This window comes from Pongo pygmaeus, chromosome 10 (assembly GCF_028885625.2).
Source record: "Pongo pygmaeus isolate AG05252 chromosome 10, NHGRI_mPonPyg2-v2.0_pri, whole genome shotgun sequence".
In the NCBI taxonomy this organism is placed as follows: Eukaryota; Metazoa; Chordata; class Mammalia; order Primates; family Hominidae; genus Pongo; species Pongo pygmaeus.
Genome location: NC_072383.2, coordinates 45,296,602 through 45,412,544, shown reverse-complemented (window position 1 = coordinate 45,412,544; position 115,943 = coordinate 45,296,602). Strand labels below are relative to the sequence as shown.

The 115,943-nt window shown below is 54.0% G+C and overlaps 3 protein-coding genes across 11 annotated transcripts; 2 read left to right on the top strand and 1 right to left on the bottom strand.

Moving 5' to 3' along the window:
• The first annotated feature begins 20,280 nt into the window (after nucleotides 1–20,280).
• Nucleotides 20,281–58,868, top strand: HDAC7 (histone deacetylase 7). 4 transcript variants are annotated; one of them, XM_063672693.1, is made up of 26 exons: nucleotides 20,281–20,343; nucleotides 39,036–39,086; nucleotides 42,348–42,535; nucleotides 42,668–42,758; nucleotides 43,101–43,212; nucleotides 43,828–43,943; nucleotides 44,190–44,315; nucleotides 45,041–45,132; nucleotides 45,323–45,433; nucleotides 45,572–45,752; nucleotides 45,959–46,155; nucleotides 46,406–46,579; nucleotides 47,915–48,134; nucleotides 49,486–49,619; nucleotides 49,732–49,852; nucleotides 50,131–50,180; nucleotides 51,516–51,623; nucleotides 51,859–51,914; nucleotides 52,089–52,176; nucleotides 53,273–53,392; nucleotides 53,629–53,726; nucleotides 54,888–55,006; nucleotides 55,704–55,837; nucleotides 56,120–56,204; nucleotides 57,374–57,512; nucleotides 57,705–58,868. In XM_063672693.1, exons 3-26 carry the CDS (start codon nucleotides 42,395–42,397, stop codon nucleotides 57,748–57,750), a joined length of 2,859 nt encoding a protein of 952 aa, XP_063528763.1. In that variant the 5' UTR covers nucleotides 20,281–20,343; nucleotides 39,036–39,086; nucleotides 42,348–42,394; the 3' UTR covers nucleotides 57,751–58,868. The 4 variants fall into 4 exon arrangements, with proteins under 4 accessions (XP_063528763.1, XP_063528762.1, XP_054299035.1 ...); XM_063672692.1 differs by lacking the exon at nucleotides 20,281–20,343 and adding an exon at nucleotides 20,396–20,414; XM_054443060.2 differs by lacking the exon at nucleotides 20,281–20,343 and adding an exon at nucleotides 20,720–21,149.
• On the bottom strand, nucleotides 58,839–85,929 carry SLC48A1 (solute carrier family 48 member 1). 2 transcript variants are annotated; one of them, XM_054443069.2, is made up of 4 exons: nucleotides 85,817–85,929; nucleotides 81,322–81,507; nucleotides 62,378–62,545; nucleotides 59,920–61,435 (listed from the first exon to the last, which is right to left on the bottom strand). In XM_054443069.2, the coding sequence occupies exons 1-4, from the start codon at nucleotides 85,878–85,880 to the stop codon at nucleotides 61,299–61,301; spliced, it is 555 nt and encodes a 184-aa protein (XP_054299044.1). In that variant the 5' UTR covers nucleotides 85,881–85,929; the 3' UTR covers nucleotides 59,920–61,298. The 2 variants fall into 2 exon arrangements, with proteins under 2 accessions (XP_054299045.1, XP_054299044.1); XM_054443070.2 differs by lacking the exons at nucleotides 81,322–81,507; nucleotides 85,817–85,929 and adding an exon at nucleotides 68,209–68,489 and having other exon boundaries at nucleotides 58,839–61,435.
• On the top strand, nucleotides 70,715–107,045 carry RAPGEF3 (Rap guanine nucleotide exchange factor 3). 5 transcript variants are annotated; one of them, XM_054443064.2, is made up of 28 exons: nucleotides 70,715–70,795; nucleotides 83,661–83,873; nucleotides 89,754–89,807; nucleotides 89,894–90,000; nucleotides 90,202–90,323; nucleotides 90,506–90,674; nucleotides 91,297–91,381; nucleotides 91,733–91,793; nucleotides 91,906–91,982; nucleotides 92,180–92,326; nucleotides 92,784–92,896; nucleotides 93,173–93,261; nucleotides 93,563–93,641; nucleotides 93,854–94,004; nucleotides 94,090–94,172; nucleotides 94,817–94,856; nucleotides 97,643–97,724; nucleotides 98,035–98,181; nucleotides 100,117–100,214; nucleotides 100,681–100,806; nucleotides 100,898–101,079; nucleotides 101,325–101,415; nucleotides 101,529–101,579; nucleotides 102,491–102,578; nucleotides 102,959–103,023; nucleotides 103,466–103,520; nucleotides 103,621–103,692; nucleotides 104,030–107,045. In XM_054443064.2, the coding sequence occupies exons 1-28, from the start codon at nucleotides 70,754–70,756 to the stop codon at nucleotides 104,146–104,148; spliced, it is 2,808 nt and encodes a 935-aa protein (XP_054299039.2). In that variant the 5' UTR covers nucleotides 70,715–70,753; the 3' UTR covers nucleotides 104,149–107,045. The 5 variants fall into 5 exon arrangements, with proteins under 5 accessions (XP_054299039.2, XP_054299041.1, XP_054299038.1 ...); XM_054443066.2 differs by lacking the exon at nucleotides 70,715–70,795 and adding an exon at nucleotides 82,148–83,188; XM_054443063.1 differs by lacking the exon at nucleotides 70,715–70,795 and adding an exon at nucleotides 82,148–83,188 and having other exon boundaries at nucleotides 94,817–94,940.
• The last annotated feature ends 8,898 nt before the right edge of the window (nucleotides 107,046–115,943 follow it).

Genomic DNA, 115,943 nt, shown 5'->3' with positions numbered 1-115,943 from the left:
CTGGGGATGTGATTCACTCTAATTTTTCAGAAACATCTGAAAATATTTCAAACCAAAGGCTAAAATGTGTTTCAGTGGGATGAGATGGACTTAGGGGAATTGGGCTTAGAACTTGAGGGTTATTTTGTGAAACATGAAGGGACTTAGAGAAAGGAAATCAACAGCTGCATAAATGGGCATGTCTCTGGGTGTTCTCCATGTGGAGAACGGAGTTCTGATACACTGTTAGAAGGATCTTATGTAGCATTTTTATAGCTGACCTAGAAGAACACAAAATTTCCAAGGCTGTGTTATAATGAACTTTTCCAGGTAAACCAAGAGGAATATACCCCAGGAAGATTGCATAATTAGGATCAAGTGTTTTCAAGTTTTCACATTCCAAGCTTTGGTTCTATGCCTGCACTGTTCAATCAAGTAGCCACTAGCTATATGTGAGAATTTAAATGAAATAAAGGTAAACATCTAGTTTGTCAACCGCACAAGCCGCAGTTCCAGTATTTGATAACCTCAGGGCTACCATAACAGACAGTGCAAATACACAACATTTTCTTTCTTTCTTTCTTTTTCTTCTTCTTTTTTTTTTTTTTTTTTTTTTTTGAGATAGAGTCTTGCTCTGTCACCCAGGCTGGAGTGCAGTGACACGATCTCCGCTCACTGCAACCTCTGCCTCTCAGGTTCAAACTATTCTCCTGCCTCAGCCTCCTGAGTAGCTGGGATTACAGGCACCTGCCACCATGCCTGGCTAAGTTTTGTATTTTTAGTAGAGACAGGGTTTTACCATGTTGTCCAGGCTGGTCTTGAACTCCTAACCTCAAGTTATCTGCCCGCTTCAGCCTCCCAAAGTGCTGGGATTACAAGCATGACATTTTCATCATCGCAGAATAGTCTATGGGGCAGCACTGGTCTATACAATGCATTCTTATCTGGTACTAATTGTGAATGACTCCAGGAGGATGCTGGCGTCATGTGCTTCTGTTGATCTGTCGGGCAGAATGGCCACTAACCTGACATCATATGGAAGCGCTATAGGGAACATCCTCCCCTTACAATGGGCTGTGCCACACCTGGGGTAGTGTGAATGAGTCTGCTCCTTAAAAGAGACATAAAGCAAAAACACTGCACAGACCATGGGGTTGATAGGCTCAAAGCATCATGTGGTATAAATAGCTCGCTGGTGTGCTAGGAAGTATTGATTCCTTTAGTCCTGGAGCAAGCAAACAGGGCCTGCCAGGAGTGACCAGAGCCCATCAATTTCCCCAGCTTCTACCAGGCTCCTTGCAGGCTGCCTGTGCAGTGCGGGTCGGTCTGCCTGTCCCATGGTGCCTGCAGATGACAAGAAGGATGGATGCTGTCTGACACCTCCAGCGTGGCCAAGGAGATGGCTCATCATGCTGACATCCTATAGGCAACTAGTCCTCATTGTGGGCAGGGAGCCCATGAGGCTGATGGGGAGTCTGTGCTCCTCGAGACCCAGAAGCACAGCAGGGTGTGGAGCCTGTGGCTGGCGGGTGGAATCTGAGAGCTCGCTGCTCCAGACAGCTGCTCCGAATCTCTGTATGCACGCATGTGATATATGATATACGGGATGGTGTTGCAAGTTGGGTTCCAGGGACGTAGACTCTGAAATGCAGGTTGAAGTGCAGGGAGCTTTTTAGGGAACGGTCTCAGGATGATCAGCCCTGGTGGAAGGGAAAGAAGTAGAATTAGCAGTGGGAGAAGTTGGGCTGCAAAGCAGTCTCAGTGAAGGTCTCAATCAACCCGTGTGGGGATCTCTGAAGCTGGGATGGCCCTTTGGATTGCCCCAAGATGAAGTGAGGGAGACACTTCTGTATTCCTGCATCAGGTAGTCATTGGATGCAGGCTGTTCCCTGAAGAGCGTGTGATTTCATTGACATGACCTCAGCCAGGCGGCTCTTTTCAGCCTGTGGCCCATAGGACATGTCCGTAGGGGGTGTTTTCTTCACATTCTATACAACCTGGTGAGCACTTCTGGAGTGAGCTGCTCTGGCTTGGGGAGACGCTGGAAGAGTTCCAGGCCCTCTCCTGTGGCTCTATCCAAGGAGAGTGCTGTCTCCAAAGGAGGGGGTTCCCAGCCTCCCCTCAGCTATGTATTAGCTGGGTTATTTTTCCTAAATCATCTTGAGTTTCACCACTAGGTGGTGCTACTGCCCTACGGGGATAGCTTTGAGCCACTTGCCTGGCCCCCGCCCCCAAAGCCCCAATCACATCCCCCTTCCACCCTTTCTCTATCTCCATGATGTGAGTGAGATTCAGCAAGGCTCTGAGTCTCTGACTGAGGGCACCTGGTGGTGCTTACCTCTCCTCATGCCAGCGACATGGGGTTAGGGATCTGCTCTCCGGCTTCTCCTCCCAGGCAACAGGGAGTATCTGACCCTCTCACACCTCAGCCAAGGGTCTCCCAGGGTCTTGTGCCCCCGGCCTCTGAGCATAGTCCGTGCTGACAGTGAGCGAGGCTGCAGGTTCCCTCTGAGGTGCAGCCAAGTTATGTAGTCCTTCCAATGTTTCTAACCAGACACACCACCGAGCTCAGTGCTGGGGATATGGCAATGAACAAGACAGTCGCCGCCCCCAAGAAAAACACTGTGCAGTGGGAGAAGACAGCCCTACAGACAGATGAGTACTAGGCATGCCAAGTGGAAGCTGCAAAATGTTAACAAGTTAAAAGTAACAGTTAACAAGTAAACTGCTGTCTTCCAGGCCTGGCTCTGCCATTTGTTATTTGTATGACCCTGGGCAAGTTACTTAATGTTTTTGAGCCTCAGTTTCTTCATCCACAAAATGGTAACAATAATAGTACCTACCTCATAGATTTGCTGTTGTTGTGATATAATCTGTGTAAAGCATTTATAACAGTACCTGGCACGTAGTTATCAATCATAAGTGCTGGCCAACATCACTATTGGGTTGCTGAGATGGCCAAATAAGTTTTTATCAAGGAGGTGACATTGCTCCCACATTCCGACCTCCGATCCCTGATGGGCCCTCTAGACTCACTCCAGGCTGATTTTTTGGGGCCACTCTTCCAGATCTCAGCTTCTTGGTGCTAGGGACTCCTGCTCCATGATATCTACCAGAACTGAGAGAAGGTGTCATTGTACCACCTGGCCACCAGGGGACAGGTGTGCCACTTAGTAAACCAAATTGGCCCCAACCGAAAGCTGCCTGGGGAGAAAAGTGTGGGAAAGAGATGGGAAGGTAGGAATATAAATCTGAAATACATGGAACTGTAGTGACTACTGTCCCCAACTTCTTTCAGTCATGTTCTTTATTTGTCAATGGCAATCCTTCAACAATCACCAACACCTGGACTTCACTACATGCGTATTTACTGACCTATAATTCATGTCAATATTCTCTGTCAAGGGGTGGCTTATGCCCAGAGAAAAGAGAATCAAGACAAGTTTCAAGAGTCGGGTTTGATGGATTAATTTATCCCCATGTTTGTTGGAACCCTGCTTCTCTGATGAGGTATAAACCCCACCATGATCTCTTCGGTGTCATTTGTCTTTGTTCCAGACATTGAAACTCAGCCGACCACCGTGTCTGGGTACGTGCAGTTCTCTGAACGTGCACCTCTGTGGCTGGCCTCTAAACCAGAGTTTCTCAAGCATTTTGGTCCTGGCATCCTTTTATTCTCTTAAAAATAAGGACCCCAAAGAACTTCTGTGTATGTGGGTTAGATTCATCAATATGTACCATTAGAAATTAAAACAGACATTTTTAAAGTGTATTCTTTAAATGTGGCAATAATGAATCTATTAAAAGTTAGAATAAATAACACATTTTTTCTTTAAAATAACCAGTTTCCAAAGTAAAACTAATTTAATGACAAGACAGTATTGTTTCAGTTTTGCAAATCTCTTTAATGTCTGGTTTAGTAGAAGGCAGCCAGATTCTCATATTGGCTTCTGCATTCAACCTGTTATGATATCATGTGTCAAGAAGCCTCCGGAAAACTCCACTGTACACTTGTGAGAAAATGAGAGTCAAAAAGGCTAATAATGTCCCTGCTAGAAAATGAAATGCAAACAGACTTATGCAAATTTAAACACCTTCCTTTCAACTTCAGAACCTGTGAAGTTAATTCCATGTGGCTTCAGAAACTTCATACTAACTCCTCTCCCTAAAGTGTCTGCCACATCCCCCTCATTCTGTACTTGGCTAATTCGTGTGTGTGTGTGTATGTGTGTGTGTGTGTGTGTGTGTGTGTGTGTGTGTGTGTGTGTGAAAGAGAAAGAGAGAAAGAGAGAGAGATGGTCTCTGTGTGGCCTAGGCCAGAGTGCATGATCATAGCTCACTGCAGCCTCAAATCCTGGGCTCAAGCAATCCTCTCATCTCAGCCTCCTAAGCAGCTGGGACCACCGGCACACTCAGCTAATTTTTTTGTGTTTTGTAAAGATGGGGTCTCTCTATGTTGCCTAGGCTAGTCCTGAACTCCTGACTTGAAGCAAACCCCCTCCCTTCCTCCCAAGCCTTGGCCTCTCAAAGAGCTGGGGTTACAGGTGTGAGCCACGGTGCCTGGCCACCAATTTGTTTTTGACTAAATGCAGAATGTAGCATTTGTCCCTCTTTATATTTATCTGATTTGATTATCCCATACTGGCCTGCTCGAATGTTTTGAATCCTCATTTTGTCATCCAGTATTCTGACCATCCCTCCTGCTCTTGCGTCTTCCAAAACCTAGGTCTGCAGACCATATTCAGAGTTGACCGAGAGAGAGCCAAAGACTGTGTCCTCTTGCAGGTTAACATTAGCACATGAACCAGAAGCTCTTTGGTTCAGTTGTTCAAGAACTCAGTGATAAGGAAGGGAAGCGGGTGGGTAATGAGAGGTTGAGCCTCAGGTGAGGGGAGTCATTGGAAAGACTCAGGTACCACAGGAATGTGGGGAACTTGTCAATGCTGCCACAGCCCCTCCCTCCTCAGGACTCAACAGCCTCACTCCAAGTCTGAACAGACTCTTTAAGAATTAGACAGATCTGAGCCAAGGGTCACAGATCCAGGGTTATATGATCTAGGGGATGCACGAGGGGTGGATCAAGTATCAAATTTCAAGCTGGGTTGTTCTGCAAATTGTCTGAGCTGGACTCTGGGAAGGAAGACATGGCCTCCCAGTTACTGGTTGCTGAGAGGAGGAAGGCAGGAAGAAGCTCCCGTGAGCTCCTGGGGGTAGTGGGCAGAGCTCCCCTTAGACCTCCAGACCTTGGTGGTGAAAGGAGAAGTCACACATAGCCTGGTTGACAGCCCTTATTTAGCTCCGTAGGGCCTCCCCGCTGCACTCTTCACTTGCACTCAGAAGCCTACTGAAAAGGCCCATGCCACCCTGACCCAATCCCAAATCCTGGCTGGACATGGTGGCTCATGCCTGTAATCCCAACACTTTGGGAGGCCAGGGCAGGAGGATTACTTGAGGCCAGGAGTTCAAGACCAGCCTGGGCAACATAGAGAGGTGGCATCTCTATAAACAAATTTTAAAAATAAATTAGCTGGGCCTGGTGGCATGTGCCTGTAGTCCTAGCTACCTGGGGTGCCAAGGTGGGAGGACCGCCTGAGCTCAGGAGGTTGAGGCTGCAATGAGCCATGATCGCACCACTGCACTCTAGCCTGGGCAATAGAGCGAGAGCCTATGTCAAAAAACAACAAAAACAAAACAATCCTGCAGACACCTGTGAACATCTGTGAACATCTGTGGCAGCCGGCATGGGGCTAGGGCCGAAGTGAGGGCAGGTGCCCCAACTTTGTCAACTCCTGACTACCATTTCCCCATTTGCCTACTAGGCCGGCCAGATAGATCAAGTGGCCTATCAGAAAGGGCTTGGTCCCCTAAGCCACTGGCCCAGCCTGGCAAGGACTGTGAGCCCCAGGTTAAGCGTGTCGGGGAAATGCTCCTGGTATCCTTTCTGCTTCCTCCGCTTCCCCTAGCCCCACTGATGTACATGTCTTTCCCTCTCCTACCCAGGATCCCCTGGAGAGGGACAGGGAGAGGATTGTGGAGGCCCTGGGTGATAAAGTAGGAATGGGGGAGAAGTGATAAAGGGGGTGGGGGAGAAGCCAGCTGCACTTCCTCCCTGATAGGGACCCCACCCCAAGAGGCTCCTGCCTCTGCTGTGTTCACAGGAAGGACTGGAGGTGGTAGAGGAGTGGATGGGGAGGGCGGTGGGCAGGATATCCGTGGCTTCTGCAATCCTTTGCCTTGGAAGACGACAGTTCATTATTTTGTCCTTCAGTTGTTCATTCATCAGCAAATACTTACCACACTCCTCCTACCACTGCTGGCAGAGCTCTGGGCTGGGAGGGCCAAGGAGGCAGATTGAGCTCAGTAGCTCTGCTGGTCTCCCCTCCAGCCCACTCCTCAGCCTTGAGGGAGGCAATGAGTGAATAAGAGATGAACTTTAAGAGCAGGTCATTGGAATCCTAATAGTATCTCTTACTGACTGTGTAACCTTGGGGGAAATGTGTGAGCTCTCTGATCCTCAGCTTTCTCATCTGTGAATGACAGTGTAGAGCTGGTAAAGGTAACAGAAGGAAGACTTGCAGCTTGCCGCAGGGCCTGGCCTTGTCTAGGGCAGCAATGAAGAGCAGCAGAAGTGGCATCTAGCAGGAGCAGGATTTGAACCCTGGCACTCCCCTGAGTCGCTGTGGGACTGCTGGCTATTTGTCTCTCTTCTGTAAAGCAAAGAGAATAATGGTACTTACTTCCTAGGTGTTGTGAGGACCACACGAGCTACTATGTAGTATTTAGAATTGCGCTTGGCATGGAGTTCGGTGCTCGGTAAATGTTAGCCTTTATTACTGTAATTTTCATCATCCTCTGGGGACCTTCTCCTCTAAAGAGATAACCTCTAACCTGATATCATCTTCCTTACAAGCAGCTCCTCCAACACATTCCAAGTCAGGAATAGACGGGGTAGAAGCGGGGATTCACAGGTGGACCCCTCTTGTGAAAGGCCAAGCTGGCCCTCAACCCAGCTCCTAGGATGGCAGACACACCCCTGGCCCGGCCCATGGTGCCAACAACTCCGCTTACTCCCCCAGCTCCACGGTGTTGTGCTGGTGGGTAGTGCGGAAGACCTGAGGTCCGCCCCATTATCTCCTCCTGCAAAGCCTCCTCCACCCGTTAACCCCCAACCGAGATTACAGAGCCTCAACTGTCTCCAACTGCTCTGATTCAGGGATAAGGCTGGACCTTCGAGCCCATCAGCCCCGCAGTGTTGAGGGGAGGCTGCCTGGTTCCCTGGGAGCTGGCGAGCTGGGGAAGTTGGGCCACGGCAGAGGCTGGGGACAACCCCCTGCCCACCTGCCTGCCTGCTCTGGTGTTGCCTCCAGAACTTGAGAAGAAAAGTGCTCCTCCTCTGGGGAGAGGCCTTCCTGGGTTCACTAAGGCTCTTTTCTCCCACCTCTGTCTTTCCTGTCTACCTCGCTGGCTCCAGGCTGCTTCTGCCGTTTCTACTTCTCTCTCAGGCTGCTCTTCCCCCACCCCCAGAGCCTCGAAGCTGCACACCTGTCTCCTCACATCAGATAACCCGACCACAGCAGCTCCCGTCACCCCAGCCAGGCTCCCAGCAGCCCCCAGCTCCCTTGCCCCTCGCCCTCTTCCTCTCCTGCCACCCCCACCTTCTAGCTCCCTGACACACCTACACAGCCCTGGGGAGGGACTGGGAGGGGAACCCCGAAGCCTTACTGGGTAATGAGGGTGTGAGAAGACAGCTCTTCCTACTCCCCAACACACACACACACACACACACACACACACACACACACACACACACACACACACACAGTGGAAACTCTATACCCCTGTGCCTAGTCAGAAATAGTGACGGGGAGGGACCCAGGGACCAGGCCTCGAGGTATGAGGAAAATCCAGCCTGCCCAAGTGAGGGGGTTGGGGAGTCACAGAAAGGGGCAGCTTCTGGGGCTGAAGGTTCCACCGCCTCCTGTTTTTAGGTAGAGTTTTCTTCCCTTTCCAGGGCTTCATCTCCAAGTCCTAAGGCTAGAGGCCCCCAGCAGGGCCTTCCTCTGGTGGAGCTGGGCTGGGGAGGTGGGTAGGTGCCATGTGGACCTGCCCCAGCCCCTTCCTCAAGAGGCCAAGTGGGGAGGAGAGGGGTGGGGGTGGTTGTGGGGGCGGCGGCGCTGCGTTTGGGATGCTGGGGCTCAGGAAGACTGGGTAAGAGCTGGGCAGGACACCGTGGGAAGGGGAGTGGTGGGACCTAGGAGGGAGGGGAACAAAGACCAGGGTGCCTGGGAGCTGGAGGTTTTAATACCCCTTGACAACAAATGAATCATAGGCAAATTCTGTGGAAATGATGGCGTAAAGAAAGATGTGTTATTTCAAGGCCCCAGTGTGTTGTTGTGGGAAGAGAGTGGAAGGGGGAGGAGCAGGAGGCCCAGTGGCGCCTGTAGGTGGGGGCCCAGGTAGAGTTCCTGGGGGCGCCGTGAAGGTGATGGCCCCTGCATCTCATGTCACCTTCGGGGGGTGATGTGAAACAGCAGGTGGCCAACCACAGCCCGCCAACCCCCACCCCAGAGCAGAGAGGCCCTCATACCCGCTGAGCAACTCACCTCACTATGGCCACTACTGCAGATGCTCTGTTCCTCCTGTAGTCAGCCCTGTCCTCTGGGAGCTGTCCCCACAGGCGCCTGCCACAGCCTGCTCCTGAGCAGTAGTAGAGGAGACTACGGAGCTCCAGGAGCCTCCCATATATCGGAGGGAATCTGCAGTGAGCACCTGGCCATCACCCCTCACGGTGGGCTTTTTCCTATCAGGAGAATGCTGAGCTGATACCCACAGTGACCGCACCTGCCTTGCGGTCAGAGCTCAGTCCATTAAGTTGCCAGATAAATGCATTTGTGGCCTCTGGAAGGTTGTCAGGGCCCTCCCTATAGCTGAGACCCAAATCTCAGCTTCTGGTCAACCCTCATTCCCGCTCTCCGCAATGTTAAGACTCATTAAATGAGACCAAAACCATATATACCCATTCCACCCTACATAATCATTACCTATGACACATATTTCCTCTTCACCCTCTCCTCCATGCCTATATGTTTTTTAATACAGTTGCAATCATAGGGTACGTACCAATCTCTATTCTCTTGTGATGCTGTGGTGCATATAAACATCTTCTTAACAGCTTCATAGTTTTCTATTAAGTGGAAATATAATATCATAATTTACCTCCACAATTTTCCAATCATAAGTGTGCAAATTGTCTCTAATTTCCTATATTATAGGCAGTGTGATGGGGGACTTCATTAGGCACATACTCCACTCCTCCTCCCCGACTTTTGGCTATAGAAATCTAGTTTAGGATACACTGGGTGGGGTTATTGAGCCAAAGGGTAACAGCACGTTATAGCTCTTACTATATATTGCCAAACTGATTTCAAAAGAGGTTACGCCATTACCGACAGCACACACACTTCATCGAGCTCTCGCTAATGTTTCAAAAAGGCACCTACCTTTGTCTCATTTTAATTGGCATTACTTTGAGGATGATCAGGTGGAACATACCCCTACCTCTGCTTGTGAGTTGTGTTTCCTCTGTCCCAGGAGAGTCTGTTTCTGGGCTTTGAACTTTAGTCTCCACTGTTCTAGTGCTTCTTAACAGTTTGTGTGAGCTCTCTTTATAAGAATGATTTTAGGGCCGGGCGCGGTGGCTCACACCTGTAATCCCAGCACTTTGGGAGGCCGAGGCAGGCAGATTGCCTGAGGTCAGACCAGCCTGGCCAACATGGTGAAACCCTGTCTCTACTAAAAATATAAAAATTAGCCAGGCTGGGTGGCGGGTGCCTGTAATCCCAGCTACTCGGGAGGCTGAGGCAGGAGAATCACTTGAACCCGGGAGTCGGAGGTTGCAGTGAGCCCTGATCACACCGTTGCACTCCAGCCTGGGCGACAGAGCAAGACTTCATCTCAAACAAAAACAAACAACAACAAAAAAATGATTTTAAAGCATTGTCAACTGCAACCGTGTGCGAGTCTCTCCTTCTTGATATTCTCTCCCACTTGGGATTCCAATGCACTTCCTCTTGCTTCATTGAAATCTGTGACTGCTCCCGGCCTCCTCCAGCTTCAACTCCTCGCCCATCTGAAGTCTTTGTTTTCTCAGGTTTCTGTATTTAACCACCTTCCCCGCCCTCCCCTTCTCCTCTCTTCTCCCCTGCTCTTGTGGTGTCATTCATTCCTACAATTTCATCTCTCACTGATGACCTCCAAATTCTTCCCTGAGCTCCAGATACCAACTGTCCACTCAACACCCCCTTGCTCATCCCACCAGCACCTCAAACTCCACCTGTGCAAAGCTCCATTCTGCATTTTCCTCCAAATTTGCTTCTCCTCCCATATTCCCTAACTCAGCTACTCAAATACCTTTGGGTTTGGAGTCGCTTTTGGAAGAGGAAAGAGGAAGGTGGAGGCTAATGCGCCTGAAGAGGTAATCGGATTCTATCAACCTTCTGCTCAGAGAAGGAGCACTGGGAAGGGCAGGAGAAGGCCAGTTGTCAGAGAAGATGCTGCTCTGTGCCCCAATTTCCTTGCCTGCCTGGACACTAGAACGGATCCAGGTCTAGAGATAGATGCTTGAAAGCCAAAGGGAGTGGTCACCCTCCTAGAGCAAATTAACCCTTAACACTGGCCTCACCAGCTTTTTCCTTCACCTCTTGAGCCTTTTCCCCAACAAGAGACTGGAAGCGATGAAGAAGAGGCGAAGCTATAAGTCTAAACTTGTGCTGTCCATACAGTAGCCAGTGGCCACATGTGGCTACTAAGCACTTGAAATGTGGCCAGTCAGAATCGAAATGTGCTGTTAGTATAAAATATACACTGGCTTTCAAACACTTAGTATGGAAAAAAAATGTAAAAGATTTCATTAGTAATTTTTTATTTTGACTGCATACCAAAATAATGTTTTAGATTTACTATATTAGGTTACATAAATATACTACTAAAATGAATTTCACCTGTTCATTTTTCCTTTTTTTGATGTGGCTAATAGAAAATAAGTTACATATGTGGCTCACATTCTGTTTCTATTGGACAGCGCTGATCTAGACCTTCCCAGCAGGTGAAATGTGGGGCTCCAAGCTCAGGAGACAAGGGCAGTACATGACAGACACAGGTACAGACCCTACTAGAGGTGTGGGCCAGCCAGAGCTCCAACCAGATGTCTCCAGACAGACACTGAAGGACAGATTCTCAGTGGCCAGCCTCACTCTGGAAAAGCAAAGCCAGGCAACATTTCCTGGATAATTCCTTCAGTCTTTGACTTCATGAGGGTCTCTGGACTGAGGCTTAGCTCTCCTGAGCTTGTCCCTGTAGATGCCCCATTATTCTGGAAAAACACTCACCCAGGACCACCCAGACCTTTGGATCGCCTCACCTTGATAGTTCATTGGAAGATTTTTCTATCATTCCACCTGGGCCAGGTCCTGGATCTCTTTCCAGAAGCCCAGAGGTGTCCTTCCTCCTGTCTAGAGCCCTCCCTCCCATGCACTCTGGCTTAGGTTTAGCTCACCACAGGCCGGGAGGGGATGAGAGATGGAGGTGTGCTCAACTTGACCTTGAACCTCCATGTACGCTACCTGGGTCACAGGCACATTTTGAGCTCCATTTCTAATGCCTATAGAAGGGAACAGGAGGGGACCAGGGGTGGCAGATATTCTCCATTGGGCTGCCCTTCTCTGTCTCATTCTCCTTTTTCTGTGCCCCGGCTGCACCATTTGAGGGCACTGAAGCTGGGGCCCAGTCTGCGTGGGTCTGCCCCTCCCTCTCCTTGCCTAGATGACTCCACCTCTCCCAGGTCCTGGCTGGGATCCGAAGGCCCCAGGCAAGTGGGGGAAGGGGAGCCACTCCCACTTTCCCAGAAGCTGCTGCTGCCTCTTCCTGTTTTGCTAAAACTCTGGCTCTGGACTCAAGCAAAGAGGGGGAAGTCACCAGCTACTGCCCCCCCGAAAGGTCAACCTTGCCCCCCTGGTCCTCTTAGTTATTTATAGCCCCCACTACTCCCCCCAACCACCCTCAGGCCCTGGCTAAGGAGCTGGATGTCTCCTCTCTCAAATAGCAGCTGTGGCCATTGCCCCAGGGATGCAGCCAGATGGGCAGATCACTCCAGATGTGCAGTGTTTTGGGAGGGGAGGCCAGGCCCTTTCTGCAGTCCCTGTGGCATTCCCCGCAGCCTGGTCCTGGCTCCCCTCAACTTCAAGACAACACTTGAGGATCTCAGGAGGATCAGGAAGGTTGCACCTATTTTCCCATTTCTGTAGCCTGGCCAAGCTACCCTGTACACCCTAGAAAGGTCATCTTGGACGATAGGCCCTACTGGATTCATTTGCATAAATCAGCTCAGTGCTCACTTTGAGACCCCAAATTATAGAGGAAAACAGGCTTAGGGAGACAGAAGAGACAGGACACTGTCTCTCTTTTATTACTGATGTGAGCATTGGAGCTCTGTCCCTAACAGCCCAGTGTGTGCCGGGCACTGTAGTTAAGTACTTCATGTCCCGATCTCATCAGTCCTCGCAACAACCCTAATATAGCAGGCACTTCATACCCTAATCTGCAGATGGGAAACCAAGACTCCTCAAGGTTAAATAATACACGTAAGGTCAAGCAGTGGGGAAGCAACAAGCTCCAGCCCAAGCAGCTGGACACCAAATCCTTGCTCTTAACCACAGTACAACACCTCCTCATTCTGTCCATTCCTCTGCGTACTTTTAAATGATCTTTTTTTTCTTTCTTTTTGGGGTGGAGTCTTTCTCGGTCACCCGGGCCGGAATGCAGTGGCACGATCTCAGCTCACTGCAAACTCTGCCTCCTGGATTCAAGCAATTCTCCTGCCTCAGCCTCCCTAGTAGCTGAGATTACAGGCGCTTGCCACCACGCCTGGCTAATTTTTGTGTTTTTAGTAGAGACGGGGTTTTGCCATGTTGACCGGGCTGGTCTTGAACTCCTGACCTCAGGTAATCTGCCCGCTTCAGCCTCCCAAAGTGCTGGGTTTACAGGTGTAAGCCACCGCGCAGGCCTAAATGATCTCTTAAAAGCCCAGTGCAGGGGGCCAGGCGTGGTAGCTCACGCCTGTAATCCCAGCACTTTGGGAGGCTGAGGCAGGTGGATCACCTGAGGTCAGGACTTCGAGACCAGCCTGGCTAACATGGTGAAACTCCGTTTCTACTAAAAATACAAAAAATTAGCCAGGCGTGGTGGTGCGTGCCTGTAATCCCAGCTACTCGGGAGGCCGAGGCAGGGGAATTGCTTGAACCCAGGAAGCGGGAGTTACAGTGAGCCGAGATTGCATCATTGCACTCCAGCTTGGGCAACAAGAGCCAAACTCTGTCTAAAAAAAATAAAATAAAATAAATGCTCAGTGCAAGGAACCCTGGAGCCCAGGACTCAGGGCCTGCCCGAGGGAGATGTCTGCACATTGTCTCTGCCTCCTCTGCCTTCCCACCCCTAGCCATTTAGACCAAGCTGGAGTGAGGGATCTGATGAGGAAGAGACTTCTAGATTCACTGTTCTGGGTTTCCTCAGACCCCAAGCACAGAGGAAAGCAGGTGAGGGCAGAACCATCGCCCCAACCCACATTGATCGCAGGATCCATTAGGTGTCTCCCAGCTTGGAACTCTGGTGACTCTGAATCCTCCCTCTCCTTTGCAGCATATGTTATTCGAGTCCCTCATCCAACAGTTTTCTCCACTCCAGGTTCTGTTCTTAGATTGTATCCTGCTCCCAGGAGGTGATGAATTCCTCACTGTGGCTTTTTTTCTTTTTTTTTTGTGCCTGTGTGCCTGAGAGCCTGACACAGTGCCTGGCAAAGAGTAGATGCTCAACAAATGTGTGTTGATGAAGAGGAGTATAATGGTGATCATCATGGGTGGAGTTTTTCAAGGTTTCAACCAGGGCACCCTTGCTCGCCTCCCAGCTTAGCCACCCTCAGCTCATTGCTCTCTTTCCTGCCTCTAGTCTCCTGACTCACAGGCGCATAATCCAAACCCACCCTAAAAGACACTCCTGGGGAAAGAGAGGTGAGTGTCCTCAGGCCAAGACCATCTCAGGGGTCTCTCCTGGAGATTCTGGAGTCAGAGGTATGTGCCTCCAAAGAAGAAGCATTGAGATTTGTAGTAAAGTGGGATCCTGTTGACCAGCCAATATAGCCCCTGGGGCAACTGGAGGGTTGTGCTGGGGCATATGGCGAGGCCGAAGCTGAAGCCTGACAGTGGGAGGACCACAGCATCCCTGCAGGGGCCCAGTGGAGCAAGTAATGGTGAGCTGGCTGCAGAAAGGCATTTTCCAACTCAGACGAATTTCTTCTCACTCATGATTAGAGTATGGCCCAGTGGCTGCCTCCCTGACCATAATCTCTGCTGGCACAGGCATCTCTGGGCTGGGCAGCCCAGGCTGTGGAAGGAGCGCTGACCTAGAAGCCCGGGGGCTCGAGTTCTCTGCCTGCCCTGGCCCTGATTAACCGTGTCATCTCTGGCAATTTACATCCTCCTCAGGTCCTCCGTTTCCTCATCTGTAAAAGGAATGGTTTGGATTAGACCTGGGAGTCCCAAACTAGACCACACCTTAGAATTACCTGTGGTGCTGCAGGTTCCCGGGTACTATCCAACCTTCTCAAAGAGTCTGATGGGGTCTGGGATGGGACTCAGGAAACTTTTTTTCACAGGTTCTTTTAAGTGGTTTTTATTTACTTATTTATTCTTTGAGTCAGAGTCTCGCTCTGTCGCCCAGGCTGAAGTGGAGTGACACACTACAACCTTGACCTCCTGGGTTCAAGCGATTCTCCTGCCTCAGCCTCCCAGGTAACTGAGATTACCGGCATGTGCCACCGCACCTGGCTAATTTTTGTATTTTTAGTAGAGACGGGGTCTCCCCATGCTGGCCAGGCTGGTCTCAAACTCCTGACCTCAGATGATCCACCTGCCTTGGCCTCCCAAAGTGCTGGATTACAGGCATGAGCCACTGCACCCAGCCTACGTGGTTTTGATAAAGTGTTAGGTTTACGGGATCCTAGAGACCAGATAATCTTATAAAACACTTGCAGCTTTTGGGAGCAAATATTCTAGTAAATGGAATGGGTACATCGTGAGGTTTTGCTGCTGAGGGGTTTTATCAGAGAGCAGGTAATGGGTAGTTTTTTTAATCATTATCATTATCATTATCATTATTGTTATTTTGCTGCTGGCATTATTGTTATAGAAGGATGTGGTGGCCGCCCATCTGTGTGTTTCTGCCATGAACAAGGTTCTGGCCTAAGCGGGGCCTTGCTTACCTCAGGGTTGGGAGTGAAGCTGGGAGAGGAGGGTAGGGAGGGAAGGGCTTTCCCTGGTGGGTGGGGCCCCTTGGCAAGGGGACCCTGCTTTCCCTCTCTCCTGGGTGGAATTTGGCTCCACAGGCTTTGGCATCAAACTCTGGGGCTGAGAGCGTCTCTCCCCACCCATATTCCTCCCCTACTTTCACATCTTAGCCACTCAGCCCTGGGGACTGCCCCCTTCTACTCTTCCTTTCCCGACTTCCTCCCCAGGCCCCTCCAATCCTGCCAACCTCATTCCTGAGCCTGGCTAATCTGTTTGCCACCCTCTGCTTCCTTGCCTCGCCCTTGCACATGCCATTCTCCCTACCTGGAATGTCACCCCCTCTTCTCTCCCCACTCTGATTCACATCTCTGGGCCCTTTCAAAACCCAGTTTGACCGACACTTGCCAGCTTCATTGAGGCCGTGTTCTGCCCTGATGTGCTCCGGTCTTCCCTCTTTGAGACGCACTCATTTGCGCCTGGAATAATAGAATCAGAAAACTGCCTTAGACTCAGAAAAATAAATAGAGATGATCTAAAGCAGCCCCCTCATTTGATAGATGAGAAAACTGAGGCCCAGGGTGGTTGCGACTTGGCCAAGATCACACAGTGAGATTTTTTAAATAGTTGGCGTTGCAAGAGGCTTTCAAGTATTTTATGTGTTTGTTTTGTTTCCTCAATGCTCTGTGACCAATAGAAGGGCAGGTGCTTTGTTTTTGTTTTCGTTTTTAATGTTCTTATCTCCACATTCTGGTTGTGTTGTGTATCCAGGAGCTAAAGTAAGCAATTGTAATATTTGTTATGCCATCAGGAAAATAATTCTAAAACTCACAGTGGTACAAATCTTTTCATGTATTATTCACCTGATTTCAGGCCAGCCCTGTGAGGTAAGTAACCAAGATATTGCTATTTACAAAGCAGGAAACTGAGACTTAGAAAGGTGTGACCCAGGAAGTTAATGGCAGAGCTGGGCCTAAAACTCAAGTTCCCTGACTCCCAGCCCAGGCTCCTGATCCCCACAATGTCTCCTTTCTAGCTCTCTCCTGGTGCTCCTGGCTGGGGACCTGGCATAGTCAAGGGGGTGACCATTGCCGTCTTTTCATTCGTGGTACCTTCTTTGTCTTGGGCTTGAGGAGACTGTCTGGCTTCCTGCCCCTCCCCATCCTGTCCCAGTGCTTTCTCCTTGTGTCCCCCGCCACATAGTTGGCACATAGACACATACATGTATATTCAGAACTGCAGGTGTCTAGGGCAACAGACCACAGGGGAAACCACATCACCTTTGTTGACTCTGTAGGGAGATGGGGGTAAGGGGAAGGGACCAGCTTAGTTCTCTCCACCTGCCCCAGTCCCCACAGTCATCTACCCTTCCAACCTGAGGCCCTGGTACTTATAGCCACACTGTGGCCTCTTCTTGATCTAGCCATCCAATTCTGGCCCAGAAGGATTTGGCACCTCTTCTCTCAGATCCTGAAATCCTAGATAGGGGTCTGCCTGCCTGTACCCCAAAGCCACACCCCCAACCCTACCCAGAACACTTATACGGTTCCCCTGATTCTGCCTGTGCAGTGCAACGGAGAAAGGTGGGAAACAGGGATGAGACCACATGGCTGGGGTCAGAAACTTGGCATCTGTAATGAGATGTACAGGGACCTCAAGGAAGCAGGCTACACTGGAACAGGAGACCCTGGCAATGGGTTCTTCATTGTTTTGACCTGCTAGGAAATTGCACAGGCTCTGAATCAGACATACTTGGGATTAAGTAACTTACTGGCTCTGTGGCCTTGGGCAGATAATTTTGTCTTTCTGAGTTTTACTTTGCTCATGGTAACAATGGGGATAATAATGAGATTTAAGTGAAAGGGCTTTGAACAGTGTGCGATATGTAGAACATGCTCAATAAATCCTAAATTATCTTTCCTTCCTTTTCTTCCAGTCCTTCCTTCCCTCTCTCCTTCCCTACCTCCTTCCTTTCCTTCCTCCCTTCCTTCCTTCCTTCCTTCTTTTTCCTTTTCTTCCTTCCTTTCTCCCTTCCTCCTTTTTTTCCTTTTCTTCCTTCCTTTCTTCTTTTCTTCCCGTACTTCTTATATCTCTTATGTCTGGTCCCATGAAACCCTTTATTTGGAGTTGGGGACCTAATCTCCCCTACTAATCTGCAAGTCCCAAACCCTGAGAATTGGCATTTGATTCCAGATCCAGAAACTGAAATGCAAGATCCAAACTAACCCAATACAACGGGTGTCCACTGAGATCTCACTGAGGCCTTGGGGAAGGAGCACTTTCTGGTTGGCTTTGTGGGAAGTGTGTGAGGATAAGTGCAGGCTGGGGGAGGAATTGTGGCTATGGCCCCCACATCTAGAAGGTTGGGAACAGAGGGTATCAGAAAGTTTGGATAATTTTCTGGGGCTTTAAATCCTGGCACAAAGTAGGCACCTAATAATATTTGTTGAATGAATGAATGGCCCTGTCACTTACTAGTTGTGCAACTTTGATCAGGTTTCTTAACCATAAAGGCTGTGCTTTACTCATGAGCATAACAAGGATTATTGTTAAGAATAAATGATCTAATGTTTGTCCAGGGGATAGCAAGGACTGCTACGCAGTAAACGGCAAACAGTAGCTAACTAAAGAAAGAAGGAGAGGAAAAGAAGAGAAGGTCAAGTAGGCCCAGAGTCCCAAACGGAAGCAGATAGGGGTGCCCTCAGGCTTTGTGCTGGCCAGAGACTCTAGGGAAGGCTCAAGAAGCCAAGGCACGTCTTTTGGGGCCAGTCTCTTCTGCTAGGTGTTCAGCTGAGCAAGCTATGAGAGGCCTGGACTCAAGAGCTTTTTTAAAAAAGGTTCCCCATGGTAACCAGGCTAGAAGAGAGAGAGGTAGCTTGCATTTCTCTGTCTCACGTCTCTGAGGTTCTTGGAGGCTTTCTAATTTATCCTGGTAGGGGACATGTGACTTAGAAACAGGCTTAGGACTCTGCCATGAGGCAGGGTCTGGTAAGTAAATCTGGCAGGGGAAGGAGAGACACAGTCCAGCTTTCCCAGATGCAGGCTGCACATGCTGTCTTTTTCTTTGACTATATGTTGGAGGCAGTGAGTCCTGGTGTGTGTAGAAAGCCACATGTTGGGCACCGTGTGGACAGACAGGCAGGGAGATAGCCTCTTTATTCAGATCACTCAAAACTCAGTGATGAGGTTAAAAAGAGAAAGAAGACTCACAAATAAATGCATGCACAATGCACATGGTAGAAATGAGCATAAAAGGGCCTGGCTTTAGCACAGAAATAGCTACAGAAAAGCTACGGATATGTGTGTGTTGGGGGTTGGGATCAATTGTGGAGCTAGACAAGGGAGACAGCAGGCATGTGGCTGGGGGTCTGCAGTAACCAAGCAGTTTTTCTGGAGTCTGTGGACACCAAGGAGACTTTTGGAAAGAGGATGATCTGGCTTGGAATTAAGGGCTGGGGATGACATACCTAAGGTGGAAGAGCATGTGTCTTGGAGAGTCAGCATGGGTAGTTATGGAGTGAAAGAGTGTACTGTAGGTGTCCAGCTGGAGAAGGGTTCTTGAAAGTCATGAACATCTGTCCGAATTCGACAAATAACTCACATCAAGTTTGAATTCTGTGCAAGACACTACAAGAAATGCACCCATGACTAAGGCAGTAGCTGGACTCAGGGATATCCACTCTTGACTGCTCTTGGAAGGAAGAGAGTTGAGACAAGTAGACTAGGTGGGCGAAGGTCAATGTATAAAGACCACACAGTTCAGGGAAGAATTCCTCTTGGCTGTGGGAATCCGGGAAAGCCTCCCGGAGAAAGTGGTACGCCACTTTCTTTTTCTTCCAGTCCTTCCTTCCTTCCCTCCCTCTCTCCCTCCCACTAGACAGGGAGTGGGTCTTGAGGATTGGAAAGATTTCAACAGAAGGAGAAAGAGGCTGGGGAGGACACTTCTTTTGGAGGGAGCATGATGAGCGAAGGCAAGGTAGTGCGGAAGCGTGAGGACATGATGGGAAGCAGCTAGCAGCCCAGTCTGGCAGAAATAATGATAGTAATAATAGCGACTGACACTACTGAGCCCTAAGTACCAGGAGGCACTGGGCAGGGATGTGTATGGAGTGTGGTGCCAGGTTGTAGGAGGGCTTGAATGCCAGGAAAGGCTTTTGGGAGGATAAGTTAACAAGTGCAGAGGGGCTGGATCTGCCTGCCAAGGGAGAACTGGGACAAGGAAAGGGGCTGAAGTAAGAAGTCCCATGCTGAATATGCCGGTAGCAACAGATAGTGAGTCCAGAGCTGTGCCTGAGGGAAGAGAATAGAATCTATGGTTTGAAGTTCACCGCCAGCATTGCCAAGCCCTCCTAGGCCACTGTGGGCTCTTGCTTCCAATCAGACATGACTCCACCTCTGGGGCTGCCTCAATTTCTCCTTCTCTGGATTCTTGGGGTTTCTTAGGATTGCGGGAGATAGAATGGGGTCAGGGGAAGCTGCTCCTTGGTTTGCAATGGTGGTGCCTCACGCTGCAGAGAGCCCAGTGTTCCTGCGTAGTGGACCTCTCCCCTTCCTAGGAGCAGCTCCAGATTGCTGGAGGCAGACACGGCTGACCGGCTAGCCTAGGAAGCACAATGGCGAGGTCCTTAGCCCCTGACCCCGACCCCTGAATCTGACCTCTCCAGCTAAAAGTGGAGGGAGAGGCAGGGAGGGCCACTGCCTAAAGCCGGCCCTGAGCTGAGTTTATTAGCTGAGGGAGGGCTGGAGGCGGCTGCATTCCGACTCACAGACTGGAACATTTCTGTGATCCGCTGTAATGCACTGGGGGACACTGGGCACATTGCTGAAGTTTGACTCATAGGGACCGGGAGGGGGAAAGAGGGGGGTTGTGGAGGGAGAGGAATGGGAGGAAGAGAGGAAGAGGAGAGGAGGGAAGGAAATCCCTTGAGAAATTTCTTTAAAAAAAGAAAACTTTCCAAATCTGCACCACCCCCACACCCTTTTTCTTTTAATAGGAACAGGCTGGACCCTTCCGTTCCCCTCAGCAGGCATGGTGTGTGTGTGGGGGTGCCAGTGGGGGAGGGCTGGGCAGTGATTCAAATCAGATCCTGGAACTTTCCTGAGGCAAGTCGTGCTTATGTGTGTGTTTGTGTGTGTGTGTGTGTGTGTGTGTGGTGGGGGGTGTCCGTCTGGGATTCCTTGTATGGGACATGGGACTCCACGCGTGTCCCACTGTGCCCGCGTGTGGCTGCGTGCTTGTGGGCTGTACGGGTATGTAGTGTGTGCACGGGGGTCCATCCCGAAGCCCCAGTGTGTGCTGTGTAAATGATTCTGCCCCTTGTAAACATGGAGCGTGCTCGTGTACGCTGTGTATGTGAGGGTGCGTGCGCCCAGGTAGCTGGGTTTCCGGGAATTGTGCACGGCTCGGAGCGCCTCGCGGCGGCTGGGGCTCGGAGCCGCGGCCGGCGTTCCGGGTTCGGCGCTGCCTCCCCGGCAGTGCGCCGCGCCCCGCCGCGATCCGGCCGCGCGCGGTGTCTGCGGCCCGCCTGTGCGCCGCGCGGTGCAGTGTCTGCCGGGGTGGTGTGTCCCAGGGCCGCGAGCGCCTGCCCCCTCCCTCCCCTCCCCCTTGGCCCGCTCTCAGACTCAGATAAAGCATTTCCTTCCATTGTCATCCTACCCGGCCGGCCGGGCTGCCAGGGCCCTCCCCCTCCCGGCCCCCTCCCTTCCTCTCGCCGTCTCACAGTCGCTCTGCAGCCTCCGGCGACTGGGGGGATGTGAGGCCGGCGCCCCAGCCCCCCGCCCCGCCATGAGTCCCCCGCTCTGAGGGCCCCGGCCCCTGGATGCACAGCCCCGGCGCTGGTGAGTACTGGGCGGCCGCCCCCCGCCCCGCCCTGCGCGCGGCACCCAGCGCCGCCTGCCCAGGCTCGGCCTCGGGTCCCGGCTCCGGCTCCGGCTCCGGCTCGGGCTCCGGCCGGCCCCGCGGGCCCAGCCCGGCTTGCGCCCCCCGACCGCGCCCGTCCCGCCCGGCTCCGCGGGGCTCTGGCAGGCTCTGGGTCGGGTCTGGTTCCGGGGGCCGGAGGGCTCGGGCCTCCCGCGGGGCGCCCACATCCGCCCGCCCCGGGGCAGCTACAGGCCCAAGGGAGGGAGTTGGAGGCCCCGGCCGCCGGTGTGCGGGCCCCACGTCCCATCACCCCTGTTCCCGGGGAGGACCAGCCGAGGGACCGGGGAGGGAGGGACGGCCGCGGTGGCCCGGCGAGGGGGCGGTGCTCCGGGCGGAAGGTTTGGAAGCGCGAGGGCAAAGGGCAGGACCCACTGGGTTGGGGCTGGGCTTTGTGGGGCTGGGCATCAGCGCCCCCATCCCGTGGAGCCGGGCAGGTCCCTACTCAGATCCTTCGGCGGGGAAAGAGGTCCCTTGGAGGGGTCTCTGGCTGGGAGGTTTCTCTGAGCATTGCCCCCCATCCTTGCTCACCCATCAGGGTGAAGAGACACCTGTGCCCTGGTGAGCTGTGGAGGTCAATGCCGTCAGCGGCGCGGAAAGGGGGGCGCCGCAGGCTGTGTGAGGGGTGGGGGACAGGATGTGCACCCCCCAGGCCTGGGGTCTGTTGGTGTTGTGGAGTGTGAGAGCAGGCGGCAAATCTGGCGGATGGGCTGGGTTCCCACGACGAGAGTTTCTAGGCCTGTGGGCTAGGAGAGAGCCCTCTGGGGCCCGCAGGCCACCCAGTGCCCCCACCCCCATTGCTTCCCGCTGTGGCTGACCTCCCCAGCCACGGCTGCTCCTCACTTCTCCTCCCCGCTGGCCCTCTTGCACACCCAGAGGCCTCCCCCTGCATCTGGACACTGGCTGTCTCGCTGTCAACGCTCCCTGCCTACTCCCCTAGGCAACATCTGCCTGAGGCCCAGCTCTGCCTGCCGCTTTCTAGGGTGAGAATGGGGCATCGGCCCTCAGCGGCCCTGCTGGGAGCTCAAGATCAACTTCTCAGCCTGTTACCTGGACTTGCATCTGGACCTGTGGGACCTTCCTCAGGACCCCTATTCAGCTATAGGGCTGGAAGGAGACTGTGACTCAGGTCCCTGCCCACTAATGAGGCGCTTTGGCGGCCCTTTCCCCCTCCCAGGACTCCATAGGCTGCTAGGCTGCCACTACCCATGAGTTATTAAGTCATTTTCTTCTTCTCTGCAGTCATTTCTGAGGGAAACTAAGGCACAGAGTAGTCCCAGTGAGTGGTACCCAGCCCAGTGAACCTACACTGGAACCAGGTCTTGGACCTATTGGGACTGGTCCTCTGCCTTTAGTCCCCTGATGTCCCTCCTTGCCCAGCAGGGCCAGGCTCAGAGGCAAGCTCAGAGCTGCCTCCTGATGTTGCACCTGGAATGGTCCTGGTGCAATGTTCTCCAGAGGCCTCTGTGTCCCTTATTTGGCGGGTGTCTCTGTGGCCACCAGGTCTTACAGTGGGTTTTGGGGCAGGGAAGTTTGCATGTCTAAGCTGTTCACTCCACTTTGACACTGAAGTTCAGTTTCCCCATCAGTAAAATGGGGAGAAAATTCCAAGCACACTTCTCAGAGCAGAGCAGAAGAGGTTGACTGTGGAGAGGAGAATGAAGGTACAGTGCTATTATCCACCCCCTCCAGTTTGCTTAGGGATAATAGACCTCAGCTTTAGTCCTTGGTGGCCTCTTGGCATGGAAGCTGGAACTTTCTCAATTCTGTTATAAAACCCTTGAGCAAGACAGAAACTCATGTGTGATGGGGTAGGGAGTGGGGACCCTCTGGTAGCTGTGGGCATGCTTGCCCAAGGACTTGGAAGACAGAAGCCTGTGGAACCCCATCTCCTCTTTGCCTTCTTTCTCCTGGCCTTTCATTAAGGGCTGGTAATTTTGAAGCTGGCAGGGGCCTGAGAGAAGGTGAGCTAATGCAAGGCCCAGGGTCACTCAGCCAGGGAATGGCAGGCAGAGGGGGCCAGAACCAGGCCTTCTCACTCTGCCAGTGCCCATTCTGCTGGCCCACCCTCCACAGCTTGGCTCTCCCTGGCCTGCCCTCAGTTAGACTTGGGACTGGGACCTCCGGTGGGGTGTGGGGTATTGCTGGAAGCAGGGCCCGAATAAAGCCTGGGGCCAGGGGGAGGGCATCTGTCCTCCCGGAGGCTCCCAGGACCGTGCGTTTGTGTGTGTTGGATTTGTTCACTAGATGGGGCACTTCCTCTGGGGCAGGAAGCTTTGATTTCCTGTGGTGATGGTGAGGAGGGGTTGGTAAGGATTAGGAGTGGGGGGCTCAGCTCTGGGCCATCCTCGATGTTGTTGTTTGGAACCACGGAGGGGCAGAGTTTCTGCTTAAGACTGCATCTCCCAGCTCTGGGGAGGCAGGAAGGAGAGCCTTGGTGAGGAGGCCCAGGCCAAGGCTGGAGAAGGAGGCTGTCAGAGCAGTGAGCTGGGGGTGGGCAACACAGCAGGAAGCCCAGTCAGCAGGTGACCCTGCCGGGTATTGTGTTTCCTTGTAATATTTTCCCCCTGTTTCTGTGGTAACGTTCCCTGGAGGCCCCAGGCCTTAGGGCTACAGGAAGGTGCCCCCAGACAGCCCTTCCTTAGAGGCCTGAGTATTAGGAGGAGTCCCCAGATCTAGCCACCTCCCTAACCCTTTTGGCTCCCTAGGATCAGGGGCCTGGGAATCTAGGTGAGTGGCCTGAGTGAGCACAGACTCGGGGGCTGGGGGAAGGCCCTTTGGCGTCTTCTGGGGGGAAGGGAGAGGGAAAGAGGGGAGCTGGACGCCCGGAAGGGCCCTGAGCAGCTTGAGTCGCTGGCCTAGCCTCTTGTCTCCTCCCAACCCATCCCCACTGCCCTCCTCCAGTCTCCCTCCTCCTACAAGGGAGAGGTGGGTAGCATGCTGCCTGGGGCAAGGGGCAGGGGTGGGGGTGGCAGAGGCGGGAGGGATGTTTTCATCAGCAGAGCATAGCTCCTTTGGTCCTGGACCAGTTCCCAGAGGCAAAATAAATTCAGGACAGCGTCTGTTTAGTGTGGGTCTGCATGAGATGTGTGTGAGCACACACTGGGTGCGTGGTGGGTATCTGTGTGTACCCCTTCCCCCGACCCTGTGTATGCTGATGTGGTTCCGGGCAATTTGTGGTCTATGTGGTGGTTCTGTGTTGGGTGTTTTGGGAATATGCACACATAAAGGACAGATGTGCATCATCTGTATGGTGCACACCTTTGCAGGTTATGGCCCTGTGTGGGGTAAACATGTCCATATGTATGGACATGTTTTTTGGGGGTATACATCTGGGCAGGAGTGGCTTTTTAATAGAAGTCCAGATGTTGGCTTGTAAAACACCATCTCATTTGGGATTCTCAAATGCGGGTTCCTGGACCATTTGCTTCAGAGTCACCTGGGAAATGTGTTAAAGATAAAGATCCTGGGCCGGGCGCGGTGACTTACGCCTGTAATCCCAGCACTTTGGGAGGCCGGGGCAGGTGGATCACCTGAGGTCAGGAGTTCGAGACCAGCCTGGCCAATGTGGCGAAACCCTGTCTCTACTAAAAATACAAAAAATTAGCCAGGTGTGCTGTGTGCGCCTGAACCCCAGCTACTTGGGAGGCTGAGGCAGGAGAATTGCTTAAACCCGGGAGGGGGAGGTTGCAGTGAGCCAAGATCACGCCATTGCACTCCAGCCTGGGCGACAGCAAGACTCTGTTAAAAAAAAAAAAAAAATTCCTGGCTGGACGCGGTGGCTTTGGGAGGCTGAAACAGGCAGATCACTTGAAGTGAGGAGTTCGAGACGAGTCTGGCTAACAAGGCAAAACTCCATCTCTACTAAAAATACAAATTTAGCTGGGCATGGTGGCGCAGGCCTGTAGTCCCAGCTATTTGGGAGGCTGAGGCAGAAGAATTGCTTGAGCCCAGGAGGTGGAGGTTGCAGTGAGCTGAGATTGTGCCACCGCACTCCAGCCTGGGCAATAGAGTGAGACTGTCTCAAAATTAAAAACATTCAGATCATCAGGCCCATTCCAGATTGACTAGTCAGAATCTGAGGGGTGGGGCCTGGGAATCCCGATTTTAACAGGTGCTTCAGGTGATCCTGGGGCAAGGCTGTGTTTGAGGACCACTGCCCTGGGTCAACCTCTTTATTTTTTCTTTTGAGGAAACAGACCCACAGAAGGTATGTAGTTTCTCTAAGGTGACAGGGCCATTAAGAGGAAGAACCAAGAGAAAACTCAAGGCTTCTAAGACCTGTCCAGGGCTTTGTGCTCACCTATGTACTCCCTGTGTGTGTGTGTGCATGTGTGCTCATAACTACACTTTGTGATGACGTGGACCCGATTGGGCTGGTGCTAATTGGGGCTGATCTTTCCTCTGGGGTCCTGGCTTTCTTGTTTTCTGACCTTGTTCTTCCTGCTACATTCTGCTGCCTCCTTTTTGGAGAAATCCTGGAACTGTTGAGTGTCATCCCTAAAGGTCAATGTTGGCAACCAGGGAACCATGTTGCTGAGCCAGTCATTCAGCAGTTCATCCATTCACTGGATCCTAGCTGAGCCTTGCAATGTTCCAGGCACTGGGTACAGATATGCAGTGAACACACAGGCACAACATCTGACCTCAGGGAACTTCCACTCTTGTGGAGAAGACAAACAGAACAAGTAGGCAAGTAAAGGAATGAGTATGTGTGACTAGTTACACACTGTGATAAGCCCTAAGAAGGAAATGAACTGGGCATGGCAATAAAGAATAACAAGGTGGGACTTCCTTTGATAGGGTGGCCAGGGGAGGACTGCCTAAGAAGGTGACATTGATGCCGTCTCCCACCTCTCCAGGTTGGAAGTGAGCCATCAGAGCCTCTGGAGCTGTGCTTGGGAACTCCCTGGATCCAGGTGGAGGCCCTGGGCTGAGCAATGGCTAAGGGTTGGAGCTGAATTGCCAGCCTCTCACTTGGCATGGAAGACAGCATTCTCCTCCCCTTAAGCAGCCCCAAAGGTTGGCAGAGGGGAGAGCAGAAGGGGGAGCTGCACAAAGCCAAGATCAAGGCCACTCCCTTGCTTGGGGAGCACCCTTTTTCTTCCATGGGGCTGAGTCCAGGGCCCTGTGGCCATACTGAATGTTGAGGAGGCAGCATCTCCCCAGGAGCTCTCCTGTTTCACCTTCCTCCCACCTCCTTCCCTTCTCCGCCATCTCCCCAGTTGGGGAACTACTGTGCCAAGTCCCTCCCCTCTGGTCTAGCCTGCTGCCTGTGTGGCCACTTTACTTTACTTGGCTCAGGAATCACCAAAGAGAGGGGGTCAAGGCCTAGAGGGGCCCTGGGCCCTGGAAGAGAGGACAGAACCAGAAAGGAAGGCTGGGGTTGGGACCAGAGAGGACAGGGCTCAAGGGAGGATGGAGGCTGGGACAGGAGAGGCACACGGGAAAAACCTGAGCCCAGATGGCCCTTTGGCTGGGCTCTCCAGAGTCTCTCCTGGGCCCTTGGAATCTGCTGCCCAAACTTGGGGAGACTGTGAGACCAGAGGGCCAGATGGGCTGATTCAAGACACCGGCTCTGCATCAGCTGGGAGGAAATGCCCCTGGCTGGTCCACCTGCAGCTCTACGCTTCACCCCTCTCAGGAGGTTAACTTTCACATCAGCAACTTGGGCGTCAGGTTCCGGCTGTAGGCCAGCAGGCCTCAGCCCCTGTCACCTCCAACCTCTTCTCCCAGGAAGGTTTTTCTGGGGACCCAGAGCTTCAGGCTGCAGGAAGGTGTGGCCTGGCCCTTTCCTTAGATTCTTGAGTGTCAAAGGAGCCCTGACGCCAGGTCCGCTTTACCCCCTGCACACTGCCAAGGCTGCCTTCCACTCTGGGCCTCTCTGGAGGCTGCTCAGTGCTCTTCCTGACTCCCAGGCCTTCCCCGCCAAGCTCCACAGCCCCCACAGCAGGATGGGGAGGGGACATCTCCTCGTCAGGAGGGCCCTGGGCTAAGCTCACCATCCCCACCCTGTCTCCGCACGACTTCCTTTTTCCTCCATGTTGCCTGCAGGGATTGTAAACCCTGGTGGTCAGAAGCTTTGGGCCTATAGGGTCAGCCTCTCACCCTGGGGATCCGTAGGGGAACTCCAATCCCCTTCAGTTCAGCTTCCTCCCTGCAGGTCCCGTTCCAAGGAGCCTAGCTCTGGCTCCTGAGGTGACCCCAGCCCAGAAGTCCCATTCCCCTCTACCCCAACCCCCAGAATGGCAGGAGGAGCACGGCAGTCTGGGAGTGACAGGTTCGGAAAAAGTCTGGGGTGGGGGAATTCGGCGATTGGGCTGTAACCGTCTTGTTTTGCTTGCCCCACAAACCTGCACGTCCGGGACGTCCGCTGCGCCCTCCCAGGCGCATTCAGGTTATAGAACTGCTCTCAGAATGACAGGCTGGTGGCACCCGGCTGGGGCGGGGGGTGGGGAGGTGAAGGGGGGAGCCCCAGGCAAGGGGGAGCTGGAGGGTTAAAAATAGCAGCAGCCTTGTTTCGGTTAGCAAATGTGGAGGCGGGGAGCTGGAGGCGGGGCGGGCGGCGGACGATGTTTGCCCGCAGCGCAGGGCTGTGCTTCCCCTGGGTCCCGGGAGTGAGTCACGGCGGAGACGCTAAGGAGGTGCTGGCGCAGCACCCCACCCCCACCGGGCGAGGGGCTGAGCGCAGGCCTCGCCCCCCGGATTCCAGCGCTAAAGGAGGTGTGACTCTCCCTTCCAGGCAGCGGGGGCCGCCTTGAGAGTGAGCCAGGGGCATCGTGTGATAATAGGGAAGAAATGTGACATTCTGACGCCAGAGACCTGAGTTTGAATCTTAGTGGAAAGGTGTGGGATCTTGAGTAAGGATGCTGATGGCTCTGAGACTCGATTTCCTAGTTTCAAGTGGGGCTTTTCTCTGTGCCCCACTTGGTGCTTAAAGCACTCTACAGATGTTAATTGTCGCCTTAGACCCTACTGTATATATGGCAAAGCCTGGCAGGAGAGCTTCCTGTAAGGACGCAGAGGGAGGAATGGGATGGCCTTGGCTGAGTCGCGGTTTCTCCTGCAAGTGTGATTATGGGCACATTTTGCTCTGTGCCTCCACTTCTTCATCTGTAATGTGAAAATAATTACAATTTCAACTTTATGGAGTTGCTATGAAGATTAAAGGAGATAATGTAAATAAAGTTAGCTCTGTGCCTGGTATGAAGTCAGTGCTCACTGAATATTCATCATCATTATTAATGTTATTGTTCATATTTTTTGAAGGTCAGGGATAGGGAATGTTGCAGACACGAAGAACAGAAACTGGGCCTAGCCCCAGTTCACAGAAAAAACCAGGCCAAATCCCTGTTCCAGATTCCTCCACCCATCGGGGCCTGGAACAGCCAGAGCTGTAGCCAGAAGTCATAGGGTGGACCCCTGCTTCTCTTGTTCACTCCTCTCCCAGCCTCTCCCAGTGAGGCAGGGCGAGGAGGGACCCCAGGGCCTTGAAGCCAGCTGGCCCTGGAGAGGGGCTGCCGTGCCAGCTTGGGGAGGGTCTAGGATGGGGCTGCCCCGGATGGCCCTGATGTGGAGTACCTTGCCAGCATCTGCTGGGGTGAACTTTATTTTAGCCCTTCCCTTGTTGCTCTTATGAAGAACAGAGGAGGGGTGAGCAGGTCAGTGATGTCAGCAGTGAGTATTCCCAGCACAGCGGCTCTGGAAGAGGCATGAGGCATTTCTTTCAGGAAATGATCATTATTCAGCCAGAAGGCATTCATTAAGTAAGTCCTGACTGTGTGCCCAGCTCTGTGCTAGGCCCTTGGCGAGACTCAGGAGAGGCAGAGGACGCTAGGTTGTAGATGACACGGAACCTCAGAGGATATATGGTCCAAGAAGACACGGGGGTGGTGAAAGCCCTGTGGACTAATGCTCACGGGAGCCCGAGGTCACACTTTGACTTTGCTACTGTGGGCTGTGTCTATGTACGTATATATGCTGCGTAATTATTACAGAGGCAGTCCATGTGCATTGTGGATACTCAGACAGGACAGACCAGCAAAAACTAAAAAATAAAAAACATCACAGACCCGTCAGTCAGAGATCACTGCACATCTTTCCATTTCCTTATGTGTCTTTATGTGTTGTAATTTTTATGAAAATGAGATTACTCTGCATATACTGTTTTTTCAGTCAGTGATTTCCACCTTCCATTACGGTAAATTTTCATCTTACTGAATTCCCAGTTGGCCAGAAATGGTCCTTACAGCTGGTTTGTCCAAATCAGTACCCAGGAGCATGCATCTGTCTGTTGAGTGACCTGAAGGCTGTGTAAGCACCCTAGCTGGATTTGTGATCCGGAAAAACCCCTTCAACCAAGTCTCAAGGGCAGCCCGGCTGCAAAAGGGAATCAGGTCACATGGAGAATCTGCCCACTAGACTTCTGCTATCTTCCAAAATAATAGGCAAAAGGAGGGGGATTCTAGGGCACCACTGGGATGGGACCTCTAAGGTATTTACTGTCATTAATGTTAATGTGGCATCCCTGTGAGTGTCAGGATTCACAGCTTATGGCTGTTCTCATCCGAGATGCCTCAGTTCGGTTTGCCTGGTTCTTACTGAGTGCAGACCAGGGTCGCCATTGTGGCTTCTGCCTTCCTGTGCCCCAGATCCAGGGATGCTGATAGCCATGAGGCTGTGTTCCTAGTCCCCAGAAAGCGGCCCTGAAGATAGGTGCTCCCTTTTGCACTTGTGGGTGCTTCCAGCCCTTCCACCTGCCCAAGGCCTGCCCGTGAGTGAGAGACAGAGATAGAGAGATAGAGAGAGAGAGAGAGAGAGAGAGACCTTTTCTTCCCAAGGGAATTTACCCCCGAGTACCCACTCTGAGGGTGACTTGCTCTGGTTATGCAACCCGCATTTTGTAGAGGGCTTCACAGTTTCCAGAGAGCTCACGCAGCGTTTGATCCTCTGTGGCAGCCCTGGGAGGTTTGCTTGTTTAGTTTTACCCTGCTGGAGGCAGCTAACAGGAAACACTGTAAAGTATTTAAATGGTACACTTTAAAATGGTAAAATGTACATTTAAAAAGCAAGGGAAATAGAAGATGCAAAAGGAATTGAGGATGGCAGGGGTGGAACACAGCACACTTTGTGGGAACAGGCTGGCACTGGGAGCATACCCTAGGGCCTCACTGTGTCTTGCATCCCCTTGTTCCCTTGGTGGTCTCACCTCAGCCGCTACTAGGAGGCAGGCTGAGTAAGCAGTCCACGCCAGTGTACCGATGCTAAGCTTAGGTTCTGGAGTCCCAGCAGCTCCACATACCATCTGTGTGACCTCAGCAAGTTTCTGAACCTCTCTTAGCCTCAGTTTCCTCATTTGCAAAATGAGAATAATAACAGTATATAGGCTGGGCGCAGTGGTTCACACCTATAATCCCAGCACTTTGGGAGGCCAGGGTGGGTGGATTCAGTGAGTTCAGGAATTTGAGACCAGCCTGGCCAACATAGTGAAACACCGTCTCTACCAAAATACAAAAATTAGCTGGGCATGGTGGCTCGCACCTGTAATCCCAGCTACTTGGCAGGCTGAGGCAGGAGAATCACTTGAATCCAGGAGGCAGAGGTTGCAGTCAGCTGAGATCGTGCCACTGCACTCCAGTCTGGGTGACAGAGTGAAACTCTGTCTTAAAAACAAAACAAAACAAACAAACAAACAAAAAAACAGTATCTTCCTTACAGAGTTGTGAGGATTACTTGCAATAGTACAATTAAAATGCTTAGTGGGGACCTGGTGTGGTGGCTCACGCCTGTAATCCCAGCACTTTGGGAGGCAGAGGTGGGCAGATCACTTGAGGTTGGGAGTTCCAGACCAGACTAATCAACAGGGTGAAACCCCGTCTCTACTAAATATACAAAAATTAGCCAGGCATGTTGGCGCACGCCTGTAATCCCAGCTACTTAGGAGGCTGAGGCAGGAGAATCACTTGAACCCGGGAGGCAGAGGTTGAAGTGAACCGAGATCCTGCCACTGTACTCCAGCCTGGGTGACAGAGTGAGACTCCATCTCAAAATAAATAAATAAATAAAAAACGCTTAGTGGGAGGAGGTTGCCCTCCCCCTGCCAAAAATGCCTAGGATAATAGCCAGCACACAGTAAGCATTAACACATGATTGTTGATCGTTATTAATATTATTAATTAATTAAAATAATATAACTATTGTTGATATTGTAACTTAAACATTTCCCTGGCAGTCTTGGGAATGGGCTGCGTGGCCTTGTGGGTGGCACAGGTGAGAAGAGTGAGGAAGGCACATCTCGCTCGGCCTGCAGCTGGGAGAGGCAGAACCAGTGGGCAAAGCAGGAGTAGGGTACACAGAGGGGCAGAGTCTGCATGAGGAGGGCCCAGGAGCTGGGGTGACAAGGAGAGCAAGGGAATGAGTGTGAAACCTCAGAGGGGAGAAGGAGCCGCCCCTAGAGGCAGCCTGGGGCGGTGACTGTGCTTCCTGTTGGGGCAAGCACTGGCCCTTGAGAAAGACTGGCTCACACTGGCTGCTAAGAGGGAGCAACTGGTCTAAGTGGGGCACCAGAAGAGTAAAGGAGAAGGGGAGAGATGAAGGCAAAAACTGGCCGACTTATCCCCATGTTACAGACAGGGCCTCAAATCTTGCCTGCTCAGGATGTTTTGCTTATGATAGGAAAGATGGTGGTTAGACATCGTGGTGAACTTCCTATCTCAGGGACTGGAGATACTGGAGCAGACGAGTGAGGATGAGTGTGGAACTTATGTCTTTGAGGGCTTTTTGGAACTGAGAAATCTTAGGGTAGTGTGGACTAGTGGAGCTCACTGGCTCAGGAATTCCCTAAGTGGGCAGAGCAGTGCAGGGGCAGGCCAGGCTATAAGCTGAAGGCCATGGGTAATAGGAAGTAGATGCAGGCCCTCCAGGCCTGCCACCCCAGGAAGTAGCTATGCCCTCCCCTTCACAATGGACTTGCAGGGAAGGCTGAGTGGTGGCCCAAGAGGTCCCGGGAGGTGGACAGGGCTGGGAGGACTCCTGTTTTTCTCTGTCAGAGGACAGCAAGGGTCTCCAGAGAGTGCCAGACCCAGAAACCGACAGCCGTACGCAACTCAGAATGGCCCAGCTCCCCAGCCTCAGGTTCTGCCAGGTCTCCATCCTTGAGGAGAAGCCACAGGGTGGAGCTGGGGATCTGGGGTTGGGGACAAAGAACCAGGGAGGATGCTTTCCCACCCCCAGGGAGCTCAAGCCGCCGCTGCCATGGTTACATCTGCTTCCTGTTTGATTCATCTCAAACAGCAGAAGTGGAGGTGGGGTGGGGGGCGACGCTGGCTCCCAGCTCAGGCCACTGCTGCGTGGGGCTGTTTACAACAGCCGCGTGTGGGATTCCCAGAAAGAGACTCCAAACCGGACATCCTGCGGCTGCAAAATACCCAGGTGTCAAGAGCTAAAAATAGCTGCCTCAGGGCCCCAGCTGCCCTGAGGTGGCAGAGAAAGAGGCATGCTCACTGTTGCCGCCCTTACATCCAGCCTCCTGTTTGGTGTGCAGGAGCTTCTCTGTCCTCTTGCCTCGGACTGATGGAGGCCTTCGTCTGGGTAGACAGACATCCCGGCTGGCTCACCTGGCAGCTGAGCCTCTGCCCTGATGGGCAGCTGGCTCCTCTGCCTATACAGAGAAATGGTGCAGCTTGCTTTGGGATGCTAATGAGAGAGTCCTAGAGGGACTTGGGAGCTTCTAGAGAAGGGATATGGCAGGGCACTGAGAGCAGGGGAGTTGGAGCTGAGGGTCCTCTAAGACCTGAAACCATTGCCAGCCCCCTGCTTCCAGCACACAGTCCCAAATAATTGCTTGGTGTCTACAAAGTCAACAGTTGCTCCAAATGATTCTTTGGGATTGTCTTCATGGGCACCCAAAGATGACATAGCTTCTGCCCTCTCACCTGCGCAGGGCTGGGGATTGCTGCTGGCACGGGTCTCTATGGGGCTGTGTGATTTTTTTTTCCATCTTTCTGCATGCCCATCTAGGTCCTGCATGTGTCCTGTACCGGCTGGCCTGTGGCGAGTGGGAATGCTGGGGAGGCGGGGTGGAGTGTATTGGTTGAGAATGTGGATTCTGAAGCCCAATTGCCTGGGCTCAAGTCCCAGCTCAACCTCTGCCACTTGTCTGTGACCTCAGACAAGTTATCTAATACTGCTGGGCCTCAGTGTACTCATTTATCTAATGAGGATAAAACAGTAAATACCTCATAGGTTTGTCATGAGGACTAGATAAGTTAGCAAATGTAGGGTACTTAGAACAACTCCTGGCACATAATAAGGTGTTCGCTTACAAAAGTTCAGGTGGAAGAGAAAGGGAAGAGAGCATAGTTGGGAGAGGCTGGGGATAAAAGATAGGGCAGGGGGCTGGGCACGGTGGCTCACGCCTGTAATCCTAACACTTTGGGAAGCCGAGGCAGGCAAATCACCTGAGGACAGGGGTTCGAGACCAGCCTGGCCAACAGGGCAAAACACCGTCTCTACTAAAAATACAAAAATTAGCTGGGCTCGGTGGCTCATGCCTGTAGTCCCAGCTACTTGGGAGACTGAGGGAGGAGAATTACTTGAACCCAGGAGGCGGAGGTTGCAGTGAGCTGAGATTGTGCCACTGCACTCCAGCCTGGGTGACAGAGTGAGACTCCATCTCAAAAAAAAAAGAGAGCGAGAGAGATGGGGCAGGGGCATGTATCCAGGAGAAAATGGCCTGTGGTAGAGGAGGGAGGAGAGTTGGGAGCAGACACTGAAATGCTAATGCCAGGAAGGAGGCTGCAGACAAGTGCAGGAGGCAAACTAATACTGGCTACCACGAGGGAGCACCCACCATGTGCTGGGTGCATCACAGACAGCATTGCTAATCTCAGGTGACCTCTTTGAAGTAGGTATTCTTTTTTTTGTTTGTTTGTTTTTGTTTTTGTTTTTGAGACGGAGTCTTGTTCTGTCACCCAGGCTGGAGTGCAGTGGTGCAATCTCAGCTCACTGCAGCCTCCGCCTCCTGGGTTCAAGCGATTCTTGTGCCTCAGCCTCCCAAGTAGCTGGACTACATGCTCCCCGCCACCATGCCTGACTAATTTTTGTATTTTTGTTAGAGATGGGATTTAACCATGTCGGCCAAGCTGGTCTTGAACTCCTGACCTCAAGTAATCTGCCCGCCTTGGCCAGGGCAGAACTTCCCCAAAGTTCTGGGATTATAGGCGTGAGCCACTGCATCCAGCCTGAAGTAGGTATTCTTATCTCCTGATTACAGATGGGGCAGCTTAAGCAGGTTAAATTGTGTTTCTGGCTTGCCTTACCAGTCACCGAGGGAGTCGGGGCTTAAACCCAGGCCCATCTGACCGCAAAGCCAATGTCCTGTGTGCTTCAGACCTTCAATTCCCTCACAGTTTGTGGCCTGCCAGACTTCATGTGGCAGGGGCTTCCAGCCCACTCTTAGCTCCCTGCTGGGTTCTGGATAAATCTGAGCAAGAAGCATTCAGTGCCAATCAATGAGCAGTATAGAGAATTTCTGGAAGGGAGACACAAGAAGCTGTTAGAAAGGGCGGCTTCCAGGGAAGTTCTAGGGAGTCTGGGATGAATGAGAAACTTATCCTAACAACTTTTGGGCTCTCTGAATTTTTTTAGTATCTGCAAGTATTGTACTTGTTCAAATATGTTTAAGGCTGCAGGCTGTATTCTAAACTCCTTGAAAGTGAGAACCAGGTTTCACTCACATTTCCATCTTTTCAACCCCTAGATCAGTGACTTCCCAGGGAAGTAGTACCTGCATTTGTGGTTGACCTTTGGGTTTCACCTGTACTAGTCTGTCCTGGCCTGGCTGGACCACTGGCTGGCTGGGTGGCTGTGACCTAGCCCCTTCTTTCTCTTTGCTCCTCTGTCAAATGAGAGTGTTGGTCTGAACGATCTCTAAAGCGTGGAAGAGGAGCAGATCCTCTGTGCTCAGCCCCCACTCTGTGTCAGGGAGGCCTGGCAGCCACGGTGTTCTTTCTCCTGTTTATTTATTTTTGGATCTTCCTGAAGCCATTTCACCACCAGCCTTCATCTTCTCTGCCAGCCCCATGGAGACTCAAGCTTTTTCCAGCCTATGTCAGGGAAAGAGAACCAGAGACAGCAACCTCGGGTGTGAAGGGAGTCAGCTCTGAACCCAGGACTATGGCCTCCTGCCACTGCCTGCTTTCCTCTTGCTGCTGGGGCCTATGTCTTCTTGCTGCCGCTTCCTTTTCAGCTAATCAAGAGTCCAGGGAGGTGGGAACAGCCTCAACAAAGACATTGAAGGTGAGCGGGGAGGATCGCTTGAGCCCAGGAGCCCAGCCTGGGCAACAGGGGAAGACTTTGTCTCTACAAAAAAAAACAAAAAACCAAACCAAACCAAAAAAAATTTAGCCAGGCATGGTGATGCATACTGTAGTCCCAGCTACTCCGGAGGCTGAGGCAGGAGAATTGCCTGAGCCCAGGAATTCAACGCTGCGGTGAGCCATGTTCACACCACTGCACTCCAGCCTGGGCATCAGAACAAGACCGTACCTCAAAAAGAAAAAAAAAAAAATTAAAAAAAGACACTGGAGGCATTGGGAGGGGGGCGTTCTAGGTGGCAGTGCTCCTGGGGAAGCCTTCTGTCCCACTGAAGACATGAAGCTCCTGGGAGAGCAGGTGGTTGGCAAGGCTCAGGTTTTCATCCACCTTGTGCAGATCTGGGAGGCAAAGTCACACCTGCTGGGCGGGGAGGACCAAGACTGGGGCCTGAGGCAATAAGGTAGGAGCAGTAGGGAGGTCAGTTTGTTCCAGGTTCTTAGAATTGTGTTTGTGTTTACTCTGGAGGTTGCTGAGGGCTGGGGTGCACCTATTGGAACAGGGGCTCCATAGGTTTCTGGGTAAAATCAGGTGTTCTGGTTTAAGAAGGTGGCTTGGTAGGCCCACATGCCCCAGTGCCAAGTAAACTGTTTCCTAAGTCTGACTGCAGTTGCCTCCAAAGAAGATAGAAAAGGGGAGTAGCCAGGATTCCAAAAAGAAGAGCTCTCCAACCTGGCAGACAGCCATGTGCTAGACAGTATTCCTGGTACCTTGGGTCCACTTACTTCTCATTTTTTTTTTTCAGGCTGACCCCAAATTAGTAGTAACAGCCCTCGGAGAGAGGCAGTGATGGGAAAAGAGGTCCCCACACTCAAGCCAGAACTGGGATGCAGGATGTTCATGCTCTGGCTTCAGTTCAGCTACTGACGGGGTGCCATTAGATACCGTTCCTCTCTCTAGGACAGAAAGAGAGCTGTTCCCGGGTCTTAATCTCTGTCGCTCTGCGCTCTTCTGAACTTGATGGCCCTCAGCACGGGGCCAGGGAGCTGGGGAAAAGCAGAACTTTTTCCAGGAATTGCTATTGGAAGCAGCCCCGTTGCCAACACGTATGCACACATGCACACAGCTTTTCTGGACAGACTTTATACTATGGATTATCACCACACAACATCTCTCTGGGGCCTGGTAGCCCACACCACAGAATTCAGGGCCATTAATTTTTCTCCTATCCAGAGAGTGCGTGGTGTCCGGAATCTGTGGTTACCAGGGGAGCAAGGCACAGAGAACCTGGCTCTGCTCCCAAGCATGAATGCTGCTGACCAGCCCCTGGGCAGGGACTGGGGAGGTGGGACAGAATTCCCAGGAGGCGGGGGACTCAGCCTGACACAGTCTCTGGGAGTGCACCCTGGAGCCCAGTCCAGAAACCTCTGGGAGGACCAGGTCCTGCAGAAGAAAGAAGAGGTACTAAGAAAGCCTGGGATTGGGGGTTACCGTGTCGTGGGGAGGGGAGTTTGCCTCTGAGGCCCACCACCTTGAGAAATAATGCATGCCGTGTCTCAGGCAGGTTGTCAGGAGAGAGTCATTGTATTTGATTTGTCAGCTACTAACAGAGCCTGCCATGTGCCCCGCAAGGTGTTTGGTGCGGATGGGCATGAGCCTGCCGTGTGCCCCGCAAGGCGTTTGGTGCGGATGGGCATGAGCCTGCCGTGTGCCCCGCAAGGCGTTTGGTGCGGATGGGCATGAGCCTGCCGTGTGCCCCGCAAGGCGTTTGGTGCGGATGGGCATGAGCCTGCCGTGTGCCCCGCAAGGCGTTTGGTGCGGATGGGCATGAGCCTGCCGTGTGCCCCGCAAGGCGTTTGGTGCGGATGGGCATGAGCCTGCCGTGTGCCCCGCAAGGCGTTTGGTGCGGATGGGCATGAGCCTGCCGTGTGCCCCGCAAGGCGTTTGGTGCGGATGGGCATGAGCCTGCCGTGTGCCCCGCAAGGCGTTTGGTGCGGATGGGCATGAGCCTGCCGTGTGCCCCGCAAGGCGTTTGGTGCGGATGGGCATGAGCCTGCCGTGTGCCCCGCAAGGTGTTTGGTGCGGATGGGCATGGCTTCCACAGGGCACCACAGAGATCATGAGAAATGAAGTGTCAAGATGGTAGACACAGAGCGAGTGCTGTGGAAAAGGAGGAGGGGAGAGGTCAGGGAGAGCTTCCCAAGGAGATGGACGTGGACTGGACCTCAGAGGATGGGCAGAATTTAAATAGGTAGAGCAGCATTTTCTGACCGAACTTTGTCACCCAAAGCACGGGCTGTTTTGAGGGGCAGTCGGTGGGAGTCTCCCTGTGCCCAGGCTGCCCCTTCCCCCAGCAGCGCCTGCCTGCAGGAAGTTCTCATTTCTCGGCTCTGAAGAGGAACTGTGGCTGCCTCTGAGACACAGACCCAAACAAAGGAGCACCCCGGCAGTTTCTCAGAAAATATCCCTTCTGCCCCAAGTCTGGCCAGCAGAGCGCTTCTGTGTCCATCCAGTACCCCCTCCAGGCAGCCTCTGGGTCTCCTGGCCTCCTGTCCCCTTGACCCTGAACTGGACAGCAAGAGGGAAAGGTGTCTGTCCTGGACAAGTGACCTCAGGACTCATCTCTGTCTTCTCCAACGCCAGCTGGCCTCCATGTCCCCTGGGGGCTTTCTGCTGCTGACCAGCTTGGGCCCTACTATAGGTTTTCTTGCTGGGCTTAGGAGCCTGAGAGAGGTAGCCATTTCGAAAAGAAAAGATTTCTGTCTCAGATTATCTGGGAAAGAGGCTGAGTAGGTCCCTTCTCTGAGGAAACAGAGGCAGCAGGACATAGGATGGGGGAAAAGGGTCTGCACTACGGGGTCCTTGGGCTGTGCACTCCTGACCTTACCACTTCACAGTTCCCACCAGATCTTACTTGACCTCCGGGCCATGACCCAGTCCCTCCCCCACTCTGGAAACCTCTGTGTCCCCTCCTGCTCCTTTCACTCCCACCTGAGAGGCTCTGAGCAGGCCAGGGTCCCTCTCTCCAGGCCTGCTCCTCCCCATCTCCTCCTGTCCCCCCAGCTGTCCCCCCAGCCAGGCTCTCCCATCTCTGGCCCCACCTCACCTCTCGGCCCTCTTCTTTCCCTCGGGCGATGGGAGCCTGGTTTGGCTGCCCAGGGAAGATCGTATCTGACCACAGGAGGGAGGGCTGAGGGCACTGCTGGGTGAGCTGAGGCCTCCTTAGATTCTTGCTGTAGTCTGAGCTCAAGTCATTTAAAATGAGTGACTTGAGGAAGAGGGAGCTGGGAGCCCTTTTCACCAGCAGGGAGATTATAAGAGTCGAATGGGGTGGGGTCTTCTCGTTTTGTTTAGCTTCTGGTGGAGGTCCCAGGCTTTGGCGTGCTCAAGCTTGGAGTGGCAGGGAGCAGGCCTGGCTTGACCCTCTTTTCTTCCTGCTCCCTCTCCTCACCCCCCACTGCAGGTCTTTCACTCCGTCTCTCTTCTCTCTACAGATGGGACCCAGGTGAGCCCGGGTGCCCACTACTGCAGCCCCACTGGCACAGGTAAGAGTCAAACCCGGGGGAGCCCATGGTAGGGAGTGGAAGATGAGGGGTGGAAAGGCTGTAAGAAGGCGAGAAGCTGAGGGGTTAGAGAAGCAGGATCGCTGGCTGATCTGCCAGAGAGCCAGGAGGTGGGGGCTCCAGGGAGGGGCGAGGAGCCGGGGTAAGAGAGGCAGCTCTGGATGCTGGCTGGGTGCAGTGCTAGGAAACACAACAGGAAAAGGGAACACAGGATGCCCTTCTTGTCCTTGCTGGGAGCAGTGAAACAGGAAGGAAAGTAAGAAGCTAATATTTATACTGAGACCCCTACCCCATGTCAGGCACCAGGCAAGGTGTGTTCTTGTGTGTGGACTCACTCGGTCCTCACACCGGCTCTGCAAGGTGGGCATGGCAGCCCTTGCGGTACTGCTGTGCTGGAGGGGAAGTGTTCTTTCACCGTCTGCGCCTCCTCCCTCTGCTGGCCCGAGCCTCCTCTGCTGCTAGGCTGCCCTGGGGAAGGACTGGACTTCCTGCTGCTGCTTTGGTTTAGGACATGCCCATGGGGCCAGGTCTGGACTAGACGCAGTCTGCCCTTTCTTCAGCGCAGCCAATATCAACCAAGGGCCTGCTGAGTGCAAGATATACAGCCTGATGCCTAATAATTCCATATAGCAGGGAGAAATGGAGCCCAGGTATCCTCCTTGCTTCAGTCCTGGCTGTTGGAAAGCTAACAGGCAGGTTAGGGAGGAAGCACACACAAATACAAAGAGAAAAAAAATAGAATGCAATAATACGACCAGTGCCCAATGAGAGGACACTGATTCATGAGTTTATCCATTTGTTCAAGAATCATTAATGAGCTCTGTCTCTGTGCCAGGGTACTTTCCTGGACATTTTAGGAGAGACACTGATTTATTCATTGATTCTATGTTTGTGGAGTGCCTGTCATGTGCTAGGTACTATTCCAAGTGCTAGGAATAATAAGCAATGCATGAAACCAAGTCCCTGCCCTATGGAGCTTAACTCAGACATGGTACCTGCCCACAGAGCACTAATCCTGGTGTGAAACAGCCACGTGATTGGAGTCCAAAAGAGGGAGGGATGCTAGGCACTGGCTGGGTCCAGGGATGAGGGAGGACTCCAGCTGAGCTTTGAGCAAAGAGTAGGATTTGGAAAAGTAGAATGTAGGGATGAGGACAGCACAGGCAGGGGGACATTGTGAGCGAAAGGTCAGAGAACAGTAGAGATGTGGATTTGTGACAGGTGGAAGCTGATGGCCAAGGTGGAGGGTTCATGTTCAAATGCAGACCAAGGTGAGAGAAGCCAAGTTAGGACCAGATTGTGGAGCCTCACAAATGCTAAAGCACCTCGAAAACTATTTCCAGGGCTCCAGGCAGAGCCCATCCTGTATTCCCTTCTGCTGTGGAGGCAGTGGCCATGCAGAGTGTGAGGGGAAGGGCCCCTCCTGGGGGGCTGCTCATAGTCCATATGTGGCTGAAGCCACTGGTCTTGGGTCCAAGTGGCTGGCCTTGGTTCCCCCAAGCCCCTCTTGCATAATCAGAGGAGTCACCCCGGGAAGCCAGGACACAGAACATGGAAGGACTGAAACCTTTCCTGGGGCAGGAGTGTTTTGGTATTCGAAACCCAGACTCAACCCGAATGAGAATCCGGATTTCTTGGGAGGCAATGTGAACAAGGGGTGGGGCATCAAAGCCGTGCATTTTCTACTGTGGGCGGCATCTGGGTGCACAGCCATCACCGTCCCTCCGGGCCTCTTGATATTCGGGGGACATGGCGGGCACCTCCTTGCTGGGCTCCTGTCTTGTGTCCATGTCACAGTCAGGGAATGTTAGAGTGAATGCCCTTTAATGACAGCCTACTGCAAACCCCTCTTCTTTGCTTAGTGAGAAAGCCCCTTGAAGGAAGGTGAATTCCTGAAAGTTGGTGGAAAACTGGAGTACCTGCCTTGGTAGGACCAGAACCCATGCTAGTTCTGCCCCTAGCAGGGTGACTTTGGACAGGGCCCTTCAACTCCGAGCCTCAGTTTCCTTATTTAGAATAACAAGATAGTAATGACTACCCCCCAGGGCCAGTGGGTTGATGAAGTGAGAGGGTTTTGTAGATGCTCATGCACAAGTGCTGTAGATGTAAAGATTGTGGTTAGGAGTGGCTGGCTTGGGCCTGGAGGCTATGATTTCTGACTCCTGGACTGGTACGTTGCCACAGGCCTTTCCAGCCCTCTTCAGCCCCAATCCCTGAGGACAGTCTGTGGCTGCCCCACTGGGAGATGCCCAGCATTGGAATTGCTCAAGGAGGCCTCTCCAGGAGGGCTTCTCCACTTGTGTGTCCTCCCATGGGGCCGGCCTGCTCCTACCCCACCCACTTCCCCTTCTCCAGGATAAGCCCGCTGCAACATCTCTATCTCCCAGTGTCTCAGCCTCTCTGGCTGCTCAGCCCAGCCTGGTCCAGCTGGCTATGCTGGCATGGACCCTAGTCTGGTGGCCCCTGCACCCACAGCCTTGGCAGGGTGCTCCTAGTGTGGGTGCAGAGGACACTTGAGAAGAGGCAGCCGTGCCTGCCATCCTGACCATGCCAGGCCCAGAGCTGCCATGGAGGCACCCAGGAGCAGGTCCAAGGACACATGGGCCCTATGAGCTGAGGGACCTGCCCTGGGCACAGGGTTCTGCAGGCCCAACGTGGCCGGTCAGGGCTAGCTGTAGGCTTGAGGCATCACTTTATCTCATGACTGGGGATAGAGCATGGGAGGGTGGCGACCCAGAGGGCCTGTGAGGCTTGGGGCTGGAGGCAGAACAAAGTGAGCCTGTTTGCCTGCCTGATTGCTTCCTTTGAGCCCAACTCATTAGAGGGCAGCTGGGCAAATCCTCTGATTCCAGGGAGGGATGAAGGGAGGGAGAAGGCAGGGCCAAGAATGTCCTACCATAGGATCTGCAGTCCATCGTAGAACACCGTAGCCCTCAGCCCCCGGCCCAGGGAGGAGCATGTTTAGTGGAAGAGCACTGTGGTAGAGTCGGAAGGCTCCGTTCAGACACCACCAGTGATACAGTGTAACTGTGTACAGTTCATGTGACTTTCTTCTCACGAGTAAAATGGAATTGATAATACCTACCTTGCAGGACCACGACAGGATTAAGTGAGGAAAAACCCCCATGAGAGTGTTTTGCCATTGTCAAGTGAGCCTGAGGGAGGCTGAGGGAGGATCAGGCTGTAGTCATGCCCCCGAGGACAAACTTTCCAGTTTACCCTGCTTCCTCTCTCTGTCCCCAGGCTGCCCCAGGCCCTGTGCAGACACACCAGGCCCTCAGCTGCAGCCCATGGACCTGCGGGTGGGCCAGCGGCCCCCAGTGGAGCCCCCACCAGAGCCCACATTGCTGGCCCTGCAGCGTCCCCAGCGCCTGCACCACCACCTCTTCCTAGCAGGCCTGCAGCAGCAGCGCTCGGTGGAGCCCATGAGGGTAAAGATGGAGCTCCCTGCATGTGGGGCCACCTTGAGCTTGGTCCCCAGCCTCCCCACCTTCAGCCTCCCTAGACAGCAGTCTCAGTCCTCAACTCCTTGTCCCTTTCTGGGCTGCCGGCCCTGCCCACAGCTCTCCATGGACACGCCGATGCCTGAGTTGCAGGTGGGACCCCAGGAACAAGAGCTGCGGCAGCTTCTCCACAAGGACAAGAGCAAGCGAAGTAAGGAGGTGGCCACCCCAGCCCAGCCCAGCCCCTCCAGCCGGGTGCCTGCGGCTGCCTGTGTGGCTTGTGAGGGGTGAGGTGGGAGGGGCGAAGCCAGCTGAGCCTGAGCTGAGGCTTTCCCTCTGCTTGCCTGGGCTCTGCCTGTGAATGTGTGGGGGATGTGGGGGTGGGGGGTGGTGTCTGGACGCTCTAGGGAGGGGTAGGGCCTTGGGCTTGGCTCTTGCCTGGGGAGTCCCTGGGACACCTCCTACTGAGGATGGGGACAGGGCAGTGGCCAGGGAGTGCCACGAGGCCGCCTGTCCACCCACCTCCAGCCCCCTCGTGACTCTGCCCCTACAGGTGCTGTAGCCAGCAGTGTGGTCAAACAGAAGCTGGCAGAGGTGATTCTGAAAAAGCAGCAGGCGGCCCTAGAAAGAACAGTCCACCCCAACAGCCCCGGCATTCCCTACAGGTAACACCCTCCTCACCTGCCCTCCTGTCCCCACATGCACCCTCCACCCCTGCCCCCGTGTTAGCCATGAGCACACACACACTTGCCTCCTTCCTCCCCAGTTGCCACAACCAGTCCTTACCCTTCCTCTAAACATAATGCCCCCAAGCCCCTCTCTCAACTGATACCTGCCCTCCTTCTCTCTTTAAATTCTCTCCCCACCCTACCCAAGCCCTTCACACACACACACACACACGCGCGCACACACACACACACACCCCCTACTGGCTTTTTTCTTGCACATGAGCCCCTTCTCTCTTTATATTTTCCCTGAGCGCAAAAATGTCCTGGTTCCCAGAGCAGGTTCCTACTGCAGGTGACAGAGCCCCCAATGGGCTCTTCACCCATGCACCAAGCACCTGGCTTCTATGCCTAGGTCAGAGCTCTGCACTGTAGCTGCTGGAGCGGACAGGTAGCCCACTGCTGACACCTGGAGATGGTCCCCATTCCTACCAGCCCCATGTTGCCCAGCCCTGCCCGCTGCAGCCTCCCCCACAGGTCCCAGGGCCCGTGCTCAGGGCGGTGCCCGTGCAGTGTCCCCACACCTCTGAAGCAGCCTTGGCACTCATTCTGTAGAACTCTGGAGCCCCTGGAGACGGAAGGAGCCACCCGCTCCATGCTCAGCAGCTTTTTGCCTCCTGTTCCCAGCCTGCCCAGTGACCCCCCAGAGCACTTCCCTCTGCGCAAGACAGGTGAGCTGAAAAAACAGGCGGACCTTTCAGGCAAAGGAAGGGGGAAGGGCCTCGGACATGGGGGAGGAGTGTGCAGGGGTGGGCGGGCTGGGCCGGGCTGGGCCAGGGGATCATTGGTAGGCTAGGATCTTCTTTCTGGTTCTGCCTTCTCTTTCCTTCGCCGATAGAGATGACTGGGACTGAGGGATTAAAGGGTGGAAAAAAGAAGGGTGGTGGGGGCCTGAGTGACGCTGGTGCTCCCTGCAGTCTCTGAGCCCAACCTGAAGCTGCGCTATAAGCCCAAGAAGTCCCTGGAGCGGAGGAAGAATCCACTGCTCCGAAAGGAGAGTGCGCCCCCCAGCCTCCGGCGGCGACCCGCAGAGACCCTCGGAGGTGAGGGCCAGCTGAGCCAGTGCGGTTGCCATCCTCAAACCTGGCTGGTCTTGTCCCTTTGGGTCAGGCCCCACCTAGACAGGGGTCCCCTCCTTAGGACTGCCTTGTGTGGTTGTATGGGGGTGTCCCACACACTTGCCGAAGCGGGGGAGTTGGAGCTGAAACCCAGTCCCTGCTCTGTTTGCTAAGGTGACATCTCCCAGAGAAGGGGGCACCCTTCAAAAAATTATGCAAAGGTGCTGTAGGCCAAAGGTGGCCTGTCTTCTTCCTGCTCTGATGGGAAGAAAGCAGGAGGCTGGGCGCGGTGGCTGAGGCCTATAATCCCAGCACTTTGGGAGGCTGAGGCAGGTCGATCACCTGAGGTTAGGAGTTTGAGACCAGCCTGGCCAATATGGTGAAACCCTGTCTCTACTAAAAATACAAAAATTAGCCAGGCATGGTGGTGCATGCCTGTAGTCCCAGCTACTTGGGAGGCTGAGCCAGGAGAATCGCTTGAACCCAGGAGGTGGAGGTTGCAGTGAGCCGGGATTGTGCCATTGCACTCCAGCCTGGGCAACAGAGCAAGACTCTGTCTCAAAAAAAAAAAAAAAAAAAAAAGAAAGCAGGAAGCAAAGGTGCCCATTAAGGAAGGGGGTGCTCCTGGGTCTCCTGCACCAGGCGGCCTGGCTGTACCCTCCTGCCCACCCTGGCCTTTGACTGCACTTCCCTCTCTCCCCAACCCTCAGACTCCTCCCCAGGTAGTAGCAGCACGCCCGCGTCAGGGTGCAGCTCCCCCAATGACAGCGAGCACGGCCCCAATCCCATCCTGGGCTCGGAGGTAAGGCCTTGCCAAGACCGGGCTCTCCTGGGGCAGTTCTGAGGCTCAGCCTTCTTCCAGCAAGTGGCCCTACCTGGGCTGGGGCTGCAGGGTCTGGGCAGCCCCTGCCAGAGCCTTCTGGGTGTTCTGGGGAAGGTGTGCCGGGGTAGAGGTCTGGGACCGGTGACCCTCGCCCTGCTCCCTATGGCAGGCGCTCTTGGGCCAGCGGCTGCGGCTGCAGGAGACTTCTGTGGCCCCGTTCGCCTTGCCGACAGTGTCCTTGCTGCCCGCAATCACTCTGGGGCTGCCCGCCCCTGCCAGGGTGAGTGGCTGGGGTGCCCACCCCCACTCCAAGCCCCCCCAGCTTCTTTCACTCCCTTTTCCTGCTGCCTCACCCCATCACCTTCATTGTTCTCTGCTGGAATCTTCTTCCCCGTGACTTCTCCCGCCTCTCCCCCAGGCTGACGGTGACCGCAGGACCCATCCGACTCTGGGCCCTCGGGGGCCAATCCTGGGGAGCCCCCACACTTCCCTCTTCCTGCCCCATGGCCTGGAGCCCGAGGCTGGGGGCACCTTGCCTTCTCGCCTGCAGCCCATTCTCCTCCTGGACCCCTCAGGCTCTCATGCCCCGCTGCTGACTGGTGAGTCTGCTGCTTCTTCAGGGAAGGGGCTGGGTCCCTGCACCCTGCTGAGAGCCAAGCTTGGGATGGATCCATCCTTCCTCCCCATCTCTGTCCCCCTGTCCTGCGCATTGCCCTGCTGCACCCTGGTCCCTCACCCTATACCCTCGCTTCCTTCCATTGCTCCCTGTGGTTCCCTCCTTATTCCACCCCCCGATTCTTTCCAGTGCCCGGGCTTGGGCCCTTGCCCTTCCACTTTGCCCAGTCCTTAATGACCACCGAGCGGCTCTCTGGGTCAGGCCTCCACTGGCCACTGAGCCGGACTCGCTCAGAGCCCCTGCCCCCCAGTGCCACCGCTCCCCCACCGCCGGGCCCCATGCAGCCCCGCCTGGAGCAGCTCAAAACTCACGTCCAGGTGATCAAGGTGAGAGGAATTGGGTAGTGGAGGTATTGAGGGAGTGCTTAACTGGGGCCTTAGGGGCCAAAAGAAGAGGGGTACTTAGAAAGGGCAGGGACCTGGAGGGCAAAAGAGGGGGATGTGGCTTCTTGGGGCCCAGAGCTGCATGGCAGCTGGAGTCCTAGCAAGATGACTGGCTGCCTGGCCCAGCCCACCACCTCCCACCCCATGCCCCTCGCTCCACCACGGCTTCTCAGCCAGGTTCTCCCCTCCCCAGAGGTCAGCCAAGCCGAGTGAGAAGCCCCGGCTGCGGCAGATACCCTCGGCTGAAGACCTGGAGACAGATGGCGGGGGACCGGGCCAGGTGGTAGACGATGGCCTGGAGCACAGGGAGCTGGGCCATGGGCAGCCTGAGGCCAGAGGCCCCGCTCCTCTCCAGCAGCACCCTCAGGTATGGCAGTCCCCACCTGCCCCTCAGAAAGTGTCCTCAGAAGACTCTGGGGCCTGGCATAAGATGGGGAAGGGAGGGAGATACGACATCAGTGCAAGAGGCAGCTCTAGGACCCATGGTTGCCCTATAAGATCTTGGGTACAGGATCCACACTAAGGTGTAGGCACACACACACACATGCACACTCACACACCCATACACACACATACACACAACAGCTTGCCAGTCTCAGGTGAAGCATGTCCCTTTTCCAGGAAGGAGTCTGTCCTTTCCTGGAGCCACACATACTCCTGCCCTGGTATGTCTCCCCTCTATCCAGAAAGGTGGCTAGGGCCAGAGGTGGGATGGAGCCAGGCTCCAGCGTGTCCAGCAGAATGCTCTCACTGTGGAAATCAAGACCCAGTGCATTAGCTTGCCGGGGCTGTTGGGATATAGGCTGGGTGCCTTAAACATCAGGCATTTACCGTCTCACAGTTCTGGAGGCTGGAAGTCGAAATCAAGGTGTTGGTGGAGTTGGTTCCTTCTGGGGGCTGTGAGTGAGGGCAGGGGCTGTTCCAGGTCTCTCTCCTTGGGCCAGGGGATCATCGGTAGGCTAGGATCTTCTTTCTGGTTCTGCCTTCTCTTTCCTTGACTGATAGAGATGACTGGGACGGAAGGATTAAAGGGTGGAAAAAAGAAGGGTGGTGGGGGCCTGAGTGACGCTGGTGCTCCCTGCAGTCTCTGAGCCCAATCTGAAGCTGCAGATGGTCATCTTCTTCCTGTGGATTCATGTGGTTTCCCTCTGTGAATGTCTGTTCAGGTTTCTTCTTCCTATAGGGACAATAGTCATACTGGGTTAAGGCTCACCCTAACGACCTCATTTTAATTTGATTACTTCTGTTTGTAAAGACCCTATCTCTGAATAAGGTCATGTTTAGAGGTACTGGGGGTTGGGACTTCAACATATAAATTTGAGGGTGGGGAACATAATTCAGTCCATAACACCTGATGACAGGCCACACACATGTTCTTGAACAGTTACACAGTCCAGGACAGGAGGACATCCTGGTCAGCGCAAGATCCAGCGCCCCTCCCCTCGTTCCTGACTTTGGAGCCCCAAGGGCCCAGGGAGCTGGTGGAATGGGTGGTCAGTCTGGGGTGCAAGCCTGTCAGGGGGCTGCAGGGGACAGGGCGCTTAGAGAGTCAAAGGCCAGAGCCCCACTGGACAGCAGGTCTGGGTTTATCCTGGAATCTCTCTAGGAAAGGGGCCTGCTTGGCAGTTCCCAAGACCTCAGGCAGAAGTAGAGGGAGCAGGACCCTGAGACACTGGAGACCAAGGCCCCATCTTTCCCCTAGGTGTTGCTCTGGGAACAGCAGCGACTGGCTGGGCGGCTCCCCCGGGGCAGCACCGGGGACACTGTGCTGCTTCCTCTGGCCCAGGGTGGGCACCGGCCTCTGTCCCGGGCACAGTCTTCCCCAGCCGCACCTGCCTCACTGTCAGCCCCAGAGCCTGCCAGCCAGGCCCGAGTCCTCTCCAGCTCAGAGACCCCTGCCAGGACCCTGCCCTTCACCACAGGTGAGACCGGGAGGAGGGTGGCAGGTGGAGGGAGGGGCTCGGCTGCACGAGTCCATGTGGGTGTCGTGGTGTCACTTGGGACGTTTTTAGAGGCCACAGAGCGCTTAGCCTTGTTAGGCCCACGTAGTACCCATGGAGCACATGGAACAGCTGGTTATTGCATTTGGCCGATGAGGACCAAGGCTCACGAAATCTAAGTTGACAAGCCTGTGGTCAAATAGCAAGTGGTAGTCAAGCCAGGATAAGAATTCCAGTCTCCTACCAATACACTCAGCCCTTTTAAAAAATGATATTTATTACTGTTGCTCTGCTTGTAAAAAGAGCTCAGAAGTATTTTAGACATTTTGAAGAGTACAGAAAAACCTAAGAAAAAAAGGAAAATCACCAACCAGTATCCCACCACCCACAAGTAACCCCTCTGAAATTCTGCTGTATTTCAGTCCAGGCTTTGTTCTGGCCATATGTACATGTACAGATGCCATGAACCCATGAACTACGTTTTGTATCCTGCTTTACTTAGTTAACATATTATGAATCCTTCTTGGCATAATTAGTCTTTAAAACTGAGAGTCTCATAGTATTTCATTATTGTATTTCATTTTTACTGAGGGATTCCTTACCAGTTAGATTATAGCTTATTTGAATTTCCTTATGCATAAATCTTTCCTCATGCTTGGGATTATTTCCCAAGGTTCACTCTAAAGGAGTAGCATTCCTGGGTCACATGGTGTGAGCATTTTGAGAGTCGTTGGTGTCCTAGACGCACAGAAATTGACCCTCCCACCCGCAATGAGCAGGACCCTCCTCTGAAGACTTCCCACGGGTCAGACTGAAATAGTCACTTCTCCAAAGCTGGATTTGTCTATCACATGGTCCAGTGTCATCGTGGGCTTCTTAGCTCCCGGTTTGGGCGTTTCCTAGGAATTCTTTTCCCTCCTGCTGCCCCTTGGTAGCCTCTCTGGGTTCATGACACGCGTGTGAGACGCTGTACGTTAGGCCTCATGCTTTGCTCTGAGCACTTGAGGGCCTTGTGCTGGGCCCTCGAGTGCTGGGCCACCCAGCAGTCGTGTCCGCATGTGGGAAGGCCGTGCCTCTGTAGCAGCCGTGTTGGCTGGATCTGTGTTGGTGTGTTGGCTGCTGCCACCTGGGGAAGTGTCTGGGCGTGTGTGGACAGGTGTGAGGGGCTGGGGCAGGGGGCAGGATGAAATGCAGGCCTGTGTGGGTGTGAGGGGTGTGTGCCCGCCCGGCTCCATGTGGGTGCCTGCTGTGGCGGTGCTGGCGTGTTCTCAGCAGCCAAGGCCATGGGGCGTGAGGACTCCCTGGGTCCCCGCTCTGACCCTTGCTCCTGCAGGGCTGATCTATGACTCGGTCATGCTGAAGCACCAGTGCTCCTGCGGTGACAACAGCAGGCACCCGGAGCACGCCGGCCGCATCCAGAGCATCTGGTCCCGGCTGCAGGAGCGGGGACTCCGGAGCCAGTGTGAGGTGAGGAGGCCCTGGGGCCCTGGGGCCCATGACAGATGAGGGGCACATGGGGTGGTGGTGATGGGAGGGAAGGGGTGAGCATGGGCTCAGAGCTCTGTGGTCCCCTTTTCAGTGTCTCCGAGGCCGGAAGGCCTCCCTGGAAGAGCTGCAGTCGGTCCACTCTGAGCGGCACGTGCTCCTCTACGGCACCAACCCGCTCAGCCGCCTCAAACTGGACAACGGGAAGCTGGCAGGTAAGGGCCTAGTGGCCCTGTCTCCCCGTGCCCGCTTACCTCACCCAGCTCCCATGCACTCCTGTCTCGGCTCCGCCCGCCCAGCCAGCCTCCTCCTGCACCCTGGACGTCCCTGCTCCAAGCTTGCTGCCGAGCCCCTCCTCAGCCCACCTCCACCTCTCCCTTCCATATTTCTCTCCCCCAATACTCACCCGGCCCTGCTGTCTGGGCTCCCTGCTCCCTGTTGGGCCAAAGGCTGAGAGTATTCACGCTGACGTGGGCTGGGCCTCTCCCCGCAGGGCTCCTGGCACAGCGGATGTTTGTGATGCTGCCCTGTGGTGGGGTTGGGGTAAGTGTGCCCAGGGGTCTCAGGGGGGCGTTGCCAGGGCTCTCAGCTCTCCTCCCTGTGGTTCTCCCAGGCCCAGCCCCTGCAGAACCTCTGCTTGTTGTGGTTCTGCTAGACAGGGTGGGCCAGGGACTTCCTGAGGTGCCCCCTGCAGCAGGAAGCTCCTTTTGGACGGGCGTGTCTCGGACCCACAATGTCCCCCGAATGCGGAGCCCAGCCTAAGCCTCGCCCCTAGAAGGTGTCTGGTAGATGTTGAGTGAGGTTTCAGGAGCAGGGCCAAGGCTGGGGCTTAGGATCATCTCTCCCTTCAAAGACCCCCATGATTAGGCATTGGCCGCCAGGCTGCTCTGTCTGCTCTGAAGTGGCAAGTTGGGGTACCTCAGCCTGGTCCCCAGACCTTGGGCTGCCTGGTGTGACATCACGGTGGTGCTTCCAGTGTCCTTGGCGATCCCAGCACTCCCTACTCCGAGACACAGCCCCAAACTCCGCTCGCGAGCTTTGCTTCCTCAGTCCTCACCCCTTTGTGAAGGGAGCTTCCCGCTCCCTCTGGCTCAGCTCTCCTCGCCTAACACTATCCCTGCAGTAGTTTCTCAAGCAAGGTGTGTAGAGGCAGGGGAGGCCTCATTCCGGAGGGGAAGTGGGAGCTGTAGCTGGTGGGGGACTTTGGGAGCCAGTCAGTGCCCTATTCACAACTTCCCATTTCTTGCCACTTTCTGGTTTTTCCAACTGTTGTTGCTTCTGTTTTCTCCGCCCTCCTCTCCCTCTCTGTCTTTCTCTCTCTCTCTCTTTCTCCAGCCTCTTGCGACTCTCTCTGCCTTCCTCGCCTCTCTTGGTCTGCCTCGCCCTCCCCATCTCCCCATCATGCCCCCCGGCCCCTCCCTAGCCTTGAGGCCCAGGGACTGGGTTTGGGGGGCCTCCCAGCCTGGGCTAGGGGCCCTGAGTGGAAGACAGTGGTGCAGACGGCCCCTCCAGCTCCGACCGTCCCGCAGGGCCTGAGCAGAGTCAGCTGGGGCTTAAAACCCCCTCCCGGCCCAAACCCCAAGTCCCGCCCAGGTAACGCCATGCCCCCTCCCCTGACCGGGGAGGCAGGCGTGATGCTGCCAGCAGAGTGCTGGCCAGATAATGGGCTGGTGCTGGGACTTAAGCTGGGAAAAAGTCATGCTGGGATTGGGGGACACAGGAGGCCTTGCCTTTGGGCGGTGGGGCACTGGGGAGGCAGCACTGTCTGCCCAGCTCCCTGCCCCTGGGGTCCTGGCCGTGGGGTGGGGACCACCCCCTTGGGCCCTGTCTCCTGTGTGAAGCCTTGGATGATGCGGGCCCTGACTCTGGCTCCCGCAGGTGGACACTGACACCATCTGGAATGAGCTGCATTCCTCCAATGCAGCCCGCTGGGCCGCTGGCAGTGTCACTGACCTCGCCTTCAAAGTGGCTTCTCGTGAGCTAAAGGTAGGAGGTTTGGGTTGAAGGTGGACACACCACAAAGGAGGCAGCAGAGTGGGGTAGTGGGGAATCCAGGCCCAGAACCCCAGGCATCGCATTCCTCTTAGAGATTGCCACAGGGTTTTTGGAGGGGAAATTGAGGGCTCTGGGGACCAGGTTGAGATTTGAACCCTTGGGGTACATTCATGCAGCTGTGGGTCAGAGCTGTCTGTTGATTGACAAGCATTCTTTCGTTTTCCAGAATGGTTTCGCTGTGGTGCGGCCCCCAGGACACCATGCAGATCATTCAACAGCCATGTAAGGCTAGAGGAAGACCTAGGTGGGATGAGGTGGGGGGCAAGCCCCCAGGAACTTCCTTTAGGGACATTCTCTCTTCTTCCCTGAGCTTTCTCAGGCTGGGCCAACCCAGGGGCCTGGGGAGGTGAGGGCATGTGGAGAGAATGGGCTGGCAGGACCCGTCTCTCCTTCCAGGGGCTTCTGCTTCTTCAACTCAGTGGCCATCGCCTGCCGGCAGCTGCAGCAGCAGAGCAAGGCCAGCAAGATCCTCATTGTAGACTGGGTAGGTGCCTGTTCATAGCACCCTCTGATTCGAGAGCCCTGGGGGAAAGGCCCTGAGCCTGATGTTAGAGATGTGGCTTCATGTCTTAGTTCTGCAGTAGCCTCTCTGAGCCTCAGTTTCCCCTTGTGTGAAATTTGGGTAAAGATAACACCCACATCACAGTTGGGAGGCCTAGAGGGGATGGTGTGTGGGAACGCATTCAGCCATCGCAAACCCCCGCGATGAGTAGGAGCTGTCATTTGAGTGTTGTCTTTTGACCTCTATTGGCTTCTTTTGGCAGATCTAGTAATTTCTGCATTTCCTGTACAGGTAGTGATGATAAGAGTAATAGCAGATAACATCAGTACACCACTAATCACATCAGACACTGATGGTTTTACACATGATGGATTTAATCCTGACTATAACCCACTTTACAGATGAAAGTGAGCACAGAGAGATTAAGTAACTCACACACAGTCATTCGTAAGTCGTGAGATGGATTTGAACCCGGGCCGGTTAGCTCTAGAGTGCTTGCGTTTAACTGCTAAGCTATGTCCCTTTCTGCACTGACAGCTGTGAAAGAGACATTTCTAAGCAGAAGTTGAGAGCGGTGGAGGACCTTTGCACACTTGAGTCCCCGCATGGTCCTGTGAGTCGAGTGTAGGGCCCAGCTCTCCCTAAGAGGGATGGGGCTGGGCCTCGTGTACCTGCCCCTCTGTAACCGAGCTTGGTTTCTAATCTCCTCATAACTTCATGACTTTATGCAAGACAGAGTGGTTCCTGATGTGTGTAACCCTGAACCCTTCCCTCTCCTTGCCACTAACCCCATGTCCACACAGTTACTCTCTCAGGTGGGCTGGCCTGAGATTGGGACACCTCCTCTCCTTCAGGATCTCATATTACAGCCAGCCCTGTCCAGCACGGAGAGGCCGAGGTTCAGAGCCGGGCAGTGGATTACATGGGGCCACTCGACCATGTGGCTTTAGGAACCTCAGGTTCCTGATCCCAGTCTAGGGTCCTGACCTCAGAATGGCCACTGACCTTGAAACTCTTCTAACCTGTCCTGGCCCCCATCTCTCTGCCTTCCCTAATCACCGCCCATCTCCCTACACAGGACGTGCACCATGGCAACGGCACCCAGCAAACCTTCTACCAAGACCCCAGTGTGCTCTACATCTCCCTGCATCGCCATGACGACGGCAACTTCTTCCCGGGGAGTGGGGCTGTGGATGAGGTAACCGCATGTCAGGGCCACATCCTCCAGCCTCATTGACTGTCCTCCTGGCACTTACTCTGCCTCTGTCATGATGAGCTGTGTGATCCTGGGCAGACTGCTGAGCCTCTCTGATCCTAAACTTCCCCACCTGGAAATGAGGAGGCTGGATGAGCTGGGCTGGCAGCATTAACAAGCTGGTGTTCCCCTTCTGGGACTCCGCTGTTCTCATGTCTCTCTTGCCTCCTGTTTTCCAGGTAGGGGCTGGCAGCGGTGAGGGCTTCAATGTCAATGTGGCTTGGGCTGGAGGTCTGGACCCCCCCATGGGGGATCCTGAGTACCTGGCTGCTTTCAGGTACGTGCTCTGGGGGCCCAGAGGGGCAAGGCCCCCCTCTCCTGTCCCTTCTCCCAAGAGCACCAGGGTGGAGGTGATCAGTTGGATTGTCAGCCTGTCCCCACCAGTTCCTAGACATTGTAGGTGAACGCCAGTGAGAATAGGACACACAGAGAGAAGAACGCAAAAGTCAAAGGGTGCTTTGCAAAGGCATACATTACCAAGAGCCAATGTTAAACTGATTGCTGGCAGATGGGCGGTGGAGTGAGCAGAGCTGGCACATTTAGTCAGAGAAGGCTGCCTGCAGGAGGTGGGCTTTGAGCAGAAGAGCAGAAATTTAAATTGTGGAGAAAGAGAGAAAGCAGATAATGTCCATATTGGGGGAGTAACTTAAAAAAAGCCATTCTGGAAGAGGGGCTTTGGGATTTGTTCAGGAGCCCTTATATATTTCACACGGGGGTCCCTGCAGTCTATTTGGGAAAAGAGAATTCTGGAAATGGATCTTCAAACACTTTTCTAGAGTTATCTCTATGACAGCTAATTCTACGAGAGCCCTGGGCTGGAGTTCCTGGAGTCTTCTCAGAGCCCGGGGCTATGAAGAACACCCCAGAGTTGGATGAGGGGTAGAGGAAGGCAGCTGGGGGGGCCTGGAAGAGGGAGGGGATGAGAGAATGTAGCCAGGTGGCACAGGACCTCAGAGGACCTAGTTGTCCCCTACTCAGCTCTCAAGTAGTGAGCAGCTGGGTGTGGTCAACTCAGTCCAAAGGACTGAGCACTTGTAGTCCCTGAAGCTTCGTGACCAGAGTCCATCTCCACAAGGCTGTGAGATTACCCTTTCCCTGTAGCTCCGGCCACTGCACCCCACACAGATGCTTGCATGCACACACACACATGCACACACACGGCCACATACACTCCTCTTTCATTCCCTCTGGTGCCCCATCCTTGGCTCCTTTCTGCCTCTTGCTAGTTAAGTCCCCTAGGGGGCTGAATCCTCAGGCTGTGTGTGCCAGGGACATGGGTGGCCAGCCAAGGTCAAGGAGGTCAGAGAAATCTGCCAGTTGTGCTGGGGCATTGGGAGCCTTGGAGTCCTAAGAACAGGGTGCCCCACCGCAAAGTTGACAGGACCGCCCCTGGCAACCCCGCACAGTATAATGATCGCCACTTCTTGTGACCTCACAGGATTGTCGTGATGCCCATCGCCCGAGAGTTCTCTCCAGACCTAGTCCTGGTGTCTGCTGGATTTGATGCTGCTGAGGGTCACCCGGCCCCACTGGGTGGCTACCATGTTTCTGCCAAATGTAAGGGAGCCTCAGCTGAGGGGGAGGTATAGGGACAGAGAGCCAGGCGATGCGGGGAGTGGGGAGGCACTCCCAAGTCCGAAAGGGAAGGTGGCAGTGGCTAGCCCAGGGCTTTCAGCCTGAGGACTGGAGTATGGCAGCTGGCCCTGAAATTCCTCGGGATCTCCTAGCCAAGCACAGCCCAGGCCCTTTCTCAGGAGCAGGCCGGTTCACCATGGAGGGCTTGACCAGGTCATACCCATGGGGACTTAAGTCCAGTAGGCAGGAAGCTCAGCCGTGGGACTCCCCACCACAGCTGGGTTGATTCCAGGTGGGCTGGCAGCTCCTCCAGAGGAAGGGGAGACAGGAGCAGCACTCTCAGAATAGAGGGCGGCCACAGGGCCCAGAGGATAGAAAGAGAGGGTGCAGCTCAGTGAAAAAGACACAGGCTAGAGTCAATGACCCAAGTTCAAGTCCTACCTTGCTGCCACTTACTAGCTGTGGGGCCTTTCCCAAGGCCCTTAACCTCCCTGAGTCTTGAGTGAAGCATACTAGTAGGTTTTGCACGACATTCAATGTGAAAGCACTTTGGAAATAGTGATTGATACATGTGAGTCATTCTTTATTAGGGAGGGAGCAAGCAGGGAAGCCACAGGGGTAGAGAACAGGGTCACCTCTCCACTCCCGCCCCTCCCATTTCTCCCCTCCCAACCTCTAGGTTTTGGGTACATGACGCAGCAACTGATGAACCTGGCAGGAGGCGCAGTGGTGCTGGCCTTGGAGGGTGGCCATGACCTCACAGCCATCTGTGACGCCTCTGAGGCCTGTGTGGCTGCTCTTCTGGGTAACAAGGTGAGCCGTCTCCCTCTCCCATCCATGCTTCTGTCAGGCAGGTAAGCCTGGCTCTCTCAAGACTACCCAAAGAGCAGGCAGATGGGATGGGACAGGGCGGGAGTGGCCAAGCCTGAAACGAGGTAGGCAAAGCTGAAGCCTCTGTTCCAAGTTAGGTCCAGGCAGCTTCTCCTGGCCTAGGTAGAGTGTGCTTGTGGCTAGAAGGCCGGGGCGCCTGGGGTGGGAGTGAGCTGGGCCTGTGGGTCCCTGAGAGACTAGTGGCTGATGTACTGTTTTCTATAGGTGGATCCCCTTTCAGAAGAAGGCTGGAAACAGAAACCCAACCTCAATGCCATCCGCTCTCTGGAGGCCGTAATCCGGGTGCACAGTAAGTGTGGAGATGGGACACTCGCTGAGCTCAGACTGAAGGATCTTGGTGGTACCCTGCCCCACCGTGGCCAGATCCTAGGGCTTCCGGTGCCAGCCAGGTGACCTGCTGTTGGTCTGGAGTAAGATTCCTGTGAGTGACCCAGGCAGCAATGGTGAACACCCCCCAGCGAGGGGGTATCCTCTGAGCCCTCCTGATGGAGCCAGCAGGGCCTACAAGACAGTGGCCCCTCAAGGTAGGGACTGGCCTCCATCTCTAGCTACAGCCCTAGACCAGGGCCAGATCAAGAGCAACACTCAGGCCTTGTTTGCCAAAAGGCCTGGTTCCCATCCCTCCCCTCAGTCCTGGCCATGGGGGTCTCAGGAGCTCTGCTGGCTTGGGGGCTGCATCTTGGGATAACCCCCACATTTGTAAAGTACTTTAAATTTTCAACTTCAACTCAACATCTATTGAGCATCTTATGTCAAGACCCATAATCTATACTAGGGATAAAAATTAATAAAATAGATTCCCATATCAAGGGCTGGGTAGGGGAGCCGTGATGTCTTTACATAATGGTAAAGACATGGCTGATTCCTCTTACGGTGGGTGCCCTCACACTGAGCCAGGTTCCAGGACATGGTTCCTCACAGCAGCAGGCAGGAGGAACATTCTCCTGGCCTGGGCACCCATGCAGAGGGGCCGTGGTGATGGTCAGCTCTCCCACGTTGTGTTCGTCCCACCTCCCAGGCCCTCTTTTCCTGAGTGCTGGGCTGAGCACTGGTGGGGGCTGTGTTTAAGTGGGAGGCCCGAGCTTGGGGCTCTGGGAGGTCACTGTGACACAGACCCTGTCTGCAGGCAAGCAGGCTCTCTTGATGCTCTCAGGAGCCCTGTACCTGTGGGGAATGAGTCAAAGGTGGCCTTGCAGCCACAGGGGATGAGAGAAAGGCTGGGCACCTGCTAGGACTCCCTCGCAGCCATGTTGAACCCACTCTGCTTACCCTGTCAGGCTGTGCGGGAGGGGGAGCGAAGTGAGGAGAGGGGCAGGTGGGAGAGCCGACCCCAAGTGGAGGACAGGCCCGCTACTCCGGGGCCCTGGGCCTGAGACACCAACCTCAATATCCGGTCTAGGACACAGTGTGGAGGGGCTTGCTTTCTCCAACCCTTTCTGACCTGGCATCTTACCCCAGGTAAATACTGGGGCTGCATGCAGCGCCTGGCCTCCTGTCCAGACTCCTGGGTGCCTAGAGTGCCAGGGGCTGACAAAGAAGAAGTGGAGGCAGTGACCGCACTGGCATCCCTCTCTGTGGGCATCCTGGCTGAAGATAGGTAATGCCAGACCCCTGGCCCTGGGCCCACAGCCTCTCCACCACTTCATTCCTCCCTGCTTGAAGACCCCGGGTCCGCTATGCAGCCACCCCAACCCTCCCAGGCTTCCTGACCAGGGTTGAGAGGAAGCTCAGCTAAGGCCCTTGCTGCAGCCCTGGCGCTCCAGCATCCCACCCTTGTCCCTCCCCACAGGCCGTCGGAGCAGCTGGTGGAGGAGGAAGAACCTATGAATCTCTAAGGCTCTGGAACCATCTGCCCGCCCACCATGCCCTTGGGACCTGGTTCTCTTCTAACCCCTGGCAATAGCCCCCATTCCTGGCTCTTTAGAGATCCTGTGGGCAGGTAGTTGGAACCAGAGAACAGCCTGCCTGCCTTGACAGTTATCCCAGGGAGCCTGAGAAAATCCCTGGGTCTAGAATGGGGACTGGAGAGGACCCTGAGAGGAGACGGGCTGGGCGGCGACCCCCACAGGGTTCTCGAGAACAGATTCTCCCCTCTGGTATGGGCCCTGGCTGTGGCCCCCATTCCTCAGGACTGCACAGAGGAGGACTGGCTCCAGCTCCGTCGGGCTCACCCTTAACCACTATTCCTGGCTCTGCAAACCCCAGACTTTGCACACAGCCCCAGGCTCCACACAGAAATGTGAACTTGGCCTCAGACAGGCTGGCCCTTCCTAGGCTCTAGGGGCTGGGGGAGAGTGGGGAGCCAAGAGGTCCCATATTCCTGAGTGCAGGGGGAGTCCCTCTCACCTGCTTCCTCAGATGACCCTGGAAGCTTCCCCCTACCACCAGGCACTGAGACGAAGCTCCCAGACAGCCGAGACTGGCAGCCCTCCATCTGGTCCATACCCTCGCCAGAGGCCCCCCTACATCAACCTCCTGGCGATGCCCTGGTGGAGCAGATGGGTGCTCTGGGAGTCCTGTGCTTCCTGATCCAATGGTGCCAAACCCTTCATCTCCCCCAGAAGCACAGCATACCCCTGGGACCCCTCGGCCACTGCCCACTCGGGGGAGCCTTCTCTGTTTCTGGGGCCTCCCCCACCACAGCTCTGATTCCCACCCCACATAGGAATAGCCTGGCTGAGGGGGAAGGGGTGGGAGAGAAGATACAGACATGGAGGAGGGGAGGCTGCTCTGGCAAAGTCTTCAAGGCTTTTGGAGGTCCAGGCCTGGGGTCAAGAAGGAAAATGTGTGTGAGCATGTGTGTGAATGAGGCGTGTGTGTGAGCGTGTGTGAGTGAGGCGTGTGTGTGTGTCTTTCCTAGGACCCACCATACCCTGTGTATGTATGCATGTTTTTGTAAAAAGGAACAAAATGGAAAAAAATCTGAACAATAAATGTTTTATTTGCTTTAAAAGTGCCTCTGAAAGGGCCCCCCAGAAGTAAGCAGTGTGCCGTCAAGCGGGTGTGCAGGGCACACAGCTGCACAGCACAGTGTGGGTCTGAGTCAGTGCCGGAGGAGGGACCAGGGTGGTCTGGGCTGCAGCCCCTTTAACTCTTTGCCCTTCCTGCCCTGCAGGAAGAACCCATTCTGAACACACCCTGGCTGTCCCTGGCTGCCCCACTTTGGGGTGACAAAGAGGAGGCAGCCCTGGGCTGAGTCCACAGAGACCAGCCCTGATATGGGAGGAGTAGGGGTGGGGTGGGGGAGTGGGAATACAGGAGCTCAGCCCCAGCTCACCACGGCATCCCCAAAGAGTTGTGACTCAGACACACCTGGGTTTAAGTCCCAGCTGGGAGCTCAGGTAAGTCAAATCGTCTTCTGGGGCCTCTGTTTATCAGTAGAAGGCTCCAGAAGTATACACTGTTGATAGTTCCTTCCCGCTCTGATGCACCATGCCTGATTAAGCATACACTGAGCCTAGAAGAGAGAAGGGGTGAGGCACAGGCCTGGACAAGCTCACCCAGCCTAAGCAGAGAGGAAGGCGCCAGACTGGCAGCACCTGCCTTTGTGGTTCTGAGTCTGTCCGGTTTTTCCAGCAGGAAGAGGAGCACCTCATTACCTTAGACCTGGCCCAAGCTCCCGGCAGCCTGGCAGAGTGTGAGGGAAGAGGTGCTAATCCCCTTCCCATCTGGCCTAGCCTCTCGGGTGTGGACACCAAATCCCGCAGGGGTTGCTGTAGCTATGCCCGTGGGCATCCTTGCCCTGGCTGGGGTGTGCTAGAGAGAGGAAAGCTGGAGGAGGAGAGCTGAGCTGGTGGTTACCCCATGCCAGGAGGGCCAAGGCAAGAGGGCCTCCAGCCCCAGAGATACTGACCCTGTCTCCTGCCCTCCAGGGCACAACTGAACTAGAGGAACGGCTTAATCAGATAGCCCGAGAACTGCCACTACCACTCCGTCCCTGCCCACTCCTCCCAAAGCCCACCTGTTCCCGCAAGAGTCCCACCTCACAAGCAACCACCAGAGGCTGATACAAATGGTCGCTGTATTTTTGCTAAAGTGACAGTGACACAGATAAGGCAAAGAGCTGAGGGGCAGGACACATCAGGTGGGAAGGGGGAGACCGTGCAAAATGGCAGTCTAACAGAAAATCATCCTTGTAACAACAGCCCTTTCCCTCCCGAGTTAGGTGAGCCCTTGGGCCAGTGTACGGGCAGAAAAGCAGATTTGTGTCCTTCAGAAGGGAAATGTAAAAAGGTGAAAGCTCTAGTTGAAGGGCAGTGAGAGGGGCTGGAGTGGGAGAGAAGGTCTCTCCTGGCCGGTGGTCTGGGTGCAGTAAGGGCACTCTGAGAAGGCAGAGTGGAAACGCAGAGCTGGAGGGGTACGGGCACAGGTTTGGGGGCTCCTTCCAGCCTCTACTATGTTGCCCCCTTCCCCAAAGCCCTTACAGGGGCAGAAGCACATTCCCCGTGACCCTGAGTCTGGCCTCATTTGGGAAGTCTTCTGGGGTGTATGGATGCCCGTGTGTGAGTGAGATGGGTGGGGGGCCACGGCTATCTGGCTCTAGCACACTCATGGGAGACCAGCTCTGGGAACGACAGGATGGGGTGCTGGGATGGGGGCTTAAGAGGTCTCTGCTGGATATTCCTGAACTGACCTCCCCAGGTGCCCACCCTGGCCTTGGGAAGAGAGTGCCTAGGGCAGCAGGGATGGAAACCCTTGCCTGCAGCATAGGTCCAGGCCTCATGGCCCTACCCCTTGACCTCTTGACTTTGTTGCCCTGGCCTTAAGTACAAAGATTCCTCACTGCACGCTAAGAAAACAGATCCAGGCCGGGCACAGTGGCTCACGCCTATAATCCCAGCACTTTGGAAGGCTGAGGCGGGTGAATCACCTGAGATCAGGAGTTCGAGACCAGCCTGGCCAACATGGCAAAACCCTGTCTCTACTAAGAACACAAAAATTTGCCGGGCATGGTGGCAGATGCCTGTAATCCCAGCTACTTGAGAGGCTGAGGCAGGAGAATTGCTTGAACCCGGGAGGCGGAGGTTGCAGTGAGCTGAGATCGCGCCACTGCACTCCAGCCTGGGTGACAGAGTAAGACTCCATCTCAAAAAAAAAAAAAAAGAAAAGAAAGAAAAGAAACAGATCCATTTGAAAAGGTCTACAGCTGCCCTCTGGCCAGGCTGATGAGGAGCAACATGGCAGGATCCCCTCTCTACCACACTCAGGTTTCCTCGAAAGGGGACGGGCAGGACAGCTTCCTGGGAGACCACACTCGTCCTGCTGTGTATTTTCTGCCACAGTTCTGGGGTCCCCAGGGGGTGGGAGTAGCCTCTCCCAACATCTCAGAGGCTGAGTCCAGGTCCTAAGGCCCCCCCAGGGTGCAGAGACCTCACCCCCTGGGTCAGAAATCGCTGAGGATGCTGATGTCAGCAAAGTCAGCCCGGTAGCGGTGGGCATAGAGGCTGAGCAGGAAGGCCCACTTGAAGGAAATGAAGCTCCAGACACTGGAGAGGTAGTAGCTGGTGGGGTCTGTGAGGCCTGCAGGGAGAGAAGTACCGACAGTGACTTCAGCAGGCCCTGCCCTTGGCCTCTGCACCGGCCACAAGGCCAGGGCCACCCTCCCCACTCAACACCCCTGCAACGTTCCGGCAGCTGAACCAACCCTTCAGAAAGACATTGTGATGGAGGTTTTAGAGCCATGGTCCCCAACCTTTTTGGCACCAGGGACTGGTTTTGTGGAAGACAATTTTTCCACAAAAAACTTGGATGGTTTGGGGATGAAACTGTTCCACCTCAGATCGTCAAACATTAGATCATTGGGGCACGCAACCCTCGCATGCGCCTCACAACAGGGTTGGCGCTCCTAATGCCCGTCGCTGACCTGACAGGAGGCGGAGCTCAGGCGGTAAGGCTCGCTTGCCCCTCACCTGCTGTGCGGCCTGGTTCCTAACAGGCCACGGATCACTACTGTTGCACGGCCTGGAACAGTAGAACGGAGCTGGGGACCGTTTTAGAGTATTCCAGGGTTTTCAGGCAGGAGGCCGTGGGGATTAGGGAAGGGCAGGGCTGGCCAATCACAGGTCTGTATCATCCACTCCGCTTTTGTGACAAGTACCCTAGGCCACTTCCAACCTGCTTTAGTTAGCATCAGACTCCAGGAAGGACCTCTGGTTATTTCCAGCCACAGCCACCAGAGGGCGCTCCCATCCCAGAGCTGGGCGGAGACTAATGGGTGCCAGTATCATGAGTGCTTGTATGGGCTATGCACTGCTCAAGACTTCACATCAGTTTCATAGAATCCACCCAACTTGGGAGGTGGGGACTTGTTTTCTCCACTTGAACCATAACAAAACTCGTGCCCAGGGAGGTTAAGTAATTCATCCAGTCTCTTTGGAGGTAACCTGTGGAACCAGGATGGGAATGCTGCTAAAATCCCCACTGCTGTCCCTCCCATGCCCTTTCCCTGGGACCCGCCCTCACTCTGATGCCGGGTGATGGCCAGCACGAGGAAGGTGCAGAAGGCAGCGATGGAGACGGCCGAGAAGAGGACACCCACGAAGAAGAAGCCGCGCAGCCCCTTGAGCCAGGTCCTCCAATAATCTTGCATGTACATCACGTGCGTCACCAGGACCCACAGTGCCAGCACTCCTGCAGGAGAGACACATCAGGGCCCATCCCCAGGGTGCTCCAGAGCCCTGCAGATCCACTAGGCCAGGCCTATTTGCATAAGAATACCAAGAATATGGTCTTGTCACTCATTCCCTCATAGAATGGAGTTTTCCTTTTCAGGGGCTGTGATATCAGAAGCAGGTAAGAGACTGAGCTGCCTGCTAGTAAGCCCAACATTAGAGAAACCTGCAGAAATACAAAACCCTACCATTCTCTCTGATTTTATTTTGTTTTGGAAAACATGAATATCTCTCACAAAAATGTTATGTTAATTCATGTTATTTTTAGTATTACTTTAAAATGCTAAAAAATGTTCTGTTTTAACTTCTAATATAGTATATATCAATAGCTAAAACTCACATACATAAAATTTGCATGGAGTTTCACTACTTTTCAAGAGGATAAAAGGAGTCCTGAAAACCAGAAAGTCTGTGCTTCGGCAGCCCAGCCTGCTTTCTGGGGACTTGCCACTGTCTACCCTGAGGGCCACAGAGCAGGGAAGCCATGCTCCTGCCCCACGCTCCTCCTCCACCCAGTCCTCAGAGGCCACAGTCTCAAAAGTCACAAGGCCTGCAGGGCTCTTCCCAAACTGCCTGAGTTGCTTTTGCAGGATGAGGAGGAGGTCCAGCCATGAAGACTCCAGGGCCACCCAACCCCTGAGTGGCCTTATTGTTCTTGGCCAGACCTCATGCCACTCCCTCCATCTTGCGGCAAAGGGCAGGCCATCACCACCTGCACCGCCCCCCCACCCCCATTGCCCCCAGCTTTTCCTGGGTCTGGCCTCTGCGCCTGGGTGGACACTTCCTTAGGATGCCAGCTGCCACCCAGCCAATACAATACAATACAATACAAAACAACCCTCTGTGCCAGGCAGTGCCTGCTGGTGCAGCCCAAAGAGTGGAACAAATATCAACTCCATTGGCAAGAGTCCGGGCAGGGCGGTGGATCCCAGCAAGGGACGAATGAGGAAAGAGGCAGAGCCAGCTGCAGGCTCTCAGCTGGTTGGGTTGCAAGGTGTGGGCCACTCAGGCCGCTGCATCCTAAGAGTCAGGAGGCCTTTCCAAAAGGCAGCTGCACACACGCCACTCAGAGTAGTTACCAAATGTGCACAGGAAGGATAAGCATCTGGTTGGGGAAAGTGGTTATCTCTGGCAATGGAGACAAGAAAGGGAAGTTGATGGGGCGGTGGGGGTGGGGAAGTGCTTTGAATCTATGGGAATCTATGCTATTTTGTTTTTTAGGCTGGGTGGGCAATCTATGCTATTTTATCTATGCTGTTTTCTTAGGCTGGGTGATGAGTATAAGGGTGTTTGTTAAATCATCTATCCTTTTTTGTGTGCCTAAAATATTTCATAATTTGTTTAAGGGGGAAAAAGGCAGGGGGAAGCTTGTCACCGTGGAGCTATGCTCTGGTTACCAGCTCAGAGGCTGTCCCAGTTTGGCTGTCCCCAGGCAGTCCAGTGAGGAACAAAAACCCATGAGACTCCAAGCCAAGAAACTGGGAGCCTGGCCCTGCTGTGTCCCAAAGCCTTGGTGTTTCCACATCTAAAAATGGGTGGGCCCAGGGGTCCTGCCAGTCTAGGTAACCAGGCCCAGGGTTCTACCCTAGTGAGGGTGAAGGCCTACCAAGCCTACAGCTTCCCTCAGCCCCTGCCACCGTTTGACCCCCCGAACACTCTCCCAGCTTTGCCCCTGCCCACCTCCACTCTTCCTTCAGGGGGTGGGGGCTTGGAATGTGGGTCTCCCTCCCACTGAGATCAGGGTGGGCCAGGACAAGCATCTGTCCCTCCCCACCTAGTCTGGATGCTAGAGTGGGCCAGAGATGGACAGGACAATCATCCTGCAGCTTCCTCTTACCTCCTACAAGATCTGGATTTTTATACCAGCCACCTTTCCCAGAAGTCCCTCCCACTCCTCACGTGTGTCCCATATTTTCATTTGAGGGAGCTGTTTTGTTTATAAAGGGCCCTGGGAACAAGGCGTGTTGTCACTGAGCACACTCAAGGAACAGTCTGATGGGCACCTGTCTGGAACAGGTCCCCTCGCCCTCTGTCTCCTTGTGCCACAGAGGGGTTGGGGAAGTTGAGCTCTAAGATCCTTTCCCACTCAAAGATTCTAGAAGCCAGCTTGGGAGAAAAATAAGGTCAGAACAATTCCTCTGTGACTCAGCAGTTTCTGGGTTAGGAAATGCTGAAATAGGGGCCTGTGAAGATGCCATCTCTTAGTCCACTGACCACGATCCAGTGGTTCCCCAAAACTCCCACCCCCATGTACATGCACATACCAAAGAGGGCTGAGGACAGGAGGGAGAGGAAGACAGCCATTTGGGGGCGTTTTGGGCCCTGTTCTTTGCTAATAACAGGCATGGTTTACCCACCTCTCACCTTCCCTGAACCTTGCTCCAGGCCCTGCACACAGGCCTCCCCTCCAGATAAACACACATCAAGTTTGGAGGCAGGCCTGCTGCCCACGCCCTGGCTCCCACCACCCTCCTGGGAAGGGAGCTCTCCACTAGCCCCACCCAAGGGGGTCACCGAAGGAGGTGGAGCCCCTCACTGGTCCCCTCCCACACATCAGGCAGGAGGCAATGTATCTCCCTAATACCCTTCCCTAGCACACTTGGGGACTCTAGGAAGCCTGGTTTGTAAAACTCGGGGTGGAACGGACAGGTCCCCAATCCCACCTGGCTGCAAGCCCACACCAGACCACACCATTGCTCCATCCTACCTGTTTCAAGGAGCAGAGCCCCTGCTTAGCCGTGTGAGCTTATTGGCTCACAGCCAATAAGCTAAGGGTAAGGAAGGCATAGGGTAGGGCGGTGAAAGCATCCCCAGTGGCTGGGCTGGAGGTGAGGAGACAGGAGACACCCGAGGGATCCCACAGGGTAAATGTAGACAAGAAGGACACTGGGCCTAGGTCAGGCCCCTCTACTCCTTCCTAGGAGGAAGACAGTCCCAGAGCCCCAGGGCTCTTACTCACAGCTCACGTGGGAAAAACATAGAGCTGTTTAGACTCCAGGAGCAACTTTTCTTTTTCTCTTTCCTTGGTCTACTAAACCCAGAGCAAGAGTCTGTGTTTTCTCCCAGGACTCCCACAGCAAAGCCAGACCAGGTAGATCCAACCCACACCTGCCCGCCTCCCCAGGAAAGCCAGCCTTGCTTCTGCCACTGCCTTTCTCCAAAGCCACTTCTTTGAAAATACCCATCAGGATGGGAGAGGGTATACCCACCCGTGAACACTCTGCCCACCAGACCCAGGGGCTCCGTGACTCTGCTCCAGAAACTGGCATACCCAATCAGTCCTTGCCTGGTCCAACACAGGAGAAGGAGCACGCTGGGGCTACCCTTGGGTGACTCAGCAGATTCTGAGCTATAAAATGCTGAGTCAGAAGTAGAGTGCTCACAAGTTAGCAAATCTGCTGACACTTTACCCCCAAAAGAGGAAGAAGGCTGACTGGCCACAGACCCTCTGAGAACCCACTCATGGTGGGGAAGGTCGGAGGCCCAGGCTTGGCAACCCGTCTCCCTGCCACCATCCACCACCACCACTACCAAGCAGTTTTGGCTCTTCCACAGCCACTGTCAAAGATCGGACCATCAGGGAGATACCAGGACCCTACTCCAGCTGGCTGCTGCCCTAGCGAGCTGCTGCCCTAGCGCCTCTCTCTGAAGGCAGCTCCACAGCTGGCCTGCCTCATAAGCCAAGGGAAGCCTGTGGGGAGGGAGAGAGGGCAGAGTTGGGTGGGAAGAAAACCCCAGGCAACTCCCTAGAGTATAAGAAAGAAGGCCTTTTCCACAGGCCTCTAGGAGGCAGCTGGAGACTCAGGGAGTGGGCAGCACTGCAAGATTTCAGATCTGGAGGGAAGTCAGATGTCTTTTGGGGACATCTCCTCCCACTCCTAACAGATGAGGAAACTATGGCCCAGGATGGGGTCAAACGGCCAGGTAGGGCTCACCTCCACTTGTACCAGGCCAGACTCAACACAACCAGCTGAGATCCCAGGCTGGCCCTCCCTCCTCATCCTTCTCTCGCCTTCGGTCTTAGCAATGCAATCACAGGGCTCTGACGCTGCCTTCCAGAGGGGAAAGCAATAGGTCCAATAGGAAACAAAAAAGTGGCAGGGAGAAGTGAACCTTGAAAAACATGGAGGGTGGCAGGGTGCAGAGGGGAAAGGAACTAGGGCTCTGTAGATAATGCGCAGAGATGGGCCAGTTGTCCTCAGGATCCCACAGGTGGTGAGGCAGCTGGGCAGGCAGAGAACACCCTAGCCAGGGTGCCCACCCCCCTCTTCTTGGTGACCCAGTGCTTTGTTGGCAGCATTGTGTAGGGTGGGGCCATGTATGCCCCTCTTCTAAGGCATTAACCCCACCTCATGCTGCGACTCTACCCAGGGATGGCACTCAGCACGCCCTGTGGCAGTGAGTAAATTAGTTATTTTTAGTTATTCCATTTAGGGTTCTTTTGACAGAGGATTTTAGTAATGGACTATGATCATCATATGTAAAAGTATTATCCTTATACGTATTTTCTTCCCAAAGTCCTTTCCCACACATATTATTTCATGTAGCTGTGTAATCCTGGGTAAGCAATTTATTTAACTTCAGGCCTCAGTTTCCTTATCTGTAAAATGGACATAATAGTAAGGCCTACTTCATGAGACTAATGTAAGGATTCAATGAAATAAGGGAAGCAGGTTGCTTAACGTAGTGCCTGACACATAGAAAGCATTTTTAAAAATGTTAGAAAGTAGAGATAATATTTTTCATCTTCATACCAATTCTATGGCACAGAGAGGTTAAACTGTGAGCCCAAATGTGCACAGCAAGGAGCACTGGTCAGCCCAGAGCCCCCATCAGCGCACCGATGCTTCCCCTTCCCTCCCAGAAGCACAGAAAGGGCAGCTGGGCTGCAGGATTTGGCAGACCTTGGCTGAGGAGCCACAGCAGACGGGTGGCAAAAAGGCACCAACATGGGTGGAAAGAGAATGTCCAGTTTCTATGAGATCCCTAACGCGGTCCTTCCTGTGGGTCTCAGCAGAGGGCTCTGCGGGGGAGCCCTCTGGAAGGAGGCAGATGGGCTTCCCCAGCCACCCCTAGCCCTCTTCCTTTCCCACTTCTTCCCTCTCTGCCCTCACCCAGCACCCAGGGAAGGGGCGCCCGAGGGGCAGGGGATCCCTCAGAACAAGCGTGTGTGTGTGTGTGTGTGTGTGTGTGTGTGTGTGTGTGTGTGTTTGGGGATAGGAGGGGACCAGCGCCGCGGGCGCGCGGAGAGGACACTGTCGTGGGGCAACTGGGCGGAGAGCGAAAGGCAGTGCACTGTCGTGGGGCAACTGGGCGGAGGGCGACAGGCAGTGTGCCGTGACAGATAACCCGGGCGGCGCGGCAGGTCTGTGCAGCCGGCAGTGGCGGGCCGTCGGCACCCCCGGGTGGCGCCCGGGCGGGCATCGGGTCCCGGAGGCACCCAGGAATGCCCAGGAGCCCGGGCCCGCGTGGGGCCTGCCGCCGCCAACCGCTGTTTTCGAGTAAACACTCCACCACTCGCTCCGCGGGGAAGCGCCGCTCGCGGCGAGCGTCCTGGAGCAGCTGACAGCGCCCGCCCCGCAGCCGCGCACCCGCCCCGCGCCGCCCAGCGTCCCGGGGTACCTGCGAGCCCTCCCATGGCCGCGGTCCCCGGCTGTCGGTAGACCACCGTCCAGACGAGGAAGATGGAGAAGCCGGCCACGGAGCTGATGCCGGAGTAGGCGGCGCGGAGGCCGAGCTGCAGCCGGGACGGGGCCATGGGGCTGCGGCGCCGGGCGGGCCGAAGGCGAGCGCGGCCGAGAGTCACAGGTGCAGGGCCCGAAGCCGCCAACCGGAGCCGCGGGAGCCGCCAGAGCAGCCGGCGCCCCGCGCTCCGCCCCCGGCCCGCCCCCCGCGCCGCCGGCACAGCGCCCTCCCCGGCCGGAGGCCGCCCGCGCCCGGAACCGCAGACGCCACCGCCGCTTTGCGAAGCCGCCGTGTCGTTTGGCGGATGCCTGTTAAAAAGGCGGATTCCTGGGCCCATCCCCAGACCAGCCGTGTCAGGATTGTTGGACCTTGGAAGGGACCGGAAATATGCCTTTATACGAGCCAGCCGCGGGGATTAAAAATCTTTACCTCTGAATAAGAGGCGTATTTTCGTTTAAAATTTAAATTTAAATTTCTTGTTAAAAATTAATATGTAAAACTTAAGAAATATTAGAGTACGCTGTGAATAGAATTCCTTCCGCCCGTCCTTCTATCAACCAGGTTCCCTCCCACCATATCGCAGAGGATTTCTCCACACACTAAAGTCTGGGAACCCCTGCCACCATCACCTTCTGACTGCAAACACTCTATCCTCACGCACAGCTCCCCACAAATCCCTACTTTTTTTTTTTTTTTTAAACAGAATCTCACTCTGTTGCCCAAGCTGGAGTACAGTGGCGCCATCATAGCTCCGCATCCTCCAACACCTGGATTCAAGCAATGCTCTCACTTCAGCCTTCCAAGCAGCCAGGACTACAGGTGTGTGCCACCACGCCTGGCTAGTATTTTTTGTTATTTATTTTTTGTACAGATGGGGTCTCGCTATGTTGCCCAGGCTGGTCCCCAACTCCTGGCCTCAAGCTCTCTTCCCACCTCGGCCTCCCAAAGCTCTGGAATTACAGGCTTGAGCCACTGCTACCGACCTCACCTTTCCTTTGATCAGCACAAGCCTCATCCTCCCAAACCCCTCACCCTGACCCTCGGAATCATACCATTGTAAGGAAGAGACAGATCTGTAGCAGGAGGGCACTGAGCTCCCACGTGAGCCCAGCTTCCGGCCGGGAGCTGGAGGGAAAATCCCAGCACAATAACAAGGGCTTTGCCACAGCACTAAGGATCCACATGGGGAGGCCCATCATATACCTGCACAAAACATAGCCAACACCCTTTGCATTAGTTGTTTTTTTTTTTGTTTTTTTTTTTTGTGTGCTGCTGTAACAAATTACCACAAATTTACTGACTTAAAATAACACAAACTTATTATTTTACAGTTCTGTAGGTCAGGAGTCCAATAATGGTCTCACTGGGCTAAAATCAAGGGGACATCAGTGTTGCCTTGTTTCTGGAGGCTCTAGGGGAAAATCAGTTTCCTTGACTTTTTTTTTTCTGAGACGGAGTCTTGCTCTGTCACCCAGGCTAGAGGGCAGTGGCGCGATCTCAGCTCACTGCAATCTCTGCCTCCCGGGTTCAGGTGATTCTCCTGCTTCAGCCTCCCGAGAAGTTGGGATTACACGCTTCCACCACCACACCCAGCTAATTTTTGTATTTTTAGTAAAGATGGGGTTTCACCATGTTGGCCAGGCTGGTCTCGAACTCCTGACCTCAGGTGATTCACCCACCTCAGCCTCCCAAAGTGCTGGGATTACAGGCGTGAGCCCACCGTGCCCGGCCGCCTTTCCCAGCTTCTAAAATGAGGCTACCCACATGCCTTAACTCCCTCTTCCTCCTTTTCCCTTCTAAGGACCCCTGTGATTGAGGGGATAGTCCAGGATAATCTCCCCATTGCAAGATCCTTAATTTCATCACATCAGCAAAATAAATCCCTTTGGCGTGGAAGGTGACATATTCATAGGTTCTGGGATGAGGACGTGGACATCTTTGAGGGCCATTATTATCCCACCCACCACACCCCCTCTGGAACATAAACTTCATGAGCAGGGACTGTGCCAGTTTTGTTCACATCAACATCTAAAAGCATGCCCGGCATATAATGACCCCTTAATAAATGTTTGTTGAATAGGTGAGTGTCAGTGAATGAAGGTAATGATAAAATAAAAACAAAAGCAATTATACATAAGGAATCTAGACAGGGTGTGCTTAATTGCCAAACAAGGGATGTAAACCAGTGTTAAGCACATTTGCCTCACTCTAGAATAATCTGGGAGCTTCTTTAAAAATAAAAAAATAAACCCCGCCCCACCCCTGCCTATTAAATTTTGAATCTTGGAGTGTGTATTTTAATGAGAAGTGATGTCAAGGCTGTGAGCTCAGCACCAGCCCTCCTTTAGGAGCCGCTGGTGGAGGGTAAGCGCTGGTCCTGTGGAGGAGGGAGCAAGCCCCGTGGTCCGGAGTGCATTGCCACGGATGGCTTCAGAGCTGGCCAGGAGGGACAGTACTCCAGGCAGTGGGAACCGCATGTGTGATGGCGCAGAAGGAAGAAATAACGCAGCCGCTTTGGGAAACTGTAAGTCGTTTGTGGCTGGAATGTGAAGTTTGAAGGTAGAGTAGCGGGTTTGGAGATTAGAAAGGTTCTGAACATAAAGGGCCTTGCATGCTCTGTTAAGAAGGCCGTCCCCCTCCCCTTGGGGCTGGGGGAGAAAACTCACAATTCTGTGTTTTAGAACTATGGCCAGAGTAATAGAGTGAAGGCGAACTGCCTGTGAAACACTAGAAGCAGAGAGATGAGTTGGACAAGTTTCACCCCACAGTGCTTTAATTACCAGGTCTTTAAAATGGAGACTGCAGTAACACCTACTTCAAAATGTTGTGATGAGGAGTGCCTGGAAGAGTGCCTAGCACATGGTAGATACTCAATAAATGTCAGGAAGTAGAATTAGTAGCAGCAGAAGGCTGCCATGGCAAGAGAGGATGAGGGGCTTCAGAGTTGGTCCAGGCAGAAGCAGAGAGAATGGAAGAGACGAAACTGCTTCAAGAGCTATTTCAGCTATCTGAACCTAAAGGTCAGGGGAGAATTCATTAGCTGAGCAGACAGAAGGAGGAGAGCAAAAATATTATGAGTGGACATATAGGAGTATGGGAGAGCAGTGAGCAAGCTTGCTGTGCTGGAAAGTGAGATTGTGCAAGACAAGAAAGAGAAATAATTATGTAACAGTAGTACTAGACCAGGTTGTACAAGGCTAAGGCCAGGCTTAAACGTTTTTTAAATTGTGGAAACAATAAAGAGCTATTGCAGAGCATTAGGCTCAGATGGGGTCAGAGGCCTAGCTTCACCATTTGCTGTGTCCCTGGGCAAGTGCCCCTAACTCACAGATGTCCAATCCAATTGACTTTCTGCCTGGAAGAAAATATTCCATATCCGCACCCTCCATAATGGTGGCCACTAATCACATGTGGCTATTGAACACTTGATATGTAACTAGTGTGATTGAAGAACTGAATTTTTAATTGTATTTAATTTAAATTAATTTAAATTTAAATGTATTTAAGTTTAATGTATTTAATTTAAATTTAATTTAATTAATTTAAGTAGCTGCACATGACTAGTGGCTACTGTGTTAGCACAGCTAGAACCTCTCAGGACTCCTGTCCCTCCATCTGTACACAGGGAATGATGACGAAACATCGCAGGCTTGTTACAAAGATCGAGATATATTGAGATAATACATTCAAAGTGCTCAACACAGCAATTCAACAAATTATTGCTGCTGCTGTTGAAATTGTTATTGTTTTTATTGAACAGGGATTGCATGACATAAGCCAAGTCTTAGGAAGATAGTTAGACTATAATATCCAGTTAGATTTGATGGGGGAAAATTTTAGAGGATAAAGCATTCACAAGGTTATTTCAGTGGTAAGGTGTGAGAGAATTAAGATCTTATCCAGTGAAAGACCTTGAGAATGGGAAAGAATGGAGTGATTGTTGAGCCATAAAGCACATGGGTGTGCACCACTCATACACATCTTCTCATATCAGCTTCCTTCCAAGGTATTCTCAGAGAGCCCACTCCCAACCCAGCCCAGAACAGACACTACTGCGACCCCTACAAGATGCACAGCCATTCTCCCTGCCTGCGCCAGAAACTACTAGGGCTCCACGACACACACCAACATCTGTGTGTCTCTTTCTGGGCACAGTACCTCCCAAATTTGAACTACACTTCCCAGCTTCCTTGCAGTCAAATGGATGCCATGGGATCAGGTTCTGAACAATGGAATGAAGGCAGAAGCAATGTGTGCCATTTCTAGGCTGGGCTCATTTAAAAATCTCCCATACAGCCTGCATTCCCTCTTCCCATTCTGTGACGATTTTAGAGGCCGTATGTACCACATAATGGAAAGAACCTAGACTTGAATGAATGGATGGAGCAGAGCTACCCCTGTCGCCTAGACCCTCAATGGACTATAGAACATGAGTGAGAAGTGTCAGTGGCTTTGTTACAGCTCAATTGTTTGTTACAGCTAACCTTATTATCCTAACACATCATCCCGCATTCCACTGAAGTTCATCTAAACAGGTCCTATATAGATTACCCGTTTAAACCATCAATCCCTCTGAAGTCTCTTTTGAGCTGGGTCCCACCAACATTAAGACAGATTTCTAACTCCCCATCTGCAGACATCCTGCCTGCTGACATTCCTTTCTCACTCCCCCCAGAAACACACATTCCAGACATATCTTCTCCCACAATGCTAGGTCAAGGATACACCTACTGAGCTATCTTCCAGATGATTGAGTTTATCGGACATGTCAGGGCTTCCTCCTCTCTTCTTAATCCCCATGCAGAGAGACCTCTGATGTCCCTGGGGCATGTCCTTGTTTACTGTGGCTCAGACCCAAACCTAGGTGTTACCTCTGAGTCCTCCCTTTCCTCTGCTCCTACATCAAATTCATTACAAAATACAGTCGGATTTGCCCTGTCCTCTCCCTCCATTCCCTCTGCCACCCTAGTCCAGCCACCATCATCACCACCTACCTACCTGCAGCAGCCTCCTAACTGGTCCTTCTCTGTTCGTTCTTCCCCCCCAATCCTTTCTCCACCCAGCAGCTGGAGCAATCTTTTAAAAATAATAACCATGGCCGGGTGTGGTGGTTCACGGCCGTAATCCCAGCACTTTGGGAGGCTGAGGTGGATGGATCACTTGAGGTCAGGAGTTCGAGGCCAGCCTGGCCAACATGGCAAAACCCATCTCTACTAAAAATACAAAAATTAACCAGGCGTGGTGGCACGTGCCTGTAATACCAGCTACTTGGGAGGCTGAGGCAGGAGAATCACTTGAACCTGGGAGGTGGAGGTTGCATTGAGCCAAGATCGCACCACTCAACTCCAGCCTGGGCAACAGAGTGAGACTCCGTCTCAAGAAAAAAAAAATTTCAAATAAATAAATAAAAATAACAACCAGAACATGGTACTCCCCTGCTTCAATCACTCCAATAGCTTCCATAGCTCTTAGAGTAAATTGATCGGGGTCTTGCCAGCTCCAACCAGCCTTACTCACCCTTGCTCATTTTACTTCAGACACATTCGCCTTTCTGTTTCTCAAACGTGCCACACTTGTTCCTGTCCCAGGTTTTTTGTGCTTTGTGCCTGGAAAGCTCTTCTCTGAGTGTTTATAAGACTGATCCTTCATCATTCAAGTCTCAGCTCAAATGTTACCTCCTCAGAGGATTCCTCGCTCTGTTTTATTTCCTCCACAGCACTTATCATGACAAAAAATTGTATTTTTACTTTCCACCCCTACTCCTGCTGTCCCTATTGGAATATAATCTCCAGGAAGGCAGGGTAACTGACTTGTCCTGATTCACTGGGGACTTTTCCAGTTTTACCACAAAAAGTTCCACGTCCCAGAAAACCCCTCAACATAGGGCAAACTATGACAGTTACTCACTTTATGTCTGCCTCGATCACTTCTGTATTCCCAGTGGCTAGTAAAATGCCAGGCGCCTAGGTAGGAACTCAATAAATATTCAATACATATGAAAAGAAGGGCTGAATGTCCATAAAGAATTCTTTGATCCTGGCTCTAGGGGGCAGCCTTCCCCAACCTTGTGCCTCAACAGACAGCTTTGCAGGTTGGGCTGGTAGCTTGTGTACATAGGTAGTGAGTTCCACAGGATTCTCCCTAGACCTTATGTGGTCCCCTTGCCGCCCCCCCACCCCCCCACCCCAGCCCTTGTGGAGTTCACAGCTGAGGACCCTGGCTGTGGCAACCCGAGGCTGTGCCTGACACAGAGGTAGATTCCTTCCCTCTCCCGCTTCTACCCCACCCAGGCCCCCCTCCTGCAGCTACGCCTTCCTCCTGAGGTCAGGCTTGTAGACCACAGAGCAGAAAGGGCTGTCCTAGACAGCAGCAGCAGGTGGCTGGCTGCAGGGAGGAGCTGGCCCCATCACCATGCATTCTAGGAGGTTGCAGGGAGGACTCAAATCTAAGGGTTACCTTGGACCCAGAATGCAGCTCCCCAGGGCTAGGGCTGCCTTCTGCCCCTTTAGAAAGGGTTCACCTCAATTCTCAGGGCTAGAGTGAAACTGCTCAGAGTCTGGCTTCTCGCTGAGACCCCATTTCCTCTGCCTGCCCACTGACAGCCTAGAGGTCTATGCAGAGGGCAGGATGGCAAGTGAGAAGATGTTGAGTGGAAACAGCAGGTCTTTGAACTCAGGAGCTAAGAAAGCATCAGAGGCAGGTGGCCTGGGGGGTCGGGGGGGTGGGGATCACAGGCGCAGCTGCCTGGGGAGAGCAGCAGGAAGGAGGTGGGGCCCAGGCCTGCCTCCCTATCTTGGTGTTCTCTAGCGATCTCCATCTCCTGACCTGAACCCCCAATCACAGGTATCTGATCTGATTCTCTTTCACCTTTTACTGAGGGAGCTGTTGCTGGATGGGGAGGGCAGAGTGGATAAAGCCTGCAATTCACCTCCACAGGGACTTGGGCCTGGGGGCAAATGGGGCTAACTGACTTCCTTGACTCCTTGGAAGCTGCCAGGGGCAGGAGAAGGGCAGGTTGCAGCACCGTGAGGAGTGAGAGAATAATAAGGCTTGACGGCAGGAGGGGAGGGCAGTAGCTCTTCCCCGAGGGAAAAGCCTGGCAGAGGGGTGCATCAATATTTACCCTTCAGATCTGAGTTTGAGAACTGGCTTTACTGAATGAGAAAGTCACCATGGAGCCTTCATCAGTGCACGTGGGTCCCCCTCTAGTCCAGCTGCACGGGCACTGGGTGAAGGAAAAGACTAGAAATAAGGCTCTTACCTGTGCTTAGTCCAGAGCAGGGGCCCCAAGAATGGCACCCTAGAGAGACTTGAGTGGCCACATCTCATGATACTTCTTGGAAGAGGAAGGGTTGGACAAGAGATGGAGTAAGACAGCGGGAGGAATGGCAATTGGTCAAGAACTGGGTGGACAGGCCCCAAGAGGGAAAGACAGATCTTGGGAAGCTAAGAGGGAGGTGAGAAAAAGCCGTGGCAGGAGGGGGAGAAACTTGGTTACTATTAATGCAGGAAACCTCTCCTGAGGGCCTTCTATGTATAAGGCACTGACCAGGCAAGGCACGCATTTTTGAGTACAGCAGAGCGGCTCTCACCCTCTGGCAGCTAACATTCTCCTGCAGGAGGCAGCATGCAATACTTATGCAATGCTTTGATTTCAGTGTGGTGAGTGCCAGGCATGTGGCAGAGAAATGACGCCCTGCAGGGGGAAGTCTGACACAGGCCAGGCCCTGAGGTGGGTGCAGAGCCAGACTCAGGGGCAGTGACAGGCCAGAAGCTGCCACTTTGCCTGGCCCCCAGGGCCCAGCAGGCACCCTCAGCTGAGGCCCCAAAAGGCTGGGCTTGGGGAGAACTGAAGCAGTTGGGGAGATTAAGTCAGGATTTGGTCCAGCCCTGCAGTGTGTTAGGTAGAGCTCACGGACCAGGCTCCCCACTTCCACCAGAGGCAAAGCAGGCAAAGCGGCTAGAGCAGGAGGGGCTGAGGCTGAGGGGTGGGAAGGCAGAGCAGTGGGGCTGCCTCTGTATCCCCCGCAAGGCCTGAGGGGGGCCTGTGCCCTCTCTCAGGCAGAACTGCAGACTTTCCCTTACTTCTGTTTCCTTATCTGGACCCCACTTTTCTGTTTCCTGACCCACTTTTCTGTTTCCCTCTCTGGACCCCACTTTTCTGTTTCCCTCTGTGGACCCCACTTTTCTGTTTCTCTCTCTGGATCCCACTTTTCTGTTTCTCTCTCTGGATCCCATTTTTCTGTTTCTCTCTCCAGACCCTCATCTTTGTACCCTCCCCTAATTTTTTTTTTTTTTTTTTTTTGAGACAGAGTCTCACTCTGTTGCCCAGGCTGGAGTGCAGTGGTACGATCTTGACTCACTGTAACCTCCGCCTTCCAGGTTCAAGCGATCTCCTGCCTCAGCCTCCTGAGTAGCTTGGACTATAGGTGCACACCACCATGCCCAGCTAATTTTTGTATCTGTAGTAGAGACAGGGTTTCACCATGTTGGCCAGGATGGTCTCGATCTCTTGACCTCGTGATCCACCCGCCTCGGCCTCCCAAAGTGCTGGGATTACCGGCGTGAGCCACCGCACCTGGTCTAATTTCTTACCAAGTTCTCTCTGAAGGGAGGAAATGGGCAGTAGATCTGATGCCAGGAAAACTTTGGCCTATTCGGTTTCTTCTCTGACCCCAGCACTTCCAGAGTGGGATTTGGGGGTGGGATGGCTCTGCTCTGATGCTGGGAAGGGGACCTTAGCCCTAGCCTGCTTTCCTGGTTACCCACATCCTCCCCCTGCCCCCAGCCAGTGCTCTGGATCCAGCCTGACTGACCAGACCTGAGAGAAAGAACTGGGCATCTCCTAAGCAGGGGCCAGGGCCCTTGCTAGGACCCCTCTTTCAGGCTCCTGCAGTCACCCCTACCAAGACTCTAAAACAAAAGGACAAAGTGGGCACAGGGTTTGAGTCCTGAACAGAGGCCGTGGGCCCGGGATGAGTTGGAAGATGGGAGCACTTAAGACAAAGGTTTTGGGAAGGCTGGGAAGGTTGCAAAGAGGGGAGTGGTGGGAGGTAGTAAATAGTGTGGGTGTTCAGCCTCAGAACAGAATACAGGGGTGAGGAGAAAAGTGACTCTTAGGGAAAGTGGCCACAACTGGAATGGGGCAGCCATTGCAGAACACTGATGACTCAAGGTCAGATGCAGTGTCTCCTGGGACCCACACAAGACACACACACACACACACACACACACACACACACACACACACTCTCTCTCTCTCTCTCTCTCTCTCTCTCACTCTCTCACTCTCTCTCTCTCTCTCTCTCCTTGAGAAGCAGAAGTTGGGGGAGAAAGCAGTTACTCGTTTCTATACATTCCTGTAACAGTAAACTGGCCGGGAGGCAGGCTGCTTCCCTCCCTTCTAGGGGCATCTCCAGCCCTGCCCGTCTTCGCCTGCTCTTCTGGCTTCTCTCACCCTATCCCTACCCTCCAGCCCAGCATCACCACCTCAGGTCTGTTCAGTGACTGTTTCATCATCTCCACCATGCATGGCTAGCTTGAGCACCAGCCAGAGGAATGTGCCTTCAGGAGAGTGTGGGGTTCCTGCTTTCGCCTCTGCAACTTCCTGCAGCTCCCAGCCCTGACTGTGAGCCCCAGCTTGCCCACATTGGCCTCCTACAGGAGGCAGGAGCCCATCCCTCCTCTCCCTCCCATCGCTGTCATAAGTGGCTCATGAGTGACTGGTTGTGACCTGTTAGTCCTAGGAAGGTTTGGCTTGGCGCCCATCAAGGCTCCAGTTCCCTGCCCCTGCCCCCCACCCCAGGAATGGGCAAGGGAGGAGATGGAGGAACTGAACTGGAACTGCCCTTGGGGGATGGAGCGGGGGCAAGAGTCAGAGGGCCTTAAACCATGCAGAGCCAGGAGGTAGAGTCCAGAGGAGGATACCTGGCTCTCTGCTCAATCTCTTCCCACTGTTGACCAACCATAGGCAAGGTCGACTCCTAGGGGTATTGTGGGAGGCTCAGCTGCAGGCCAAGGTCCTGGCACAGCCCTTATATCCCCTACGGCTTTATCTCCCAGCTGGCCTCCAAGCTGGCCATTTCCTGCAGTCCCATGGGAGGCCTATTAGTGAAATTTTCCTCCATCCTCCCTCTCTCCATCTCACCAATCACCCTCAAATGTCACGGCTGAGCCTTGTGAACAAAGTTGACAGCACAGGATAGAGGAGAAATGAGTAGGAGACAAGAAGGCAGCAAGGAGGGAGGGAGAGATGGCATGAAAGGCCTTGAAATTGAACTGGGAAACTAGCTCCTCTCCTTTCCACGCTGCTGAGGCTACAGGCCCATAGCAGGCACCAACTGACTGCCCACTATTCCTGTTCATTTCATTTCCACCCGTAATCATTAAGCATCAGCTTCATGCCAGACACTGTGCTGGGGAGGGAGAGCCAATCAGATTAGTGTGCTAGGGCGATAAAAGATAATTCCAATAGGCTCTGGGGCCCTGAAGATTTGGGACAGTGTCTGGTGCTCAGTTTGAGCTCTCCAGTTTACAGCAAAGTTCCCCGGCACCTACAGTAAATGTTGTTGAATGAATTCAAGATTCCTTGAATATTCTTGTGGCATCGCATAGTAAGGACTGAGCGAGGCAAGGTTGAGAGTAGCAATCGGGGCAGGAGGTAGCAGTGCACAATGGTGTTTAGGAATATGGACTCTGCAGTTAGACTGCCTGAGTCTGGCTGTACTACTTATTAACTGTGTGACCTTGGGAAAGTTACTTCATCGCCCTGTGACTCAGTTTCCTCACTCGCAAATAAGAATTGTTCTGAGGATAAAAAGATGTATGTAAAGTGACTAACATAGTATTCTGCACATAGTAAATACTGGAAGAGACCATTATTGGGCTAGAACAGTTGCAGTGGGGATGGAGCATAACAGAGAGATGCAAGAGATGCTTCACTGGTTGAATCAACCCGACTTGGTGGCTGGCTGGATGTCGGAGAAGGAGGAATGTAGGGTATCAGGCTCCTTGCTTAGGCAGTAGTGGAGTTTGGGAACGGGAGCTGAGAGAGGCACAGCAGGAGGAGAGGCCCCCTGGGGCAGGAAGGGAGTATGAGGTTCCTGTGAAGATCCAGGAAACTATGGGCTCACCTTGTGTAGAGCTCAGCAAAGAGGCTCAGCAAAATCAAACCCAGAGTCAAAGCCTGGTCTGAGAAGCCCCCTTCACCTTCCCACCCTCCTGAGCTATCCATGGGAGCCGCTGCCACCTGCTTGAAGGGAATGGGGGAGGGTTCAAGGAAGTCCATGCTCTGGCAGGAGCTCATTGTCCGAGTAGAGTGTATTAAGGGGTCCTGCTGTTACTTTCCATCATCTGTACCAAGGTGTGGGCAAATGGCTGTGGATATGAGTTTTTCCCCCTTTATAGGAGCTGTCACTATGTTTCAGAGGCAGGACTGCAGAGTGGTAAAGCACACAGGGTAGAAACCACCTGGGCACAGTCACTCATGGCTCTACCACTTCCTAGTGTGGGACCTTGGGCAAGTCATTTAACCTCTTTGTGTCTCAGGTCCCTCATCTGTAAAATGGGATAACAATAATAACAACCTTATCTCATAGGGTTGTTGTGACAATTCAATCAGTGAATATATATAAAGTATCAAGAACAGGGCCTGGTGCATGTTGACTATTGTTATTATTATTTATCTGTCTAAACACACCTGCCAAGCATTTAATGACAGTCAGAGGAAGGTGGAGGCGGTACCAGGACATGGCATGATTGTTACCATCTTACTTGGATGCGTTCCTCAGATACATTCCCAGTCCTCTGCCCCTTCTAGGCCTCAGCCTTGATCAAATATCTGCTGAGCAGTAATTCTACTGGCGGGTCCCCATCCAGGGATCCTGAGAAGGCAAAAACCTGCCCCGTCATCTGCTTTGATGGCAGGCTGGGGGCCTTGCCTGTGAGAGATAGGACAAGCTAGAAATGGGACACATAAAAGATCTACTCCCTATCATCTCCCCAGGCTAGGAGCCAATAGGTAATCACCCCAGGCCCTCTTCTCAATCTCCCCAGAGAGGGGGAATGAAAAAGAGATGGAAAAAAGAAAGGCAAGAGTAGTGTTGAAAGGGAACATAGGTGGGGGAGTGGGTTTGGGACAGTTTCATTTTCACTGATTTGAGTGACTTTCTTCCGATCCTTGGCTCCCTGAGGTTCCCCCACACCTCAACACAAACATATTCGATTCCCTCCCCCCTTTTTTTTTTTGAGATGGAGTTTCGCTCTGTCGCCCAGGCTGGAGTGCAGTGGCGTGATCTTGGCTCACTGCAACCTTCGCCTCCCGGGTTCAAGGAGTTCTCCTGCCTCAGCCTCCTGAGTAGCTGGGATTCCAGGCGCATGCCACCACGCCTGGCTAATTTTTGTATTTTTAGTAGAGACAGGGTTTCACCATGTTGGTCAGGCTGGTCTTGAACTCCTGACCTCATGATCCACCCCCACCTCAGCCTCCCAAGGTGTTGGGATTACAGGCGTGAGCCATCGTACCTGGCCTCAATTTTCCTTTTTTGAGTAGACTCTCCTAGGCAGTCTAGTCTACATTAGAAGAACAAATAGAATACATACAGAGTATACGCAGTATACTATGGGGAGTACGTGGAGACAGACAACCTGGATTCATGCCCCAACTCCACCATTTACTAGCTGTGTGACTTTGGCAATTTCCTTAATATTCCTGAGCCTCAGTTTCCCCATCTGTGATGTGAGGATAACAGAAGTACATACCTCACAGGATCGTGGCAGGGGTTAAACACAAGGAAAGCATTTGAAAGAGTGCCCGCACATGATTAGCTTTTGTGACTCTGCTGAAATGTCTACAGGTATACAAGTGTCCTGCCTCACTCCCCAGCATCTTCCACCTGCCCAGAGTAAGGGCAGCAAGAATAGGAAATAGGGGACCCCTTTGTGACCCAACTGCCAGTCTCAGGAAGCCTTCCTGCAAGAACTAGGCCAGGGCATTGGCCCCAGCAACCCGAAACTCATGACTCCATCCCCCTAACTCTTCCGCGTGCATACCTGTGACTCCCAACTTGTCATCCTTTCCTGCCAGTTTCCAGGTTGCTCTTCCTTCTTCCAAATTACCAGAACTTGGTTGAATGGATTTGGGTCTGAGGTCAGATTCATTCTCAGGCTTTCCTCCTTCCCCGGAGAGGCATTTAAAACTCCACCAGCGTTTCTTAATGTGTGGACACAGCAGATGACCTGGGGTGTTCAAAATACAGATTTTCCATTTCATGCCAATAGGATTGAATATGAATTGCTGGGGATGGAGCCTGCATTTTAGTAAGCTTCTGGGAAACATTTTTTATACATGTATACATTAAAAATGAGATTTTAATCACAATTAAAATTTCTCTCCCCACTTTCAAGAAAATAATAATTGGTGGAGGATGGGGGCTTGGCATTCCAAAATTGGGGGTATAGGCTTCTTAGAGCTACTTCTTCCCAGTCTTCTCCCCACTTTGAAGAAAATAATCATGGTGGAGGATGGGGGCTTGGCATCCCAAAATTGGGGTATACGCTTTTTAGAGATACTTCTTCCCAGTCTGGGCTGGCTCAACAGCAAAGGGAAAAGGGAAGAGAAGGGGCAAAAAGTCCTAAAAAGCTGGGGGCGGGGCGTTCACTTCCTTCCAAACCCTCATTATCGTCCTGAGCAATTACGGGACGCCACGCGAGTCGCTGTCCCCTGCCACTGTCTCTCCACCCTCTCAGGAGTGGGGCGAAGAGGCCCGCGCTGGGCCATTTGCACAGTGGTGGAAACTGAGGCCCAGGGAGGCGTGGGGCCTCGGTAGCAAGCCTGCTTAGCAGGGCGCTGGAATTCCCGATCTCTGCCTCAACCTACCCGGCCACCAGGGAGCGTGCGGTAGGGGGCGTGGTACTCGAACACCCCTGGAAGCTCTGCCACAACCCCAATCTCCTCTTTGGGCCCCATCCGTTCTGGAGAGCAGTCCTCCAGCCCCTACCCGTTCCTTTCCAGCCTCAGTTTCCTCAACTGCTCCCGGTGTGTGTGTGCTGGGGCAGGGGGCAGTGGGGCGTGGGTCTGGGAACGGAACTGTGGGAGGCAAGGCAGCGGGATTCCCCGCGGGAAAGCCGCCTAGTCCCTCCCCCGGGCGGCTGGAGACCCTGAACCGAAACAGGAGGCAGACACCCCCGGTCGGGAAGCGGCCCCAGCCCGGATTTCCCTCCCGGGTGGGGCCGCAATGACTCACCCCCTCCCCCCTTTCCCGGGTTTCCTTGTTTGCATTTCTCCTCCCGGCCACGTGGCGGCCAGTGCAGCCACTCACCGCCGGATCCCCGACACCCCGGCCGTTGCGGCCTCCTCCACACACCTCGGGGCCGCCCCTGCCCCCTGGGGATGCTCTGGGCTCAGGCGGATGTCCACTCTGGTAGCCCCGGGTGCGGACTCCAAAGCCTGCCTGTGCCCGCCCCCTTCCCCTACGCTCTCCTCTATCGTAAGGCAGGGCGCCTCCACCCCGCCCCCTCCGCCAGTCCCAGAGAGGGGAAGGGGGCGGGCAGTGCAGGGGGTGTGACAGCTCGCGCCCGGACCGGTGCCAGCGCAGCCTTGCTTCAGCGCCCGGTGCCAGCTGGCTCCTTCGTCTGGGACGAAGGCGGAGGCTCGGGGCTCCTTGTCGCCGGTGGCTGGGTGGCGTCCCCCCACCACGCCCCCACCCCTCTACATACCCAAGAGGAGCCTCTCCACCGAGCCCTGCATCCTGCTACCCTGGCAGCCAGTCCAGCTAGGCACTGGCCCAGTTCACTGTACCTGGACTTACCCACTGGCACCCTCCGGATCCCCTTATCAAAGCTGATGGGGGTTGCTGGGGACCCCCCAGCCTTTTGCTAGAGCCTGCACGGCTGTGCGAGCTTGAAAAGAAACATGAAGGTGGGTAAGGTGGGGACAGGGTTGAGGAGGAGCAGGAGAGGGAGGGAGAGGAAGCTGACACGGTGGGGAGTTTGGGTGGGAGACAGAGGGTTAGTCAGGGCTGAGGAGGAGGGGAGAAGGGTTTGAGCCGAAGCTGCATTTCTGGGAGACCTAGTGAATCTATAGTTTCATACTGGGAGGTGGTGGAGATCCCTGCAGGGGCATGGGCAGTGAGATGGGACAGAATTCCAAAGAGGACTAAGAAGGGCCTGATCTTTTCCAAGAGCCAGCTGGAGACCCCTAAGTGCGCCAGACCGGCAGGCCCCAGTGAAGGTCTTCCTGTTCCTCCCCCCAGCTCCTGGCAGGGTTGCAGCACCTCCGCCTGACCAGTCCAGAGGACTCTAAGGAAGTAGTTCTGCCTGGGGCAGTTGTACTGTGGTCCAGCCGCCCCAGTCGCGTCCCATGGCTGTCCACTTTCCTCCCCGTGTCACAGGTGGGCTGGCCAGGTGAGAGCTGCTGGCAGGTGGGCCTGGCTGTGGAGGATAGCCCAGCTCTGGGAGCGCCGCGGGTGGGAGCCCTCCCTGACGTGGTGCCGGAGGGGACACTACTCAACATGGTGTTGAGAAGGATGCACCGGCCCCGAAGCTGCTCCTACCAGCTGCTGCTGGAGCACCAGCGTCCGAGCTGCATCCAGGGGCTGCGATGGGTGAGTACCTTTCACCTGCCCAGGTGCCAGGGCCAGTACCAGGGCTAGAGGGGGGCCTAGATCGTGGCTTGGCATGCTGCTGGTGGCCCAGCTTGCTCTGGGGGTGTAGAGTGGTACAGCTGCCGTGGACACGGGGTCAGGAAGCTTGTCTGCAGAGTGCGTGGGTGGCTCACACAGCTGCAACGTGTGTGTGTCTGTGTGTGTGTTCTGCCCAAATGTCTGTTTGGGCATGGGGGGAAGGGGAAAGGGATTTGTTGTTTATCTGTCACCTCAGTGAGCCGGCATTGAGTTAGGTACTTGTGTGTTCTCTCCAGGTGGAGGTGGGAGGTATGGGGGCCAGGTCAATGGGTTGGAGTGAGGTAAGCTTGGTTACAGTTCTGGGTGCGTCACCGTGGCAACATTCTCCTTTAGTGAGTTACTAAACTGTGCTAATTCTGCGTTTTGGTCTTAGGGTGAGGTGATCATGTGGACACTGCTTGGTACCTGCCTTTGCGGGGCTCAGGGAAGGATTCTGAGACATTTGGAGAATCTGAGATGACCAAAGTGCCCTTTGCTAGTGAGAAACATCTCTGGACCTGAAAGAATGAAGGAGAGAGCAGGAAGGGGAAAGAATGGTGGGATTTGGGAGGCAAAGATAATGGCTGTACTATCCAAATCAGCAGAGAAGCTATCCCCAACCATCCAGACTAAATAGAGTAGCTTAGCTTGAGATTCAGTTATGTCTCTACTGCGTGTGTCCACCCAGGTTTCGCTATGTTGCCTAGGCAGGTCTTGAACTCCTAGGCCCAAGCAATCTGCCTGCCTTGGCCTCCCAAAGTGCTGGTATTACAGGCGTGACCCACCGCGCTTGGCCGGGAGAGTTCATTTCTTTTTTCTTTTCTTTTCTTTTTTTTTTAACTAGAGTCTTCCTCTCTCACCAGGCTGGAGTGCAGTGATGCAATCTTGGCTCACTATAACCTCCGCCTCCCAGGTTCAAGCGATTCTCCTGCCTCAGCCTCCTGAGTAGCTGGGGCTACAGGTGTGCGCCACCACGCCCAGCTAATTTTTGTATTTTTAGTAGAGATGGGGTTTCACCGTATTGGCCAGGATGGTCTTGATCTCTTGACCTCGTGATCTGCCCACCTCGCCCTCCCAAAGCGCTGGGATTACAGGCATGAGCCATTGCGCCTAGCCGAGAGTTCACTTCTTACTGGCAGGTCCTTTTGAGTGGAATAACCACCACCCTCTCCCTCCTTCCCCCTACCTTGCCCAACTGCCATTTACAGTGAGGCTGAGTTGAAGAAACTGAGACCTACCGAGATGAGGGGCTCCTCTTTGCAATCAGAATTGAGAGAAGAGTCCACTTGTCCGTCCTGGTAGAGCTGTTCTCTACTAGGGTCTTCCTTATCACGAGCCTGGGTCCTCCTCCGCTAACCCTCTGGCTCTCTGGCTCTCCGGGTCACTGGCTGTAACTATTGCCTGGAGCCAGTGGGCTGGAACCCTCCCTCCCTCCTTCACTCTTGGGCTATAATTATTTGTGCATTTCCTGTCCCCTTCCCAGCTTGTGGAAGCAAGGTAGGGGGTAGGGAGAAGGTCAGGTGCCAGGACAATGAGGTCACTGGAGGATCCCCTGGGACCTGAAGTCTGGGAGGGAGTGGAGGAGGCCACCAAGCTGTCTCCTGACTCCCCACAGCCCCCAGAAATGAAGGGCTGGTGTGCATGGGAAGGCCAGAAAGGTGAGGGTGAAGGTTGCTGGAGTGTAAATGGGGTCAAAGGCACCAAAACAAGGCCCTTCCGTGCCAGGTGGGCGTTGGTGACTAGAGGGAACTTAGATTTTTAGTGTTTAGAGGCAGGCGGCCACTCCCTCTTCTGATGACCATCTTTGGGGACTGGGGTGGGGAGGTTTCATTCCATCACGCCTATGTTTGAGAGGCTCTGGGTACGTGTGAAGCTGTACTTCTTACCTCTTGATGATGCCTTTAGCCCAGGGAAGGCTTCCGTGAGGGAATGAGTGCCAGCTGTGAGCATGCACGCCCATGGTGAAGGGGTGGAGCCCAAGTCCCAGGAAGACAGCACTGCCAGTTATTGAGGCCAGACCTCCATCTTCGAAAGCCAAGGGGAAAACCCATCAACCTCCCAGAGAAGAAGTCTGAAGACAGCTCTTTCTGTTCCTACCTAGACCAGAACAAGAGAAAATGAAAGCGGGTTACAGCTTGCAGTTAGATACAGACTAAGATAAGACTTAACAGCTATTGCAAAGGTGACACTGGAATGGGATGGAAGAACATCTTTGGAAAATAAGAGGGGGAGGTGAGATCTTGTCTGATGTCCGGGGGAAGGGGCAAGATCAGAGTGACCTGTGGTGGGTTCTACTAGCTCAGGGAAGTCTGAGATGATTCTCTTTGTATGACTGTTCTTGGGGAAGTGGCCCTATTTTGTAACTCCGAGAACACACTTTCATTCAACCTATCCAAATAATAGTAGTAGCTAGTAGTTATACAGTACTTATGTGCCAGACATTATTGCAAGAGGTTTGCCTTTATCATATCAAATAATTCTCACAACAGCCCTGTGAGATAGGTACTGATGTCATCATCTCCATTTTATATATGTGAAAACGAAGCCACAGAGAGGTTAAGTGACAGGTTCAGAGTTACGCAGCTGCTAAGTGGCAAAGCTGGGCTTTGGTCCCAGGCAATCGGGCTGCAGAGTCCAAGCTCATAACCACATAACCACCATGCTGCACTTCTCTCTTGCTACAAACAGTAACACTGACACCTTAAGGCATCATCCCAGCCCCATGCACCCTTCCCCTGTCCTACCACAAGCAGCCCTAGCTTGACACCTTAGCTATGGCCCAAGGGAACTGGTCTGACAGGTCTCCAGGCTGTCTGGCTCTGTGCCTGTCTCTCCAGCCCGGCTCTGACATTCAGTGACAGGGAGTGAGGGTGGGGCAGGCCACAGTGCTGGTGCCAGGGGAGTTAGCGCCTCCTGTTCCACCCTGAACACTTTCTGTTCAGGAATGAGAGGGGGAGTGGGTGAGGACCTTCACCTTGACCCATATCAGCTGCTTCTTCCCAGCTGAGAACCCTGAAACTGACATGGTATAGCATTTTTTTTTTTGCACTGTGTCCTGGTAATAGGGACAATCATGAAATAATAACACCTGATCAAGTCAACTAAATTTACTAAGTAGTTACTGTGATCCAGGCACCATTCCAAGTACTTTATATTATTAACTTTTTGATCCTCATAACCCTATGTGATAGGTACTATTCTTATCATCAACCCCAGTTTACAGACGAGGAAGCTGAAGCACTGAGAACTTCAGTAATCAGCACGAGCTCACACACCCAGATGGTAACGCAAAAGCTAGGATTTGAACCCAAGCATCTGGCTGCAGAGCCCACACACTTGACCAACTGCCCTTGAATAGCAGCCCTCTCTCCGCCCCATCCTAGAAGGTTGCCAGGCACACAAACATCCTGGGGGCACAGAGAGGGTAGACTAACAAACCTATCTATCTTTGTCTAACCCAGTGGTTTCCAAACTTACTCGCCCACGGAACTTGCCTGAAGGCAGAATACCTCTACTGTCTGTGTCTATAGCACAAAGCTGAGGAAACATGGGAATAGGCATAATGGAAGACAGTAGGGCGTAATGCTAAGAGCATGGCCTTTGGAATCAGACATAGGTATGAATCCTGGTGCCCTTATTGACCAACAGTTAGGGCAGGTTATAGAACCTTGGAGCTTTCTTTTCTCTAGCTGTGAAATAGGAAACAAATACCTACCTCTGGGGTCAGCACCAGTAGCAGAGTTATTCAGTAGAATCTTACCTTTCTAAATAGTTGTGTGATCTCTCTGGGCTTTTGCTTTCCTTGTCAAAATGAGAGGGATTCCTTAAAGTCCCTTCCTCAGTGTTCATGGGCTAGGGCCCATTCTCTGACCTGCATCCTCATCCCCTGGGGGAGGACAGGAAATGACCAGCCTGGCCACGTGACCCAGCACCTCCCCTCCTAATGTGTCCTCTCCCAGGTCAGAATAATACCAGGAAGGGGGCTGGTGCTGGAGCCTGGGTTGTGGGCTCCAATGGGAGTTGGGGCAGGGACTGGGGCCACCTGGGCATTTTGATATGAACAACAACAAGTCATTAGCACTCAGGCACTGTTTGTTCCGACACAGGGGGCTGGCTGGGTAGCATTCCTGCCCTTCCTCCCTTCCCTGGCTCCTCCTCCTTCTCATTTCCTGTCGTTAAGTCTCCAGGGCTCTGTGTCTGGCACTGGGCTGGGCCCCATGACCCGGGCAGGGATACCCTTGGGACACCTAGTGACTTCCACCCAGCCCTGAGCCAGGCGCCTGCGCATGCCAGACCTCAGGCCTCTGCTTGGGCACGCAGTGCCAAGATGCCTGTGCCCAGGGCCCTGCCAGCACCAGGCCTGGTTGTACTGCAACTCCTCAGCAGGTCCTTTTCAGGGACCTGAGGCCAGATGGGAAGCTAGGAGAGAGGTGGCTGGTGAGGGGAGAGGAAAGGGGCAGGTGGGGTAGGTGTAGGGAGACTGAGAATGGGAGCACTTCTGGGTGGGAACTTGAACTTCTCCACAGCTGTCTGGCTGTCCCAAGTATGCGCAACTGAGTTACACAAGGTACCTCACCTCCAGGCTTTTATTTCCTGGTAAGTGACAGAGGACAGACAATGCCTGCTCTGCCTATTTCACATCTGATCCTATTTTACATGAGATCCAATGAAATCAAGGGGGTGGTTGTGCTTTGTAAACTGTAAAGTGCTTTGTAAACTGTAAAGTGAGCCCTTTGAGAGGGCTCATAGACGGTAGAGCATCTTGTCCAGAGATGTCCACAAACCCCAGGTTCTCAGGTGGCAGGAAGAGAAGGGTCGTGAGGGGCTTTCATGGCCATTATTCCAGGGCATACAGGCCCGGGAGTTCCAAATGGCTTGATTGTTACCAAGGGCAGGGAATCCTTACTAAGCAGTGTTTCCGTGATAAAGTGCGTCTTCCTGAGCCAGTCCTGTGTGCCACCAAGGACTTATTCACTCTCACAGGGCACGGGCTAGCAACATCTCAGAGAAGAAAGACGCTTTCCAGCAAGCAGCCCCACCCTAATGCCTCACAGATGAGTACTAGCTAACATGTGCATACAACTATATGCCAGGCAATGCTTTAAACATTCGATGTGTAGCAACTCATTTAATTCTCCCAAAACCTCATGAGTTGGTATTATTAGTGCTTTATAGATTTTACAGTTAAGGAAACTCAGGTAGGGTGGGAGAGGTTAAATCACTTGCTTCAGGTCACATCTGCAATCAGTGGGGAAGCAGAGATTTTAATCCAGGAGCCTGGCTCCAGGGTTTGTGTTTTTAACTACCAGGCTGATCCGAGGCCCAGAGATGGCAGGCACTACTTGGGCCTGTGGAAGGACACAGAACCTGGCTGGGGATCAGGCCGGTGACCTCAGCCCAGGAGTGGACGTTCCCAGGCCTCCTGAGCTGCTCACATCCTGGCTCCCATCTCATGGGTCTTCTTATCTCATGTCCTCATGCTCCTTCCAGCTCCCTCACTTCTTTCCCTCAACAGGGGCAGTTCACCTGCGGGCGTGGGCACCCCTGGGCCCTGAGTAAGCAGAATGGGTGTCTTAGGGCTCTCATCTGCAGGGAGGCAGTCCTTGGGTTGGGTTTGGTGATCAGGATGGCAGGGTGGGAAGAGGCGATGCCCCGGGCACAGGGTGCTGAGTGAATATTTGTTTATTTGCTGAATGAGTGGCCACATGAATGCATTTGGGGTTGGGGCCTAGGCAAGAGTGGGAGTGATGGGGGAGGGGAGGTGTCCAAGAGCTGGGCTTGAAAGCCTCACACTGATGTGCACGCTTTCCCTGCTGTCCCCAGACACCACTCACCAACAGTGAGGAGTCCCTGGATTTCAGCGAGAGCCTGGAGCAGGTAGAAGCCTGGGCAGGGTGGAGCTGGGACAGGCAGCACCATGAGGGATTCAGAGCCTGAACCGCTGTGCCCTTCCTCCCTCCAAGGCCTCCACAGAGCGGGTGCTCAGGGCTGGGAGGCAGCTGCATCGGCATCTGCTGGCCACCTGCCCAAACCTCATCCGAGACCGGAAGTACCACCTTAGGCTCTATCGGTGAGTGGAGGCCCTGCGCCTCCCTGCCCAGCCTCACTGCTTTCTCTCCATTCCACTTTATGTCAGGCACCTGGGCCTCACCCTGCTTCTAGCACAGGGACGAACCAGGCTTGGGCCTCGGAGGTTGCCTTTCTAATGCATAGTTCCTCCCTCTCCCTGCCACCCTCCTTCCACTGGCCTGTCCCCTTCTACCTTCCATAGGCAGTGCTGCTCTGGCCGGGAGCTGGTGGATGGGATCTTGGCCCTGGGACTTGGGGTCCATTCCCGGAGCCAAGTTGTGGGAATCTGCCAGGTGCTGCTGGATGAAGGTGCCCTCTGCCATGGTGAGCCCGAGCCCAGGGTGGGGTGCCCCGGGCTGGGCTGGGCAGTGAGGGGGACAGGACAGGGCAGTCCTGGGAAGCAGGCACTACTTGGGGAGTGCTGAGGGGTGGCATTGCACTGGGGTTTCATACCCACATGGCCTCAATTTCCTCTCCTCCCCCACGCCTGGGCCTCTGCCCCCCAGTGAAACACGACTGGGCCTTCCAGGACCGAGATGCCCAATTCTACCGATTCCCCGGGCCCGAGCCCGAGCCCGTGGGAGCTCATGAGATGGAGGAGGAGTTGGCCGAAGCTGTGGCCCTGCTCTCCCAGCGGGGGCCTGACGCCCTGCTCACTGTGGCACTTCGAAAACCGTGAGTCAGAATCCCTGCACCCCGTGACCCCAGGCCTCACACAGCACTCAGATTCTACGGTTTCTCAGATTGATCTCTGGGGGCATCCCTTACCTGTTGTGGAGGGAAGGGAACCTGGCTGGCCCAGAAGCCCCTGGCCTTGACTGCCACGGACTCCCTGTGTGACCTGGATCCCTCCACACTCCCAAACCCCCCCAAGTCAGTTTCTTCCTCTGTAAATGAGGGTGTTGGGCCAGGAGGATCTCTGAGGGCCCTTCCCACTCAGAGACACAGTTGTGGCTGAAAGCAAGTGGGTTTTGGAAACTGCAGTCCGATGGGTCCAGGTTCAAATTCCAGCTAGACTGGCTACTGGCTGGGTGACCTTGAGCCTCCCCATGCTAGTTCCTGTTCTGTCAAGTGAGGATACTAGAACCGCTCCTTAGGGTTGTTGTGAAACAATGCATGCAAAATGCTCCTCACAGGCGCTGCCACATGTGCGCACTCAGTAAAGGTTAGCTGCTGCTGATAACCGTCACTGCTGAGGCACCGTCTGGCACAGGCTTCGGCTGGGTGGGTGGAGTGGCTCCCTGCACCTGGCGGGCCCACAGTTCACAGTGTGCTCCCATCCCTCCTGTCCCTGCAGCCCAGGTCAGCGCACGGATGAAGAGCTGGACCTCATCTTTGAGGAGTTGCTGCACATCAAGGCTGTGGCCCACCTCTCCAACTCGGTCAGTCTTGCCCCTCCCAGCCCTGCCCCGTACCAGGCATCTCCTCTTCCTGTGACTTCCCTGAAACTCCAACTGCTGGGCCAGAGGGCGTTTCTCCACTTCCATCTATGGCTGGAAATTTTCAGTCTGATTTCTTGCCCCCGGCGCTGCCCTGTCTGAAAATCCCTCTGCCTCTCTCAGCCCATTTTCTCCACTTGCTTTGTCTCCTGCCGAATCCTGGGAACACCTGACCTGGCCACATCTTTGTTCCCCAGCACTTGTGCCTTTGGACCTAACCACACCCCTTAGCAAAAGCCTGGCTGCTCTGCACATGAACTTGTCGCCACCGACTCTCCTATCTCCACCACACAGGTGAAGCGAGAATTAGCGGCTGTTCTGCTCTTTGAACCACACAGCAAGGCGGGGACCGTGTGTAAGTCCAGCAGGGCACAAGAAGCCAGGCACAGGGCCTGAACATGGGCAGAAGGATGTGTGAAGGAATGGTAGGTGCCAGGAGGGCCCGGTCTGAGGTATGCTTCTGTCAGTGTTCAGCCAGGGGGACAAGGGCACTTCGTGGTACATTATCTGGAAGGGATCTGTCAACGTGGTGACCCATGGCAAGGTGAGCCCTCCCTCCTCCCCACCCCAGTGCCCTGAGTCCTAACTGCTCCCTGGTCCGTGTCCTCATGGGCAGTGCCTTTGTTGATCTACTGCTGCTGACCCCCTGTGTCTCCTGTCTGGGTTGTTCTCCTGCCGTGGGTCTGTCCTGGCAAGGGCTAGGGGCGGCAGGGGCAGGCTGAGACTGAGGCCTGGCTGCAGGGGCTGGTGACCACCCTGCATGAGGGAGATGACTTTGGACAGCTGGCTCTGGTGAATGATGCACCCCGGGCAGCCACCATCATCCTGCGAGAAGACAACTGTCATTTCCTGCGTGTGGACAAGCAGGACTTCAACCGTATCATCAAGGTGCTGCTGCTGGGGTCGGGGAGGGCAGGGGCCATTCGTCCAGAGAAGTGATGTGGAGCGAGGAGTAGGGACCAGAGCAGAGGGCCTGTAAGAAGCAGGGCAGGTAGGAGATGCTGGGCTATGACAGCTGGCAGTGGGACCATGGCCCTGAGTGTGTGTGAGAAGGTGAAGCCCATAGGGCACAGAAGGGGTTCAGTGAGACCAGTGACCTCAGGCTCAGTGTGGGAGACCAGGGGAAGGGTGGGCGTGCAGGGACGGGGGACTAGGCTGTGGGGGAGGCAGGATGCATGGAAGGAAGGGAAGGCTGAGGAGGTGGAGCCAAAGTCAGAGGTGGGAGAAGGGCTGTGGGTCCCTGTGGGACCGTCATGGGGCTCAGGGGGTGGAATGAAGGAGGTAGATGAAAGGGTCTAAAGCTGGAACATCATGTGTTGAGCTTGGGATGTGGCCTCTTCTCCAGGATGTGGAGGCAAAGACCATGCGGCTGGAAGAACATGGCAAAGTGGTGCTGGTGCTGGAGAGAGCCTCTCAGGGCGCCGGCCCTTCCCGACCCCCAACCCCAGGCAGGAACCGGTAACACACCTGCCATGCTCCCTCTCCACACTGTCTCTCCTTTCATTTCCCAATCTTTGCTCCCTTCCCCTGTGTCATATCCCTGCCCTCTGGCCACCCGTGGATGGAGAGGTATTGAGGGACCAGGATGTGCCTGCTGAGCCAGTCTCCTGCCCGCCCTAAGGTGGGACAGGGCTGGCTAATCGAGAAAAATGATGTAATTGATTATTGATGTCTGCCCAGGTGTGGGAGTGGGGAGTAGTGGCACCAGTGCCAAAGACTGGCTGTTTCTGCTAGGTATACAGTGATGTCTGGCACCCCAGAGAAGATCCTAGAGCTTCTGTTGGAGGCCATGGGACCAGATTCCAGTGCTCATGACCCAACAGGTAAGGGCAAGAGACACCCTGCCTGCTTTCTGACTCATTGGGTGGTCCATGCAGCCTGGGAGAGAGCCAGGTACCCTGCATCTGACCTCACCGAATGCTGGATTGGTCTGTACAGCAGTTGGCAATAAGTCCTCTTCCCTGTGCTCTTGGCTTAGTGGGGAGCACTATCACAGGGGCTGGACACTGCTGGGACCTTGCAGGTGGTGGGATGTGGGGAAGGGTCCTTCCAGCTGTCCATACACCTGTGCTCAGCAGACTTGGCCTCTGAAGCCTCCTCCCATCCCCCCACCCTGTCATACAGAGACATTCCTCAGCGACTTCCTCCTGACCCACAGGGTCTTCATGCCCAGCGCTCAACTCTGCGCTGCCCTTCTGCACCAATATCCTTCCAGCCCCAGGGGGATGGTGTGCATAGGGGATAGGATGGTGCGTGGGGTTGAGAGAAAATCTCACCAGCGTGGCTGTGCTGAGCCCTCTAAATGCCAGCCTGCTGCCAGGCCCAGCTTGCCAGGGGCCCTGGGCATCCTGCCCCTCCTTTGCCTCAGGTGGGTGGCCCTGGTTGGATGTTGTGGTTCCCTTGACTGGTGCCCACCTTCCATGCGGAGCCTGCGGGTGGCAGCGAGCAGGAGCGCAGCACCTACGTCTGCAACAAGAGGCAGCAGATCTTGCGGCTTGTCAGCCAGTGGGTGGCCCTGTATGGCTCCATGCTCCACACTGATCCTGTGGCCACCAGCTTCCTCCAGGTACCTGGGAGTGAGGCACAGCGGGGCTGGGCTGCCCGGGGTGGATGCAGCTACAGCCATCTCAGTGAATCTTGGCTCTTCTTAGAAACTCTCGGACCTGGTGGGCAGGGACACCCGACTCAGCAACCTGCTGAGGGAGCAGTGGCCAGAGAGGCGGCGATACCACAGGTGATGCTTTGACTCTGTTAATTTGCCATTTCCATAACTGGCAGTGTCACGGGGACCAAGAGCATAACGCTCTGGAGTCAAGCACTTGGCTTCAGATCCAGGCTGCACCACTTACTTCAATTCCTTGTTCTTATCAGTCCCCTTGCTGTTCACCCTCACGCCACATGTCCGTCCATTCTCATGCGTCATGCACTCATTCATTTATTCATTCTCATATCCTGAGTGCACCTGCTGTTCTCACTTCCTCCATTGGGCATGCATTTATTACCAAATATCCTCAGTGCCAGCTTCTGCCAGCCCCGCCCAGTACATTTCCTAGACTTTACCTTCACCTTTGCAGATATTCCCACGGGAGCAGCTGAGATTCAGGGGGGTTGGGAGTTCATCTGAAACAGCACTCGATCTGAAACCCTGGGTCTGCATCTGCCTTTAACTTTTTCCTTCCCTCCTGGCCTTGGAAAATCACAAAGTCCAGGGGCCTGATTTCAAGACCTTGTTTGCCCCTCTTTATGTGATACTTACCTGGTCGTGCTTACCTCTGAACCACTGGTGAGGGCTGGGGGGAATCCAGAGCCCCAAGGGCCTCCCTGCTGCAGCCCCAGCGATACCCGGGCTCACTCTCCTCCCTTCTCTCTTGTCTGCAGGTTGGAGAATGGCTGTGGGAATGCATCTCCTCAGATGAAGGTGTCTGCCTGGCCCCAGCTTCTTTCCTCTGCTCTTCCTGGACTGCAGGCCCCTCCTTCGCCCCCTGACCCTGAGGGGCTCTGTGTGCGTGGGAAGCTCTCCTCCCACAGACACACCCTTGGGTCTGTGATAGGTGTTCACGGGGCCCTTGCTGCATGTGGTGCCCTGGGCCAGGCCGTGCCAGGAGGCGCAGAGGCCTAAGGTGGCCTCCCTCCTCCCCCACTCCCTGACTCAGTGGGCCTTTTATTCCTTTTGGGAGGTAATTCATGCCCACGGGTAGAGCCTGGGAGATGAGGAATGGTGGCTGGAGTTGGTCTCTGAGGCCCACGGGGCTCCTGGTGGCCAGTGCTGTGGGAGCTCAGAGGAAGGCGAGGCCCCTCCCTGGAAAGTCAGAGGTGGCCCCAGGCCATTCTCAGCTGGGGCTTAAAGGGAAGCAAAGAGGGGATGAGAAGATGTGACTGCAGCCAGGATTTGGTTGAGGAATGGTGGGAGAAAGAACTGGAAAGGTAGATTGGGTTGGTGGTGGGGAGGGCTGCACTGGGAATAAAATCCAGGGGCCTCACTGGCCAGCAGGCTCCCCATGGTCCCACCGTACTGTGCGTCCCAGCCCCTGCCTGCTGGAGGCTCTCACTGGCTTCTTCTCCTCTGCAGGCGAAGCCTGTTCTCCCCTCAGGGCCTTTGCACTTATCCCTTAGCCTGGAAGTGTCTTTCTCTGGCTCTGCCTGACAGGATCCTTCTTGTTCTCCTCTCAGCCAAATGCTGGGTTCCCAGACAGGCCCCCTCCCATCTCCCTATCCGGAGCACCCTCCCCTTTCTCCCCACCATGCTCTGCCTTGGTGTCCTCTGTGATTTTCTTCAAAGCACTCTCGCCATGTGGAGTTGTTTTCTTTGCCTACTTGCTTTCTGTTCTTTGGTATCTCTCCCGTCCCACTGGAGGGTTGACTTCCCTCCTGTGGGCCCCCACCTCCGCTTCTTGCTCACATGCTGCCTGGCTCTTGGCTGACGCTCAGAAATTGATGTGGGCTCGCCCTCCCGGGCCAGGCACTGTGCTAGGTGCTGATGCTGCACTTCATTCATCCCTGGCCTGTGAGGCTGCAGTCAGGCAGGGGGCAGAGTAGTTAAACAACCTGTGATGTGCAGTGACACGGGACACTTTCCCTGAATGTGCACTGGAGTCGGCTCCTGAAAACGGGAGGGGAAGAGCCAACTCCAGTGCAGATTCAGGGAAAGTGTCCCATGTAAGCGACTACTGGAGCTGAGAGCAGCAGGGGGCGAGGGTGGACGAAGAAGAGGATTCCTGGTGGGCAAACCCAGGAGGAAAGGGAAGCCAGGAGGAGGATCCCTGGAGGAGCGAGAGTAAGAGCAGGACCCCAGAGCAGGCAGGAAGTGGGCAGGGCCCCCTGGGCCAGGGACAGGGGTCTGATCTTTGTCCTAAGAGCAGTGCAGACCATTAAAGGGGTTTGAGCCAAGGTTGGCAAAGTCTGATTTGTGTTTTGAATAGGTCAGCTAAAGAGCCTGGGCTTTCTCCAGCAGACAATGGCCGCCATTGAAGCCAAGTGCGGGAGCTTCACAGGGCTCTGGTCAGGCAGGTTGGAGGAGGAGGGCTGGAGGCACCTGGGAGGGAGGAGGAGGAGCATAGTTGGGCCATTGGAGCAGATAAGGAGTGAGGCCTCGTGGGCAGGTGGAACTGGAGTTAGCCTGGGCAGGGGAGGAGGGGGCATGGGAGACCCATTTCAAAGAAGAATCCTCAAAGCAAGATGAAAGCTACAGAAGTGTGGAGGAGCCTGGAGCTGGGGAGAATGGTGGGGAACAGAGTGGTCTGGGAGGCAGGATGCAAGGATCCGATGGGTATATGGAGTGTGAGGTAATGGACCACTCATGTGGAAGGATGCAGGGGGTGTTTGAGACCGGGGTTTGGAAGAGAGTTCAGCACTGCTGGTAGTTTTGGGAATCACCCATGTGCAGGTGACACATGAGGCAGTGAGGAACTCTGCAGGGGTCCCTGAGATTTGGAAATGTTTGGAAGAGCAATGGATTGAGGTCTGAACCTGGAGGATCTGCCATACGCAGAGCTGGGAGGAGTGACAGAATCAGTACCAGAGTCGGAAAAAAGCAGGCTGGGAAGGGGAACCTGCGTCAGGAGCCTTGCCTGGCAGGCGCTGCCCTGCCAGCAGAGGCCTGACAGTGGTTTCCACGCACTGCATCCCTGCTGTGGGCTGGGACAGGGCTGCTGACACAGTGTCGGAGCACAGAGGGGGAAAGGAGCAGGAGGGATTCCAACTCTGCCAGTTAGCAGCTGTGTGGCTTTGGGCATGTTACTTAACCTCTCTGAGCCTCATTTATTTCATCCATAAAATGGAAATAAAAATAATACTTTTGTCAAAGGTGCATTGTGAATATTTAGATCCTCAGAATAATGCCTGGCTTGTAGCGAATGGTAGCTGGAGGAAAAGGAAGAGAAAACCAAAGTCAACAGCTGAAGGATTTTCATATTAGAACTGCTCTGGACCTATCTGGCAGAGGCAGAAGCACACACACAAGGGTGGCGGGGGGGGGGCGGGGTGGCATGGATTTGCCCCGCCCTTAGACATGTTGTGTCTTCTCCTGGAGCCTTGGTCCCAGGCACCTTACCTGAGCTCAGGTGAATGCGGCAAGCAGAGCCCTCTGGTGGTGTGAATGCTGTGTGGTGCCGGTGCTCCTGGTGACACAGGGCCCTCACAATCCCTCCCTCCACACTCTCCTCTCATGTCCTCCCAGCCTTATTTTCTTGTTCCTCTTCCTCCCAGGCCCGGAACTTGCCTGTTTGGCTCCCCAACCAGGACGAGCCCCTTCCTGGCAGCAGCTGTGCCATCCGAGTTGGGGATAAAGGTTGGTGGTCTGAGCCAGCTGGGCACAGCCCGACATCTGCATCCTGCTGTTTCTGCCTCTCTTGTCCTGCTGTCGTCACTCTTGACCTCAGTGTGCCTGGGCCAAGGTGGCATGCTGTACTCCTCAGGGTCTGTGTTCCAGGCTGCTGGCCAGATCTGCCTCCTGCATGCCTCTTTTTTGCTCAGGGCCTCCCCACCTGCAGCTCAGCCTCTTGGAGATCCCTCCCACCATTACTGCAATAGCTGCCCTCTCCCTCCTGGGGTGGAGATCAGGCAGCCCTTCCCACAGCTCAGTCTGGTCTCCTCTTCAGTCCCCTATGACATCTGCCGGCCAGACCACTCAGCGTTGACCCTGCAGCTGCCTGTGACAGCCTCCGTGAGAGACGTGATGGCGGCGTTGGCCCAGGAGGATGGCTGGACCAAGGGGCAGGTGCTGGTGAAGGTCAATTCTGCAGGTGGTGAGTTATGCCCCTGGATAGACCCCAAGGGAGGGTGGCCCCTCGGATCTGTGCCCAGGTCCCCCAGTCAAGATCATTGTCATCACTGTCATCTTTCTGGTCTTCCTCAGTGTGAATGATGGCTAGCATTAATGGGAGGTGGAGTGCATCTGTTCGAAGTGCATTTCATGCGGTGGGTAAGAGCATAAGCTCTGGAGCCTGCCGCTTGCATTTGGCACCAGCCCTTTAGCTCACCATCTGTGTGTCCTCTGGCAGGGTACTTCATCCCTCTGTGCTCAGTTTTATCATCCATAAAATGGGAATAGTAGGAGTACTTGCCTACTGGAGGAATTGTGAGGATCAATTGAGTTCATCTGTGAAAGCATTTAGAATGGTGCCCGGCACATAGTAATACATAAGTATTAGCTGCTATTATTATCATCATTTGTGTTTAGTCATTTAATATGAAATAATAACAATCTCATGAGATACAGGTACTTTTATCCTAGTTTCAGACAAGAACACTGAAGCTCAAAGGGCGTGAGCTATTCCTCAAGCTCACACAGTGAGAGTAGCTGGTCTTGGAACTTTAGTCTTCATCTGTTTAGTCACTCAGCAAACATTTTTGAGGGTCAGCTATGAGCCAGCAATATGTTAGGAGCTGGAGATACCACAGCAGGTAAAACAGGTCAGCTTGATGGTTAAGAGCATAGACTGTGGACTCCCAGACCTGTGAAGGCTTCTTAGGCTCACCATTTACTAGCTGTGTGATGCTGGGCAAGTTGCTTAACCTCTCTGAGCCTGCATTTCCTCACCTGTCAGATGAAGACTGTAATTGTATCTACCCACAGGGTTGCAGTGGCTACTAAGTGAGCTAATGTGTGTAAAGCACTTAGCACAGGGCCTGCCGCCAAGTCAGTGCTGAGAACATGGCGGGCTCAGGAGTATTAAGATGGGCCTCCAGAGAACCTGGAACATTCAAAACCACTGTTCTCTGCGGAGGGCACAGGCCTGACAGCTGGAACCCAGGGCAGACAAGAATTAGGGGCGTTCAAGAAGTGGGGATGAGAAAAGAAAAGCCTTCTTCCTTCAGGAAGTGGGGAGAGATGGAGGTCACCTGTGTGCCCTGCCCTGGGAAGCACTGCCCTCTGCTGGCCACCTGGTGAGTTGCAGTTGCCCAAAGGTCATGTTTATTGAGACCCTACTATGTGCCAGGCACTGTTTAGAGCACTGATCTCCAAAGCACTTGGACTGACACCCATGTCAATAACCAACATTTAATTAAAACCCACACCCCACTGTGTGAATATTTGTTTGTAAGTAAAACACATATATTACTACATTAATATCATAATAAAGATAGATAAAATAGAAATTGATGGAGTAGAAATGCAAAGCAGGTAGAAAAAATAAACCTAAGTAGAAGAGCTCATATTTTCCTCGGGCACATGGATGATCTGATGTACCTTACTTTGGAGGCCACTGCTCTAGGGACTGGGGACTCAAGCACAGTCCCAGTCCACGAGGAGCTGATGAAAATCAACACCAAGGTTTATATAAGACACTTTGTGATTTTCAAAGGGCTTTTATACATAGCATGTACTTATAGCTACTATTTATATACATTATTTTACTTGACTTATGAAATAGTCAGGGCAAGTCTTATTGTCTCCATTTTACCAGGGAGGAAAGTGAGGCTGAGAGAGGCTCAGACCCTGCCCAGGTTCTTCCTGACTCACAGAGAATCTTTTCTCATCCTCTTGGATGTGCTTCCCTGGGCTGCGTGGCTGCGTGGGCAGATGCACCTGTGTATGCTGAGCACCCACCCAGGACTTCAACCCCGCTACTAGGAGAAACCACCTCTCAGCCCCTCAAACAGCACCTCCACCCTGGCCTCCAGCTGGTCCCTGGCCTCCCTCCCTTCCCCCACCCAGGCCACCTCTGCTGTCTTTGCAGATGCCGTTGGCCTGCAGCCAGATGCCCGTGGTGTGGCCACATCTCTGGGGCTCAATGAGCGGCTCTTTGTTGTCAACCCACAGGAAGTGCATGAGCTGGTAGGGACCAGGCAGGGTGCCAGGGCCCAGGGAGGAGATCTATTTTGAGTGTGGCAGGGGTGGGTTCTGGGGAGGGTCCCAGGGAGAAGAGGGGGGAGGCACCTGTCTCTGGCTGCTGCTGGGTCCACAGCACACAAAGGAGTGGGCCTCAGCTGATGGGGGAATTCCCAAGATTGTGCAGGGCAGGGGCCGGTAGCACTGGTTGGGAGCTCCCAAGGAGAAAGAGGAGGACCTGCCCTAGTTAGGGGATCCCCAGGAGACAGGAGCCCAAAAGGAGGGGTCTCACCACTGGGAAGCCCTATCCTCCAGCTGCTATAGCCCCTAGAGACCCTCTACTCCCCGCTCCTGCCCTCCTAACCCTCCTCCTAACATGAGCATAGAATCCTTGCCCCAACCCTCTCCCCCTACCCTGTGCCTTTCCCTGGATTCCTCAGGCAGCCCCGCCTGAGCACTCTCCCACCCGCAGACGCCACACCCTGACCAGCTGGGGCCCACTGTGGGCTCTGCTGAGGGGCTGGACCTGGTGAGTGCCAAGGACCTGGCAGGCCAGCTGACGGACCACGACTGGAGCCTTTTCAACAGTATCCACCAGGTGTGGGAGGCAGAGCTGGGGGAGGAGAGCAGGCGGCGGGGCGCCCGGCTCGGCTTGGCACTCGCTGACCTCTCCTGCTGACCCCGCCCAGGTGGAGCTGATCCACTATGTGCTGGGCCCCCAGCATCTGCGGGATGTCACCACTGCCAACCTGGAGCGCTTCATGCGCCGCTTCAACGAGCTGCAGTACTGGGTGGCCACCGAGCTGTGTCTCTGCTCCGTGCCCGGCTCCCGGGCCCAGCTACTCAGGAAGTTCATTAAGCTGGCAGCCCAGTGAGTCCCTGTCCAGTGGGTAGGGCGTGGCCAGAGTCCCCGGGCTACCTTTTCCTAAGCCCCCCTCTTTGCTTAGTATGTTGCCAAATCTGCCACCCTATTTGTTCCCTGGGTCCCCTGGAGCCTCTGCCTTCCCACCCCATCCAGCTTGGGTCTCTGCAGAGGCTGGCCTAGCTGTTGTCTGGGGGCACTGTAGGGGTGGCTGCTTCCCTTACCCTGAGGGTCTCTGGGTCTTCTGCTCACAGCCTCAAGGAGCAGAAGAATCTCAATTCCTTCTTTGCCGTCATGTTTGGCCTCAGCAACTCGGCCATCAGCCGCCTAGCCCACACCTGGGAGGTAAGTGTGGTCTGGCGGGCCCCCTCCTGAGGTCAGGCCTCAGGCCCTCCTGGGAGTGCTGGATGGGGCTGGGCCTCCCCCAGAGCAGCCGCTCATCTGCTGCCTTTTCACAGAGGCTGCCTCACAAAGTCCGGAAGCTGTACTCCGCCCTGGAGAGGCTGCTGGTGAGTGCTCAGCCCTGCCCGGCCTGGCTCTGCTAGGATCAGCTGGGCTTGGCCCTGCCCTCCAAACACCCTCACTCTTGGCATCCCCGCAGCCCCTCTACCCGTCCTTTGTCACTTTCAGGGTTCCCAATCTCGGCCCAGGTCCTAGCTCCGGCCTGTGAGTTTGGGGAGCTGGCTGAGGAAGGGGTGTTCAGCACTAGGATAGGGGTTGCACAGTGCACTCTGGCCTCAGTGTGTGCATGGGGGCAGGAGATCCTGTGTCTTCACAGCATGTGGGTGTCCGGTCCTGGGGTCTGAGGTGCCAGGGCAGTGTCAGGGGCTCCAGAGCCCAAGGGCCTGGCATGGAGCGCCTGTGTGCACCAGGGCCTGTCTGCCCCTCGGGAACTCCCAGGGGCTTGTGGGCTAGACCAGTAGAAGAGGCGAGGATAGAGTTGGGGGTGGAACCTCCCACCTCTAGGAACTTTTAAGGATTTTGAGGGTTTTGACTGTTCTGGAGAGAAGCAGAGAAGAGGTACTTCATCAGCATAGCCTGGGAGCTCTTGAGAGAAAATCCACCTCGTGGGGCTCAAGGGATTCAAAGGAGTTTACTCTCCAGAGAGAGAAAGGGAGAGAGAGGGAGGGACACAGAAAGAGACAGGGATAGAAAGGGACAGAGAAGTTACAGCGACAGACTTTTCCAAGAAACCTGGGGCCCCTGTGACTAACTGCTGTGAATTTTCTCAGTGCTAATGGGAGGTTGGAAGCCCCGTGTTCGCCTGTGACAGAGCCTGGGTGAGACCTGGGGCTGAGGAGAGGCTGAGTTGGGGCCTCTGCACCTGCTGTGGGATGGGCATGTGGCCCCTCCTTGGTTGGGTGGGGTCTGTGGTGGCTTATGGTGTGTGCAACCCCCTCAGTGTGGCTTCTTCCCTTAGGATCCCTCATGGAACCACCGGGTGTACCGACTGGCCCTCGCCAAGCTCTCCCCTCCTGTCATTCCCTTCATGCCCCTTCTTCTCAAAGGTAACAGGGCTTCCTGCCTCCATCCCTCCATTCCCCCCTTCCTGCCTCCATCCCCCATCCCTGCCTCCATCCCCCATCCCATGCCTATCTGTATGTGCACCCACACTGTTGGAGAGATTATGCCTCAAGTGCTGATGCCTCAGGGAGTGCAGAGATGAATTAGGAGTTCTTAGGCTGGAAGAATGAAGACATCCAGACAAATACGGGCTGCCTTCAGGGCCTAAGAGATACAAGGAAATGCTGCTGGGGCTTGGAGGGGGCAGAGGCAGGGGCTATATGGGGTGAGGTAGGCCCGAGGGAGCCGTTATGCCCTTCACCTTTTCTGGGCTACAGGAGGGCAGAAGTTTGGGGACCTGTGAACAAAACCCGTCTCTTTGCAGACATGACCTTCATTCATGAGGGAAACCACACACTAGTGGAGAATCTCATCAACTTTGAGAAGATGGTGAGTCCAGGGAGAGCAGGCGTTCACTACTAACATAGGTTGGAGGACATGACTGTGGCCTGGGAAGGGGCAGGGCTTGGAGGCAGCTTAAACTTGTTATGAATAATATGAGGATAAATACTTACTGTGTAATAGCCCCTGCCTTATTCCACTGCAACTGGGTCTGCCAGGGTGCCAGCCTCAGATGTCTCACCATTCAACGAGAGCCCTTCCAGCCCTCTTCTCTCTAAGCCTTTCTCTCCTGGCCTCTGCCTTCTGGCCTCTGCCTGGTCCCCGCTGGGCCTCTGGGTGTGCTGAGGTGAAGTACACATGATGCCACATAACCAAGCATCTTACAGCCCCTGATCCTTGGTTCAGAGGGAGCTTGGCCTCCCTGCTGCTGCACAGGGCAGGACAGGGTTTCTCCCTCAGGCAAGAGCTCATGCCCCGGTGTTGTCCGCAGAGAATGATGGCCAGAGCCGCGCGGATGCTGCACCAGTGCCGAAGCCACAACCCTGGTGAGAGGGCGGGTCCCCAGGGTGGGAGGTCTCCCACCCTACATCCTCTGTGAGGCTCCAGGGTGGCCCTGACTCCGTGACCCCTCCCCACCCCCCCCAGTGCCTCTCTCACCACTCAGAAGCCGAGTTTCCCACCTCCACGAGGACAGCCAGGTGGCGAGGATTTCCACATGTAAGTGGTGGGCGATGGTGGGTGGGCGGGGAGGGGGGTGCTCATGGTAGTTACCCATGGCTGGCACATCCTAAGCACTTGCCATGTGCCAGGCACGGAGCCCGGCCCTTCCATACATGATGTTGATAATGTTCAGACTCTATGCTCTGAGCCAGGGGGCTCTTCGGTCCCCTCACCCGTGGGGTGGGCAGGGACAGCCGTCTTTAGGAATTGGTGATGGGAAGTGGTTGGTGGGTGGTGGAGGGCAAGAAGGCAGATGTGATATGGCTCCTTGGAGGGGAAAGGTTGGGTTCCACAAAGGGGTGTCAGTGCCTCCCTGACCACTCTCCTCCACCAGGCTCGGAGCAGTCCCTGAGCACCCGGAGTCCAGCCAGCACCTGGGCTTATGTCCAGCAGCTGAAGGTCATCGACAACCAGCGGGAACTCTCCCGCCTCTCCCGAGAGCTGGAGCCATGAGGAAGGGCTGGGACTGGAGCTGGAGCAGGCACTTGTGGCCGGGAAAGCCAGGGCGTGCCGGGCCAAGATACCCACAGGCTGGCCACAGCTGGGCAAGGCTCTCTGTGGAGTGGACTTGAGTCCCTGGAGCAGGCAGCGTGGAGGCAGCCGTCCCCTGTGATGACTGGCGGCTAAGGAGGACCTCGGAGTGGCCCCGAGCAGGGAATAATGAATGACCCAAGGCCAAGGAAGGGAGGACAGAGAGGCCCCAGGAGTGGGTGGAGAGTGTAGTGCGCTGGGACGTTGTGTGCAATAGAGAGCTCTCCACACCAGGTGCTTTCCAGATTCTGTGCCTCTGGCTTTGTTGTCCAGCCAGGCCTGCAGTTTATTTTCACAGTGGACACAGAGAGAGAGAGAGGCTGCATGTGTGTACCGTGTGTGGCAAGGGCAGGGCTTTGGCCTGGGGCAGGGGCCCCCTGCTTTCTTTCCACAGCATCTGAGATAAACAGTGGGCAGTGGGGCTGCGGGCCTGTGTGGTGGTCCCTGAGGAGCTTTATTGTTACTGTCAACATAGTAGTATGTTCCAGGCCAGCCCGGAGGGGGCGTGGCAGGGAGGCTGAGGCCCTGCCCTCTGGGAAGGAGCTGTGGAGGAGAAGCAGCCCCATGCTGGGCACGGGCCAGGCTGGGTGCAAGATCCTGATGCCACCCAGATGTGCCTCCAGGGCTCTGGCCAAAGGGCGGGCTGGAGCCTGGAGCCCCTGTCAGCAGCCAGCCAGGGTGACCATCAGCTCCCCATGGTGGTCCAGTAGGACTTTACAGTCCAGGTGCAACTGGCAGCTTCCTTCCAACTGCAGTCCCCGCTCTTCCACACTTGAGCTCATCCTGGCCTGTTGGGCCAGGCTTCTGGGGTCTTCTAGGGGTGGCTCGTGATAGAAACAATGCTGAAGCTTCCGCGGAGAGCCCGTCGCTTGTTGAGGCCTAACAGACTTCCGGGAAGTCAGGGTTTATCATCAGTGTTGAGAATGGTCCCAGCAAGCTCTGGTCACACGAAGTCCTCTCTTCCCTGCCCCTTCAGCACTTCCCCTAGGTACCAGCTACTGCCAGGACCCCTCCTGCGAGGCAGAGCTCACCCAGGAAGCTCCAGGGACTCCACCCTCTTGCCTCGCTATTGCCCTGAGTCCTGGCAGCAGGAGGCACTTGTCTGGCCAGAGAGAGACCTCATGGCCCCTGGCATGACCCCCGAGTAGGTATTGAGGCTGCAGGGCCTTGGGCGTCTGGAGGCAGCTGGTATGGCCCCTCTGCACTTCAGCCCCATGGATGTGAATACACAGGCCTGCTGCTTCCAGAAAGGGTCAGAGCCTTTAGCAGGGGGGCAGCACAGCTGGGCTTAGACCTCAGATGACTAAGTGAATCTGAGCAAGTCAGTGAACAGTTCTCTGCCTTCATTTCTCCACCTGTAAGCCAGGTATGATAAACGCCATCCAGCGCTTAGTGACAAACACATAAAACTGTAGCTCCTGCCTCTGTAGCAGAGGTGACAGCCAAGGGCAGTCCTGTGCTATCCAGCCTGGTAGGGGGGCAGCCTCGCCTCAGGTGAGGGCTGAGGAAGAGACTGAGGTGGAGCAGATGGCAGTGGTAACAAAACCAGTTCCCTTGCCGTGGGTGGGGACAGAGGAGAAGCACGGAAGCATCCGGAACTGAGCAATCAGGACAGGAGGCTCAAGCCTGGGTGAGTCAGGAGTCCAGGGGCTTTCTTCTCCTCCAACCCATTGTCTGCTGGTGTCTCGGCAAAAGCCAGCCAGCCAGCCACGGCCCTTCGCCGTCCTTCAGACTCCAAGGTGAGCCCAGCCCAGCGACACAACAGAAACCAAGTGCCACAGGGGCTGGTGTCCTCCACCAGCATTTCTCCTCTGGTCACATCTACGTCCTGATGGGACTTCTCCCTCCTCCTTGGACCATCAGCTTTACAGTCCAGACCACCCTGCAGCCACCCTGTGGCCTCCCAGCTGCCCCAGTCTCTTGGGCAGGACAGCTTTTGAGCCTGTTGGGAGAGACCTTGCCAGGAGAATGGTGCCCAGGGCAGGCAAGAGGACACAGACTCTGGGAGCTGGAAGATCTGCGGCCCAGGGGGCTGGGCCACTCCCAGAGAACAGGAGGCCCAAAAGCGGGGAAAGGCTCCATGTTACGGTGGCCCCATGCTGGGAGGTTGTGCTGCCTTCTGTCTCCCTGACTGCCCAAGCGTGGGGTGGTGTGGGGCAGGAGGCATCCTCTGGTGTTCCCTAGCAGCCAGGCTGTGCGCAGGGGCTCCCATTTTGTGTCTCAGCTGCAAGAAGGCCACAAAGGGAGGAGGGGCTCATGGGACTGCTGAGAAGAAAGTGTGCGGAAAGGGAGTGTGGCCCTAGATCAGTCCTTTAAAAAGCCTGTTACCTGAAAGGAGGTCAAGCAGAGAGGAATGGCTGCGTGTGTGTCCTACGGGGCAGGACAGGACAGAGGGAGGTCATTGTTACACACACATCTCCCCTCCTTTCCTCCTTCCCCTCCACTTCCCTGTGAAGGCCTGAGGCAGGCTGTGGCCAGGCTCAGGCCCTGACTGTGGGGTACACACCAGGGAGGGCCACGCCTGCCCGCAGAAGGGGTGGAGTGGTCAGTGGAGCCAGCACCCTCTGCTGCTTCAACATCTCCACCTGGAGCCAGCTGTCCCCTCTCTCTCAGGCTCCATCCGAACAAAAGGAAGGCACAGCCTGAGGTCCGGCACCCCATCCCCCTCCATTCAGAACCGAGTTAGAGCTGGGTGGGGGCATGCCTGCCTTCATATGCTGCCTTATGGCTTTTGTGTCTCCAACAGCCCTCAGCCTCTGGCTGCTCTCCTTCCCAATAGTCACAAGATTTACCATGATAATAATAGGTTAAGACTTGAATAATGTTTTCATCTTCTTTCATCTTCACCCTGTCTCATATTATGTTATTTTTATCCTGATGACAGAATAGGTACTACAGGTATTTTTACCCTGGTTTTACAGTCAAAGAAACTGAGGCACAGGCAGGGTTGCCCAAGGTCACATAACTGCTTAATAGCAGGGTAGACAGGTGAAGTAACTGGATGTGTATCAGCCATGCCTTTTCCCCATGCCCCCGGCACTCCCCATGACAGCTCCCTGAATCCCAACATTTTATTCTTTTGTAGGATTAGACCCAAGCATATAAATTCCTTTTTCCCTCTCTCCATTCCCACATTCTTTTATTTTCACGTACTTACTATAGGCCTTGTAGGGGCTCTGTGAACAAGACACAGGCCAGGTGCTGTGGCTGATGCCTGTAATCCCAATGCTGTGGGAGGCTAGGCATTTGAGACCAACCTGGGCAACAAAGCAAGACCTGGTCTCTATAAAAAATAAAAATTACCCGGGTATGGTGGTGTGCACCTGTAGTCCTAGCTACTTGGGAGGCTGAAGTGGGGGGATCACTTGAGCCCAGGAGTTCGAGGTTAGAGTGAGCTATAACTGCAGTCGTCCTTTCTTTGGTTGACAGAGAAAGACTCTGTCTCTACAAAAGGAAAAACCAAGACTGGTAGTTCTGGCCCTCATGGGGTCAATCATCCAGCTAGGCAGCCAAGTCCATCAGTAACAGAAGATGCTGAGGGATAAAGTCCAGAGCAGCAGAATCCCAGGGCTGTAGCATCTCAGTGCTTACCCCAAGCATTGAGGCCCAGAGCTGCTCCCGTCGGAGCATAGGTTTATAGCCCCAGCTCCCCTGAGCCCTGCACAGCTCTGTCCCCTGAGATGGGGATGCTCTCCACTCACCACTGGCACAAGCCACCTGAGTAGCAAGCAGGTATGGTGGCTGGTGGCTGCAGCAAATTCTGACCTGGCAGTTGTCCTCAACCCCTTTCTCCCTTCCACAGACCTATAGGCCAGAAAGTACACGTCTTTCCAAAATGTGTCCTAGCACCCCAACCCACACTCAGTATTGAGCTCCTCCTACATCTGCCAGGCCATGGATCTATACTAAGTAAGTGTCCACCCAGGCCTGTCCAGTTGCTGCAGCCAATTCAGGCACCCTCCTCTCAGATTCTGGACTCTTCAAGACCTGAGCTGTAGCCTTCCTGCAGCACAGTCTGCTGGCATCTGAGGGTGAAGGGGCTTGCAGGCCACGGCAGGGGTGACTGCCGTCCCTCCCAGTGATGATAAAACTGGATCATCCTGAGGAGCCGAGCCTGACTCAGCTGCACTTAGAAAGAGTCTTCTCTCGCATGCCTGGGGGCCTTCCTGGTGCAGGTGCCTCGATGGGGTCAGGGGAGGATGCTGCTGGTGGTAGCTGGTAGAACACGGAGGAGCCTGGTGACTCCCAGAAGAAGACAGAAGGTTAAGCTCACAGCTTGGACCCACTTTTTGTGCTAGGAGGTGTGGGATTCTGGTTGTGCATGTGTGTGTAGACTCTGACCAGTGTGCACCTGGACTAGGGAGCTGGATGCTTCAGGCTTCACCCTGACTCTGCCTGCCTTGCTCTTGGCCCTTGGAGAGCACCTGGGTCTTGGTTTTCTCACTGGAGTGAGTCGTAGGCAGCTAGAGCTGTTTTGGACTGCTGAATGGAGGGCTGTACTGGCTTTCCTGGCACTTAGGCAATCCTAGCTAGCAGAGGGGTAGAGACAGGGTGCCTTTTTAGGGGGCCATGACAACAGGATATTTTAAGCTTACTTGACCACCCAGAAAAGTGCCCTGTCCACCAGAGTATAAGGCAGCATTGGGGGATCCCATAGGTGGGCAGTGTGCTGGGGCAGGGGGGCCTACATCTCTCAGCAGCCCTGGGCAAGGCAAGCGCCTTCCTCTCCTTGGGCCTCACTTTCCCCGTTTAGAAAAAGGAATTTGGATGAGAAGTGTTTAACGATCTATGAATTTGGCAACTCAGGGTGTCAAAAGGGGAAGGGGTGTAGGCCCCTTTAAGCATCTTCCCCATGGTGGCTTCCAGCCATGACTGCTCGTGGGAGGCATAGTGAGCTGCAAGCACTGTTTTATTGGAAGGGTTCTCAGAGCTCCCTACCCCTGAGTGTTGCTCCCTGCTACCTGCCTGAGTGCGTGACTGCTTGCCTTCTACTCTTTGAGTTCTAGTTGTCAGTAGAGGGCCCCTGCTATGTAGATACATAAGTTGGGAAGATTCTAATGGCCCAATTGTAGATTCTAATTAATATTTCTAATGGTCACTTTTAAAAGAATAGAAAAAGAAGAGCCCCGAGGCAATGGCCTTAGGGGAATTTTAATGGCATGATCAGATGGCAAGGTCCACAGATGATTACTTAGGGTGGGAGAATGTTACAGGGGTCCTGGGAAACAGGGCATCCAGGGTGGGAATCAGAGGGAGAGGTAGGTGGCCAGTTTCACCCTCTCAGCGTTGCTGGGGCTGAGTCCTGCAGGAGCAACCTGTGTGCTGGAGGGAGAGCCTGCACATGCAGGCTGGACTCCGGTGGCCCACGGAGAAGGTCAGCAATCTCTGTTTCTCTTCTCCGGTTCTTGACTTTGCGCCAGGCAGCTGTGGATAATCTCATCAAATAGAGCACAAGGCTCAGGAGGCTGAGCCATGGAGTTGCTGCTCTTAGCTTAGCCCCATTGCAGCTTTTAGCTTCCCCCAGAGCAAAGCACTGTTCCTAAGGCTGCAGGCCACCGCCCCGGAAAACAGGTGGTTCCTTTTGGCACCAAACCAGGTGAGTTAGACAGTGCGACTCATCAAAGGGCCATCCCCAAGACTTGAAAATACTGAGGGTGCACGTTTTTTAAATGAAAATGTATCTTTGGAATTGTAAAGTAAATATTACATAATAGAGACTGTAGATGAGAGAAGCTGCCACCTTCTCACTATTGTCATTTTCAGAACTTTTTTTTTTTTTTTTTTTGAGACGGAGTCTCGCTCTGTCGCCCAGGCTGGAGTGCAGTGGCGCAGTTTCGGCTCACTGAAAGCTCCACCTCCTGGCTTCATGCCATTCTCCTGCCTCAGCCTCCCGAGTAGCTGGGACTACAGGCGACTGCCACCACGCCCGACTAGTTTTTTGTATTTTTAGTAGATGGGGTTTCACCATGTTAGCCAGGATGGTCTCAATCTCCTGACCTCGTGATCTGCCTGCCTTGGCCCCCAAAGTGCTAGGATTACAGGCGTGAGCTACTGCGCCAGGCCCAGAACATTTTTATTTGTATTTTTTTATTTTTATTTCTTTGAGATGGAGTCCTGTTCTGTTGCCCAGGCTGGAGTGCCGTGGTGAGATCTTGGCTTACTGCAACCTCCACCTCCCTGGTTCCAGCGATTCTCCTGTCTCAGCCTCCCAAGTAGCTGGGATTACAAATGTGCATCACCACGCCCGGCTACTTTTTGTATTTTTAGTAGAGACAGGTTTTCACCATGTTGGCCAGGCTGGTCTCGAACTCCTGACCTCAGGTGATCTGACTGCCTCGGCCTCCCAAAGTGCTGGGATTACAGGCATGAGCCACCACGCCCAGCCACAGAACATTGTTAACATTAATTTTTCAGGCCTTTCCTAACCATCCTATCTAAATTACGCCCTTTGTGGCCCTATTTTTTTTTTTTTAACAACAAACATCTGGCCTTATTTATTAGGCACTGTTCTAAAACCTTTGCAAGTATTGACTTATTCAATCCTCACCATAGCCCTCTAAGGTACTCTTACTTGTTCTATTTTAGATCTACGGGGGAAATTGAGGCACAGAGGGGTCAGGGAACTTGCCCAGGATGGTACAGCTGGTGAGTGGCAGAGCTGGGATTCAAACCCAGGCAGCTTGGCTTTAGAATCAACAGTCTGAGCCTCATGTCCTGCTGCCCAGATCTGGCTGTGGACGCTCTTTATTTATGTCTTTCTTTCTTTCCAGCCGCTGAGCTGCTCACCCTTTATCCACTTTGCTTATCACACCGTCTGGCACACAGTGGCACTCAAGTGCTATTTGTCAGGTGAATGAAGGAATGAATGAGAAAGGGGGAATTTCCCATAACCCAACTACCTTAGCACAATAATTATGGTAATTTTGACAGATTGTAGATTTCAAATCATGGGTCAGGAACCGCTCCTGCCAGTCCTGTTGTCCCGTCATCGTCTTTGAGGCCAGAACAGCCCAGCTGTGCCAACATACCTGGGGCGAGAGGCAGCCCATGTTCCTCATGCCAGTGGCCAGCTGCGGGTTGGCCTCGGGCCTGTCTCTTTCTTGATCTCGCCCTTACTCCCTTGCTGTCTCTCTGAGCCTCCTTATCGCTGTCTGCCTGTCTTGTCCACTTCTCTTTGTTCTCTTTGTGCCTCTAGACCCTCTTTAAAGCCAGTGGAGTTTGAGGACATGCAATAGTAATTTTATAATCATTACCGGGCAGTGTAAAACAAACGTTAGCACAGCTGGCAAAGAGTGTAGGCAGGTGGTTCCTTTGGGATCCTAAAAAAGCAGGATACAGCTGAGATCTCTGTGACATTGTGGATTCAGAAACTGCTGGAACTGTCCAATCCCTGTGGTGGCTGCCCCTTGTAGGGGTGGTGCCAAGGGTGGCTTGGGGGTTTAGGTCCTCCTAAATTTCCATTAGGCCCCAACACATATACAATATAGCTAAAAACAAAAACAAAAACAAAAAACAGCCCAGTGTATTTGTTATGAAAACACAACTTCGAGATGAGTCTCTAGACCCCAAGTCCCCCCTTTGGATAAACTCTGGAGCTTCACAGCTGCTGGAGACCCATTTGCTGTCCTCTGCTTTGCTAACCATCTTCACTGAGTCTTTAATAACAAGTGGGGCTGGAAGACTGACCAGTGCCCTGATTCATTGACGTATTGATTCATTGCAGGTCCCAGGCACAGGTTGATAATTATCTAACTGTTAGATTCTAACACACATTGGATGGCAATACAAAGGGCCCATGAGGCAGGGTCCCCTTCTTAAAGAACTTCAGAGGAAAAGTTAAATGGCAGTTCAGGGGTTAACTGACACCATGTTGGCAGCAACAGATGGTCAGAGATGACTGTGCTGTGTCAAAGGCACACAGGACAAATATGCACAACCAAGTTCATAGGCAGGAGAGATCCTGTGAGCTGGAGAGAGGTCAGGCTTTGTGGAAGAGTGAATTTGCCCTGGGGCTGGAGGATGAGTAGGAGCTGGACAGCTGAGCAGGAGGGTGGGGGAGGGTGTTCCAGGCTGAGGACCAGCGTGGGGTGTGGTTGGGAGAACTAGAAGTGCGGCATGGGACTATGTGATGAGTGGGCCTAGTTGGGAGGTCTGACGGATATGCTCAGCCCAGGCAGTGAGTGTGATGCTGATGTCAGGGCTGCCCACAAACTTAAACAAAAGCCTGGGAACACAAACGTGGTATACACCATACTAACCAATGTGGGAAAGAAATCACACATGGAGCCACTTCTAAGACACATTCAATAAGAGCAGACATGGGTGACCATCCTGCGCTTCTATCCTGTGGGCCAGGGCAGCACTCCCAGGAGAACCAGCATCTTCATGTGCCAGTGTCCCCTTGGGAGGTGAGTCTGGGCCTCTCCTATGATGGGCCAGCTGCAGGGTCCTTCCGCACTCAGGTCCTCTGCTGAAATGATGTGGCCTTGGTTTTGCAGGAGGATGAGCATGGTAGAACAGGCTGGCTTGGGCAGGTGTCCCTTTTAGTAGTCCTCTGGGTCAGTCTCTCTCATGGCCTGTTGATCCTGACAGATCCCAGACCACCTGTGGTAGCCCAGAGATGAATGAGGCCTACTTCAAACAATGCCCTAATGCTGAGGCTTATCTGGCCTCTGTCCCACCAGAAACCAATCAGTTCCAGGAAGAGTTTTCTAGCCCGGCCTGAACCCTGCCAGTCCAGTAACAGCATAGCCCCTGGCATGTAGTGAGCACTTGATAAATATTTGGCTGATGGAATTCCCACCCTCTACGTCTCTCACAGCTGAGTGCCTCCCAAATCCTTGCCCAAGCAGCCTCACCCTCTTCCTCACTCTCCAAACCTCCACAGAGGCCACAACTGCACCATCTCTGTTGCTATTCTCATCACTGAGACATCATCCACCATGCATCTCCCTCCACTCTCTCCCTACCCCAGCTCTCCAGGACCCAGCCTACCACGATTCCCAACTTGCTGGCTGGTCCCACTGTGGCTTCTTGGGAAGTCTGCAAGGATGGAAAGCCCATGTGAGTACCTAATGGCGGGGGGTACTCAGAAAGAGGAGCTGCAGAGTTCTTGGTCCACAACAGGCTAGCAGGGAAGAGAAAGCTGCCTGAAATCTATCTTAATGTATCTCTCCGTCTCTGTCTCTCTCTCTCTCTCTCTCTCTGTGTGTGTGTGTGTGTGTGTGTGTGTGTATACACATATATGGACATCTAAGTTTATGAGGCATCTTTGCATGAATATGTATTGATATATTTTCATTTATTGGCTTAATTGATTTTTTCTGCCTTTGTCAGCATGTCTTCGGTTATAAAATATGGGGTTTGGGAATCCGATCTGCGAACAGGGCGTATGAGCAGCCGTGGGAGGGCATATCCCAATTCCCCACCCCTCAACCCTCAGCTCCAGAGGCATTGAAGGAGAGGCAGGACAAGCACTTAGGGTTGTTTAGGGAGTTGCGACATCCTATGAGAAGTGGAACTAGATGGCAGTTGAGGTCCCTTTAATTCCAGTGAATTTAAATCTAGACTGCTTTGTATAGTAACCAGACATGATTAAGTGGTGGTTCAAAGTGTGATGTTGTGGGGCAATGGAGCAACGGTGCTTATGAGAATGACCCCTGGTCAGGTGGATCTGGGTTGAGGCACAGCTGCATAACTTAATGATTGTGTGCTTCTGGGCATGTCTCCTAACCGTTCTGTGCCTGTTTCTTCATCTGTAAAATGAGGACAGCAATAGTACCTATTAAGGTTGTAGTGAGAATCAATGAGATAAAACATATGATAAGATAACACACGTGGTAAGTGCTCAGTCAATGTTGCTGGTGGTTGTTAAGGCTGTTATTCTTGTTGAAGGATGCAGTTTTAAACACTTGGGTCCTCAGATGAACCATCTGGCTCTATGGAGTCATCCTTAACTGTCTTCCCCAGCTCCCATCCTTGCTCCTGACCTAAAATTCCACTAATGGGGGGAGAGCTCCTGTCCTCAAAATGCCATCCCATGGCCAGTTCAGCTGGACACTAGGAGAACCTAGCCAGGCTGTACTCCACTCTGACAGCTTTGGTTTCTGCTAGGGTCCACCCAGCTGTACACTTGGAAGGGACAGACCATTCAATCCCAAATGCTGAGGCATCATTGCTTCCCAGGCCAGCCAGTGACGCCCTCCTTTGTCCCCTAAACAACAGGAGTCAGAGATATGTTTATGTGGTGCCAACCCAGGGAGGATGAGGATTCTGAGGGGCAGTGACTCTTCAGCCTGCTTTTGGGTTGTGTAAATGAAACCTATGCAAATGAAGCAGCCATTTCTGCTCTTACTCCTTCTAACCAGCTTCCTTCTGGGAGAGAAGGGCTAGGCTCACTCTTTAGTTGTGCTTCCGGGCTGGATGCAGTGGCTCACACCTGTAATTCCAGCACTTTGGGAGGCCAAGGTGGGCGGATCACCTGAGGTCAAGAGTTTGAGATCAGGCTGGCCAGCATGGTCTCTACTAAAAATACAAAAATTAGCCGGGTGTGGTGGTGCATGCCTATAATCCCAGCTACTCGGGAGGCTGAGGCATGAGAATTGCTTGAGCCTGGGAGATGGAGGTTGCAGTGAGCCGAGATCACACTGCTGCACTCCAGCCTGAGCGACAGAGAGAGATATTCCATCTCAAAAAATATATATATATTGCACTTCTGGTGTGAGCCCCTTGCAAAGGTTGCTTGCCCTAGGCTTGTCCTCTCTACCCGAGTCCCTATGTTTGTACTCCTCTCTACACAGCAACAGGTTGGGGGATTCTCTTTAACCCACCAGCAACTGTTCAACCTGGCACATGGGCAGGAAAACTCGAGATTAAAGTCTGAGAACCTGGAAGGGATTGTCAGATCCAACCCCATCATTTCAGATGAGAAAGCTGAAGACCAGTGAGAGGAAGAAACTTCTCCTGTTAAAGCACACTGGATGAAGACGTGCTCCACTCCCAATCTCCACAAAAAAATCACTGATAGAGTGGCCTCCACTGTTCACCAATTTTGCCTTTTTATATGATAGTTTTCTTTCCTGAGAGGGTTGAGAATCCCCATGCAGTGCTCTTTCTGGCAAGGGCATCATACTTAGCAGATTTTACCTTTATTATCGGGGAAAACCGGACAGTCACGGGGAGCTGCTCCTCTTCTTTTGGACTTGGAAACAAAAGAACCTCACTGGGCAGGAGTTCCTGAGGAGAGGAGTGTAAGTGGGAGTGAAGGGAGTGAAACCCTGGGCTCCCAGGGGAAGAAGAGTGGGCCTTCAGTTGGCTTTAAGAGGCCTCTTGCCCCTCGCCTGCCTCATAAGGAATCTGAAACATTTAAACCCCAGAGGCTGACTCAATAAGAGTCATTTGCATAATATTTTAGGGTGATTTAGCCATGCGCAGCTACATGTGGCTGATTTAGCTATGCTGGGCTTGGTGGTCATAAGAATAGCCCTGGTTCTGACCGACACATCCTATATCTGTCTGTCCAATGACCCTAACCCTTGCTTGGGCACTTAACTGTTTGTCAGACTTGGACCAATCACCTTACTGTGTGCCAGCGTCATGCTAAGCTCCAGGAATTTGAAGATGAATCCAGCCTGTCGCCCCTTGGAAAGTCAGGTCTGAGACTTGGAAGTAGGTGTCTGTTTGGTGGGGATCACCCAAAGATCAGCCCGTGGGTGTCC

Excerpts from the sequence above, each read along its gene's own strand:
- RAPGEF3 (XM_054443063.1), top strand. Across the intron at positions 93,262-93,562 it reads CAGTGCTCATGACCCAACAG|AGACATTCCTCAGCGACTTC; the intron begins GTAAGGGCAAGA and ends CCTGTCATACAG. Across the intron at positions 100,807-100,897 it reads TTTTCAACAGTATCCACCAG|GTGGAGCTGATCCACTATGT; the intron begins GTGTGGGAGGCA and ends GACCCCGCCCAG.
- SLC48A1 (XM_054443069.2), bottom strand. The coding sequence starts at position 85,880 with ATGCTCACAGCTGGCACTCATTCCCTCACGGAAGCCTTCCCTGGGCTA. Across the intron at positions 81,508-85,816 it reads GCTAAAGGCATCATCAAGAG|GTCATCTGCTGTGTCCACAC; the intron begins GTAAGAAGTACA and ends TGAACACCCCAG. Across the intron at positions 62,546-81,321 it reads TGACAAGTTGGGAGTCACAG|GAGTGCTGGCACTGTGGGTC; the intron begins GTATGCACGCGG and ends TCTCTCCTGCAG.
- HDAC7 (XM_054443060.2), top strand. Across the intron at positions 49,853-50,130 it reads GGACAACGGGAAGCTGGCAG|GGCTCCTGGCACAGCGGATG; the intron begins GTAAGGGCCTAG and ends CTCTCCCCGCAG. Across the intron at positions 52,177-53,272 it reads AGATCCTCATTGTAGACTGG|GACGTGCACCATGGCAACGG; the intron begins GTAGGTGCCTGT and ends CTCCCTACACAG.